The sequence below is a fragment of the Rhineura floridana genome, chromosome 4 (assembly GCF_030035675.1).
Source record: "Rhineura floridana isolate rRhiFlo1 chromosome 4, rRhiFlo1.hap2, whole genome shotgun sequence".
Lineage (NCBI taxonomy): Eukaryota > Metazoa > Chordata > Lepidosauria > Squamata > Rhineuridae > Rhineura > Rhineura floridana.
This window is the reverse complement of record NC_084483.1, coordinates 35,281,846-35,392,530: the sequence shown is the minus strand read 5'-3', so window position 1 is coordinate 35,392,530 and position 110,685 is coordinate 35,281,846. Positions and strand designations below refer to the sequence as shown.

The 110,685-nt window shown below is 41.9% G+C and overlaps 1 protein-coding gene across 6 annotated transcripts; it reads left to right on the top strand.

Annotated features, from left to right (window-relative positions):
• Positions 1 to 16,227: 16,227 nt before the first annotated feature.
• On the top strand, positions 16,228 to 97,358 carry GRHL1 (grainyhead like transcription factor 1). Of its 6 annotated transcripts, none has more exons than XM_061622790.1 (17): positions 17,602 to 17,804; positions 18,681 to 18,771; positions 28,407 to 28,593; positions 31,940 to 32,010; positions 33,815 to 34,205; positions 36,388 to 36,464; positions 39,606 to 39,762; positions 42,842 to 42,953; positions 44,386 to 44,480; positions 69,364 to 69,522; positions 72,992 to 73,043; positions 74,883 to 75,022; positions 77,390 to 77,430; positions 78,933 to 79,021; positions 82,874 to 82,959; positions 89,235 to 89,299; positions 92,518 to 97,358. In XM_061622790.1, the coding sequence occupies exons 1-17, from the start codon at positions 17,798 to 17,800 to the stop codon at positions 92,630 to 92,632; spliced, it is 1,935 nt and encodes a 644-aa protein (XP_061478774.1). In that variant the 5' UTR covers positions 17,602 to 17,797; the 3' UTR covers positions 92,633 to 97,358. The 6 variants fall into 6 exon arrangements, with proteins under 6 accessions (XP_061478776.1, XP_061478777.1, XP_061478778.1 ...); XM_061622789.1 differs by having other exon boundaries at positions 17,605 to 17,804; positions 72,992 to 73,079; positions 92,518 to 97,357; XM_061622792.1 differs by lacking the exons at positions 17,602 to 17,804; positions 18,681 to 18,771 and adding an exon at positions 16,228 to 16,439 and having other exon boundaries at positions 72,992 to 73,079; positions 92,518 to 97,357.
• The last annotated feature ends 13,327 nt before the right edge of the window (positions 97,359 to 110,685 follow it).

Here is a 110,685-nt window from a genome sequence, read left to right as displayed (position 1 = left end):
CTCAGAACGTCTGCCAAGAAGTAACTAGGCTGCATTTAGTTCAAAGCAACCACTGGTTAAATGTAGATGCTACAGCGGCACTACTTGCTGCTCTAGTTCCAGCTGAAATCAGCAGTGAAATAATAGTGAGAAAACTGACAGGGCCAAAGGCGTTAACTCCACCATCTGCAGGATGAGGCCAACAGCTTCTCTAGTCCAGTATCTTGTTCTCACCGTGGCCAAACCTATGGAGCAGGACCTTAGTGCAACACGACACTCTCCACTTGTAAGTCCCAGCACCAGCATTCAGAGGTATACTGCCTCCGACAGGGGAGGTAAACCATAGTCTTAATTAATTAATTAATTAAATGGATATGCTGCCCTTCCTCCCAAAGGCGCCTAGGGCAGCTAGTAGCCACGGATACCTTCTCCTTCTGAATTGGTCTAATCCTGTTTTGAAGCCATACAAGATGGTGACCATGACCACCTCCTGTGGGAGCAAATTCCACAGTTGTAACTAGATGCTGCATGAAGAGTACTTTTTTTTGTCTGCCCTGAATCTTCCAACATTCAGCTTCATTGGATGGCCCTGAGTTCTAATATTATATGAGAAAGAGAAAACATTCTCCCTACTTTCTCCACTCTGTGCATAGATTTATATACCTAGATGATGTCCTCCCTTACTCTCCTTTTCTCTAAACTAAAAGCCTCAGATGTGATCTGTTATCGTAGGGCAGTTGCTCTGACCCCTTGATCATGTTGGTTGCCCTTATCTTGGCTAAGTAGCATGTGGTTTTAAATTGCTTTTTAAAAATGTGTTTTTAAATTTGTATATTTGTTTTTAATGTTTTTAATTGTTGTAAACCGCCCAGAGAGCTTTGGCTATGGGGTGGTATACAAATGTAATAAATAAATAAATAAATAGAGTATGGTGCTCCTATTCTAAGTGGGGAGCCTCTGGCCCGAGTCCACATTAGGGCTGCCAAGCCACCTGTGTGGGTGTTTTTCACCAGCTGTGCCTCCCTGATGATGACATCAGGTGAGTGGACAGGTGATAATATATCAGGTGAGTGGGCCAATATTACACCACGTGCAGGAAGGTAAAGCTGCAGCTTCGAAGGAACAACTGGGAGTAAGAATTTGTGCCTACCATTGGCTAAGTTGTTCTTATCCCAAGAGTCTGTCTGCCATTAACAGACTTGCTGATACCCTAGAACACAGACGGGGAACCTGCAGTCCTACAACTCCTATCTGTCCCAGGCTGCATGGCCAAAGTTAAGGGACGATGGGAGTTGTGGTCTAGTAACATTTGTAGGGCCACAGTTTCCCCACTTCTGCCTGAAAAATAGAGGTGGGGCAGGCAGAAGGGCCTACACAAAGAGGGATAACAGCAAATTGATTAAAAGGAATGGGGGTTGGATAGGAAAGAATGACTGTCACCTGTTAGTCCAGAAAAGTGAGTGGAAACTCTTGCAAAGGAGATGGCTGGAGGGAGGCAGCTGAATGCAAAAGGAAAACATAGAAGAATGTGCTTCAGCTGTAGGAGTAAGGGGTTGCATTCAGCTGCAAAAGATCAAAGGATTTGAAACTGTCATCCAGTTTGATTAGTCGGAATAAAGTCATAAATAAAGTACCTAACCTTTTTTTTAAAAGCAGACAAAAAGTAAACTTGATTGCTGCTTCTTTAAATGTTGCATGAACCCTTGTCCATCTCAAATGACTGGAAATAGCCAGCCAGATCTGTCTCTTCCCGGAGATTTATATATAAAATACTTGTATCTTCATATAGGTCTTTAGTACCAAGAGCCTAACAGCGTAAACTGCTTTTCTCAACTCCAGCTAAGCAGCTTCTGACTGGCCTATTAGTCGGTAGTATGCCAGTCACCTACTACATGCAACATAAGGGTGTTTCTTCCCTGGAAGCAACTGTATGAACTGTGTCATCATGGATGAATCAGTCTGGTCAAAGCATTAGTAGCATGGGAACAGCAACTTACTTTGTATTATTTATTTATTTAAAATAAATTAAGGGGAATGCTTATGAAATTATGAGGTTTTGGTGTTGAAGGCAATCACAGAACATTCCAAAATTTGTACTCCAGTAGAAAAGGTTTGTCTCGTTTTTGCTTCAGTCAAGAGCCTTTTCATCCTGGGAAATGTTATCTCCTCCTCTCATAGCCTTTATGTTACCTATAAATACCCCTATGCAGATATCAGGAGAAGCTCCAGTTGGTTTTGTTTCTGTATTTGAAAGGTGAAGTCTCACATCAATTTTAATGGGGAGATCGCCCATGTAAAATAAAGGATACTGAACTTGGTTATATGTTAAAATGGGAAATATAGATAGAGATATAATATCAAAGTAGAACTGCAGTGAGAATGTTTTATCAACCTCATTGCATATGAGAAGTAAATAAATAAATTTTATCAATCTCTCATATGTAATGATCTGACTGCAGAACAAAGCAGCTAACCGGGGGGGGGGGAACAGCCCCATTAACTCGTTGAGGTCTGCATATCAAAGTGGGCATAGCCAAAGTATGAAACTGGGTGAAAAAATGTTTCAATGGACGGGGGGGGGGGGCAAATGGAAGGCCACACAAAAAGCAAAGTTCACAGTGAGGTACATAAGGGAGCAATCAGTAAATATTTATTTATTTATTTTATTAGATTTATATCCTGCCCTTCCTCCCAGTAGGAGCCCGGAGGGGCAAACAAAAGCACTAAAAACAATAAAACAACAATAATAACAATTTTATTATTATTTTAACAAATGGAAAAATGGGAGGGGGGCTAGGAGGCTACACACAAACGTTTTGGTGTCATAATGGGGGACCCATAGGAACAGGGGAATGACTAATCTAGGTTTGCCATTTTTTTAAAAAAAAAACCCTCTTGGGTGACCAGATGCAGCCTACAAGCTACTAGGTAAGCCCCCTGCTTTAGAAGGCAAACTTTTGTTATCCAAAGTCATCCTCATCCTCATGTTTGTTCATATGTCCCTTTTCCAATAATGTGGGAAGCAGCTCACAAAAACAAAAAATATATGGATACAGTAGGGTCCCGCTTTACGGCGTTCCGCTTTAAGGCATTCCGCTGATGCGGCGGCTTTCATTTTCAATTTTAAAGGTATTTTTTGCTCTTTTGTGCCGTTTTGCGCTGTTTTCGCATAACTTTTGCGCGATGCGGCCCATTATAGTGAATGGGGTTCCGCTTTATGGTGATTTCCGCTCTATGGCGGGGGTCCGGAACGGAACCCACCATATAAGCAGGGCCCGCCTGTACAAGAAAACAGTCAAAGCTATCAAAGATTTCATAATAGAATACTTAAAACCACATTAGCAAGCTGACATAAGTTACCATTTAAAATTTCCCTGAGCATATGAAATATATTCTTGGCACCTTCAGGAGCGCCCTTTGTTGTGGGACTCAGTCAGGGCCCTTCCCATCTAAAACTGCCATAGCTCTGTCACCAAGTAGTTTCATGTTAATATTTTATATTGTATTGTGGTCGGTTGACTGAAATAAATTATTCATTCAAACCAGGAGGAAATAGGCCAGGTAAGGAAGCAGGAACCAATCTTGCACGACTTACAGCCGGATGGGCTTGGTTCTGTTCAAATGTGTTGAATCCTCTTCAATGCTTATTAAATCGCATATCTGTTCATCAGTTTCTGAGCATTTGTTCCATACCTCATCACGCCCAATTGATTACAAAAAAACTGTTGCATCTTTAAGATAGTTACAGTAAACGGTTGAGTTTATATGGCTAATTCCTGTTAATATGTCTTTCCTTTGGGCATACAAAAGGAATTATTTTGGGTACATCTGTTGGCTGCAGTCCTGGAAATCTCTTTTTGGCTGCAGTCTTGCAGTTTCCTTCTGGAGCACCTAGCTTCCCTCTAAAAGATTCCTGACTGAAGTGATTTGTTTCACAGTTGCAGTAATGGCTTGCCAGATTAAGCCTGTACGCCTGTGTTGGTAAGGAGCATAAAATAAAGAGGACTTAACTTCCATAATCATAGGAGGAATCTAAGCTAGTTATAGCTATGACAGCCTTTCCCAATTTTGGGGTCCCCAGATGTTGCTGGACTACAGTTCCCATCATTTATGACCTTTGGCCATTCTGGTTGAGGCTGATGGGAGTTGTAGTCTAACAACATCTGGGGATCCAAAATTGGGAATGGCTCACTTATGAGAACATCCAGTTCACTTGCTAGAATGCTAATGTGAATGCAGTTAGTGCTGCTTCACACATTACAAAATCCCTACATGGAATGTATTGGATGTGTACAGAAATTCATGTAATACGTACAGGTACACTGGGTTGGATCCAGGTTAAATACAGAGCTTGGAAAAGTTACTTTTTTGAACTACAAGTCCCATCAGCCCAATCCAGTGGCCATGCTGGCTGGGACTGATGGGGGTTGTAGTTCAAAAAAGTAACTTTTCCAAGCTCTGGAAATAATAGTTGAACTTAGGTGGTGGCAAGCTGGCTACTAGCGTATAAACCTGGGAGACCCTCTACCCCAGCATTGCCTATATGATTTTTAAATCTGCTTCAGTTTGGTTCACGTTGCAAAGAGGCTCAATGAGACCTGATGGAAAAAGTAGATTGAGTTAAGTTTTCTACTTAAGTGAAGGATGTCGCTAGTCATATTCACAGGACATGTCCTTTGGCAATCCAATCAATGCAATCCAAAAATAATTGCAATAGTCTAACACTTAGAAGAGGAGCCTATTATTCAAATCTAAATCCTATCAAGCTAGATGAAAAGTGAATACCACTACCTCCACAAAATAAAATCCCATCACACCTCATAGGCTGTGGGCACACTATTCACTTCAAAAGCAGGAAGAATGTTTTTTCTGGCTGTGTTTTGAAGCAACTCTGCCTTCATCTGGACACACCTCCCTTCCCCATTACTGGCTCCAGACCTTTCAGGACTGCCCACAACAAAGTGTTAGGCTCTCTGCCTGAGCCTATAGCAAAGCATTTTCACTAGCCACATCTGGAGGGGCAATGGGTTGATCCACCAATTCAGCTGCCTGAAGCTGAATTTTTTTAAAGAAGCACTTGAGCTGATCTGACCAGGTTTTAGAATAAAGAAGGGCAGAGTTTGACTAGCATCATGGGCCACCGTTTTCAGCAAAGAGAAGGGAGATTCACTGGAACTGGCACAAGAAGTGTGTCTTTAACTATACAATAGTTATGCAATCTTGACAGCTCCCTGATCCAATGCTGGATTCTCCTTTGAGGCTTTAATCCAGAAAGGTATAAATACTGGACTCCTAGAGCTATGTTCTGTTCTGGTTACCCAACTCCATTCTGCTGAATATCACTCTGCCTGAAATCACTTGCTGAATTAGCCAGCCCTGGCCAGAACCCAGAAGTCTGACTCTCCCCTGCTTTTCCTTCACTAGCTCTGGACCCCCACCTGCTGAAACAGAAGTCCCTGCTTGTTGCATCTCTTTCAAAAGCAGGGCTCCACTACTTTTTCTGCTTCCCCCCTGAATCTTTGTGAGCTGAAGCAGAGATCGAAGAAGCCATTTTCAGGACATGCCTGTTGCCTTTGTTGTTTCCCTACCTGATCCAGAAGTGTCAACGGTTCCCTCCCCCACAGTACTCCTTTGCAGGGCTTGCCCACCAAGGCTAGGAAATGTATATCTCACTCTCCACCCTATCTTCTGAAGGTCTTTTCCCTGCAAGTGTACCCTCCACATCTGTTCCCTCTGCCTATTTTTGAGTGTGTGTGTGACTGTTTCAAAAGCCACCCTCTGGTCCTCCCTGCCCTGCTGTGCAAGACTGAGGCCTAGTCTGCAAAATGAGTCCAGAGAAAGAAATAGCAGGCAATTGTGCCTTCCTTAGTTGTACTGAACTTATCCCCCCATCTCCTCGTACATCTTGTGTGCTTGCTCCTTTGTGTGGCGTATGCTGAGTGTGTGTTAGCTTAGCTATGGTTAGGGTCATTAACTAATTCCCTCACTGAGCTATCCTCAGTGATGTTAATTATACAGCCATGAGAGTGGCTGTATACTATAGCCAGTGTGGATTTTTCACATTCCGCAATGTTAAATTGAAAATACCCCCCATGCCATTCTGATGCTTCCCATAAGCTCATTTCAAAACAAAACCTTACAAAACGTATAGTCCTGAACTCAGAAACGCTTGCTTAACAACCCTCTCAATTTTCATGGCAATAAACAAAACAGAAAGAATAAAGAGTTCAAAGTCTAAACTCTAAAGAGAGAGAGAGAAAACCCAGAGCCCTTTTGGACTTTTTTCTGTACGAGTTCTCATAATCTGTTGAAATTCATTAAAACTCAGCCATGTTCACAGAGTACCTGTAATCCAGTTGCTGACCTTGCCCCATACTCTGGCCTTCACCTTCTGCAGTTTAAAAGTTAAAAAAATGCCTGGCTGATTTTTAATTAATTTAAGACATTTTGCATTGAACTCAATGATAACATTGGGCACGCTCAGTAAAAACCAACTGTCAGCGTTCTAAAAGCCAGACTCCCAGCTGCTGGGCTTGCCTAATCAGGGGGCCACACCCACACCAGACTTTGATTTCACGTGAGACCGTCATGGCTTCCCTCAGAGAATCCTGGGAAGTGTAGTTTGTGAAGGGTGCTGAGAGGAGACTCCTATTCTCCTGAGAGAGCTCCAGTGGCCAGAGTAGTTTAACAGTCAGCCACTCTGATTGAAGGTCTGTGAGGGGAACAGGGCGTCTCCTAGCAACTCTCAGCACCCTTCACTAACTACAGTTCCCAGGATTCTTTGAGAGAAGGCATGACTGTGCAAAGAGAAATAAAGGCCTGGTGTGGATGTGGCCAGGGACAGCTTTGGTTTAAATTTGGGTGGAAGGCTACATGTGCCTGCTGTAGAATAAAAAGGTGGGGGAAACCCTGAAAAGCAATGATACTGTTCACAATGTTTTCCTTTTGGAAAGGAAAGGGGCTTCCCCTCTGCCCAGTGCCCACCCACCCAATCTCCTCCCCTTCCCCTCCTCCTCCCCTCCCCTAGATCAGTGTTGGACTACAACCTGGGAGATCAAGGTTCGAATCCCCACACAGCCATGAAGCTCACTGGGTGACCTTGGGCCAGTCACTGCCTCTCAGTCTCAGAGGAAGGCAATGGTAAACCACCTCTGAATACTGTTTACCATGAAAACCCTATTTATAGGGTCACTATAAGTCGGGATCGACTTGAAGGCAGTCCATTTCCATTTTCAAACATGATTATTTCTACAGAGAATCTAATCTAGAAAAAAATATTTCCCTCAGTATTCATCCTAGAAACCTGTGTCAAATTTATTTTTATTAATTTCAACACCTTTTTATTGGTCAGTGTCATATGATGCTGAAGACAGCCTTTTGTGTTTCAAATTGGAGGCAGGTCCGGCACCAGCTTGCCCTGGGCCCTGGCACACATGTGTGCACGCACACCTACATGTGTGCGTGCGCCCAGGGCCAGTCCCAGACATGCTGGAGCCCTTGGGCAAAAGCCTGCCCCAGGCCCCAACTCTCCCCTTCCACGATTCGTGCACGGCGAGAGCTTCGGGACTCCGCTATTCCCTTGCTTAACTTACCTTGTTCTGCGGTTGCACACGCAGCAGTGCCCTTAAGAAAGATGGCGGCTGAGGTTTTCCTAAGGAGCTGAAGCCTCTGCCGCCATCTTCATTCATGGCAGGGATGCGAGCACGCAGCACGCATGCGTGCCATCAGTCGGATTGCGGAAGGGGAGCAGAGGGGCCCCTCAGGAGCTCCTGTAGTCTCAGGGGCTCTCGGACCATTGCCCTACCTGGCTGCCTCTTGGAACCGGCCCGGATTGGAGGTTATGTTCTATTTCTATTTGGGTGCATTAACAGTTGAATCTGAAACTGTAATTCGATGTAAAATCAGACCGCTTACAATATGTTGCTACTTCAGGAATGACTCTAGCTGATGGAAAAAACAAACTTAGCCTACCCAAGATGCATGTTTTCAGCCTGCTATGTTTAAACCACTTCATTTAAGGCAAGGTGGGCATGGTCAATTAAAAACATAGAGCGCATCTAGAATTTTTCTAGAATATATTTCACCTCCCACTGTTTTATCTCGTGCAAACTGAGACATTCCTGATGTCCGCTGGAGACTATTCTGTAGAATAGTCAGTGCCATTATTCCACAATTATGTTTGGAGTTTTTTTAGTGTAAATTTTGCAGTGTTGCTGTACTTCACATATTCACAGAAACAGAAGCGAAATTTCACTAAAATTGCAAAGTAAATCAGACATATCTAAAGTGACTATCTGAACTAAGTCAACTGTCTTAGTAATATTGTTTCCTTCCTGCTAAAACAAGAACAGCACAGCACATGTCTTGTTTCTATTATTTGGGCTGATTGCAGGTATTGCCATCACTCACCATATGCTCAGAGGCACGTTACCAAATTCTTCCAAGCTACACAGGAAGTGGATTGGACTGTGAAAGACCAACCCAAATTGTGTTTGCATTTTGACAAATTTGTAGGGCAGTACAGAGGAGTTCAGGTCTCCTGCTCCCCTGGTGTATTCACTATATCTGCCAAATTTCCCTGCTTTTTAAAGTTTGATAGAAATATCTGTGGGCTATAGGTACATTCTTAAACCACAAGGTTTTTTGTCTATTAGTGAATAGATATGTATTGTTACTGATCTATTCTCCACTGAGGGGTTAAATGTGTATGTAATGATTCTGTGTGTATGTATGCTCAATAAATGTCCCCATTTTTAAGACCAGTGTGAGTGTAAGTTACTGGGTAAATCTGCCAAGATGCACTATTGTCAATATCTAAAGATCCTAATTCACAAGACTCCTTGGATGTGTATATGTGAAACACATGTCTACAAAAGAGCCATGCTAACATAGGTTCTATATAAATTAATGGGACAAATAAGTTATGACTAAGTTATGTCCCACTGATTTCAACAGAAACCACACTGAATTAACTTTGTCTAGATTCAGCTCATTATAAATGAATGGTGAACTTACACATATTCATGTTATAGACTAGAGACACCTCATAAGAGCACATGTTTTGCATATAAACTCCTACATTCAATTATTTGCTTCTGCAGGATCTTTTACAGAGGGTATCCATTTTGCCATCTCTTATCTTTTTGGCACCTACTGAAGACCTTCCTCTTTCAACAAGCCTTTTAAGTAGAGATCTTATCCCAATCTGCTTCTGTGTTGGAATTTGCTTTTTAATACATTTTAAAACCTTTTAAAAAAAAATATTTTTAAAGCTTTTAAAATATGCTTTGTTTTAATATGTTTTTAATGGTTGCTTTGTTTTAATATATTTTAAAGTCTGTTTTTATGATGTTTTAAAGTGTTTTTAGTGCTCTTGTTTGCCACCCTGGGCTCCTACTGGGAAAAAGGGTGGGATATAAATCTAATAAATAAATAAATAAAAATAATAAATAATAATATCCAAGATAAAGGATCTTTGGAGGATGAACTGGGCAAGAGCTCTGCCTGAGACTTTGGGAAGCTGCTGTCACTCAGAATAGATAATACTGGGTTCAACAGACTAGCATTTGGATATGTAAGACAGATTATATCAGCCCCCAAAGGGTTTTGTGAACCTCCCCCCAAGATCCCCCATTTGTCATTTAATTAAAAAAGTTAGGTTTTGTTTGAATGATTGACTATTCCTGTAGGTACCCCCACTGTGAAGCTATGATGCAAAAAGTTTTTTTGTGGACCTCAATTTTTGTTAAAAATGATGTTTTTTGCTAAGTGCTCTCCCCGTTGTAATAGTGGGGTACCAAAAGGGTTTTTGTGGCCCTCCAAGCCCCTCATTTGTGAATCTTTTTTAAAAAGCAATAAAACAATAAAAAACAACTACTGACTTCTCCTACAGTTCCTCTGCTGTGATGTCTAAATGTTTTTGTGATCCCCAAGACTCCCCAAAGTTTGTCCTTATAATTTTTTAATTATTCACTTAATAATTATTCAATTATTCATTTAATAATGAATGCTCATATGATACATATATATATGTCTAACACATTTTCTTATACAAATGTGACTTTTGAGTAGAGATTTCACAATGAGCTGGTTTCCACATGACAGTAAACCATAGGTTATTTTAAGCATGACCATTGGCCATTTTGGTTATCCTAAAAACATGAAAACCAGATCTAAAATGAGTTATGAAATAGCAAGACAAAAGTACATATGAAATAAATATATATGCAGACATAAGTGGTAGCCAATGTTGTGCAATAATGACAAGAATTTCTCAAGACATTTCAAATTGTTAGACAAGATCTCCTGTATTGCATCCTGTCACATGCTTCATCAGAACAAATTGAGAGTTTCTCACACATTTTACATTTTAAGATGAACGGAATTTAATGAAGACAAATATTAACTCAGTTTTGAAAAGTCAAACAAGAGGCTTTAAGGGGCTCTACAGTTGCCATTTGTGAGGAATTCTCAATTTGTTCTGACAAAGCATGAAATGGGATGCAGTCCAGGAGATCTTATCTAACAATTTGTTGTAACTGTTGCACAACATTGGCTACCACTTAAATCTACATATATGCTTATTTCAAATTTAGTTTTGCTTCATAAATAATTTTTCTCCACAATTTTAATTGTTTTTGCGGTTCCTATATTTTTGTTTTGATACTTTTCCATATTTGGGGTGGGTGGGTTCTCTGCTGCTTTTGTATAGTTTGTTATAAATCATACCTTAAGTGGTGACTGGTAGGGTACAAGGCAGGGAGCCGAAACATTAGGTGGAGGAAGAGCCAACTAATTTTAGTTTTGCCTCCATCCTCTTTCCTGCTGAGTTCTACAAGGGCAACACCTAGACTGAGGATGAAGTTGACAGACAGTGACACTCCTTGGACTAGTTGTAAGTAAAAAGGCAGGCAGGCAAGCAGGCAGGCAGGCAGGGTCTGGCAGATTGGTGGGACAACACCCTCTTTGCCCTCATGGGCCAGTCTCTCAATAATGTGCCTCTTACCTCCCAGCATGGCTTCCCCTCTAGCCCCTGTGGTGCTGCCAGGGCCGCAAAGTAGCCATAATATGAATTGTCATGTCATGTAAACCCAGATACTGTTTGTTCATTTCAAACAAACCACAAGCTGTAAGCCAGAAATAAACCAAGAACACTCTTTGGTTTATTTCTGTTTTACCAGTCGTGGCTTATTTGAAATAAACCACAATCTAGGATCATATGACACAATTGGCCATGCTATGGCTTGTTTGTGCCATCTGCAACACCCATAGGGGTGGATGCACAGTCACAATTAAACCATGGTTTAAAATGAGCTATGCATTAGCTTGCCATGCAAACGGGGCCACAGCTTAGGTTCTCCAGCACCTTCCACAGCCAGATATTTGGTAACAATTTGTCTGAAGTTTCCTTTTCCCAAACTGCTGTCGAAGGAGCTGATTTGCCAGCTATGGACGAGTCCAACTCAACTGGCCCTGAACACACAGCCACTGAAAGAAATACCTGTGGAAAATGTCATCATCATTAATGACTACCTTTGAGAGAGATTCTACCAGAGTGGCAAACCCAGGCAACATAGTAGGTGCCACAATTTTGGATGCACATGTTATCTTAGAGCTTTTCCTCTGCAAACAGCTCCAGGTCCATTTTAAACCAATAAACAAAATGCTTTTTACCTCCTTCAAAATGCAAAAGTATGTTTGATGTGTCAGCTGCTCCTGTGGAAGATTATGAAGCAAGACATTAGGTTTATGTGATGCCTGGCACTGTGGCTTACTAACACTTGCCTTTATAAGAGGTGGGAAGTGACTGCAAAAGAACAGTCTACTAGCATAACGTCTGCTCTTTCAAAATTTTGAAACTTGTAGCTGGATCCTATCTATGTTTAGTTGGAAGTAAGTCTCAATGGGACCTATTTCCAAGTCAAAGTGCAGAGGACAGAGAACAGCCCATGTCACCAGGTTATTTGTATAATCATTTGGAAGCAAATAGGGCTGCAGCGAGTAAAACTCACCAGGAACTGACCCTAGCCATCTTGTAACCTCCCCCCCCCCTTAGAACATTATAATCTCATCTGCTCCTGCTGGGAGGAAGGGTGGAATATAAATCAAATAATAAATAAATAAATAAATAAATAAATAAATAAATAAATAATCTCTTAACAATCTTACTTTATAATATCATGTTTTAACAATTTTATCTTGTATTTCCTTACCCCATTTTATTGCATGTTACTCTTCTGTGTATTAGCATAATCTCCTTTTATGAGAGTTTTATGTCTCTATTTTATGCTGGTCATTGACCGTAACAATAAAGATTTGATAGCAGTCCATGTGGATTTTCTAAGAACAAATCCTTGTTTGACTAGGTAATCAGTACATGATTTTATTTATTATTTTTCCTATAATCATTTCATTTCACCAAATACCTTTTTCCTAGGGGGGTCTTAATTTAAAAGACAATGATTGGATCCCAGCTATGTTAGTCACACTTAGGTCCATTGAAACCAGTAGGATGTAGTACTCATGACTAACTTTTCACCTCAATTTCAATGAGGCAAGTAAGACTGCAATCCTGTATCTACTGTCTTGGGAGGGAGCCCTGTTGAACTCCATGGGCTTGCTTCTGAGTAGAAATATATAGTATGCACTGTTAGTCTGGATCCAACCCAACAATTTAAAAGTGATAAAAGATGAGATATACTGAATCCTGTCCTACTCCATGTGTATTCCTGATTCCTTCTTCTCACTTCCCTGACAGTAGCCCCCGTGCTACTCCAGAGAAGAGGACCGTGTGGTCCTCTGAAAGTTGTTGGACCCCAATTGCCATGAGCCCCTAGCCAGTATAGCCAGTGGTCAGGGATGATGGGAGTTGTAGTTCAGCAACATCTGCAGGGCCACAGGTTCCCCATCCTTGCTCTATACCATGTATGTCATTTTTTTACATGCTGGGAAAAGCAACCTCTTTTAAGCACACTTGAGAATAAATCTGTATGATTTCAGTGACATCCGCTTCCAAGAAAGAATCCAATCTTATGCATACTTAGGATTAAGTGCCAATGTGTTTAATGGAACTTACTTTTGAGTAAACATGCTTACGCCAGGCTACACTGCACTGAGTAGAGATGGGGAATCTGTGCTCCCCATTCTCCAGATGTTATTGGACCTTGTGGAGAAATGCTATGCATGTGTCTGTGTTTAAAAATGTTATATGACCTCTGTGACTGCCATGAGGCCTTGTTTTTGGAATATTGTTGCAAGCCTGCTTGGCAGTGGTTGCTTGATGACCAGTTCTGAGAGAAGAGAGACACAATGGCTTTAAGGTTCTATTAGAATGGGCCTGGAAAAGGTAAATTCTGAAGGTTCCAGGCAGTAGGGAGTTAACTGTCAGTCAGATTTAGCAGTTAGAGAGGGCAGTTGTGGGAGCTGGTGTTGGTGACAGAGTGAGGAGTTGGTTGGTGAGAATAGCTAAGGGAAGAACCAAAGACTATATATTATCACCCAGGGTGTCATTAATAGTAGTCTGGTGAAGATTGGAAGGGAGCCAGTGACTGAGTGAAGCCAGGGGGGCTGCCCCGAAGCAAGGTCTTGCCAAATGGAAGAGACACAAGTAGGGTTTTAATGCTGGATGAAGTATCCTAGCAGCCTGGAGCGCAATCAGAGGAGCTTGGAGGCGCAGAGGCAGATTGGCCCCAGTAGCTGGACTGGGTTGTGGGGGTAATAGGCTGGGGTGGTTTAGGGAACCTAGCCTGTGGGGAGAGCCACTCAAGAGGCTAGTGTTAGCCAGTGTCTCTGGAGAACCTGTCAGCAAGCACCTATAAAGTCCCAAAATAAGCACCTCTATTCCCTTGTGTAAATAATATCCCTTTAAAAAACCTACAACATAGTCCACAGTTTATCCTGTCTGTCAGTAGTGGTTTCATCTCATGCCTAAAGCCTTCCATACACGCTACTGGGAGGGTTTAAAGAGGTATCCCATGGCAATTGAGAGCCAGTGTGGTGTAGTGGTTAAGGTGGTGGACTATGACCTGGGAGACCAGGATTCGAATCCCCACACAGCCATGAAACTCACTGGGTGATCTTGGGCCAGTCACTGCCTCTCAGCCTCAGAGGAAGGCAATGGTAAACCTCCTCTGAATACCACTTACCATGAAAACCCTATTCATAGGGTCACCATAAGTCGGGCTTGAAGGCAGTCCATTTCCATTTTCCAAGGCAATTGGTGGAGGTGAAAGCGTTAAGGAAGCCTATTACAGTATACAAGAAGTGGAAGCTTAGGAACCAGGGGAATCCCTGACAGACCTCAACTCCCATCATCCCTGACCAAAGGCCATGTGGGCTAGAGGCAGATGGGAGTCCAACAACATCTGGAGGGCCACAGGCTCCCCATCCCAGGTATACTGTGCTTGGCATCCAAGACAAAAATACAGCTTGATTGAAAAGCCGAGCAAGATGCTTGTTTTTAAAGCCTTGCTAAGTCACTCCTCATTATTCTGTTTTCAACTGCACTGTTGCTTAAGATTTCTTCAGTATGTGAGCGTAATGTATTTTAGCTACATAAATATCCATATATCAATTTGAGGCAGGCTTTTCACATGGTGCCTCATGATGAGTTGAAGAAATGAGGCTTAGTTGGCCCTATATCATAAGGTGTAAACTCAGCTGATTAGAAAGCTATGCTGAAAGAGGAGCAATTAATGGATTGGGGTCAGAGCAAGGAGGAGGTAGAAAATGATGTTGCAAAGGGGTCACTCTGCTCCACATCAACTGCTACTCAACATCTTTGTTAAATGACTGGGATAAAAGAGCAGGGAACATACACAGCTGGAACAAAAGCTACTTTGTGCAGTGCATGACTATTTAATCTACAAATATAACTTCAAAAAAGACAGTAATGTGTGATTCATACACACATATGTGTTTCATCATGTGTACACCTGGCAGAGAATCCTGATTTACCCTCCTTGGAAAACTAACATGTCCATTGCCTTTGCTGGAAGAGAGTAATTCTACCAGGTGGTCTATCATGGTACACTTTTTCGACTTTCATGGTACTAAGGTGCCTCCGAATGTGGCTGATGGTAGAGGTGATGTGAATCAGACAGGTAGAGTGCTATGAGGGGGGAAACACACACATACATTCATCCACATTCATTGCTAAGCTTAGAGTACACCATATAACATGACAGGATTTCTGAAAAAATATCCGGTCTTCAACATATGATAAGTTTGACTCATTTTCCAATACCCACACACCTGTCCAAGACTCATCAGAATGAAAAATCTACTTCGGTGTGGTGGACCTGGTAAGAATAAAAGAAACGGTGTGGCTGAAACTCAAGATAACGTAGTATAAAAAGCCACATTCAGCGGCACAACTGAAACAAATTTTCCAATGATGTCATACAAATATAATGAAGAGTGCAGGGGATAGAATGGAAAAGTGGGAAACCCAGGCCTGAATGCCCACCCAGCCCTGATACAGTACTTGCTTTGGCCAAAGACCCTAATCTACCTGAGGGGCAGAGCTGCCCCCCTATCATTAGGTGGAGTGAGGCGGCTGCCTCAGGCAGCAGATGCAGGGGGTAATAGGGGAGTGATGATGAACTGTTAAAGAAAAGAGCTCCGGGTGCCACACAGCTTGCTCTGTACCCCCAAAGCTACCTTGTTGTCTTGTTACCAGTGCTGAAGTAAGATTCAGCAGCCAGTCTTGGATGGTATTCTTATTGGAAATGGGGGACATAATATTGTCAAGCAGCAAAATGCCTTGGGCCGGCGCTGATCACAGGGTGGTTTGGGGGATAAAATATCCCACTCTGGAAAAAATAGTTAATTTCCGTACCCCTAGTGCAAGAGCCAAAATTAATTTCTCAGCTTTGCCTATCCTTCAGCCGGAGCTAGAATTTAAACGAAGAGGGCGGATGAGGCATCAGCAGCAAGGCCCCTGACCCTGACCTACGCTACGTAAGGTTGGAAAAGAGGAGAAACCATAAAAGCAACTGGAGAGCACTCCCGTGAGCTTCACCTCAGCGCCAAAGGGAAACCCCCGTGAGGTCCGACTCAGACTACCAGCCGTGGCATGACAGCGACCGCAGCAACACCGAAGATTCCATTTGGAACTCACCTGGCGCCGCCCCCTTCCTAAGCCACCTCCAATCAGGCGTGCCGCTAGGGCGTTGCTCCTCTGGGGTTCCCTCCCACCCACTGCCAGCCTGCTTCGGAGAGCCAATGGGAAGCGGGGCAGAGTTGCGATTCCACCTGTGACTCCCCAGAGCCACCTGAGCAAGCGAGAAAAGCCGACAAAACCCGTTTGTGCGGAGGGCTGCGCGTTTGCTCTCTCTGGCTCGTCTTTTCTCTCCCTCGTCCCCTCCCCAGTTGCCCGGGCCGCAGCCAGTTCCCGTCCCAACCAGCCAGGCCAGTTCTGCCACCCACTGACTGCCAGACATGACACAAGAGTACGACAAGTAAGTGAGCGAGCTGGGCAAACTGGAAGGAGAGGGAAAGGGGGTGCGTCTGGGCAGGTCCGACCGGTGCTTCTGCCCCTAACCTCACATCCACGCCCCCACCCCCACCCTCTCTGGGATTCCTTCCATCCCCTGCCACTCTCCAGGCTGCTATTGTTGCTATTGCTATGGGGATCAGGAGAAGGGGGTACGATCCGATGATCTGTCGGCGGGGTTGGTAGAACATCGGCGGTGCCAAGTGCCAAGAAGTGGGTGGCTGGGATTCTCCCTCTCTCAAAAAAAAACTCTTTTGGTGGCAGCCTTTGCTAGTAGCGGGGAGGGGACACGTAAATGCTATTTTATTTCTTTTGGGAAAAAGAATAGCTGACTGAGTGATTGGATTAAAATGCTCTCTAGTAACTTGTCTACCTCCCGCAGTATACAAGCATCGGGGTGAAGCGGAGGTCTGGCCCCGCCATAAGCTTACGCAGAAAAAAGGGGTATCCTGAATCGGTTTTTAGCCAAATGTTGTGAGCTCTGGGTGCGTGTATGTGACGGAAACGTGTCGTAAGGGTGAAGTTGTCCTGCGTTAAATAGTCTCGAGTGTGCGTTTGTTCTGTAAAGAGGACGCGCTTCGATCAGGTGCACGAAGCTCTTCGACTCCGAAACCGCCCGCGATCCTGGGTGTACGTGTATTCAGCTCACGTAGTGACGCCTGTGTCAACGGCGTCTGTATTGCAGTGTTTGCGAGTTTGGTTTTGGCCGAATACTTCCCCCCCCCCGATCTCCAGTGCACCTGCTCTCATCGGGCGGTATCCCACTCTGTACCCGATACTGATCGTTCCTCGTGTTTGTACCTCTTGCTCGGTGGCTTCTTCTCCCGCAATAAGGCTGCTGTGAGCTAGAGAAGAGAAACGGGCTCGTTCAGTCTCTACTGCAAATCAAAGCAGCTGTTTCCTTTTCGGGTGCGGGGGTTGAGTTCTAGATGAGATCTGCCTCATTCAGACTTGCGGCCGGAGCCTTCTGCGGGGTTCCTCGAAACGCGCAGTAGTTAATCCCAATCAGTTTTAAAGGGGCTTACTCCTAAGTAAATGCGCAAAGAACTGTGTAGCCGGAATAACTGTGCTGTGCGCGCGCGCGCTCTCTCTTTTGTAAACTGATGCGGTTCCTTTTTGGGAAGGATCTGGTCAGGGCTGACGATTTAAAAATCCTTTGACTTCAATGAGAGAGAGAGAGAGAGTGTGTTAAAAGGTATCTAGATCGCCTTTGAAAATCGGTGGGAGATTAATGCTTAGTGTATCCTGCACAAATGTTCTACCACCTTCTTTGCCTGAACTAGACTGTGCTGCACTTGAGCCTGCTGTCCATCATGTCCACAAATGGCAGGTGCGTATTTGGGGAGATATAGAAAGTTCTGGATTCCCTGACTCTGTGAGCCTGCACACGTGTCTGCTTATGTTCTGGTTATAACTTGGTCAAAAGACCTCACCTTTCCCCTAATCCATGGGTCACCAATGTGGTGCCTGTGGGCACACATATAACCTTCTGCCCACTGAAATTAGGCTTGAAAGAAGTGTCCTTACAGCTAATAGAAGGCTTTTTTCAAGTCCAGTTGTGGCACGGGGTGTGTGTGATTTTGGGGGCATTACAGTTAGGGAGCTGTGGCACACACATGGTGCCCACAACAGTTTGGCTGGTTTGCAAATGTGCCCATGAGCCCAAACAGGCTGGCGACCTCTGTCAGTCTGGTGCTGTGGGTGGTGTTGTCCTCTTTCCACTTGGAGCCACTGCTGAGGTTTGGCTTTGAAACCTGACTCCTCTGCCGAGGCTTTCGTAGCTATCCTCTCCTCCTCAGTCTCTTTAAATGCTGTGTGACGAAGACTCACTTGTCTGTCAGGAGGAGCTTCAAGTCCCCACCTTTCAATACCAACAAAACAAAAAAATCACCAAGAACGCAGAGGTGGTTCCAGACCCTCACTTTGCCCGGGGCACTTCTTTTGATGGCTTTGTGTCATGCAGAAACCTCTTGATGTGCGCTCTGTGAGCTTCTCCCCACCTCCTTTGAAGACTAGGCAGACAAGGGCTGGGCAATGGGAGCAGTACCTTAACTGGAGCATCCTTACTTGAGTCACACCTAAGCTATTTCTTTTCTTTAATGACTCGAACACTGTTGCTCTAATTTGAATAAGATTTTGCTGAGCGCTGAGAGACTCTGATCTGCTGATCTGCAGTTAGATCCTGATGTGCAGATTTATTCCACAGACATCGCAAGGTCCACTCTTAATGTCCTGTTGAAGAAAGGACTGATGGATTTTTATGAAACTCATCCCCTGGGGAAGGTGGATTTGTCCAGGTAATATGATGTATTCTTTTAGTAATGGGGGGGGTAGTTATTTCAGATTGCATACTGTGGCAGGATTCCCACCTTCAATATGCATATCTGCAATTGCTTGTAGTGTTAGAATGCTTATGTAAGTTGTGGAGTTGCTTTTTGTGTGCTGTGCACAAAGCAAATTTGCAGCCATCCAAGTGGCTCTTCGTTTTGTTTCAGGCATATACAGTATGACATACCCTGTGCCATTTTTTCAGAACGGTTCATTTTTTGTCAGCTGAGAAATGGATAAACCAATCTATTTGAGAACCATACCTCTGGCGCTTTTAAGATAGAAGCATGTTAAGCCTTGGTGATGGTTATAATTCCACTTCTTATTTAAGAGTACTATGTTTTGGGAATGTATTGCTAGTGCTCTTGGGAAACTGTCACCTACTGGGTTAGAAGTTCTCAATCTAATTTGATGCTACATTTAACTGAATGCCGTGGAAGGCACTTGAGGGCAGCAGTGCTGATCAGTCAGCTGCTGAATATGTATGGCCATTGTCATATTGTCTTCCTGCTTGGCAGCGCAGGCTCTAGTTGCCAGTGTGATTTGCAAATAGAGTGAAGTGTCCCTTCGTAAGAGGGCATTCAGCTGCACTCAGGTGTACAAGCGTCTATATTTTACTGTATATCTGTGTTCTAGCTGAAAACCAAGGAACAGCTATTGTAGAAGCTTCTTTTTACAGTGCATTGGTGTTTAATGGCAGATGTAACACTTGCAACGGGAACTGCAAACTGAATCTTAGAACTGAAGTGTGTGTGTGTGTGTGTGTGTGTGTGTGTGTGTTTTTCCCCATCAGGGATTTTCTTGTTTTGCGTTGGCTTTGTTGGAGGCAGAATTTCAAACTGTCTGTGTTGGTGACTTTATCCTGTTGGATTCTGGCCAAATTTGTGTGTGAGAAGGATGGGATACTAAAAAATTAATCTTCCCGGAGAACATTATGGTAGAGCAGTTTGGCTATGTCTGTGATGCTGTGGACCCTTACTTGGAAATAAGTCACACCTAAGCTTTTTATTTTCTTTAATGACTTGAACACTGTTGCTCCAATTTGAATAAGACTTTGCTGAGCGCTTAGAGACTCTGATCTACAATTAGATCCTGATGTGCAGATTTATTCCACAGACATCACAAGGTCCACTCTTAATGTCTGGTTGGAGAAAGGGCATTAATTTGTGTGTGAGAAGGATGGGATACTAAAAAATTAATCTTCCCAGAGAACAATATGGTAGAGCAATTTGGCTATGTCTGTGAGGCTGTGGACCCTTACTCAGAAATAAGTCCTGTTTGAAATCGATGTGACTTCCAAGCAGTCAGAATGTGAGATTGTGATCTGGAAGATACTTTCTTCTGAGGATGTATTGTTGCTTTCAGCTGATCTTATTGTGGACATGAATGCTGGAGAACAACTGCAATTTACAGCACTGTATTTTGTTAAATCATTACACATAAGTCACATTTTTCCGTTTCTTTTTTAAAAAGAAGTTAAATTGTGCCCTTACAGTAAACCATCTTGCCTCTGTCTTGTGTATGCTTAATAAGCATTCTGTACTTATGCCATTTCCTCCTTTCTTGCAAGACATGGATGAGGAACCTCTGGCCCTCCAGATGTTAGACTACATCTCCTGACCATTCTCCATGATGGCTGGGGTGATCAGAATTGGAGTCCAACATCATCTGGAAGGCCACGTTACCTTTTCTTAGTGCAAAGACAAGGATCATATTACCCATTGCAGTGAACATAAGAGTGACAATTGCTGTGTTTGTAACAATCCCCTGCATGTATACCACTGTGTTCTCATTAAGCTTAGTTCTGAGTAAATGTGCATAGGATTGTAGCCATAGCCAATCATTGTGCTTGAAAGGAGGGAAACAGTCACTTGAATCCTGAAATTTTTCATTCTGCCCTGGAACTTCCAGTGTTTGATAAATTAGATTTAACTGCTAGTGTTGTCTAGTATTGTTTAGCTACTAACACTACTGGTACTGTTGAGCCCTAAAACCAAAATACCTCTTAGAATGGTGGTTCAGCACTAAACAAGTTGAGAAGGGCAATCATTAATGTACCTTCTGGATCCTTTTCTCTCAGCTATTGGCTTTTAAAAGTGTTTAGTGGTTACAAGTTTTCTTCTTTCTCACAGACATCTTGCAGAGCATAGTACACACTAGTAACAGAGAGCTAATTACAATAATAGATAGCCCCCAAAATGTGACATCTTGGCAATTCTACAGTCAGGTTGCGTTAGGTACATTTCAGTGATTGTTAGCAAAGGGTGTAGAACGCCTGGTTTGCTATATGACTTTCTTCAGTTTGTAATGCTCGGTTATATTAATCTCTTCAGTCCCTGCCCTCCCTCAAAAAAGTTAGTTTCCAGCTTAGAATGTAAAATGAGATGCTGTGCACGTATGTCAGCGTTCAGTAGACTAGGCACCCAAAGCCAGCTGCTTTTGCAGGCACATGTGCAAATGTTCCTTAATGTTAAGCCTCTTAAACTGAAGCAAATTGGATGGTCAAGGTTCTGTAGCAGGGGACGGGGGGGGGCAAGCTAGTGGGTTGATGAACTGTTTGTTCGCTCTGGTATAGTGAGAGGGGGATAGGGACTACAGAACTGAAGGCTGAGGTGAAAGGCGATGACTGGGCTGAGCGAGACAGTCCTGGATTAGCTGATCGCCATCATATTTTGGCCAATTCATTTAGGCAGGCCGCTATTTGTTTTTGCTATCTTATATTGTATACATAATTGACTTTCAATAAAAGTACAATAAATACAGTATTTTGGGGGATGGGGTATTAATATGTTCACTGCTTTGGAGGATCTTCTACCAAAAAGCAGTATATAAATAAATCAGAAAAAGAAAAAATGTAATACTCTTTGCCAAGTAAGACTAACTCTGTGCTATAACCACATTAGCCCTGCAATGCGTAGGGCACTTACGGCTGTAATGTTTTCCTATCTCTTCTTTTTTTGCAAATTATTCAAGCAGAAAACAAGGCAGTGGTTATGAAGTAATTACACGCACAATAGAAGACTTATTTCCAGATCTTGCTAAATGCCATTTAGTATTGTGTGCACACAGCTCACTGTGCCAATAGACCGTTCAGGATCTAAAACGTGACACAAGGCAGCTGTCAGAAATATACACATTTCACTGTCTTTTGAGAAAATATGGTCTTGTTTTTCCTAAAAGAACCTGCAGTTCTGTTGAGGGATTGAGTTACCGCCAAACCCTATGCTTTGTTGATGGCTCTCAAGATAATTCTTTCTACACTCCTTTTTAAACTTAGCTAGGCTACCTTTAAGGCATTTGTGCATTTTATTTGCGGGGTGGAGGGGTGGGGTGTTGCAATGAGAGAGGATGCTTACAAAAACATGCAGTTGGAATTGGCCAGATTTTCATGTTACCGGCTGTTCCGCTTCATCCTGACCCCTTCTCTGTGACCTTCTTTTCCTCAAAGCTCCTGTCGCTTATTTGCTCTGCTGCCACCAGCAGCTTAGGCTGCATACACACCATACATTTAAATCCCCCCCCCAAATAATTCTGGGAACTGTAGCTTAGTCTTCATAGAGCTATGCTTCCCAGCACCTTTAACAAACTACAGTTCCCAGGATTATTTTGGAGGGGTGTGCTTTAAACGTATGGTCTGTACACCGCCTTAGGGCTGCATCATCCAGTTTTGGGTTTTTTCACCCAGCTATTGCTTCCATATAGGGAACTGCATGTACGCTCTGTGTGTATGGCTGTCCTGTGATGAGTACACACATGTCACACAGTATACACATGAGAGCTTCTGCCTGATTAGAATGTTTGTGGGGCAAAAGGGTGCATGTGGTGCATATGGTATGATTGGACTCAAAACAGTTTCCTTCAGAAAATTATACTCGTATAGGAAGCTCTTTTTCAATGTCAGATATAAAACTCCAGTGGCCAGGCTTTGTTTTGAGGAATTCAACATAGGTAGAACTAGCTATATCAGGGTTGAACCTTTAATAGAAGCCAGAGGGGAGATGAGGAATTGTGTCAGGAAGCTGGAGCAAAAACACACCGGAGAATTTTTGCTCAGGGAAAGTCTTGGCTTAAGCAGAAAGCCTTTTCTAGCCCTTTTTGTCTGGGGAGGACTCTGATCAGCCTGGATGGGCGGCGCCAGTCCAGATTCAGAATACTTCACTGTCCAGGGAGTTGTTTTGTGCTGTAGTTCTGTAGCTCACCACGTGGGGCAGCAGTACACACAGTCAAGGGTTTCTGGTTCTAGCTCTGCCAGCTCCTGACAATTGGCTTTTTCATACAAGTATGCATTTAGGTACACACTACCACAAAGGAAGTGAATGTGTTGCCCTCCTGATATTGCTGGACTGAAACCCCATCAGCCCCAGTCAGCATGATCAAGGATGATGGAAGTTGTCCAGCCAGCAACATCACGAGGATACCGTGTCGGCTACCATTGCACTACCGTTTAAGGATTGTACACCTGAATTTTTCAAAGTCTGAATGTGACAAATGGTTGTCCATATTCCTGTCTCATTCTTCCTCCAAGGAGCTCAGGGTGGTGTATTAGGTTCTCTCCCTTCACCTTTGTTTTTTTCTCCTCATCCTTGTGATGTAGGTGAAGCTTGGAGGTTGTGACTGGCCCAAGTTCAGCTGGTGAGCTTCATTGATGAGTAGGTATTTGAAGTCTAGTTCTCCCTGCTCCTAGTCAGACACTCCAACCACTACACTATGCTGCTTCTCACAAAGAGGTGTCTGGCATTGCATGCATCATACAGGTGCGCTTATTGAAGAGATGGGATTGGCTGTGGCTCTTTGAGTATACACCTGATGCAAAACAAAAAAATCCTGGGCTTGTTGCTATGTAAATGTGTGAAATAAGTCTATGCTAACAGTTAAAGTGGCTTCAGTTTTTGCTTGTTGCTTACATATGGCTTAACTGTGTTTATAACTGTAAGCGTACAAACTGCCCTGGGTTTACTTGGATAAAATAGTCTAGGCTGGCAATATATATTAACTATATTTTTGACAGACTGGTGCTTGTGGAAATATTGCATACGGTGCTATCTTGTGCATAACGGTTGTCGGGTGAATTTGCAGCAATGGCTGTAGAATAATAATTTTTAAAAGCTGCTCTGTTTTGCCTTGGCTGAATTAATCCTAAATCCACGGTAGTGCAGCGGCTAATGTTGGCAGGTAGGAGATCTGGGTTCAGACCCCTGATGGTTGTGAATCTGGACTTGGCCAAGGGTGTTCCCCATGTCTAATCTACCAAACAATGGACAACTGTGATGCAAGTGAGATAACATTTGTAAACTGCTAGAGACATTTTGTATATTATCCATAAGCAGACTTTGCCATGTTTGCTTTGAGCTGTAGTTGGCCAACAAAGAATATTTTTCTTAATTGCTTTCCAAAATAAAATCAATGCTAATAGTTGCATTTATGCAGAACAGCCTTCTCCATCCTGCTGTCTCCAGACGTTGTTGAGCTAAAACTCCCATCGCACTGGTCCTTTGGCCTTGCTGTCTGGGGCTGATGAGGGTCTAACAGCATCTGGAGGGCACCAGGTTGGGGAAAGCTGACACAAGGAGGTGGGGGAAGAGGACAATGGCTAAATAATAATTTTGTGAGGGAACAGAATCTTGCATAGACCTTGCATAAATTTTGGAAAGCTATAGTGACTGTACTGGCAAAGCTGTCAGCTTTCAAATGAAGGGTGTCAAATTGCAGTTCTGAGTTTGTATTTCTAAATATTCTCAGGCACTGCTGCACCTCCCTTGCTTGCTATAGCACGAGAGGCTTGAGTTTTGCCACATAGCAAGCTAGGGAGGAGAATGGGTGAGTGAAGAGAGTAGTGGGGGAATGGGATGGCAGGCACAGCACCTTCCTCTTCTGCTGACTCAGAGAAACCCTTTTAAAAAAAAGTATCGCTGGAGATCTCCTACTTGCAGTCTGGCAGCCCAATTTGAGGCACAAATGTCTGTGTTCTTTCTATACCATCCTTCCAGGTGTCAGTGCAAAAAAGGCCCTGGTATTGTTGTTGTTTAAACCTTTTGGAAAATTGATATATAAATATTTTTAAAGAGCAGTTGGTTACAAATGATCTATGTGCTTTCCCCAAGAATGGTCTGTAATTTGTTGGCTCCATCCAATTTTGCAACATTTGGGGTTCTTTCCCACTGTCTTTCCTAATAGCAGCGTAACCACTGCCTCCTTTAATGAGGCAGGAAAATTCCCTTGCTTCGATGAGGCATTCCTGACTAAAATGAACAGATTTGCACAGCTGGCCTAAGCAGCCAGGAGTGCAGTAGAGAGGGAGCTTGCAAGTGGTGGCTGCATTTTTCTCAAGCAGCTTGTTTTCCTCTGGCATAATCTCTTGAAGGAGCAGGTATGTAGTTTGGGTTGCTCCTGGAACCACTGATGTCATTCAAGGTCCTAACTGACTCTGGCTGGTACATGTGCCACATCCATTTCTGGATAGGGATAGCCTGGCTATGGTTACTCATGCTCTGATAATCTTCAAACTGGACTATTGTAATGAGTTCAACATGGGGTGGTCAGGAAACTGCAGCTAGTGCAAAATGATTCTGGTAGGGGCAACAGGCCATGAACAGCTGCACTGGTTGCCAATTTCTTTCTGGGCCAAATTCCAGGGTGCTTATTCGGACATTTAAAGTCCTAAACTGCCTGGGATCCAAATACCTGCAACAACGCTTTCTTCCCTATCAGCCTTCCCATGCTTTAAGAACAGCAAAGGAGGCATTCTTGGTGGTCCCTAAACAGGATGAAGTACGTGGTGTGGGGGCCAGGGAAAGGGCCTTTTCAGTGGTGGCTCCTCGTATGTAGAAATCCCTCACTACTGAGGTGCATTTGGCCCCATCTTCTTGTTTTGGGTGACTAAGACACACCCTTTTTTGGCAAGTGTCTGGAGGAGGCGAGACCAGCTTAGACAAATGGGTTAGTTGTTGCTGCTGCTATTAGTAACTCCCATTTGGGGATTTGTTATGAGTTGCTGTGGTACTATTTTCAGTACTGTGTATTTTATGAATTGTATGTATTTTTATCTTATTTGATTTTGTTGTCAAACTGGCTTGTGCAAAGGATGGTCTATAAATCATTGAAATAAATAACAAACTCATCTGAGCTGCTGCAGACTCTGTATTCAATGTGACATCTAGTTTGGAATGAACACAAGCAATTTTATCAGGCTTTGTCTTAGAATAATTCTTGGCGGTTTCCATGCGTCTTACTGGAGGAACTGATGACCAGGAAGTTGTTTTCGGTTAGGGCTTGCTCATTGGATGATAACGTTGTTGGTCTTTGGGCTGTGTGTGCATATAGGTGCATATTCATCCAGTGGGGAGAGAAATCAAAGTCCCCATGCTATGTGACCCATCCCCAAGATTCCCCAGGCTAGTTTCTATTACTGAGTGGCAAAATACAAAGCAGCATGAGCTGTTTATAAGCAACATTGTTCTTTGCCAAATGTGTGAAGCGAGCTGAGAATGTGGTAAAGGGGTGTGGGTGTGTGTACACACACACACACACACTGTAGAGTGAAAATACAACTGTAGGTTTCCATCGAGTTTTGCTTCAAGGACTGATGGTATCTTGTGTTTCATGCGGGACTTCTTCCCCTCTCCCACCCCTTGGCAATATTTTAAGCAAAACGTAAGTTTTGTCTTAAATACTAACTAACCTTTGTGTGTGTTTAAGGATAACTCTGTTTTAACTGGTTTAAAGCCAGATTGGGCAGTATTGGTTTGTCTGCTGGGACAAAGGAGATGGCGGGCAACTTCATGCAAACAGTGTCTTTTTAAAATTACCCTTTGCCTTAAAAAAAAAAAAGGCTCCTACCTTTTTAAATGCTCAGGTGTCTTCATGTCAGACTAGGGCTGGTCTCCAACCAGTTCTAAGCCAAAGCAAGCCCTTGGGTTATTGCTGCTGCTGGGCATAATCCTACAGGTGCTTTCTTAGGCATATAAGGCTTCAGTGTAAGTGGATTTAAAGAACTAAGTAGACACTTCAATGAGTTTATTCAAGAGTGAGTCACAGCTTAACTTGCAACTGGTATTTTGCAGTATTGGTCTCTGTCTTTTCTATTTATTTATTTATTATTTATTAATTCAATTTATATACCGCCCCATAGCCGAAGCTCCCTGGGCGGTTCACAACAAGTAAAACATCTGATATACAATTAAAACCACATATCAAGCAAATTAAACTTACTTCTTAAGTAAAGTGGTCTTTTTGACACTGCTTTTACACTAATTTTGTGCAGGGAGTGAATTGGCAGGGGGTATGGTGTTTGGCTGGCAGGTCAGTTGATGCATGCAGCCCTGAAGATCTACATGTCTAAGGGTAGATCTGGGCTGTTCATGTTCTAGAGCTCAAGGATGACAAAAAGCCATTGGTACTATCAATTTCCAGTAGTTAGAAATCAAGATTCTAGCTTTAAAACACAATGTAAAAATGTTTCATTTATGCTAGGTGCTTTTCAAGTATACAAGCCACACCTACAATAAAGACTTCCTCTGAAACCTTTTCTGAAAAACTTTGTAGGTTAGATCTTTTTCCACCGTAAATATTATAGGCCTGGACAAAATAAATGAGAGGTCACAGCTCAGTGGTAAAACACATGTGTTAGACTGCAATCCTATACACATTTACTTGGGAGTAAATCCCACTGAACTCAGTTGGGCTTAGTTCTGAGTAACATGCATAAGATTGCTTTGATAGATGTATAAAGTCCTAGGTTAGACTTATTGTCTTGTTCCCAAGGGTTTCAGACATTCAAAGCAGACATCAATGGGTTAGAAAGACCAATCATCTGACTTGATGCAAGTCAGATAGTTATATAACCAGACAATTCTTAAAGAGTATAATTAAGCTTGAAGCACAATGCATCTTGGAAAAATATCAAGATATAAGTTTAATTAAAATTGAGCTCTAGATCTTTTAAAAAGCTTGGTCACCAAAAGCTGGTCAAAATTGGGAGGTGGTGCGGTTCTTGCATTTTTCTTTTGAAAAAGAGAAATGTGATGTTTATTAAAATATATATTCTGGAAGCTTAGATTTTCAGTTCCTACATGTTTGGGGAACAGCCAATGTGAGTATCTCTGTGCCCTTGCTGCATAATTATCTACTCAAGTAAATAGATGGTGACTGGGCAAGAGAATGGAAGCTGTTAGCTTAGGTATGTAAGGTGTTATAGATCAAAGTATGTATAATTTCTGCAAAATTCAAAGGCAATTCTTTTTTTTAGTTGTGTTAAGTCAGTACATAAAATGCTACCTGACTTTTTCAGTAGACCAAAGTGCAGTAAAAATGTTTTTAAACATTAAAAGCATTCTAAAAACATGGGTGGGAACTCAACGCATGCACCAAAGCTTGTGAGAAACTCCTTTGCTATCTCTGCTACTGTGTGTAATGGGAACTCAATCCTGAACCCTAGGAGACCCTCTGGAACACTGTCCCAACATACTATGTTGGGCTGTTGGCAGAACACCCTCACCCCCATGTATGGTCAGGTGGGAGTGCTTAGGCAAGCGCATGGACCTCTTTGGGTCCCAACCATTGGGTGTGTTCATTGTATTTAAATTGTGTTTTTCTTTGATCTCTAAAGCAAAAGGCCAGTCTTGGTTCTTCAGAATGAGACACTCTACTCCCAGAGGCGACCATATACCAGTGAGGATGAAGCTTGGAAGTCCTTTCTCGAAAACCCTCTTACAGCTGCTACCAAAGCCATGATGAGTATCAATGGGGATGAAGACAGTGCTGCTGCCTTGGGCCTCTTATACGACTACTACAAGGTATCTCTGCAGCATTTGGGACTGATAAATCAGGCCAAAGTGTGCTTTGATTCACATGTGTTCCTGAAAGAAAGGGGGGAAAGGCCAAACCCTTCACCACTTTGTGGAGAACATGATACAGCTGCTTTTGTAGTGGCTGCAAATAATGTAATAAGAACTCCTGGTTACATGACTCAAAAGAAAAAACAAAATTGTATCGGATAAGTAGTTATGACTAAGCAGCTTGTTTTGGAATCTCTCTAACAGGGCAAGGCATTTGTATGTTTTCACCCACCGCCATGCTTTGTTGTTGGGTGCTGCTGTCTTTTAATGCTGTCCAATGAAATGGCTTATAGGCGGTTCAGGCAAGACAAAGGGAAACACTTCTTCACACTGTGTGTCATTGATTTATAGGATTCACAGCCACAAGATGTGGTGGCGGCGGCCACTAGTTTAGATAGCTTTAAAGGGGATGAGACATATTCACGTCGGGCATGTCTATTTGTCTGGCACCATGTATGCCCTGGGCTCCTACTAGGAGGAAGGGAGGGATATAATTTTAATAATGATGATCATAATACAGAGCTCTAGGTTTCAGAGGCAATGTGATGGCTGCTAGAGAGGAGAGGTGGGAGAGGGCTGTGGCCTTTGTGGCCCTTAGGGGCTTTCAAAGAGGCGTCTAGTTGGCCACTATGGGAAACAGGATGCTGGACTGGATGGACCACTGCTGTGATCCAGAGGGGCTTTTCTTCTGTTTTGACTTGTCAGTGCCCAGATTTAGTTGATTTCCTGGAAGTTGAGCACCTAATTCTTTAAAAAAAACTTCCGTATAGCCCACTGCATTGATGTAGCTCTGGAAGGTTTCCTCGTTCTGGGGTTTCTTAAGTGGATTAAATTGAAGAAGTGTTTACATTTCTAATAGGTTATGTATAAATAGGCTAGTGCTCAACTGATGTGTGGTGTTGTCTTCTACCAGATCCAGCAGTAGCCAGTAAAATATTTTTTTAAAAAAATTGAAGCCTCTGTCAGTGACAGCCTCAGGAGGAGCAAAGAGGTGCTCCATGTTCACCTGGGTAAGGAGAGAATATCCAAGCTTGTGCTTTATACCGGAGATGGGGCACCTGTGGTTTTTCCAGTTGTTGGACTCCAACTCCCATCAGCCCCAGCAAGCACAGCCAATGGTCAGGAATGGTGGGAGATGTAGTCATCTGGAGGGCCACAAGTTCCCCTGATTTATGCAGAATTGCAGCAGTCATATATGTGCACACCAGATGCCATGTGAGATTTGCCTTTGGACTTATGAGGGTATTTGCTGCACCCCATTCTCATGGAACAACTGTGATTCTGAGGCATCGCCTCGTCTTTCCAACTGTTTGGATGCTTACCAGCTTCAAACCTAGATGTGGGAGAGCTTGGGCCCTCGTACTAGGATGGCCAAGTGAAAAGCAGCTCTGCATCTTTAATAGCTGTGCAGAAAGGAGGAATTTCAGCAGGTGTGGCATGTGATGCAATAGCCCTGTCATTATTTTCCCACCTGGCTATCATTCTCCTCACCCACATTCATGGAACTGAGGGTATACCAAAGACTTTTAATTAGCATCTCCAGGGCAACAGAGCCTTGTGTTACGTGTAGCCCCTAAAGCTTGAATAGTCTACTACAACAGTCCTGCGCTTTAGTATATGCTTACTCTAAATACCCAAAACTAGTCAGACTGGTGACTGGACTTGAAGGGCTACTGCTCTGATCCATCAGTGATGTCCCCCCACCCCACCCGCAGCTCTTAGCTTGTAAAAAAAGCTTTCACAAGCTTTTCATAAGCACAGTTGTATTGGGCAAGAGAAGCTTAGCTTGGCAATTGTGGGCTTTGGAGCCTTTAACTACCACAGTATCATCCTTGTGCAAGCAAGGCTATCATCCTCAACAGTTTCTACGGCAAAAACAAATTGTAATTTTAAGGTTGAGCTATTACCTGTTGAACTGGGTGTGTTTGTGTTAAATGTTTTCTCTGTGTAGCGTGTGTGGTTTTTACCCACACAGTAACTACATATTACTGCAGCAAATGAGGATCTGAAGGCCTTTCTCTCCTGAAAACGTCTCCCACATTGGGGGTTGGGAGGGTTCAGTGGGCTAGGGAATGCACCCCTTTCCCTATCTGCCACTACTTTCTTATAAGTGTTCCCTTGCTCCTTGTTAGTATTACAAGCCAAACAGGTTTGGGAACCCTGAGTTTGTCTTTTAATGTGCATTTCTGCCCCTAATGCATTTTAAGAGTGGTTAGCTTGGTTTCTGGATGTGCATCATGAGGATTCCCGAAATGTGCAGATCAACAATAAAAGAGCTGAAAATTGCAGCCCTTCAAGGTACCTCCTGGTTGACTTACAAGTGAACTTGTAGTTTTGGTTCTATGTTCTTCCAGTGCCCCCCTTCCCTGACTGACTCAATATGCAGCATTTTAATCTTGCTCATTCACTCTGATTTCCTAAGTTTGTGCTGGAAGCCATGTAGCACAGCATTTAAAAAGTTGCCATCAGCCCCTAACTACAGTTCTTTAAAGAAGGTGTTTCTGCTGTCATTTAAACAGTGTCTATTTGCTGGTAAAGGTTTTTTAAATGCAAGGGTGTTGCTGATACAGCAGCTTTCAGTGCTGGAGGATGTCAAGCTAATTCCACTTAATGTGAAAATTGGTTTGTGCAGTTTGTCTTTAAAGTACATATTGTCAGCTTCAAGCCTGTCAAAATTAGAGTTTCTGCTCATATGCTTTATATTGTTTTTGTTTTAGCCAGTTTTTAAACCAGCCTTTCTTAAAAGAAGGGGAAAAAATAAAGTATGCATCCTTGGGAAGCATTTATCAGTTCACAACTGCAGGAGTTAGAACTTGTGCTTTAAAAGGAAAGGGTTGTATCTGACTGTCAATACTTGGAGGAGACCCATTGCAATCAACTGATCATTGCTTTCAGTGGGTCTGCCCTACGTATGTTTGATGCTTTGATGTTTTTAAATGAAATAGTGGTATAGAAGTATAACATATTTATGACTTAGTTCGGGGAGGTATGGAGGAAAGAGAGATGACATTAGGACTTTATATGATGCTTTGGCACAACGATCCCAAACCTGGTTGAGAAGCAGTTCTGTGGCTAAGACAAGTCCTCTCTGTTGGCTTTGGGACAAATCAAAGGTGATGGCAATTCGAGTTGTTCTTTGCAGACAGTTCCAAGCCACAACCTTACCTTGCCCAGAATCAAAAGTTTAAATATCAGTAACAGGTAACACATATTTCTCATTGCTGCTTTGGTATTACTTGAAATTCAAAAAGAATTTGCTTATATAATGTTCTCATAATAGATAATTTATTTTTCATACTTGAAGGTTCCCCGGGAAAGGAGAGCATCAGCAGTGAAACCAGATGTAGATCATTCTGATCAAGATCATGGCAAAAGGTTCAGTATTCAAACTTGAAATGCTTTAAAAACAAAAAGCTGCTCTTTGCTTCTCTGTGTAAAAAGAGCAAGCTTTAATTAACCTGCAGAACAACCACTGACTTATCTCAAAGTGCTTACCACAAGTCACTTAAAGCTTGAGTCTGTACAGTAGGGGTGGGGAATCTGTGACCCTCCAGATGTTGTTGGACTGCTATCTCCCATCTTCCTGACTATTGGCCATGGCCCGTGCTGGTTGGGACTGATTGGAGCTGGAGCCAACATCTTGAAGGCCACAGGTTCCCCATCCCTGCTTTACAGGCATGATATGAAAGCAGTTTGCCAACAGTATTCCCTCTTGTTCTTGGCTTAGTGGTAGGCAGATCAACATGGGGAGAAGTATCCCCATGTTGGCAAGGATTGAGCATCCCCAAGAGGAGGAGCACTAGGAATGCTCAAGGATTAGCAGACATCTCCTACATACCCAACTAATCACTGTGTTTTGCCAGGGAGGGCATCCTGCAGATACCATCCTTTTAGGAGGTCCATTCCATGTGATGTCGGAATCAGGCCTTGAGTGAGGTGGCATCTACCCTTTGGAACTCCCTCCCTTTGCATATCAGACAGGGGCCTTCTCTGTTGTCTTTTTGGTGCCTGCTAAAGATGTTCCTTCTTCAACAAGCCTTCCACAATCTTTATCCCAGTTGGGATCTATCTTGGATTTGAATTAATTTTATGTATGTGCTGCTTTTTAAACTGTGTTTATTTTTATATATTTTTATAATTGTTTTTATATGTTTAATTGTTTTAATTCTTTTCATATATCTAACTGTTATATATGTTGTAAATGCTCTGTTATGCCTCATGGGAAGTAATTCATAAATGAAATAAGAAAATCTCAGCAGCCAGGAACATGGTCAGTCAAGTTATAATTGTAGAGTTGCTGTGGGAGATGCATCTTAACTTGAAAAGTGGGAGGTGTATGATCCGTTTCAACTCCTCTTTTTCTGGATAGCCCAGAGTTCCCATGAACTCATTGAGAATAGTCCCATGACTGAAGCATCCACTGAAAGATAGCTCTGCCAGCTATCTCCTGTGTGGGATACAGCTGTTATGGATGACTTCACCTTAGGCTGGAGAGCAATGATTACACACTAACTATATGACTGGCTTTAGGGTAGTTTGTGAATGGAGTCTAGGCACTGTAAGACAACTAAAATAAATCCAAGGACAGCTTGTCCATTCCCCTTAACTCTGATGTAAGCTAATCCTTACCTAATCACCAAAAATGGACTAGCCCATATCATTCATATTACAGTGAGACAACGGCAGGGAGCAGTTATAAGCGTGCTAGAAATATAGTAGACATGATCTGCAGAGTTGCTGAAGGATAAGGCACAAAACCAAGACCTTTGTGGGTACTAGTTACTCCATCACTATATATATGAGAATTTTTGTATCATAGCATTGATGTGTAAAAGCTGTCTATGTAGCCTTTCTCTCAGCAATGTGTAAGCAGATCAAACTTCTTGCACATCAAAGCAAAAGGTAAATCCCAAGGTATGTTATGAAGGCACATGAGGCCACCATCTTTCTGAAGCTAAGCAAGTCTGGGTCTGGTCACTGCTTGGATGGGTGACTACCTGGAACTGTATGTATGCTCTCTTGGGTTCCATAATAGAAGAAAGATGGGACATAAAGGTAAGGGGGTGGAATCCTTTCAGGAGAGGGGATGACATCAGGTAAGCTTGAGCTCCAGTGCTTGTCATTTTAGAAATTTATGCTCCCCCCTCCGCTTAATCTGCCACCTTTTTTGTTGATTTAGGAACAGTATGCCAAACATGGCGGAACAGTCACTCATTTCTGCTGGGGAAAACAGAGTACAAGTCTTGAAAAACATGCCTTTGAATATCGTGCTTCCACACACTTCCCAGATGGGTGTTGACAAGAGAGGCCACCTGACTACTCCCGACACAACTGTCACAGTCTCCATTGCATCCATGCCTACCCATTCAATCAAGACAGAAGCTCAGTCGCACAGCTTCACAGTGGGCATCCCTCCAGCTGTCTATCACCCGGAGGCACCTGAGCGGGTGGTGGTTTTAGATAGGAGCCTCAACGGTGACCAGTTTAGCTCTAGTGCCCAGCCTCAGAATTCCCAGCGGCGCACTCCAGATTCCACCTTCTCAGAGTCTTTCAAAGAAGGCGTGCAAGAGGTATAGAAGCAACCTCTCTCTTTTGCTTATGATACTCTTGTGCAGCCCTTTGCATGTCAGTGGTGCTATGTGATACGGCTTTTTTTTGCTGTGGGAGCACAGAAAAGCCACAGACTGTGGCTTCTGGAGAATCTCAAAAGGAAGGCTGTTATTCTCTGTATACTTCTATCTATGCCTATCTATGTTAAATTTCTATACCGCCCGACTAGCATAGCTCTCTGGGCGGTGTACAACAGAGAAATAATACAACAAAGAAATATAAATATACACAGTATATAAGTAGCCAAACAATAATAATAAACAACAAACTAATGAAAACATTTCAATAAATATACAATTAAGCAATCCCCACACACTTCACAACAGTGTCTAACAAAAATATGCTGTAGTCCAAATAACAGCAAAAATGAATCTCCAAAATTAAATCTTGACCCCAAAAACAACTAAAAAACAACTAACCCCAGTAGTCTATAGACATCCCGAGCAGCAGGTTCACGCGCACATACACACACACACACGGTCTCTGGCCCCTTCAGCAGTTGCTGTTTTTGTAGCTGGAGAGAGACAGGGCCCCACCCTTCCAGGCCAGGTGGAAATTAGCCAGAAATGCAGGGAGCAGGTCTTGCAGAAACTCACACAGGTAGATGGTCTTTGGCCCCTTCAGCAGTTGCTGCTTTTGTAGCTGGAGAGGAACTTGAAAGCAAATCCCATTGAACTCTATAGGACTTCTAAGTAAACACGCACAAGATTGCGCTACAAATTTTTAAAAAAGCAACTTTTCTGCCCTTGATGCAGTGCAGTGGTGGAGAACCTCTTTCAGCCTGCAGGCCACATTCTGTTGTGGGCAACTTTCTGAGGCTGCATACCATTGGTGGGTGGGTCCAGATGCAAAAGTGGGCAGAGCAATGGATGAAAATCTTAGCTTTATAAAGTACGCTACATCCCAGCCATGCAAAAGTCAGAGGTTTCTACAAACATGAATGTGTATGTGTACACCCGCCCCCCCATATACACACACCAGGCAAGCAAGAGACATTGTTACATTTCAAACACGCATTCCAGCCAGGACAGGAGGGGTGTGTCACCTGGGGAAGGGTGTGGCCTGGGAGAGCCCTGAGGGCCAATAGAGAGGCCTGAAGGGCTGCATTTGGGCCCTGGGCCTGATGTTCCCCACCCCTGCCTTAAAAGTTTGCAGATAGATGCTTGGCAGTTTTGTAGACTTTGGCTGGCAAACCTTAGAAGTTGGAGGAGTTGCTAAGATTTTTCCAGTGGCTTTTCCTGTAACCATCAAAAGCAGAATAAATTATGTAAGATAATAAAAACTGCCAAACAAATGTATGCAAAATAAGAGATTGTGCAAATTTGCTTAGCATGTAAACAAACTAGATTTTGTAAAAAAAAACTTGGGTTGGTCACAGAACTTGGGTTGTATTGAATCTTTACCCTTTTGTAAAAGCACAGAACACCTCCAGCCCTGTATATTACAAACTATTGCATGCCTTCCTTTTACCCCTCTGATTTTGTGCACTGCTTCCTAATCTGTGCATGGATATCAAGTTCTATTTAATTCTTATGTAAACCTGAAACATCAATCCAGTGGATTAGAAATAGAAGATTTTCTCAAAGGCCTATGGGTGTAATGTACTAAATTTAAAACAAAAGCAGTCACTATACAATACGAAATCACTAGCAAAAGCATATGGCTCATTTTACAGGGGGGAGAGCTGCTTTGGCTATCAGCTTGAATGTGTGGTAATAATATTGGCAAGGCAGAAATACGTACAAGATCTTTGTGTGTAAAAACAGTGTGTTCAGTGCAGTATCACAGAAAGACAGAAGCAGCTGGAGTTGAGTGCAAAGACCTCTAAAACTGAGCATTTTGTTCAAATGTCAGAATTGGAGCTAAGCTTTTTCTTCTTCACAGTTCCCAAAAGAGATTGAAATGCCATGCTAAAAGAATCAGATTGCCTTTGAAAGCAGATCAGTGTGTTCTTTTTGCATAATGCTTGGCAGTTTGTAGGCCTAGTTTTTGCCTTCCTTGGTGCCCATGCTAAGTAGAAGGCTGCAAACATGCCAGGTTAGGTGGCTACAAACAGTTTATTAATGATAGATTTAGGATTGAAGCATTATTTTTTTTTAAAAAATTGCCACCTATGCCTGAAACAATTATTAATACTTCCAGGTTTTCTTTCCTGCTGAACTGAATCTCCGGATGGCCGGCATGAATTCTGAAGACTATGTGTTTGAAAGCATTGCTGGGTAATCTTCTGTTCCTCAGATCTGGCTGCTGTGAAATGCTCTTTCTCTGGTGCACAGTAGGGCTTGACTTGGCACGCCTCTGCCTTCTTTCTTATGTTTTCCGCTCACGCTTATGGAATGAAATATGTGAGCTCTGTTGGGTGGTGCACCTTAGTCCTGATGTGGCTCATCTGGACTCACCAAGGGTTCGGTTATATTGACTGACTTCAGGCATTATGTTACTCCCTACCCCACCCCAAGTTTTGATTGATGTTTTCTGCTGTTGAATCTCAAGCTTAGAAAAGTTAGATATTGAGTCGGTAACTGCTCTGTACTGCCAAGCTTCTACTGCCTTTTTAAAGGATAAGATTAGGCAGCTGGTGACGGGGGTTCAGGGCTTCCTATCTGGCACCAACATAGATCCCACCCCCACCGACTTGTCTCTTTTTATTAAGAGACAGCACGGGCCAAGTTCAAGGTTCTAGTTTTGGTGTACAAAGCCCTATACAGTACAGCTCGGGACCAGGATACCTGAAAGACCGTCTTATCCCTTATATACCCAGTCGATCACTGCACTCTGCAGGTGAGGGCCTCCTGCAGATACCATCTTATCAGGAGGTCCGTTCTGCACAATATAGGAAATGGACCTTTAGTGTGGTGGCACCTACCCTGTGGAATTCCCTACCCTTAAATATTAGACAGGTGCAATCTCTGTTATCTTTTCAGCACCTACTGAAGACCTTCCTCTTTCAACAAGCCTTTTAAGTTGAGACCTTATCCCAGTCCGCGTCTGTCTTGGAATTGCTTTTTAATGTTTTTAAACCTTTTTAAAAACAATGTGTTTTTAACCTTTTTAAAAAAGATGTTGGAAAGCGTTTTTTTAAAGATGTCTTGAAAGCTTAAAACATTTTTTTTAAAAGATGTTTTGTTTTAATGTATTTTAAAGTCTGTTTTATGATGTTTTAAAGTGTATTTAGTGCTTTTGTTTGCTGCCCTGGGCTCCTGATGGAGGAAGGGCAGGATAGAAATCAAATAATAAATAAATAATCTGCTTGCTACCACCAAGAGATGCAGGAAAAAGGACTCCTTAACCCCCCCTTCCCTCACCATAGACACCAGCAGAGGCATTGCCAGACCTTTGCTTGCACACTTGTTCCCATGCAGGCAAATGGGAATGAACAGTTCAGCTCACCATAAGAGAACACTACTAAAGCTTCTATTAACTAGGAATGAAAATATCTGTCAGTTTTGGTTCTCTCAGTTTCTCATTTTTCCAATCATAAATTCAGTTCTCCAGATTTTTGCAGCAATTAAAAAAAATCCTAATGAGAATTCTCTAGCATTCTAGTGAGAATGTCTCCTAAAAAACACATTTTTGTAGGCAGTTTTGATTAATGTACATGTTTTTGCAAGCCATGTCTTGTCCTATATTGCATTTTTGCATGTTAGTTTCACTCATATATTCATTTTTATGCACACCTTCACCTAGTATATGCATTTTTGGAAACATTGGTTGGTTGGTGAACTGCATTACAAAATGTGGACAAGCGTGACTTTTGAAGCATGGCTGTGCTTTGGTTCTCGTATTGTTTTGGAAAGTGCGGATTTGATAGGTTCGGCTTGAAATGCAAACTGAATCTAATTTCTTCCCAATCCCTACTGTTAACTCAGACTAGTGAGGAAGGAGTTAACAAGCCCTTGGCTTGTGATGCAGCTGGCATGGAAGTGAGTTAGTGGGTGGAGCCCATGTTGTCTGCCCTCCCTGGCTCATACAAAACATGCCTCTTTATTTTAAGAACTACTTGCCAACTGAGGTTCATGGCAACTTTCTGTACTTTAGCTTCGGCCTTCCTTGTGCTAACCCATGCTCATGTCAAGTACATAGGAGAGCTCCTTGATAAAATGATACATCAGCCCTCCCGATTTTGAAATTTTAAAATATGGCTGCACAGAATATATAGAGATGTAGACTTGCCAGAAGAAGCAGGGAGATAAATGTAGTGCCATTCAATTGTTGTAAACAGCCCAGAGAGTTTTGGCTATGGGGCGGTATACAAATGCAATAAATAAATAAATAAATCTCCACTTGTTTGGAAGGATTTGGGAAGGCATTTGATGCCCTTTTTCTAAACTTTTCTGGTGTGGTACAGCGACCGAGAAATGAACTGGAAAGTCCCTAGTTCAAATCTGCCATGAATTCACTTGGTGGTCTCCATCTTTTCATCTGCAATAAACATGGTTGATAATACTGACTTGCCTTACTTACAGGGTTATTGTAAGGATTGTAACCAGATAATGCTTTTGAAGCACTTTGAACATATACACATGTTAAGCATTGTTAATGTTAGGATCACTTCTTAAGTAATGTGGCTTTTGTTTTCTATTTTGCTGTGTAGAAACCAGCTTGTGTGTAGCTCAGGGATGGGGAACCTGTGATGTACCAGATAGTGTTGGACTACAGCTCCCATCATCCTTGCCCATTGGCCATGCTGGTGGGGGCTGATGGGAGTTAGAGTTGAGCAACATCTAGAGGGCCACAGGTTCCTTATCTCTGGTGACGATTAACAGTCACTCACAGCATCTTTCCAGCAGTTGAGCATGCAGTCCAGCTGTGTGCAGTTTCAGATAAAGTAGCAGACTTGGACCAGGGAAACCTGGATTCAAATCTCCACCTGCCATGATGAAGCTTGCTGGGGTGATCCTGGGCAAGTCACTGTCTCAGCCTTGCTTACTGCATTGGTTTCTCATGTGGCTGTTGATAATAAGGCATAGCCCCATGTACACCAATCTGAGTTCTTTGAGCATGATGTGAATGTGTCTAATAGATGGATGAGGCATTCTATGTTGTAAGTTACATATAGATTGCAAAACATTCAGCTTCTCAGAAGTGGTTTCTAGGAAGGAAAAGTATTACTTATAAAGTGGCAATAAGGGGACCTTTCTTACCTATCCTATGTATTATGACTTTCAAGTCCGAAATAAGTAGACATCAAGACTTAAAATGCAGTTTTAAAAAAACAAAAACATGAGTGTGTGTAGGGGGAAGTGGGGTGACCAGTTCAGTTATCAATTCTGTATAATCTTTTATGTCTAGCTGGCTGTCATGTCTAGATTCTTTCCAGATGTCATTGATTTATCAGTCTCCCCCTTCTGATTTTTCAGGAACAACTTTGAATACGCACTGGAAGCTTCCAAATCACTTCGGCAGAAGCCAGGAGATAATACAATGACTTATCTAAACAAGGGCCAGTTTTATCCCATTACACTAAAGGAGATTAGTGGTGGTGAAGGAATCCATCAACCCATCAGTAAAGTTCGAGTGAGTTGTCCCTCTAGAAACTATGTGGGAGGAGAAGCTGGTCTCATAAGTGTGATGTATTTTAGGGCTAAGTGTGTGTGTGTGGGAGTCAACGGTTGCACCACTGGCCAATTTCCAGTGGTGCAATTAGAGCAGTGATAGCGAACCTGTGGCCCTCCAGGTGTTGTTGAACTTCAGTTCCCATTGGCCCCAGCCAGTATGGTCAATGGTCAGGGATGATGGGTTCAAAAACTTATGGAAGGTCAAAGGTTCCCCACCCATGATCTCGAGAGTCTGCTGTAGGTTGATGGGATTCATGCCAAAAACATATACTGAATTAGATTGACCTTGATCTGATCCAGCAATTCACTTTTTATGTTCTTAAGCGAGAGTGCATACTTAGGATCAGTAGACATAGATTAGTTATGCTTTTAGTTATGCCGTAACGTTACTATTTTATTTCTAATCTGACCTATATCAGATGATCTCAGGATGGGTTACAATCCACAAAATGACAATATAACAAACCATAAAATCAGAAAAATCAATACTCCATATAAAATCAGATACTCAGCAGTCAAAGTCAACATAAGCAGCTCAAATATATCATTATTAACACCTTGAAATTAGAGAAGACATGTATTGGTAGCCAGTGCAGTTCCTTTAGAATGGCATTACATGGTCCATACACAATGTTCCCAGTGGGATTTACAATTACCCTGAGAGCAATCTAACTGCACAAGTCTGCATTGGCTGCAGTTTATGGTGATTTTCAAGGGTAGATCTACGAAGAGCACGTTGCAATAAATCTAAATTTAGGAAATCCTAAGTATGCACACTGGCTTGTAATCAACTCCTATTTGGAATAGACCCATTGAAATAAATGGACTTAATTTGGACGTCATGACTAAAGTCTACCGCTTTGAATCCAGCTAGGATGGATGCAACCCCTTTACTTTATAATTTGAATTTTGGAGTATAGTTTATTTTTAAAGGAAAAAATGCCACACAAGAATGATGTCACCAAGTGAGCTCACACCTATAGTGTTTTTTAATGGCTAATTTTTTGAGAGTGCATTTTAATTATTTGTTGTTAACTGACTTAATAAACTAAGATTTTTAATATTGGTTGTCTGCATTAGCAAGATGGTATATCAACAATTCTTTTTCATCTCTTGATTTGGACAACCAGTTCATGTAAAAAGCCACATTTTTTCTCAAACAGCTCACTGAGATGATGCAATATAAATCTAAATTTTAAATTATCTTCTCATGAACTTTGCGAGTAGCCCTGTTAGGTAGACCCAGGCTGAAAAGTAATTACTGGCTCTGCTGTTTGTTCTCTCAAGTCACTCATGTGCACACATGAAGATCATGGTTAAGACAGATGCATGGCATTATGAACAGTGACAAGATTCCCTTGTTTCCACTGTCTTGATTTTTGTTTTGAAAAGGTGGTAGACAAGAGTGACCTGACGCCCTTAACTTAAACCAGACTCTGCTTTGTCTTAACTTAAACCAGACTTCAGCAGTATTCTTGGTCCTGGCAAGTAACTGCAAAAAAGCTTTAAGCATTTATTTGTACACTTCTGCAGAGGATCTGCATGCTGAAATTGTCTCAGAAAGGGACAGGATCATCCCTTCTATTAGGCAGTGAGGTAGCCTGCCTCACGTGGCAGATTTTAGGGCACAATTTAGTAGCAACAGTTTGTTATATTATTTTACTACCATCTGGACTTTTTTGCCAAATGCCTGAGTCTCCAGAAAAAGAGTAGCCTTTGCATTGTGCTGTCAGTGTGCTCCTCTCAGGCCCCCAGTTTGTCAGAGCTCATCTACACAGGAGCATTTATTCATAGCAAATACACTGCTTTTACCTTTGCAATTGATTTGTACTGTCCGTACTTCCTGCTCAATGGTAGCTGCCAGTAGTTCTTTCCCATTCACACAAGTAGGCATTCCTCTGGGAAGGATTAGTCTTGCTGTTTCCTTGTGGCCCCACTCTCTAATTATACATTTCCACTCCCTCTTGTTGCTAGCTAACCGAGCATGCTCAGTCTGTTCTACCAGCTGCAATAGGTTCCTTTAAAAAAAACAACACCTAGAAGTTCAAGTATCTGTGTCTTCCCTGCCTATGGTTGGCAGGATACAGCTGAAAAACAGATCTTTGTTTGAGCAGTGTTATGCTTTTGCTCACAAGTTGGGAGGGGGAGAAAATAAAGGCACCGTTTGTAGCAACATAAAAAAAGGTCAGCAGAATGGAGGAGAGCAGCTGGAAGTTGCTTGTCAACCTACTGGAAAAGAAATGAAAGAATGGAGGAGATAGTGGGTGTGGAGAAGGGAACAATTGACACACCCACTTAAAAGCGTTGGAGCAAGTGTCTGCAACCAATAGAGAAACGGAGTGGAGACTTTCTTTCTCCCCTTTTCATATTATCAGCAGATTGGGTTAGTACGGATTTACAGAGGGGAAATTGCGTGATAGCTTCTGTTTGCTGGTCACGTCATGTGAACCATGCAAATTTAAAGGAGATGTGAGTAATGCCAAACACACAGTAAACCACCATGTAGATGAGCCCTCAAAAACTATTTTTGGTGTTTCTTTGAAAGCAATAAGATCAAGGGGGAGCTCTGGCATATTACTGGTTCTTGTTCACACTCTGTTAAGTTGCTGGGTAGCTGCTGCTGATTTTAAGCTGCCCTTCATATTGGGAAGTCCACCTATGTATGCAGATTTTGCAAAGCTAAATAGCAAATCACTGAGCAAGGATGGTGAACTAGCAACTGTTCACCTGTTGTTGGACTACATCTTCCATCATTCCTGATCATTGGTCGTGCAGCCTGGGGCTGATGGGAGTTGGAGTCCAACAAATGTCTGGAAGGCCACAGGTTCTGCACCCCTGTACTAGAGATTAAGTGGTAGCTAGCTCTGAGTAGTTGTGTTCACACTTCAGCTTAAAAAAAAAGGTGGTGTCATTGCTAAGGTGAAGCTACAAGGCTCTTCTTTCCCCATGAAGTGTTTGGCCAAAAAACCCTCTGGCCTTTATGTCAATTAAGCTCTTCTGTCCCTTCCCCCGTCCCTGTCTTTCCTCCTCTTTTGAAGAGTGTCATCATGGTTGTATTTGCTGAAGACAAAACCAGGGAGGATCAACTCAGGCACTGGAAATACTGGCACTCCAGGCAGCACACAGCCAAACAAAGGTGCATTGACATAGGTAAGATGTTATCCAGCTGCAGGTGCCAAAATACCACTTGGCAGGTTTTAGTCTCTGCTCTTTTTTTTTTTCTCTGCACATGTCGAGGGCCATCCTTTAGTCACTTTTTAAAGTCACTTTTCTACATGGCTTCTTTGTCACTGTTGTTGATTGTGTGAGAAATATTATTACCCGTCCTAATCTTTGGGCTATAGATCTAAACAAATAGAACAGCATACTTCTTATGCAGGGTGGGGAGCACTTAATAGGCCAGATTGGTGTGTCAGGATGACCTACAAATCAAGTAGAAGGTAGTTCTCCAGATGTTGCTGGGCTACAACTTCCATCATCCCGACCACTGGCATGCTGTTTGGGGCTAATGTGAGTTGGAGTCTAACAACATCCAAGAGACCACAGATTTAGCCACCCCTGATCTGTAATATGCACTGGGTGTTGAAGGTTGCTTAATCTTCTGGGACTTGTCCAAAATTGTTGTCCCTAAGGTATTGTTGAACCAGTCAAATGGGGGTCACGTTTTGCTTTTTGGGATTTGAGCTGTCTTTGGGACTGCTAAAATCTGTTTGGCTTAGTTTTTGTCTCCTGTGGAAGCCACAGGTGTTTTGAACAGTCATGCTCTGAGCTTTGCTCATTTTTTCCAGAGATAATCAACCTAACTGTCAGATTATATTCCTCTGTCTCTATCCTCCTCCTCCCAAGAAAGCATAGTCAGTTCTTAATTCCTGAAATAAGAGGTGCTTGGGCCTACAGCCTGTCTGTGGCTCGTGCCCTCTGCTCCAGAATTTCTTGTCCTTTAATCCTCAATATGTATGGATTAGTTGTGGTTACTCGGTGTGGAGGAAAAGGCACTCTGCACATGAGCAAATCTGCTATTGCTTATTACAGGTATTTCACTGGTGTTGCAAAACAGGTTCTAGGAGTGAGGCAAGTCCCTGGCACAAGTCAAGCCCCAGGTACAATTGGGGCAGGGAGATGAAAGATGGCATTGCAGATACCCACTTGCCTATAGCCAAGCTGTAATTGGCCAACTTCCAGATTCTTTTGGTTGAAGGTTGGGTTGCACTCCTAGTCCTTTCCTCCTCTGAATAAAAGCAGGGATTAATCACTTGCCACTTAAAGGCAGACGCACATGCAAATCTTCTTTTATTATTGAAGGAACTTTTATGAAGAATATATATATCCTTGTTATGCCGGGTGACATTTCTCATACAAAACCACAGGGCATGGCAAGGGTAGTGGGTGTCACCTCTTTTCTTTTTAGAACTTTTTGTTTCATTTCCTGACTGTTTTTAAAAAAGAAAACTTATTAAAGAGATGCCCACAGGCACCCCTTGATTCCTTCTTAATGTTCCATAATAAGTGACTCTGTACTTGGTCTGTACATATGATGAATAGATTAACATGCTGTTGTGTATGTTTTTTCTCCTATCAACAGCTGACTACAAAGAAAGCTTCAACACCATCAGTAACATTGAGGAGATAGCCTATAATGCCATCTCCTTCACTTGGGACATTAATGATGAAGCAAAGGTAGGCGTTCAGGCTAATTTTTTCCTGGACCTTCTTTGTGTTTAAGGAAAAAAAGGGATGTATCTTAAATGTGGCATGAGATCTTTATTTTTTGCTTTTAAGAAATAGTCACTGGCGGGTTGCCAAAGTGTGCTTCAATACAACCACTGTTTGGATTAAAGTGGCCCTTTTTCAAGTTCTTACCTTCTGTTCTCCCCCTGCCCCCCTCCAACACACACACAAAATTTAGTTTTACAGAAGGATGGTGAGCAGGAATAGGAAAGTGCAGCAGGCTGCTGTAACAAGCAAGAGTAATTCACTCAGTGTGGTGGTGAACTGTTATGTTGAGGCATACAGGCTGCTAGGTGCCTTTAGCTCTTGTTCCAACTGAAGAGACCATCTGGCAGTGTATCAGGATCTCAGGCTGCTGCACCTATTCAAACAGACGGCTTTCAGCCACCTAAGTTTAAACAGAGGTGTGTTTGCAGGCTGGAACTTGTAAGCCTCTGCAAACGGTCCATCTCCTCCATCAGAGTGTCCTTGTGTGTCAGATTTTCTAGTCACCTTTTGATTCTGCATTGGCTATGCAGAGGTCACTAGACAGCACAACACAGCCTTCACTGTCCTGGTGCCCTCTAGATGTTTTGGACTACAACTCCCATTAGACCCAGCCAGCACAGGTTGGTGAAGGCTGGCCTCATAAATGTATCACTTCAAGAAAGTTTTCCCAAGTGGTTAAGGAGTTAAGTATGGTGGGCAAACCAATCTGTTTCAATGTTAAGCTTTCAGGACTCATCAAAGACCACTTATAGGATCAGCTGATGAGCTTGCTTTACCCTGACATGAGGCAACTTTTAAGCTATCTTCATAGAATGATTTGAAATTCTAAAATATAAAATTATTCTGAAATAATTATAATTTGGAGCTTATTTCAAATTGAGGCCCCATCCATGGTCCTGATGTTAATGAATAGATGGGCCCCCTTTGCTTTCCCAAACTCTGTTAGCATGAGGACCTATAATGAACACCTAGAGATGGCCAGTAGCATGAACTACATTTCCTGGTGACTCTGGTCATGTGAGGCAGCATTTTGGGTAGCCTTCCCCAACCTGGAGTCCCTAGAGGTTGTTGACTGCAAACCACGTTATCCTTGACCATTGGGGATGATGGGAATTACAGTCAAACAACATCTCGGGAGTCAAGGTTGTTAAAGGCCGCTCTAGGGCCTCACAAATCCCCTATCATGAGTTTTTGTTGTTACATAGGTTCATGGGGGTGGGGCAAAATAAGTCCATTTCAACCTGGGCTTAATTCACTATGAGCTTTGGTGATGAGTCACATTTTGAATCCTCCCTGTCTTTTGAAATCCACTGTTGTTAGAACATAATATTGGTTTACTGGATTCCCACTGCATTACCTTGCTTCCTGAATGGGCCAATTAAGCCTCAGACCCTGGGCTGCTCCCAAGGTCTGAATAGCTGATGTTCAAAATAGGTTAGAGGCCACCGAGTGAGTTGATCCCGTCTGGTCTTGAAGACTTACTAAGTGGCTGAGAAATGAAGAGTGGCTGCCTGAATTTGATGTGAGTGGCAAACCTTTGTGAAGGTTGAATCTGGTCTGATCTCTCTACACAATATGGTATGAGGCATGGTATAAATGGACTGTACCATTTCAAGCTGAAGGGTGGGGTTGCACAGCCATTCCTGAATGCCTCCTCTGCCTGGTTACAAACTAACACACTGGTAGGAGAACTTGTAGTTCTCTTGCTGCTCTGCTTCTTGAAGGGTGTGTATTTATTTATTTAACACAGGGGAGCATTCAAAATGACATCCCCCATCTGGAACTTGAGGTGGTATAACTAATTTTTCTGTTGCACAAACCTTCCACCTTTATCCTGGGGTAGGTCAAGTCTCTGTGTAGCTCACAGAGGGAAGGGTGAGTTATAATGAAGAAATGAAGAAAAATACTGAAGGCAGCATACAGCCTCTCAAGCAAAGCCTCTGTTTTGGACCTGCTGAAGCTCTTTCCAGCATTGCTCCAGATCTGGTGTTCAAGGTGTGGTTTCCCTAGCAACGCCGCCAATGATTCTGCTGCTGTTAGACCACAGTTCAGTCTTTGTGACAGAACTGAACACTGGGAGTCGTGGTGGGGATTTGTTACAGTACCCTGGCATGGTTGGCAATTACAGTACATGACTGATGGTACAATCCAAAGTATTGTTCCAACAGGTCTTTGGAATGCAATTTTTTTAACCAATCAGTTTTCATAAGTTGTTGGTCCCTCGCCCCCCATTGTTATAGCATCGTGTCTTTATGTTGTACACTGCCTTGCTTTATTGTCTATGCAAATGTGGTGTATAAATATCTAAATAAAAGGTTTTCTCAGAAATGTCCCACTGAGTTCAGTGGGAGTTCCTTTCTAGTAAGGGTGTTTAGCACTGAATCTGTCAGTCATTCTGTTGTATCAGGGTGGTTTATGCATGAGCCATATCTTGGAAGGCTCCTGTTGAAATGTCTGCTTTGCCTTGAATTCCCCAAGTGATCTATGCCTCATCTCCCCACCCCACCATCTGTAACATAAGAATAACGATATTAGCCTGTGTTACCTAGCTGTTGCAAGGATTACTGAGATAATGCAAGTGAAACACTTTGAGCGTGCAGGGGAAAGTGTCATATCACCATCGAGTTATTACTTCCTTATCAACTTGTCTCTTACCCATCCCTGCAAGCGTGCGTGGAACACACACCTGTATTTAACAGCTGCCATTTGCAACCATGACATCATTTTGCTTCACATTGACTGAAGACAACTTCCAGCGGGGCTCTGAGAGTAATAGCTTGGCTTGTGTTAATCTGTTATCGGTCATATGGAGAGTACTGTATTGGCTTTTACAGGCATGTAAGAGAACCAGTGTGGCGTATTGGTGAGAGTGTTGGACTATGACCTGGGAGACCAGGGTTTGAATCCCCACATAGCCATGAAGCTCGCTGGGTGACCTTGGGCCAGTCACTGCCTCTCAGCCTCAGAGGAAGGCAATGGTAAACCTCCTCTGAATGCCGCTTACCATGAAAACCCTATTCATAGAGTCACCATAGACTTGAAGGCAGTCCATTTCCATTTCAAGAGCATCTGTGTGGGAATGGTGGAGCTCCCGTTTTGAAATGTCTTTGCCATGTTCTCACTATCCCCCTGCCCCAGGTGTGGGCCTGCTGTTAAGCAGAGGATGTCACGTGTGTCAGCAGCAGCAGCAAGATATTAGCTCTTTATCCCCTAAGTTAGCCCCCACTCTTAGAACACTCCTCTGTCGCTTGTGTTGAAATTAGGTCTCATTCACACCATACATTTAAAACACTCTTATACCACTTTGACAGTCAGGGATTTCCCCCAAGAATTCTGAGTACTGTAGTTTAAGGGTATAGCTCCGTGAGGGACCTCCTTTCAGTATCCTTAACTAACTACAGTACCTAGCATTCTTTGGGGCAAGCCCTGACTGTCAAAGTGGTATAAGTTGGCTTTAAATGTATGGTGTGGATGTGGAATGGGGGAGTTTTGTATTGTCTTTCACATCGGTCAACACCATGTCGTATCCTGGCCCCTGCCACCTTGAGTTTTTTCATTTTGGTGCTTCCAAACACATGAGAGAGACTAGGCAGTTGCCCTTTCCTCTAGCAGGTCTGGACGATCTGGGCAACAATTCAGAAGGGAGGAAATGGAAGGCTTTCACGGTTGAATTTGGCAGTGGAGTCCTCAAGGAAGGATTTGTGGGCAGAGGAGGAGGTGATTAGGGGATGGGCAGTAGAAGCTGTTCCAAACCTTTTATTGCTAAATAAATACTCCCTTCTCAGCATGTAACCCTGATGTGTTTATCCTTCCAATCCAAATGGCAGTGTATCAGCACCTGATGCCGAAAATGACATTACTTGTGAAGCTGGTATTTATTAGATTTATATCCGCCCTTTCTCCCAGTAGGAGTCCAGGGAGGTATGGAATACTAGTCCGAGAATCTGAAACACTACAATTGCTTTTTAATATGTTTTTAAACCTTGTTTTTTAAAATAATATATTTTTTACCTTTTTTAAGATGTCTTCAAAGCTTTTTAAAAATGTTTTTAAAGTTGTTTTGTTTTAATGTATTTTAAAGTCTGTTTTTATGATGTTTTAAGGTGTTTTTAGTGCTTGTGTTTGCCGCCCTGTGCTCCTGCTGGGAGGGTGGGAAATAAATAAATAAATAAATAAATAAGTAAATAAGTAAAACGCTGTACTATAAGCTGAACTACATAATTGGGGGACTCTTGAGATCTGGCAGCTATAGAAACACATTTCTGTAACTGCTGTTTCATCTCTGCATTTTGCAGATAACCTGGTCATTCAAGTGTATCCTGAATAATCCATGTTAATTTACGTGGTATGAGCCAAGTGCTGTCCCTAAAAAGGACAAGCGAACCAAGGCATCATGGCCAAGTAACACATCTTGAGATCATCCCTTTGTTTATTTATAAATATATTTGTTTACTGCTATTTCATTTAAAAAATCAAAAGTTTGCAACAAGTAAAAAAAACAAAACCCATACAGTAAAAATAATTAAAAACACAGTAAAAACAGAAGTATTGCAAAAAGACATCTTCTTAATTGCCTGCATAAGCCTGATGGAGCAGAAAGGTTTTCAGCAGTTGTTTTAAAGTTAAAACAGAAGGCATCTGCTGAATCTCTGTAGACACAGCATTCCAGAGAACTGGACTGATGACACTGAAGGATCAATTCTGTGTTGCTGTTAAATGAGCCTTGCCAACTCTGGGGATGACCAAAGCTGCTCCTGCAGATGAGCTCCGTGATCAAGCTGGGATATAAGGGTTCAGGTAGTCCATAAGGTATCCTGGACCTAAGTTGTTTAGGCTTTGTAAATTAATACAAGGACCTTGAACCTGGCTTGATAGTGGATGGCCAGCCAGTGCAGATGCTTTAAGAGTTATGTCGCATGTTGTTGGCCATGTGCTGCCATCAGAAGTCTGGCTGCTGCATTTTGCACCAGCTGAAGCTTCTTAATCAGGGCCAAGGGTAGCCCCACTTAGGTGATTTCGAGAGTAAAGCTGTTACCTTTGTACCAGCAACATCAAAACTCTGTGTCATGCAAATTCTGAAGTAATTTTGCACATGAATAGGGTGTGTGTGGATATCTTGCCGGACATGCTCAAGTTGCATATTCTACATTGACATTTTGAGTGGGTTTTTTTGCAAAACTAAGGGGGGCAGTGAAGTATATAGGTACACGACTAGAAGCAAGGACAGGTAGTCAGTGATGTTTGTAAGCTCTTGAACATTGTCAGTGTTGATAAGCAGGTATAGGGTTGGCAGTATATCTCATTGTGTTCTGTGTCACTTACGCCAGGCAAGTGGGTGTAGGGTTGCAGTCTTAGCCATATTTGGATGGTTCTACTTTACTTTCCCCCATGCAGCTCACAGGACTGAACAGGGAGGACTTGACTGTAGTATCCCCCTGTTTTGTTTTGATTCTTTTAAAAAGCCTGTTGCTTATTTCAGAAAATAATTATCCTGTAGATAAAACATAATGAAAATTTCTTCTTTCCCAGATATCCTACTTTCACTTTGCCTTTCTTTTTAAAACACACCTCTTTATTTATATTGACCTAGTAAAATCAGCAAAAAATTGTTGTTGTTGTTATACGCCTTCAAGTCGATTATGACTTATGGCGACCCTATGAATCAGCGACCTCCAAGAGCATCTGTCCTGAACCACCCTGTTCAGATCTTGTAAGTTCAGGTCTGTGGCTTCCTTTATGGAATCCATCCATCTCTTGTCTGGCCTTGCTCTTTTTCTACTCCCTGCTGTTTTTCCCAGCATTATTGTCTTTTCTAGCAAATCAGGTCTTCTCGTGATGTGTCCAAAGTATGATACCCTCAGTTTCATCATTTTAGCTTCTAGTGACAGTTCTGGTTTAATTTGTTCTAACACCCAATTATTTGTCTTTTTCGCAGTTCATGGTATGTGCAAAGCTCTCCTCCAGCACCACATTTCAAATGAGTTGACTTTTCTCTTATCCGCCTTTTTCACTGTCCAACTTTCACATCCATACATACAGATTGGGAATACCATGGCGTGAATGATCCTGATGTTCGTGTTCAGTGATACATCTTTGCATTTGAGGACTTCTTCTAGTTCTCTCACAGCTGCCCTCCCCAGTCGTAGCCTTCTTCTGATTTCTTGACTATTGTCTCCATTTTGGTTAATGACTGTGCTGAGGTATTGATAATCCTTTACAAGTTCAGTGTCCTCATTGTCAACTTTAAAGTTACATAAATCTTCTGTTGTCATTACTGTAGTCTTTTTGACATTCAGCTGTAGTCCTGCTTTTGTGCTTTCCTCTTTAACTTTCATCAGCATTCGTTTCAAATCATTACTGGTTTCTGCTAAGAGTATGGTATCATCTGCATATCTTAAATTATTGATATTTCTCCCTCCAATTTTCACACCTTCATCTTGGTCCAATCCCGCTTTCCGTATGATATGTTCTGCGTACAGATTCAACAAATAGGGTGATAAAATACACCCGTCTCACACCCTTTCCGATGGGGAACCACTCGGTTTCTCCATATTCTGTCCTTACAGTAGCCTCTTGTCCAGAGTATAGGTTGCGCATCAGGATAATCAGATGCTGTGGCACCCCCATTTCTTTTAAAGCATTCCATAGTTTTTCATGATCTACACAGTCAAAGGCTTTGCTGTAGTCTATAAAGCACAGGGTGATTTTCTTCTGAAATTCCTTGCTCCGTTCCATTATCCAATGTATGTTTGCAATATGGTCTCTGGTGCCTCTTCCCTTTCTAAATCCAGCTTGGACGTCTGGCATTTCTCGCTCCATATATGATAAGAGCCTTTGTTGTAGAATCTTGAGCATTATTTTACTTGCATGGGATATTAAGGCAATAGTTCGGTAATTACTGCATTCTCTGGGATCCCCTTTCTTTCGAAGTGGGTTATATATTGAACGCTTCCAGTCTGTGGGCCATTGTTTAGTTTTCCATATTTCTTGACAAATTTTTGTCAAAATTTGGACAGATTCAGTCTCAGTAGCTTGTAGCAACTCTATTGGTATATCGTCTATTCCTGGTGATTGGTTTCTTCCATGAATTTTAAGAGCAGCTTTCACCTTGCATTCTAAAATTTCTGGTTTTTCATCATATGGTTCCTCCGTGAATGAATCTGTCATCCTGTCATCTTTTTTTATAGAGTTCTTCAGTGTATTGCTTCCATCTTCCTTTTATTTCATCTCGGTCAGTCAGTGTGTTCTCCTGTTGACTATACAACATCCCTACTCGTGGTTTAAATTTCCCTTTCATTTCTCTAATCTTTTGGGGTAGGGCTCTTGTTCTTCCCATTTTGTTGTCCTTTTCTATTTCTATACAATAACTATTGTAATAGTTTTCTTTGTCCCTACGTAGTAGTCGTTGTATAGTTGCATTTAGGGTTCTGACCGTGTTTCTATCTCCTTTTGCTTTTGCTTTCCTTCTCTCTTTAACCATTTTAAGAGTTTCTTCAGTCATCAATTGAGGTCTTTCTCTCTTTTTAACAAGAGGTATTATCTTTTTGCATTCTTCTCTGATAATGTCCCTGACTTCAGTCCATAGTTCTTCTGGTTCTCTGTCAACTAAGTTTAAAGCCTCAAACCTGTTCCTTATTTGATCTTTATATTCTTCTGGGATGTTATTTAAATTGTATTTTGGCATTTTGTTGTTGTTTAGCTTTACTCTGATTTTCGATACAATCAGTTCATGATCTGTACCACAGTCTGCTCCTGGTCTTGTTTTTGCAGAAAGTATGGAACTTCTCCATCTTCTGTTTCTAATTATATAATCAATTTGGTTCCTATATTGACCATGTGGTGATGTCCACGTGTACAGTTGTCTTTTTGGTCACTCAAAAAATGTGTTGGCAAGAAACAAATCATTGGCTTCACAGAATTCAATAAGTCTTTCTCCTGCTTCATTTCTGTCTCCTAAGCCCCATTTCCCCACAATTCCTAGTTCTTCTCTGTTCCCTACTTTTGCATTCCATTCCCCCATGATTATCATCATATCTTGTTTTGGTGTGTGATCAATTTCCTCCTGTACTTCTGCGTAAAATCTCTCCAATTCTTCTTCTTCTGTGTTTGATGTTGGAGCGTAGACTTGGATGATGGTTATGTTCATAGGTTTCCCATTTAATCTCATTGATATAACTCGCTCAGACCTTGCATTGTAGCTCTTAATTGTTTTTGCTACATCACTTCTCACTATTAAAGCAGCTCCATTTCTTCTTGATTTCTCATTTCCTGCATAAAATATTTTGTAGTTGCCTGACTGAAAATATCCCACTCCAGACTTCCGGGAAGGGTGACTTAGCCTGTGCCTGCTTTTGAGACGGGCTCCTGCCTCAAAAGAAGCTTATTCAGATATATCAGTCAGTTTTTTCTTTTTTTTTTGACTGATTAAACTTCTCCCGGGTAGGGAGAAACGAAGAGATTAACCTCAAAGCCTATTTTTGTTGGGACGACCAGATCTCATTAATTTATGGGACGAGGTCCAGCCGACGAAGGTGGGACGGATTTTCAACAGCAAGCTCTATCTGTTAAAGCGAACGTTCATCTTATCTTCTAAGAGAGAACGCACTAACAGGCAAGCACCCTTCTTTCTATATTTTTCTTTTACTTGACTTAAATTGTTGCTGTTTAAAAGAGATTTGCCAGATTGATCGGTTTTTGACATCTCACTGGGGAGCCGTAACTTCTCTCTGCTACGCACTAATTAATAGCTTATCTCTGTTTTTGTTGCAAAAAGCTGTCCTGGATTTGCATTCTAAAGATACACACAGAAGAGGGATTTCTATTCCAGATTTTTATTTTGAAAAATATTATACTGTTTTGAGACTACTCTCTTTTTGGTCTATTTTATTTTGACGAATCTGTTTCTTGACGATTGCCATTAATTGTTTCGATCCTGGGAACTGCATTTTGTTTACTTAACTATTGGAGAGATAAGGCTGTCTGCTCTGTTTATACTGTGATGTCATCAAGTTTGGAGTATTAACCCAATTGTTGCTGAAATAAGAAGTGGTTTTCCTATATTTTTCTTTTAAAATGGCAATTAAGAAAGTGGCTGAGAATCTGGAAATAACTATGTTTCAGAAAATAATGGATGAGATTGAGATAACGAAAATTGAATTGAGTAAAATGAAGCAGGAGATTAAAGATATAAGGGTCCCTGTGAGAGAGGTGACCCTGGAAGGGGTCCCTGTGAGAGAGGAGACCCCGGAGATTGGAACAGGGGTCCCTGTGAGAGAGGAGACCCTGGAGACTGGAATAGGGGTCCCTGTGAGAGAGGAGATCCCGGAGATTGGAACAAACGTGGAACAGGAACAAGATTTGGAGTCTATGGACTTTAGAAATAAAATCTATTGTTTGGAACTCAATGTTATCTCTGAAGAAATTAATGAAGATTCTAGAGATAAAGTTATCAATGGCATGGATTATCTTCTGGATTGGAATGATGTGATGGAGCCCAATATAGAGAAAATCTATGGAATTAACTGCAGCCATGTGACAATGGAAAAACTTTTAAGAGATGACCCAGTGTATTTTGAAAAAAAGAACAGAGATATGATTTTACAGCAGTATTTCAGCAACTTATTCAGAATGGATGGCAAGAAAATATTTGGGATAGAGGTAATTCCCATCAGACTCTTACTATATGACTATGGCTTTGACAGCAAGATTATTATGGAATACTGATAATGGAAGATTGGATATTGAAATTACTGGACTTAACAAGACTACTGAAGATGGAAGATGGAAAATGGAACTAATAGAGATAATAGAACAATGGCTACTGAAATTACTGAACCTAACAGATTCTGATGTGATGGATTAATTGAAATGTTTATTTTGACTATGGTTATGACAATAAGATTATCATAATTAGTAATGAGATGGATTAATCGATATGCTTATCTGGAAAAAAAAAATTGATAGATATATTTCTTAAAGAATTGAAACCTCTCTTTGACTTTTTGTGGAAAGAATAAAGTAATGTTTATGAGATTTGATGATTAAGTAAGATAACTACTGGAGGAAAGTGATTTTATAATATGACTTAAGAGACAGGATTGCTATATATTATAGACTTATAACTGATTTGATCTTTGACAAATGGGAAGTCAATATTTTACTCTTTATTTTTTATTTTTGTTTTTTTTTTTCTTTTTTTCTTTTTGTTTAACTATTTTTGATTCTGTTTTTTGTCTTTGAATGTTTTATGATTTTGTCTTGTATGTTTTATGAAAATCTGAATAAAAATTATTGAAAAAAAAAAAAAAAGAAAATATCCCACTCCAGTCCATTTTAATTGACTCACGCCAAGTATTGTAATGTTGATACGTTCCATTTCTTGCTTGACAATTTCTAACTTTCCCTGGTTCATGCTTTTCACATTCCATGTTCCTATTGTGTGCGTCGTAGAACTCCAGACTCTCCTTTCGCATCTGTGCGCATCAGCCTCTGGGCTTCCTTTCGGCTTTGACCCAGCTGCATCATTAGTCACAGCACTACTCGTACTTGTCCTTTGTTCTTCCCCAGTAGCTCGGTGAGTGCCTTCTGACCTGGGGGCCTCATCTTCCAGCACTATCTCGTGTTGCATTTTGGATACTCTGTTCATAGGGTTTTCGTGGTAAGAGGTATTCAGAGGTGGTTTACCATTGCCTTCCTCTGAGTTTGGATGCATCTTAGTCTGGTGTCTCAGCTTTGACCATTGCGCCATGGGTGCCGCTGCTAGGAGTCTAGCCTCTTGGTCTAGACTCCTAACAGCATTACTCTCAGCTTCTTCAACACTCTCAAACTCCCTCTCCATGTTAATTTTCACCATTAATTTTTGTTATGGTCATTCTTGATCAGATTACTTTGGAGACAGAGCAGCAATTCTTTCCCACTGATCTTATCAGGAGGAGACCTAGCCAATTTCAACGATTTTTATTGCATGGTTCATTTGACTTGCTTTTTTTTTTTTTTTGGACAAAGACCTTGTGTGGTGCACTGTTTGGAGATGAAGGAAAGAGCCAAAAAAGTCTTATAGGGGAGTACTTAATATATTTATTATAAATAAACATTGGTTAATATTATAGTGACTTTTTTTGCATGAGATGCCTTTACGAGCTAGCATACAGGTCAGCTTTATAACTGTGACAAACTTCATTCAGTTAATCCAGAACTGCAGGGATGTGAAAGGATTTCCCCCCCAAAAAATGTGGAGGACGGAGCCTGCCTCTATTAGTTTGGGAACATGAAGTTGAAGTATGATGTGAATTAGCTGGAAATAAAGGTTGAGAGACGCTCAAGAACGACAAAAGAACTAAGAAAGATGAGACCATGATTTCAGAAATGGATATAAATTGAAAATCTGGTGGTTAAAATGAAGAATATCAAGTGGTTTACAACAAAAGTGTTATTAGGTACTTAAAGAACTCAGACCCATAACTGGGAATGGACAAATCTGTCATCTCTGGTTCTCCTAAGTTTTTCATTTTTTCCAATATTAAATCAGTTCCCATCTTTTCACAATAATTTGGTTTTGGTTTTTTAAAAAAACCTTCAGCAGCAGTTTAGTGTGTTTCTTAACAGACATATTTTTGTATGCAGTTTTGACTAATAGATACCTTTTCCTAAGGAATTTTCTCCAGTGTAATGAATTTTGGATGGTATTTTCACTAACTTATGCATTTTTGTACACATTTCTCAGCTGGAGAACTGCACTGCAAAATTCAGAGAAACAGGACTTTTGAAGGCTGGCTGTTTCAATTCACATATTGTTTTGAAAAGTGCAAATTTGATAGGCTCATTTTTAAATGCAAACTGAATTGAATTTCTCCCCATCCCTACCCATGATACAAATTTGCATAACATTGTGGCTAGCTGAAGTCTCACCAGCACTGTGCCCAGCTCCATTATTAACAAAACTTCTAAAACTTTAGAAAAAAGGAGGGTAAGGGCAGAAGATCCACAACCTGCTGCAAAAGACCCAGGGCTCAGGGACAAGTCCCTAACAATGCCCCTCCACCATGCCCATGGTTCTCACTATGGGGCATGGTTCTGCTGTAGCCCATTCCTCTCTGACATTGTATAACCTATTGCTGTCCCACCATTTTGTAACTAGTTAAAAACAAAACAAAAGCAAAACACTGTTACTCTTTCCCATCTCGAAGGCCCCATTCCCAAATACAGTTGCAAGCTCTGGGTGGGTAGCGTTATGACTGCTGTCCTTTAGAACTCCAGAGCTCCAAAAATGTGCCTGGTGCTCAGGGCCGGTCCCAGACAGGCCGGGGCCTTTGGGCACAAGCTTGCCCTGGTGCTCCCCTTCCACGATTCACAGCAGGATCACTGCCGCAAATTGCACACCAAGAGCTCCAGAGCCCCCACCATTCCCTTGCTTCTTCAACCTACCTTTCTCAGCTGTTGTGCGGTGGTGCGTGCAGCGCTGCCCTTAACCAAGATGGTGGCTGAGTTTCCCTAAGGGGCTGAAGCCTCTGCCACCATCTTGGCTGATGGCATGCATGTGTGCTGCGCATGCGCATTCCTGCCGTGAGCCAAGATGGCGGCAGAGGCTTCAGCCCGTTAGGGAAACTTGGCCACCATCTTCGTTAAGGGCAGAGCTGTGCGTGCAACCATGCAACAGCTGAGAAAGGTAGGTTGAAGAAGCAAGGGAATGGTGGCGGCTCCAGAGCTCTCGCCATGTGATTCGCAGCAGCGATCCTGCCACAAATCGCGGAAGGGAAGTGGAGGGGCCCCTGAGGTGCACCTGTAGCCCCAGGGGCCCTCAGCCAGGGCCCTATTTGGCCGCCCTTTGCAGCCGGCCCTGCTGGTGCTGTTCTTACTTGAGGTTCAGAGTGGCAGATGCCTTGATGGTATGCTCTTTCCACTCTCTCCCTTGCATCTTTTAATCTGCCAGAAAATACAGAGGGGTGTATGTGACACTAATCCAGAGGTTGCCCACCCAGCTCCTGCAGGTATGCCGGTGCATCCACAAGTATCTCCAATAGCACCCACAAATGGTCTCAGTAAATATCCCTCAAAAAGCCACAATGTACAAGAGACTGTTTCCTCTTCTTGCTTCATTATTGTTTGCAGTGGCCCAGAGTCTCATGGAATATACATGGAATATGCCCTCTTAAACATGCCCACATTTCATTGGATACCTAAACCTCCTTCTGTTCTGTTCTGAAAATTGGAGAGGTGCAAAGAGCTTATATCTGCAAACAGTGGCTTATTATTAATTAATTAATTAATTAATTAATTTTTTTATACCACCCTTCATCACGAGACCCTAGGGTGGTTTACAGCATAGAAAATAACAAACAATATGCTGATAATTAACATAATATCTATGGAAATGGAAATGGACTGCCTTCAAGTCGATCCCAACTTATGGCGACCCTTTGAATAGGGTTTTCGTGTGCAGTGACTGGCCCAAGGTCACCCAGTGAGCTTCATGGCTGTGTGGGGATTCGAGCCCTGGTCTCCCAGGTTGTAGTCTAACACTCTAACCACTACGCCACACTGGCTCTCCTAATATCTATACCATACAAAATTAAAGTAATTATAAGAAGAAATATATAATAAAATACAAAATATTAGATTCAGCTGTAAAAGATAGTACAAATATAACATCAACAAACTAGGAAACAAGGGAAGGGAATAATGTAGGTGCCTTCCCCACCACCACCACCACTGATGTAGAGGCAAGCCTTTTGTGTTCCTGTCTCTCTTTCGGCCTTTTTAGATGTGGCATTTGGGTTATGCCACACCCCACAACCACCATTTTGTGTTATGCCCCACCCCCTACAGCAGCCATATTGTGACTGACACCCAAGTTTCCAAAATTCCAAATGTGCCCGCTATATTATGCTTGCCTATCTATCCTTACCATGTCATGTTTTGTATATGAGGGGGTGGGAGAGAGGAACAACTTCTCCAGCTCCTACTTGTCTCACTTGGCTGCTCAGAATGTTTGGTGCAGTGCGTCCTTCTGTGCACGCCACAAAAGAAGTGGGGTGAGGAGAAGTTAAGCTGCTTAACATACATTGGTCAAATGGAGCAAAGGAAAGTGCTGAATTGGAATTTAGGAATCCTAATAAATGCATGAAGGTTTTGAACACATTGCAGTATTCCCAATCCCATAAAATGTTGTTGGAAATGGGGCCTATTCAGTCTAAACCCCTTTCCCCCCACTATTTATCCCTGAAGGAAGCCACTAAATTTAGAGCAAAACTCCCCTGTGAAACTCAAGGAGGATAACACGAGGCCTGCGTGAGAGGGAGGAGGAATTACCCTCTGCCTTTTCCTAATAACATCCCAATTTGAAACTCTTGCATGTTTATTACAAGACCTATTACTCCCCTGCAAGGACAAAAGAATCTCAAAAGTAAATTGTCACGGCCTCAACAAAAGGGGAAAGGAAGCTCTCATGAGTGTTTGAAATCAAATAAATCTCTTGAAACCTACCTTATAAAGGAAGATCGATACAAGATTTGGAATTCAGATGAAACTAAGGAGAATATCCATGAGAATGTCCCTCTATCTAATTATTATCTACTTAGGTTTGTAAGATGACTCCTAATTGTATGCTGTACTGTATTTGAGTTGTATTATATATTGTTTTGTGATTTATTTATTTCTTGTATTTTTTGCTTGGTATATTGCTTTGATTTTTCTTTTTGTACTATGATCTTTATTTTGTATACGTTTTTGAAATTTTTTTGTAAGGCTCTGAGTTTCATTCTGAAAAAAGTGACTAATAAATATCACTAATAATAATAGACCAGTGCTACCAAAAGGGGGAAGAAGGCAATATGTCTGCTCAAAATACATAGACCCATAATCCCTCAGTTTCCAAAGGTGAGGCTTCAGACTGGAACTCTGCCATTTTGAGAGATGCCTTTTCTTCCAAGCACAGTCCAAACATGGTTCCTTTTTCCAAAGCTTTTCTTGAAGCAAGCCGGGTATGAATAGATATTAAAGCCACTTAGCATTGTGGATAAAAGTTATTCACTTTCCAGTAGTGTGGTGTCTCTTTTCTCTCCCCAATCAAACAGTTTATTATTTTTTTCTGCATAATGTATACCAGAAGACATTTGGGCCTGTTCTCAAAGTAAAAGGCCATCTGTTTCAAGGAAGCCATCTTCTCCTCCGGAAGACTTCCTAAAAATAAACCGAACAAGAGTGGCCTATGCTGCAATGAAATCTGCATGGGTTCTCTTTGTTCTAGATTTGGGATTGTGTTTTTTTGTTCAGCTTGTTCTTTGAAGAAAGTGCCCTGCTTCCTGTAATTTGACCCCCAGGTCTTTTTGAGTTTCACATGCTGGTATTAGATTAGATTAATAAGAATACTAGGTCATTCTTTTTAATTTTCCTTGGCTGTGAGTGTTGCATGTAGCTACAAGGATGCCTTTGTAATGAAACATTCAATTATGTGGCTCTTTAAAAGAAGGCGTCGCAGTTTTGGCTGCATCAAGATACCAGTTTGGTTAGGATGAAACTAAATGGGAGGCATGTGGATGAGTCAATCAAACTTCAATGGCATTTGTAATCAGAGGGAGTGTAGCATTGACACTAGCAGTGCAATCGTCTGCATGTTTCCTCTGTAGTAAGTTCTGTGTTCAGTGAGGGTTATTCCAGGTAAGTGCGAGTAGGACTGGAACCTCAGCTTTGTTCTTCCCTGTGATTGTATCTTGGAAGCCTGTCTTGTAATAATTTCTTTGAATATGGCTGCAGTCCTAGCACCTCTTACTTAGGAGTAAGTCCCAATGAATTCAACAGGACTTCTGTTTAGACATGGTTAGGATTTGTGCCATACAACTGCTTATTCTTCTTTGTGTATTATTTCCTTCAATGTTCAATGGGTTTTTGTTAAGTATTGCATTTCACAATTTTTATGAATGCCACTTTTGTTTATTTTTACCTCACTCTTCGCCCCCAGAAAGCTTCATAAAATCAAGACAGTCCTTTCCCTTCAGGTTTTAATCTACAATACATAAAACAAAGGGGGAAATGAATGAGGAGGAAAAATGATTGTGTAATGACCCGCTGGAATGGAAATGGTTCAAGGAGTGGGGGAATTAAATAGAGTTGGTCTCTGAGAAGAGTTGAAGGAATGGTTCCTTCTGGGTGATATTTGAGAGAAGGAGGAAACCGATGGAGCTGGTCTCTCTCTCCGGGACACCAAAGAAATAGCCCTGTAGTACCACCTCTCCTGCTGCTGCATCCTCTTGCTCCACCAATACTCTGAATCCTCAAAACAGGCAGATTACCTTTAGGGCAGGCATGAGTAATCTGGTGCCCTCCAGATGACAACTTGAAGTCTATGTGGCCAATAGTTAGGGACAGTGGGAGTTATAATCCAGCCATATCTGGAAGACCACAGGTTTTCCCATCCCTGCCTGAGAGGAAAAAGGGCTCTCTAGGCCACTGTTATTCAATCTTGGGTCCATAGATGTTGTTGGACTTCAACTCGGCGCCTATTGAAGACTTTCCTCTTTCAACAAGCCTTTTAAGTTGAGACCTATCCCAGTCTGCATCTCTGTTGGAATTGCTTTTTAATATGTTCTTAAACTTACTTTTTAAAAAAAAATTAATCTTAGAAGATGTTTTGATAGCTTTTTTAAGTAATGTTTTTGAAGATGTTTTGTTTTAATGTGTTCAAGTTTGTTTTTATGATGTTTTTATGTTTTTATAATAATAATAATAAAATTTTATTTCTAGGCCGCCTATCTGGCCGAATTAACGGTCACTCTAGGTGGCGTACATAGACTAAAATATCACATAGAGTAAAATAGAACATATAATACAAAACAACAATAAGTATACTCAAGCCAAACCTACCCCCATCATACAAAAATTTAAACTAAATTAGACAGAGGTCTCGAATACCTGCCTAAAAAACCATGTTTTCAGTTCTCGGCGGAAGCCTGTCAGGGAGGGGGCATGGCGGAGATCATAAGGCAGAGAGTTCCAGAGGGCGGGGGCCACAATTGAAAATGCCCTCTCTCTGGTCCGCACCAGCTTAGCTGTTTTGACTGGTGGGACCGAGAGAAGGTCTTGGGAGGCTGATCTCATTTGGCGGCCTATCTGGTGATGCTGAAGGTGTTCCTTTAGATAAACTGGACCAAAACCATGTAGGGCTTTAAAGGTTAAAACCAACACCTTGAATTGGGCCCGGTAAACAACTGGTAGCCAGTGCAGATCTTTAAGTACTGGAGTGATATGGTCTCGGCGGCGGCTGTTCTTGATCAGATGTGCCGCCGCGTTCTGTACCAGCTGTAATTTCCGGACCGTCTTCAAGGGTAGCCCCACGTAGAGCGCATTACAATAGTCTAAGCGAGAGGAGACCAGGGCATGTACCACCCGTGGGAGCAGATGGACAGGGAGGTAGGGTCGCAGCCTTTGTATGCTGTTGTTGGCTGCCCTGGGCTCCCGCTGGGAGGAAGGGCGGGATATAAATCAAATAATAATAACAACTCCCATCATCCTTGGCCATTGGCTAAGCTGGCTGGGGATGATGGGAGTTGTAGCCTGACAACATCTGGGAACCCAAGGTAGAAGAACACTTCTCTAGGCTGTAGCTAAAATTAAATTAATGTGTATATTACCAAGGCCTTTTGAGATATTGATGGAGGTGTAACAGAGGTTGCAATTTTATACCGAAAAGCTACTGGTGAGGAAGAACCCATTTGTAGAGAGTTTTTATTCCCCTCTAGCAGCAGCACCTCACAACCAATGTAGCCTCAAAATTTAATGAGACTTTCAAAAACTCTTAGACAATTTTAATCAGTGGTACTATTGCTAAAGCTGTGGAACCCAGTTCTATGTGTGTTTGCTCAAAAGTAAGTCTCACCCTGTTAAATGTATTTATTCTCAGGAAAATGGGGTTAAGATTGAAGTCTTACAATACAAACTTGAGCATGTTTACTCAGAAGTTAATTCTATGGAGTTCAATGTTACTACTCCTGACAAGTGTGCATAGGATTGCAGGTGGGCCACGCAACTCTAGTTGGTCGATCTACGGAATAAAGTATGGAACTTTCATATAAACAGGAGTATGAACCAAGTCATCCTCTTTTGATAAAAAACACAGATTAATTGTTACTCTAAGCATATGTTATATGAAAAGAATCCTTAATACATTTTAAAAATCTAGAACCATTTAAGACAGTAGTTTGCCAATTACTGTAAATTCCATTTGTTCTGGAAATTGCATTCTTTTTTGTAGGCTATAGTTCATTCATACGCCTTACCTGGAAATTGTCTGTCTGTCATTTTGTTGTTGCTAGTCATTCCTGTAGTTTGGATTGCATCACCTGGTTCAGTGTCACCTGATCTTACATCTGCCAAATTATAAAAGATGTGCCTCAGTATTATGTAGTGTGAATTCTACAAATCTGGTGTTCACCAGTATTGTATATGATGAGATGATAAATCTATTCTATTGGATGGAGATATATATTTAGTTCATTAATACTCATAGAATATTGTTCCTCATCATTACTATGTGTGGAAAAACATTTGTAAGTGAATGAACCCATTTATCAATAGCCAGATATTTGACACACCAGTCTGGCACTGTGAATGACTGAGTGCACTTGTTTGTATGGCAGGTGTTATTCCTCCCCTGTGCTGCACAGAGAACATGCCCCAACTATCGCCATTTTCAGGTTCCTGTCTTTGGCAGGCCAGTGTCTCCCCTTTTGTACCCATTTTTGCCTTGGGGGTGCCTTCTTAAAATGTTGTTAGTGTACTAACTCACATTCTTCAGGCTTCAGCATTTTCTCCAGAGTGTCTAAAGCTTGCGACTCTCTCGATGTTAGACTACAAGTCTGTCATCCCTGGCCCCTGCCATGCTGGCTGGGGTTCAATGTAAGCTGGAGTCCAAAAGGGTTACAAGTTCACCATCTCTGCTCTAGAGATTAAATTTTAGCTGGATATGGATGCATCTTGCCATTAGTGCCCACCTATATTATCTTGCCTTTTAATGCACACCTATATTCAGTGAACACTTATAAATGCATATGCATAAACACTATGGCAACAATGCACAGCTTGCAACTGCTGAGGTGCATTTTGAACTGTTAGGTTTCTGTTGGAGGACGCTGTCTTTGCCAGCAAATAACTCTGTGAAAGCATAAGAATGTGATCTGAAACCTTGCATATGCAGAGCCTTCTCTTTGGTATATGCACACCTGCTCTAATGCAAGACCATCTGTAAGTGACTGTCACCTACTTAAAATTTGCATTTTGAGAGATATAGAGAATACTGCTCAAAAACGAGCAAATTTAAATATAGCCAAGAATGCGGAAGTGCCCTCCGAAAAGTAGAATAGCTGTCAGAAGAGGAATCTTGTTCTACAGGCTGAAGATGTCCAACAACTTTTGTGGTTACATATTTCTTCCTTCTGGCAATTATTGGGTGGGGATGTTGCTGGCGTAGTCACCCACCCTCGTTTTCCTTTAACATACAGATTCAGGTTTCTTTCCTAAATTAAAGCAGATCAAAATGGCATTTTGATGGAGACAAATGGGGGTTTCATACAGTCTTTGAAAAACAGAAAGACAGTATTGGCAAACTGAGAGGAGGTGCCTTTAATAATGAGGTTTTTACACATTTATTAGCTACATAGTGAACTCACTGAAATCCGTGAAGTTAAGTTCATAGATTTCAATGGAACTACTCTACGTAACATTGAATATTGCATAAAGAATTTGGATTGAATAATCCAAATTGATGTAGAAAAGCTTGTTTCCCTGGCCTTTTTACCTTTTGCACTTGTATCCTTTGTTTGTGTCCTTAGAAGGGAAACATGACTGTGATAAAGTTTGAGGTAGTGGGTGAAAAGGTTATGTGGAACCCTCTGCTTCCACCCCACCCCACCCCAAGGAATGATGGCAGCTAGACTGGCTAGTAACTTTCCCACTGCAGTCCTTTCCTATTTGCACATCAGGAAACAGAATGTAATCGGGTTAAGAGTTCTAATTAAACACACAAACTTCCTCATCAGAAGAACGATACTTTTCAAGATCATGGATGTAAGATGTTCTCTTCCATGACACGTGCAAGCTGTCCTAGTTAGGAGTTTCAAGTACAGACAACCACTCCACCCTTTGTGTTACAAATAAGATTGTTTCCAATGATGGCTAGCCAGATGCTTCCAGGAAGCCCCTATAAGCATGGAATAAAGGCATTGGTCTTCTCTGGTTGTTTGTCCTCAGCATCTGATACTGCCTCAAAAGATGGAGATTCTATTTAGCTATTATGGCTAGTAACTGCCAATAAATTAAATTCATTGAGGCTATGTCTAAATCCCCTTTTACAGCCATCTAACCTAGGGGCCATCACTACATTTTGTAGCAACTGCCATAAATTCATTGTGTGTCGTGTATAATAAATGCTTTCTTTGGTCTTTCCTTGAAACTGCAGCTAATTATTTTCATTGCGTAACCCCCAAGTTCTAGTGCTTGCTGGCATCTTGCTACTTTATTGAAAAACTGTAAGCCCATCTTAACTACCACCAGCTATAATGACTTCTCCAGCCTTTGTTGAAGGAAATATCTGACTACATTTTTTACTTCCTCTATTAAAAAGCGCAGCTGTATGAAATATAGTGAGCTCATTAAGTAATAAAGTTTCATGTATGTTAAAAATATTGCAAGGATAGTAATTCCTGCATGGAAGTATCACTCAAAGGCAAGCTGCCTTCTGGAAGCCCCAACCTCGGACCAAGTCTGATACTTTTTTTCGAACATGTTTTGTTCAAGTAAGCTGTCCCCACTTTAATAGTTGCCAATACACATAAATGAATGAGGAACTGTGGGTGTACCTCAAAACTTAGATTTTTGGACAAATGACACTTAAGCGCACTCACTCACTCAGTCTATTGCCCTAGCATTGTATCCAATCTTACTTAATATGCTCTGTGTGTGTGAACAAATCAGTACAGTAGGGCCCCGTTTTACGGTGTTCCGTTTTCCAGTGTTCCGTTGATTCAGCGGCTTTCAATTAGGGGAAATTCCCTGTTTTAAAGCCAATTTTGCGCGACGCGACCCATTATAGTCAATGGGTTCTGCTTTACGGCAATTTGCGCTTTACGGCGGGGGCCTGGTCCCTAACCCGCCGTATAAGCGGGGCCCTACTGTATACAAATGAATAAGTAGAGATGGATAAACTTCTTCAGTTCATGTTGGCTTGGCTTAGAAATTAACTATACTGTTTCCCTCCCCCCGTCCAACCCAATCTGACCTAGGGAGGGGGAGCTTGTCCATCTCTTATTCATTTGTATATTGCAGTAACTGACAGAAGGAAGAGTGATTTGTGGGAGGAAAAACCCAGTGCTGGGCCAAACTTTATGCTTGGGAGTTTCATCTGGGATAGTTTCTCAGTGGCATGATAGTGCCATGTGGGGTGACCCAAAGCTTCTTTTGGGCGTTCACCCTACTTTTGTATTCATTTAGTATACATTGGCATGGGCCTAAATGTTTGTGCCAAAGCGAAGGATTGTTCTGGACAGAAGGCAATGGTCTCCTGTTGCATAGTAGTCTTATAATTTGGGAGTACCTAAAGCTTATTTTGAGGTGCACACCTCTAGTTTCATATTCCTTTATATGTATAACAATTTACATAGATGAACCAAGTAGGGTAACATTTGGCTATCTAGATTGGCAAATTCAGTGCATTTTTTTCACTCAGGAACTCTAGGCTACCACTAATTCTCCCCCACCCTGAATGTTGTCCTATGCTTATATAAGGTTGTTGGATGTTGTTATTTTATACCTGGATTTCATATTAATTATTACATTGTCACATAGATATGGTATGTTTTCATGTTTTGCCTGTTTGCACCTTTTCGCGTTGTAAGGATAATTGTTTTTTTCCAAAATCAGAAATTGGTTGAAACTTTAATCTGTGGAAATTCAATGGGTTTTCTCCCTGGTTTATTAACATGCCTAAAAGCATTTGCAGTGTCGCATACATAAAAGAGAGCGGGTGATATCCATTTAAGTCATACGTAAAGGAGACACACTGAAATTAATGAAGAACTCTGTTGTTTTCAATGGCTCTGCTCTGAGTATGACTCATCTATTGCTAGAAAGAGAGTGCAGCTTCTAAGTGCAGTAGCTGTTGTGTTTCCACTAGAGGTCTGTCATTCACCACTGATCAATTTTAATTTTAGTATTGTTAGGAAGAAAAGCAACATTTAGGCAAGAGACACAGTAAATTAAATGTTTGCATCTCTTATTATTGGAACACTATCACTTCTTTGAGCCTTTGGTTGGCTGGACAAGAGTATTGAAGTGCAGAAACAGTTATAATGCTGGGCTTTTAAGCTTGCGTTAATATGTGTTAAAGTTGTGTGGGTCTCAAATGGTGGTTCTAACACCTGTCAAGGATAAGAAAGTACCTAGTCAACGAACATTTGGCAATCAGCTGAACAGGTATCTCAGGTTACTTTTTATTCTCTCCAGATGTCAACAAATGCACCGAACATGTTTTTTAAAGGGAAAGGCCCGCTGAAAATCTGCATAATTTTATTCTAAGCATAAGATTCGATTGATTGTTGTATACATATGTCATGATCAGTTGTAGTCCTGTGTAAAGGCTAATGGTTCCAGATGGAGATGTATACAGTATCTCTATCTGTATTAAGAAACTAATCCTGGTAATGGGTCCCAGATGAGCACTGTTGAAATTGATATGACTCGACCCCATGTGGACCTCAGGAGTGAAAGCCTGAGTGTAGTATTTGATCATGTGAATAGGCTCTCTGTATCACACAAAAGTATACCCAGAGTTATCTCCTTTTTTCCCTTTTTTTAAGAGCAGTGTTTTTCAATCCTTTTATGGTTGAGGAACTCCGGTAACATGTCATGATATCCTGTGGAAATCTGACTCCCTCTGCCCACCCTCCCATCTCAGCCAATACTATCTAGAGGGGCATCCATGTTAGTCAGTTGCAGCAAAAACAACTAAGTCATACTTGGAGTGAACCCATTGAAATGAATGGGCATGATTGACTGGAGCCCATAGATTTCAGTGGGTCTGCTCTGAAATGACTTAGATGGATACAAGCCACACGTCCTTATTTTTTTTATTTATAATAAAACATTTAGCTTTATTTGTTTTATTTATTGTTTATCAAAGTGTTTATATAACATCCTTTTGCAAAGCATCAGTGTACAGCAATATGAAAAACTTTAAAAGCAATACAAAGCAATCATAAAAAAGACTGGCTACTCAAGAAAGTTTTTAAACTGCATATGCCTGTCAGCATTTTAGCCAATAATATCCATCTCACTTTCCTCCAAAAGCTGTTTACATAGATCCTCCTCTCCAATGATGACTTTCCCATCACCCCTGTACTTAATAGTAAATTTAACTCTTATATTTCAGAACCAAATGCAGTGCCATCATCCTGCCATGCAAAATTAAAATAAATTGCAACACATACCCTGCTTGGTTTGTCCCACAGCTCACAAGGAGGACATTTGGAAGATTTAGCACTGTAGTAGTAGTAGTAGTAGTAGTAGTAGTAATTTTATTTCGGTCAAAGTCCAACAAATATAAAATAGACAGCATCAGAAATGCAGTGTGCAGAAAGCAGAAGCGGACCAAAAAATACCTGCAGCACTGATAATAATATATACACACGATTAGCACTGTGGGACTGAGGGCTCATCTGCACAGTGATTTACTGTGTCTTTGGTGCTACTCACATGGTTCACATGATGTTACCGGCAAAGAGAAGCTATCGCCCAATTCCCCCCCCCCCCGTAAATCCGTACTAACCCAAACCGCTGATAATACAAAAAGGGGAGAAAAAAAGTCCTCACTCCATTTCTCTAGTGATTGCAGACACTTTGCTTCAATACTCTTAGGTGGGTGTGTCAGTCGTTCCCCTCTCCACACCCACTATCTCCTCCCTTCTTTCATTTTGCTTTCTGTGGGCTGACAACCAACTTCCGGCAGCACTCCTCCATTCTGCTGGCCTTTTTTTATGCTGCTGCAAATGGTGCCTTTATTTTCTTTTTCCCTTAAATTGTGCGTAAAAGGGTAACACTGCTGAAAGATTTGTGTCCAGCTGTATTGTACCAGCCATAAGCAGGGAAAACACAGATATTCACAGTTCTGGGTAGTTTTTAAAGAACCTACTGCAGCTGGTAGGACATACTGAGCAGTCAGTCACCTAACAACCAGCGGGAGTAGAAATGTACTGTATAATTAGAGTGCAGGGCCACAAGGAAACATCCTTCTCAGAGGAATACCTAGTGTGAATGGAAAAAACCGATTGGCAACTAACATTGAGCAGGAACTGCGGACAATGCGAATCAATTGCAAAGATAAAAGAAATGTATTTGCTACAAATAAATGCTCCTGTGTAGATGAGCCCTGAATGTCTCAAGATGCACCCTGAGATTAGACTGGGCCATGTGTTACTCATAGACACTCCCACTCATGGCGTGGTGGTGGGAAGTGGCTGGTGAAAGGGGTACAAGAAAAGTACTTGAAGTAGAAAGTTGAAAACCTTTGCAGTTTTCCTGCTTGGAGAACCTTGATTGAAAAGCACTGCCTTAGGCTGCAATCCTGGATGCGCTTACCTGAGCAATTCCCATTGAACCAAATAGATTTTACACCTGAGTAGACATGCATAGAATTGCACTGCCAGACTTTGGTGGATTTCATTCTAGTGGCCCATCTGCATGATATTTCCTCTGGTTTGTGGATGAATACAGTAATGATGTAATTTTTTTTGTTATAGCAGAACAAAAAATGTTATTTGGTGCTGCCTCTGATGGGAATGGTTTTTGTTTGTTTTGTTTGCAGGTCTTCATTGCTGTAAACTGCCTCAGTACAGACTTCTCATCTCAGAAAGGTGTTAAAGGGCTTCCTCTGAATCTTCAGATTGACACCTACAGCTACAACAACAGGAGCAACAAACCTGTCCACAGAGCTTACTGCCAGATTAAAGTATTTTGTGACAAGGTAAAGCTGCAGAAGACTGTAAAACAATGACTTTAGGAATGTTGTCTCAATTTAGTTTAATTTAGCCAGTCAACTCTATTATTTTATAACACCTGCAAAAATTAATAAAAATATCCCTTTGCCTTTTGGATGTTAAGGTGATCTCTGTTACCTTTTGGATCTTTTTGAGATTCATTAAATGCTGTATTATTTCCAGACTTGGGTGAGGGAGAAATCACTTGGAAAGGATAAGAAATGAAAAGTCTCAAATGTACACAACGCTAATACTATGAACTTTCCATTTCAAACAGAAAATTATGAATACAGCTAGGCTTTCCTGTGAGGTTTTGAATAAAATGGCTAGCCAACCAAAATGAATAATTCTGCAGGCTAGTTATCACCGTAATGTCAGTGATTGTTCTGCTTGTTTTAAAAAAGTTTATTATCACAAACCTAATATAATTAATGCATTTTCATTCCTATAAAACATTTAGAAATTTGTGGAAACCAGAGAGATAATTTATTTATTGTTTTGGTATGTGTATAGATTTATTGTGGAGGTTCTCAGCTATTATTATTAACTACCCACTCTTCACGCAGAGGTCCCAGGTTGGGTTACAAGTTACAACAACCTTAAAAATACAGTGTTAAAAACAATTAAAAGCAACCAGAATGTTAGGAACATAGCAATGTGGCTTATCTAGTTTATGAGCTCTGGCCTATTTAGTTTCTCTCCCAGTGACTTTTGATGTTTCTTCACCATCTGGGTTGAGAGGCCATTCTGTCCTGCAGATCCTGTCCCCATTAACAAAAAATGTAATGCAAAATCCAAGTAGTAAGACATTAACAATCAAGGCCCATCTGTTTTTTATCTTAGTTTTGTTGATCAAGGCTCCTCACTTTAGAGAGAAACAATGAAGCCCAGGCCAAATGAGTCTGTTTTAAAGCACAGTTCAATCTCCATATCTTTTGATCAGCTTACAAAATGCAAGTTTACAAGAACAAGCTTCCATCTTCTTAATTTGGGGTTTCTGTGGCTACACTTCTGCATCTTTCTTTGCCTGCTGTAGCCAATAATTTAATGTAATACATTATCCCACTAGTTGCCTCTAAGTACCTCTACAGCCAGGCACTTAGAAGGAGTTGTAAATGATGCTTGATGTGTCTGTGCACACCGTGTACCAGCCAACTTCTCACCTGAAGGAGAGGCAAATTTTCTCAAAATTGCCTCTCCTTCCCTGTAAGTTCCTGTCTGCGCTTTTTATGTGCACAATTCACACAAGCAAAAAAGCATAGGAAGTATTGTAAGCAAGCACCCCACTTGGAGGAGGAATTGGGCAAAAAGTTGAGATTGTTACATGAGATCAATATACATGCATATCTTTTGCTGTATGTATTTGTTGGGGAAAGCCACAGCCTATGCAGAGCGTACTGTATATTCAAGTAGTAGTAGTAGAAGAAGAAGATCACAGGCTTGATAAAATTTACTGTAAAGGGTAACAAAGTAAGAACTAGCATTCATAACAAGTTGAAGAAGATATAGCAGTTAAACAAGATATAATATTTTAAAAAATTACCACCTGCTCAGTAATAATCATATTAGTCATCTCAGAAAAATGCTCAAGAGGGTCTCTAAAGACCAACCTGGAAACAGTCTCCAGAGAGGATAGATTATATGTTCTCTAACCTCCTGGTAATAACTACAGTTAAATAACACATGGATGACGGTTTCCACCTCGGTATGATTACAGGATCATATGTCTTTAAAGGGAACTCTAGGAAATCTGTCATTCAAAAGTTTTGAAAGTAGAACATTAAAACAATGAAATAGCTCTGCTCTTTATTTAGACACTGATAAAAATTTTTAAAGGGCATGTAACAAATTAATGTCAAATCTAAATACATCCCTGCCTAGTTTTCTGAATGAGGCAAACCAATTTATTCTGGATTAAATATCACTTTATCTGTGTGGGTTCCCTGTGTATTTAACTAACTACTTAAAGCTTATTATCTTGAATCTTGTCACTCATAGTGAGGGACATGAGCAATTAATGCTTGCAGCTATTTTTTGACTTGGATCCCCCCAAAGACAGGCTCAATTTTTGATAATGGTTTATAAAACCCTATACAGCTTGGGACCAGGATACCTGAAAGACCATCTTATCCCTTATATACCCAGTCGATCACTGCGCTCTGCAGGTGAGGGCCTCCTGTAGATATTATCTTATCAGGAGGTCTGTTCCACACAACATAGGAAATGGACCTTTAGTGTAGTGGGGCCTACCCTGTGGAATCCCTCCCCTTAAATATTAGACAGGTGCCATTATATTTTCAGTGCCTACTGAAGACCTTCCTCTTTCAACAAACCTTTTAAGTAGAGACCTTATCCCAGTCTGCATCTGTGTTGGAATTGCTTTTTAATATATTTTTTAAACCTTTTAAAAGATGTTTTTAACACTTTTTTAGGTAGCACGGGTGGCTGGCATCCAAAAAGGCAGAGATAAGGGGGGGGACCCCCAGATGCCGGGGACAAAGGAATGTGAGTATAAAATTCCAAATTGATTTATTGAGAGAATGAGCCCAATGCATTTTGGCCACATAAAACTCAGACTTCGTCAGGGGCAAACGTGAAATCTGTATCCAAACTCGTCTTTTAAACAAATTGTAGAAATATTGCAAAAAGCTTTAGACTAATTCGGCACGTATGAAGTGAATCAGGTGAATATGCTTTTTGCAATATTTGTACAATTTGTTTAAAAGACTACTTTGGATACAGATTTCACGTTTGCCCCTGACGAAGGCCGAGGTTTATGTGGCCGAAACGCGTTGGGTTCATTCTCTCAATAAATCGATTTGGAATTTTTTACTCACATTCCTTTGTCTCCAGCATCTTGGGGTCCCCCCCCTTATCTCTTTTAAAGCTTTTTAAAAAATGTTTTTAAAGATGTTTTGTTTTAATATGTTTTTAATTATTGTTGTATTTTAATATATTTTGAAGTCTTTTTATGATGTTTTAAAGTGTTTTTAGTGCTTTTGTTTGCTGTCCTGGGCTCCTACTGGGAGAAAGGACAGGATATAAATCAAATCAATCAAATAAATAAATAAAAATCTGTACTTGGTTGTGATATACATTTCCAATGTCCAAAATACTGCAAGCCTTGCTCTGACATCAGAAAAAAAATCTTTATTGATTATAATATGCAGATACCAGTTATATTGGCTGTGAGCTTCAACAGTAGCAACTTTCTTGTCTACCATCCTTTAAAACAGCTGCAAAGGTTACTAGTAGTGACTATTGCCATATTATCCCATACTGATTTGAACTTTGCATGGACTGGGTTTCAAGTGCAATGACTTCTGGTTGACTTGAGGAAGATGTTTGAACTTGACTGACTTCTGCAGTGTCTGACCTGGGAGGGACCAGGGACACTGACCTTAGGGGAGGAAAACCAAGTATCTGAAAATGTATTTTCCTCTCTTTATCTGACAGGGGGCAGAGAGGAAGATTAGGGATGAGGAACGAAAGCAAAGCAAAAGAAAAGGCAAGTGCACTGACCCCAGCTCCCAGCTGAATGCCTGTAAGTAGAAAATAATTTAGAGGAAAATTTCAACTAAATCTTACTTGAAATTCAGACAATGACATAAAACACCTTTTCTCTTAAAGGGGAGAGATTCTGACTTGAGACAATAAAGCTGTTGGTAGAATTGGACCTTTATTTAGCCCTGTGATAAGGTGGACATGTTCAGCTTGGGGAGAGATGGTTAAGTAAGGAAACACAACTTTCATGTAATTGCACTGAGGAATGTAATGCCACCTGGGAAACTATAACTGCCATTGACAGCGTTTCCTGAGGAAGAGGTGGTGATGGAGATGCTTGAATAAATTCATTTTTTGAAATTGTGATTTGGTAGAATATTTTAGTGTTCTTTGGGGCATCAAAACGTACATTTATCTCCTGCTTAAGGGCCCAGCAGGGCCCTCAAGATGCCATCTGAAATAAAATATCATACCACGCTTTTTAGTTGTGATTAAAAAACAGAGTCAAAGACCGGGCTTTACAGAGAGATGGGAGTTCCATGGGACAAACTAAGAACCTAAGAAGAGTCCTGCTGGATCAGACCAGAGGTCCACTAATCCAGCATTGAATTCTCACAGTAGCAATTGGATGTCTATGGGGAACCTGCAAGCAGAATATGAGTGCAACAGCACTCTTCCTACTTGTGGACTATTGCCTTTGAGATCATAATATAATAGATCAGTGGCATCTAACAGTTTTTTCATACCTGCCAAAATTGTGGCTACTCTGTTAACATTTTTGCCACATGACAAAAAAACCCTGTTATTGAGGGTAGAAAAATACACAATGTTTTGCATTATTTATTGATAAAATTAGTGAGAAATCTCATATATCTTTTCCTTAACTAGTGCAGGGAAATCAGGCATAAAATCAGTTAGACTACATCTCAGTTCTGCTTCCAAATTTTCTTCCAACATCTGTGGCCTGTATATGTGCTGTTTGAAAACGATGGCCGTATATGGACTCTGCCCACAGCGCAAGTGCATTTTGCAGTGTATAGGATCACAGGATGAATCTATGATTGTTAAGGGCAGAGGGTAGGCCCTACGTTGAACTGGTACATGTACCAAAGGATTTTATTAAAAGTTTTATTAAAAATATAGGTGGTAGAAGTAGAGCACCAATTCACCACAGGTCAATCAATAGCTGTTTCGACACATGTGGTGAGTGACAAACATGTTGGACATCAGGGTAATAGACCAAGGTGGCCTGCTAATTTTTACAGCAGTACCGTGGTGGTGGAAATCTCAAATCCAATCCCAGGATCTCTATACTACTATGTTCCAGTTGGCAAGCAGCCCTGAAACAGGCTCTTCTTCAGAAAGTTGGGATCTCAACACAGGACTCCTAAATCCAAATTTCACTCTCTATACCCTGGACCACATGGTTTTCATATTAAAACTGAAAGCTCTGGGCATCTCCCTGATCTTCCTGCTCTTTTCCATACCAGAAAATCCCCACAGGAGCCATTTTTCTTCAGCTATTTCAGAGGAACATTTGGGGTTCTGATACATGTGTGTGTCTGTGTCTGCTTATATGACTCTATCTATCTATGACAATAAACAAGCACATTGACAAGTTTTTAAATTTATTTTTTAAATTGTGTTTTAAATTGTTTTTTGTGTTTTAAAATTTGTATATTTGTTTTTAAAGTTTTTAATTGCTGTAAACCGCCCAAAGAGCTTTGGCTATGAGGCGGTATATAAATGTAATAAATAAATAAATAAATAAATAAAGTGAGTGTTAAGGAATGTGGTGTGTGTGTAACATCTTTAACACTCCTTGTTTTCTTTTTTCTTCCAGTTTCTGATGTCAAAGTGCCAATGCTTCCCTCCCACAAGCGTACAGATATCACTATTTTCAAGCCATTCATGGACCTTGATACTCAGCCAGTTCTCTTTATACCTGATGTTCACTATTCCAATCTTCAGCGTGGAGCTCATGTACGATTCCTCTTCGGTTTTGTGGTGGGGAGGGAGGATGGTAGGGAAAAAAGTATGAAGGTTATTTCTCATAGCGTAAAAAGTGCATTTGTGTATATGGGATACAGATCCTGAAGGTCATGATGCAAGCAGTGAGGGTACCTCAGTTTCTCGGCACCTAAAGCCAAAATTTCCTTCTCTCTGGAAAAGTGCTATTCCACCCCATATTGCCACCATGTCAACTAAAATGCAAAAACAAGAAGTTCAGATGCTTTTATTTTGTTTTATTTTATGAGGATATATTTACATCTCTCCATGTTTTGCCTTAACCTTGAGGTGACTCACAGTCAAGCAGCAAAAACAGAAGCACAACAAAATCAACAATAAAAAACCCATGGTAAAATAACAAGATCTAACCTTTACCAAACACACACACACCAATCTCAGAACAGTAGCTCACAGTGCCCCAAATGTCCTGTCAAAGAAAATAGTTTTTACATGCCCCCAGAAAACTACAATTGAGGGGCGCAGATGGCACTTTCCCTGGAAGGGCATTCCAAAGCCTTGGTGCCACCATGAAAAAGGATCTGCTCTGAGTAACCTCCTGCTGCACAATGAAGAAATCTGAAGCAGATTTTAATAAATGGGTAGATTGATATGGGAGAAGGCAATCCTTCAGATGCCCTGAATCCATACTATCTAGGGCTTTAAAGGTAATGACCAGCACTTTGCATTTGGCCCCAAAACAAACTGGCAGGCAGTGTAGCCTGTTTCAAAATTGGTATCGCATTCTTTCTGCAGCCAGCTCAAGTCAACAACCTAGCTATAATTTCCAAGGACTCTTCAGAAGTAACACTACATTGAACATATTATGGGTGGCCTTCAGTGCTCTCCCTAAGCATGCCCTTCCTCAGACTGCGTACTCTGTCTGTTCCCAAGCCACAACCCTCATTGGCCCAGCTCCACACTCTCCTTGAGCGATTTTGCCTGAAGTCTTTGAGCTGTGATAATGCCCCTTGTCTTGTTGAAGGGTGGAGAGAGGTGTGTGTGTATGTGGTGTTTAGAAACCTCTGACTTTCTGTGTGGTTAGAATGTAGCCTGCTCTGCAAAGGTAAAAATCTCACCTCTTCTTCCACTCACTTTTGTCTCTGACCCTGCCCACCACTGGGATGAGGCCCCTGGGAGGTCCCCCATTTCAGCTGAAAAAGGTTCATCACCACCTCTGTGTTATAGTAACCAAGGCTGGATGTGACTAAGGCATGAGTGACCACATGGCTAGGCTGTTTTTAATCTATGAAGCGCACAACTGAAGCTAGTAAGCATCCTAGCTGCTGCCATCTCCACCACCTGAGCATTCAGGAGCACAGCCCAATTAAAAAGCACCCCTGAAATTATGAACCTGAATCTTCAGTAGGAGTACCACCTGCCCCAACATTGGTTTTACATCTCCTCCAGAATTATTGACACTCCCTCTACCAACAGCATTTTCATCTGGATTAACAAGTGCAGTTTAATTCATTTCAGATCCCTATATGTGCTGATTTGGAATGCAGAAAGGCTTAGTTCTGATTCAGAACCCTTTAAAATAGTCCCCTACTGTAATGACAAGAAGCCCTCCCCCAGCAAAAGTGATTTATCATACTATATTTTATTTACCAAAATTTATCTCTCTCCTTTCCAGTCCATAGAGTCTTCAAGGTAGCTAAGAATTCAGTTTGCAAGTAATGTAAAATGCAACAGCAAACAACCCCAAAAACAACACAGCCCCAAAACTTAAGCACACAGCAGATATGAGTGGATCATATCAAATCAAGCAGTTCAGTATTATTTACCCTCAAAATATTGGTGCCAGGTAAACGTGTCTGGAGTTGGGGGATCACCATGGATTTTTACCTTATTCGGAGCCCTGAAAATCATGAATCTGCTCAGTGCTATACAGAAGTGGCATGGTCCTCTCTAAGTAAGAGAGAGAGGGATGACTAAGACAAAGGGAAGAAGGGAGAGAATGGATGTTGAGTAGCAGGGATATTGGGGGCTAAGGAGAGTGCTAAGTAGTAGGTGAGAATGTAGGAGAAGGGTGCTTGGCATCAGACAAACCCTTTGAAAGGAGTGGGTTTTGTAGACTTGGAAGATAGAGAGAAGGTGAGGAAGGGGGCAGTGGGCAGGAATCGCTTCAAGCTTGGGCAAACAGTGAGGTGGAAGACACCCCTGGGATTCTGATAAAGGAAGAAAGCAAACCAGTAGCAGATAATTGCCAAAGTACTTTTCTGCCAATTGCCAGGGTTGCTGGTATATGTGATGCTATTGTATTTCCTATGTTACTGATCAGTTGTCAACTCTGCACTAAAACATTTAAAACTAGCTTTTTTTTGTGTGTGCCCCTTCTAGGTCTTCCCTATCGCATCTGATGAACTGGAGGGTGAAGGAGGGTAAGATCTGTTACTGCTTCCCTATACTGGGGTTGCCAATTATTTTTTAAACGGGGATGCTTTGTTTTGTTCTGGTTATGGCAAGGATGGGGAACCTGTGATCCTCCAGATGTTACAGAATACAGCTCCCATCATACCTGATTATTGGCCAGTGCTGGCTGGGGGCCTAGGCTGAGGGAAATTTAAATAGCATCTAGAGGACCACAGATCCCCCAGATCCTGCGTTAAGTCGTAATCTCTCTTGTTGAAGAAGTGTAGTCCTGCCATAGAAGGTCACTCTAAATCATGATGGTAGAGAAGAATGCTGTTTCCACTAGTTCTTGCTTTTAAGCCGTTTGGCAAGCCACTCATGAGAGTGCACTCTGCCCCCAGACAAGTCAACAGACATTTCAAGGTGGAAGCAAAGGACAAATCTAACTTGCACTTAAAGAAGGTTGAGGCACCCTGGCTTCTGCTTCACAATTACTGGCTTACCCTGGAGCAATAAGAGGTGGAGAATTCATGCTCTTGTTGACCTAGAATTATGTGAATTCAGGAAATGTATGTTAAGCAACCTTGGGACCACCAGCAGTTCAATACCTGAGCTGATGTCAATTAACAGTGCATCATAGGGGGCGGTCCATAATTCAGTAGAAGAGCATATGGTCCCAGGTTTGTTCCTCACTATTTCTATTTAAAAGGTTGTCAGGATGCAGGTCATGTGAAAGACTGCCTTAGATCTTGGAGAGCTGCTGCCAGTTAGAGTAGATAGTACTAGGCTAGATGGACCATATAAGCCACCTTCATATGTTCACATTAGAATGAAAGAACATGTGTACCTTTTCAGGATGTGTACCTTTTCTGAGTATCATGGTGCCCCTTTTCTGTCAGGGTGGCCATAGACAATGTGCTGGTTTTGGATATGGGAGGTTAGCCACACATTCCCTTTGGCAATTTGCTTTCTATCAGCCTAACCTACCCTTGCTGAGTTGCACTGTGAAAAGCAGTAGAAGTACATATTGTCATCTTCCAATGAGATAGGATGGAAAAGTAATTCAGATGGCCAAGAAGCAAAGCACAATATCAGGACAAAGCAGTTCTGAAAATATGTGATGCTCTAGTTCAACCTTCCCCAACTTTTGATTCCCAGATGTTGTTGGACTCGCTGTAGTCAGCATGGACAATAATCAGGAAATATGAGAATTGCAGTCCCCCAACATCTGGGGATCCACGGCTGAGAAAGGCTGAACTCGATGGAGGATCCTCACACTAAGGGTAGGCAGGAACTCCTCGCAAGTTAACAGGAGTGTGTTAAATTGCCTCTTGCGTTCTTTGCAGTGGTTGCTGGTGTCTAACTATAGAACAGTCTAGGTCCTGCAACAGTGTATTCTGTGCTCTGTTTCCTTCTGAGGTCAGTGCTTTGAAACTTCACTGCTCTTAAAGATAGCTCTGGCTCCTGCTAACTGAAGTGGTGCTAGAACATTGGATGGATTGATTTGATTGCTTGACTGGTTTTCTTGTAGCTCTGCCATGAAGAGGGGGCCTTATATAAATGAAGATGATTTTGCTGCCATTCCAGTTAAACTGTCTCGAATAGAAGAACCAAAGAGAGGTAATGATACTACTAACAGGGAGAAGAAGAAAACCCTCTTTGCATTGTCCTTTGTAATAGTCCTGTACAGCTTCTAGAAGGGTGCATGTTTGTACTAGCTAATTCTGCTGGTGCATGAGCCAGGTCTCCTTGATAATGTACTACAGGGGTGGGGAACTGAATCTGGCCAGTGGGCTGGATCTAGAGGTCCACACCCACCCCTGCAGGCCGTTTTTACAGGTGGACAGGGCTGCTGTAAGCCCTCTGATGGCACCATGACATCCAGTGATTCAACTTCAAAGGAAAGAATTGGGAGTGCTCTAAATGGGCTATCAATTCTTCCTTTCTTCCTTTGCATTTCTAGCTTGAATTCAAACCAAGGATGTGAAGGAAGACGTGCTTAGTGCATGTTGAGTGTGCGCCCAGTTTTTGTTCCATTATTTGCAGCTTGAAGTTTGAAGCAGTGGCTTGAACTTCCCCACACCTGATGTCATGCATGACATCAGGGCTGGGAAAGGATTTGCCCAAATCGGCATGGCAGCTCAGTCTCTGAGGCCCGGTGGGCCTAATTAGGCCTGTGGGCTGGAGGTTCCCCACCACTGATGTCTTTGGTCAGGGATGAGAATCCTGTGGCCTGCAGATGTTGTTGGATTCCAACACCTATCAGTCCCAGCCAGCATGGCCAATGATCAGGGATGATGGGAACTGGAATCCAATAACATCTGGAGGACCACAGGATCCCCATACCTGTGTGAGGTTCTGCACACTGAGACAGTGCCTGCTCAGAGGTCTTATAGTCTGTGGTACTTGGGCAAGACCAAAATTTGAAATAAGATCTGGCAGTAAAGCAGCCAATAGTCTTTAAGAAATTGGAGACAAGTTTCCCATAGTGATATATGGGCTACACACATCTTCCCCCAAAGTGCAGTTTCTGGTGGTTCACACTCAAACTTCGTAGGATAAAGTGAGGGGCCACCTAGTACCTTTTTTGCATGTATGTGCTCTGTAATACCCACGTATAAGACACGTGTTTAGTGTCTTTTATCAATGTGTATAAATGGCAGCTCTTGCCTTCCAAACAGATGCAAGAGGCAGGTGGGAAAGTATTATATATTTGCCTGTTTACATTCTTCAGGCAAACCTTTGATGTGGGCACTCATCAGAAATAATGTTGTGTCTGTGCATTGTGTAGTTGGGGATCAAGCACAGAGTACAAAATATGTCACGCGAAGGGGTTGTGAACCAGAGAAATAGTCACTCATAGGAAAACGGGGTGGGTGGGTGGGTATGCTTTTGAATACCAGTTGCTGGAAACCACAGGAGGGGAGAGTGCTCTTGCACTCAGGCCTTGCTTGTGGGCTTCTCATGGGCATCTGGTTGGCCACGGTGAGAACAGGATACTGGACTAGAGGAGCCATTGGCCTGATCCAGCAGGGCTCTTCTTATGTTTTTTTCCTCTATTGTGACTTTCCACAATGCGAATGAGGTAGATGGGCTTGTTTTTCCATTATGGTGAGTCACAAAATGGGTCATTGGCTTGCAACAAGAACTTAAGAAAGCTATGCCTATTAGACTTTTGGATTCCCACCTCCACTTCTGCCTTTATTTTTATACCTTTGATTCAAGGAAGTTGATTAGTCTGACAGTGGTGTCCTAAATTCACCCTGTTGACCAACATGAAGGTAGTAATAACATAATGTGAAACCATAAGTGTAATAACTGCTATCGCATATAGCAAACAGAACTTTGATACCATTTATTCAGGGAGGTCAGTTAAGGACAGCCAATTTATCATGCTGAACTTGCTTGTTTTATGTGATGTTGAGTCTTGGCATAGCTTTCCCGTGTGGTGACTAGGGATGGAATCATCTCCTTTTTTACGTTTCATTTTTAAGTGTGACCTCCTGGTGGTCGTCAATGATCTGATTCCTTTTTCCTCTGATATCTTTTTGTTTTTCTGATCTCCTCTGATTTTTTTTGCTTTGCAGAGAATCATCAATATTATAATCACTATTTATTCACAAGTCTTCACTGGTATTGATCTGTAGTCTGAACTCTAATTGTTGCCTGTTTACATTCCTTTTCAAGCGCATTGCAGAGCAGATTAAGGCAGATAATCAAGTCTTCCCCCTGCTGCTTTCTATCTGTTACAATTAACACTTCATTGACATCAGTGAAAGAGAATACACATTTGAAGAGCTCACATGGAAAATAGATCAATAAAAATATCACTCACATTATTGATGATTTCAAATGAATTAAAAAACAAATTAATCAAAAACCAGGTGCAGAGAGTTGCTACTTCAAAATTCTGTCCGCAAAGATAGAGAATATTAGAAAAAAAAATTAATCTGATGGCAAATCCAATTATTGCAGAAACAGAGCCTATTGCTAATGGTGAGGATACCTTCCATGCGCTTTAGGTCTCTGGTTGTAATTTGCAAGATCTCTAATATCTTTCTAGCCTTTTTGAATACACAAAGTCTCATCTTGGGAGATGGGGCAAAATACTTAGCTAACAACACTTCCTGACTGAATGATCAGTCTCTTGTGCCACCAGAATGCCAATAATTCAACTTGCTGAATACCAGAGTCCCTCGCGTGCTGAACCCCTTTGGGCAATCTAGGTACACTGGATCCCCGGGCCCTGTGGCTACATAAAGCGTTGTACAATTGCGAGAGTTTATGGGTGAGGGCAACTAGGCGCTTGAATTCACATCTGTGTGCACAAGCACACTTTACTGTAATTGCATAAAGCAGTTCCTTTGACTGAACGAGGCAGGATGTTTCCTCTAAGCCTGGGGTGGGCAACCTTTTTTTTTGGTCAAGGGCCCCATTCCCTCAGGGTTAATTGGGGGGGGCTGTATGCTGACAGTGGGCAGGAGACCAGAGCCAAAAGTAGGTAGGACCACCCCCTTTTCTCTCCCTCTCTTGCCATCTCCTTTCCCTTTCTCTTCTTCCTCTCAGCAAGCTACCAGGGGAGGGACAGATCACTCTTGCCAAAGTCTGGACTGAGCAGAGGGCTTTTTAAATTAGGCTGAGAATTGCATGTGGCCCTAGGGTCACAGGTTGCCCATCTCTACTTATATGTTGAACCTTCTTTGGTCTTTTCCCAACAAGCATTCATTTCAACACGTAACATTGCAGGGCTCACTGGAAGCTGTAGCTTGACACAAATGTGACCCACCTATGGAAGAGAAGCAGCAGCGAAGCTCCTCCTCTTCTTGCCTGCCTGCCACAATGTCAGGGGTGGGCTGTATCGCTCTGAAAGAATTGTCATGGAGGGAAGCAAGGCAAGATGAAGCTGGGTGCTACTGCATGCCCTGCTGGTATATTGTGACCCAATGCAGTCCTCGGGTTGGCTGTCTACTTGCCAATATAGCTTCTCCTGTCCTTTGAAAAATTTCCTTGCCAACCTGCTCTTTCACTTCTGTCACAGAAACTGTGTGTGAATTTTGTTGGGGATGGAGTTGTAATTTTTTCAATGTTTAGAACAGATGTAAGCATTCCATGATGTCTGAGCAGTTTAGTCTACGGAGGCTTCCTTGTCACTGTGTTTTGGCTTTCCACGTGATAGTCCAATAATAGGGTAACTACCTCTGTCTCAAGAAACCATTTCTGGTGAGAGGTACCCAGGATGTGTGTACCGCCTTCAAGTCAATTCTGACTTGTGTGAACCCAGGGTATCCACTCTTAAATGTTTACTTGGTATTGGAGAAAATGAATTTAAAATACTGTTTCTGGATTGTTCTGGGGTCAAATAATCATGCTTCACACTATGGCAACTCTCTTATTGTTTGCCTAATACATGCCTGATATTGTCTGCTTTTTAATCTGATTTTTAAAAATCCCCATCACCTTTGTTTGCTCCAGTGTTGCTATATGTCCGAAAGGAAACAGAAGAAGTCTTTGATGCACTTATGCTCAAGATTCCATCTCTGGAAGGTCTCATGGAAGCTGTAAGTTGCAAGGTTTTTTATTATCCAATTTTAGAAAAAGCTGGAGAGGCAAGATACCTACATTTGTACTTTAGGAATACAGCCATGCTCGTTGGTGAAGTAGTCCTATTGGTATCTGAGATTTCAGCAATGTAAGTGGCTAATAAATTGTTCTCCCCAAGGTTAAGATTGCAGCAGTGCTTGCATTACCATAATCATTCTGGACCCTGTTTGGTCTGGGCAAATATTTTCATTGCTGGAAAACTTGTGTTTGTTTTATAGCAAGTTTACTACCAAATTGACCTTCTGGAGGAAATAGGAAGAACACAGAGTAATGTTAACATTATATCTTCCATTGATATGCTTTATGAAGTAAGCAGGCAAAAGCTCCAGTTACTTCAGTGTGTCCTTTGTGCATGCAACACACAGACGTTGCTAACAGAAGGGGGAAGTAGGGACTTGAAAGGGCAGTGACCAATCACAGTACAGCGGGGTGGAGCTGGGCAAAAAGCCAGTAACACTACTGGGCCAAGGAGGCCTGTGGTGGCTCCAGGAGAGTAAGGCACCAGCTAGCTTTCAGAAGGCTCAAAGATGTACCCAGTTTGCACCGTCAATAAGTGAGGATATTCATGATCTCTGACTGTGCACTCACACACTTTTCCTTTGCTCCTCCAATGGTTTAAAGTTGGCTTCCCTATCCTGGCTTATTCAGAAGCCATTAACCATAGTTCCAGGTTTGCACATAATACGAAACTATGGTTAACTGGCTTCCTCGTTTTTGCCCTCTTCTGTAAAGGGATACATATGGGTGCACAAAGCTTGTACATATTAAACCAGGATTTGCTCATGCAGATGTGACATTTAGTCCGCCCATAGCTTAATAATCCCCTGTGGAACAGCATGTATCTTAGTTTTTTGTTGGCATAGAAAATCATCCTTCTTTGTGGTTGACCTCTTTAATTGCAAGTTCCTACCATATAACTTTCTCTATGCCACAGTTAATATGTATGACTCTTTACATGAGATTACAGTAACAGTAGCATTGATCAGATCTGAATTATGGTTTTTTGGTTAGGTGTTACCAATATACCAGGTTCTTAAAAATTCTTTTTTTAAAAAAGGATAAAGCTTATTTATCTCTCTTTCTCTCTTTCCCCCTACCCCATGCTGCAAAATGGATGAAGATGTTTTTTGAGTATGGTTCTTCACACTCATAGGTATATATAAAGTCTACTTTAGGGAAAAGCTCAACCAACAAAATCTCAAACCAAAAATATTATTTAAAAGGTGAGGTAGTACTAGCATGGGATGAATATAGCCATATGCAAAGCCTTATTAGGCCATTTTCACAGGACAATCCTATAGGTGTTTGCCTAGAAATAGGGGTGTTGCTAGGTACTTAAAAGATTCAGGTCATAGGCCTGAAGACACAAATTTGAGAATGAGAACTTATGTATATAGAAGTAAAATTTAGAATGTAAATGCCGCAAAAGACAAGCCAACTAATTTCCCATTGGAATCCCATCCACTTGCATTTTTCAATAAATTTGCATCCCACCCTTTTTCCATTTATTTAACCCCAGTTAATTTCCCAAAAAATCATGCTGCAAAACAAAGTTCCCTTCAGTTACCACTCATTCATTATCTCTAAAGCATCTCTTGAGTTTAAGATGACTTATCTATTTATTTTCCCAAATTAATATCCTTCCCAACAGGAGTGTTGCTAGGTACTTAAAAGATGAAAAGCACAGGTGCATGATGACATAAATTTGCATAACATTTGCAGATGCTAATTTACATGTATAGATGCAAACTTAGGTCTCCAAGTAAATTCAAGATGGTGGGAGGCTGGAGGCCTCACCAACACTGTGCTTTGCAGCCCTGTCCAGCAGCCTTGTAAAACAAAATATGCTTTCTTTTAATAAGGGGCAGGAATTCTGGAGCCCACTATAAAAGACCATGGCTTGGGCCCACTCTGCCATCTCCTTCCAATGCTCCTATTTATCCAGGAACCCAGATCACCCCCAGTTCTATTTCCCTGAATTCATTCCCCACCCCGAAACACTGCACTTAGAAAAAGATTATGTGCCCATGCCTTAGGGGCTCACTTCTAGCAATATTCTACAGAAGAAGTTCTAGCATGCGTTTGCAGCCTTAGTCTCTTGCCTTGAACGTGTTCAAATCATGTTCTGTAGCTGACTTTCCATGCACAGTTGTAATGGGTAGTATTATGAATCCATGTTCTACCTGTCAAATGGTAAGATTGATCACTAGTGCATGAGTTGTGGGATGGATCCAGTGTGGGAAGTGTGTGGGAAGAGCAGACCTCAAAGAGTGGCCATTAGGACTAGGCAGACGTCACTCTTTTATAAGAATCTATTTTTTTTATTAGAATACTTTGGCAGACTCTCAGACTTCAGCCTTAGAAGAATCTACTTTTTTTTATTAGAACACTTTAGCTTACTAACTGGAGCCAAGTGCAAAAAAGTGGCTCACAGGGGATGACATATACTTAGAATTAAAGAACAGGGTGTCCCCAACCACATGCTCAACCTAGGAGTTTGTTATTAATAAGCCATAACTGACCTCACACCTCTTTTACACAACACCCACTCTTGGTTGCCCCTCAAGCTTTCTTCCTTTCAGCAACTTAATTTAGAAACCTTTGATTCCCCCCCCCAATTGTTTTAAAAAAGTGGAAATCAGAAACTTTTAGGTCTACTGCATGTTGTTACTGTTGTTGTTCTTAATTACATTTATTAGTCACTTGTTACCCGAAGGTGTCCAAGCGACTTACAACATTATTAAAAGCCAACATAAATATACATAAAATGAAATAATGAACCACCCCCGTAGAACTTCAGAAATCATCTAGAGATCTACCTTCTGCCCACCCCTGACTTCTGCTGTTTGTCTTTGCTTGTCTGCCTTTGTCCTCATCCAACTAGGATTATGGAGTTAAAAGAAAAGAAGCCAGTAGGAAACCTCGCCAGCCTTGCCCTTGGGTTTCAGATTCCACTCCCTGATCTGAGATTCCTTTGCCACAGCTTGAAAGGACTTGCGTGCATGATGTGCTCCAAGTTTGTGCCTTGTGTGAACTTTGCATTAAGAAGGGAAAAGGGGGGAGGTGATTAAGCTCATTTGATGGCTGCAACATATGCCCCCCTCAACTGGAAATCAAGGCACAAGTACAGACTATGCTATAAAAAGCCCTTCCATATACTAACTTCCCTGAGATGGTACTGAGATGAGATTAGAACAAAACCAGTATCATAGATATTGGACCCTATAACAATGTAGTGCCTTTTATGGTGGTTTGTATAATGTAGATATATAAAGAAATAATATATCTGAATAACTTAAGTTGCTGCTTTTGGGATTGGGGCCCACTTTTGCGTATTTACAGTTTCCTTTCTCCGGTTCTCAGAGTATTCAAGCATGTTCTCCTGTCACTCTTGGACAGTTAGGTGGGTTGTCGTGAGACCTCAGGCAGGTCTTCCAACAGCCAATCAGCTTTCAACTCATTCTACTACGTAGCTCAAACTTTCTGAGGTGTTTATGAACAGGATGTCTGAAGTATTTTACTCTCCTTATATGGCCTTATCCAGACTAACGTCAGTGTCTGCTTGCTCAGTTTTTATATTGGTTAAACACAACACATAATTAAAATACTAAAATTCGCTACCACAAGGTATAGAGATGGCCACCAACTTGGAAGGCTTTAAAAGGGGCTTAGAAAAAATCATGGAGAATAAGGTTATCGATGGCTACCATCAGGTAGTATGCCTCCAAATATTAATTCCTATGGAGGACAAGTGTGTGTGTGTGTGTGTGTGTGTGTATAGGTGGGTGGGTGCTTTTGTGCTCAGGTTCTGCTTGTGGGCTTCCCATAGGCATCTGGTTGGCCACTATGAGAAGGGGATGCTGGGCTAGATGGGCCTTTGGTCTGATCCAGCCAGGCTCTTTTTATGTTCTTAGCTTGCCCCATGGAACTCCCATCTCTACCTGTGCATCCCTGTCTTTAACTCCATTTCTTAGTCACACCTACTAAGCATGTTTTGGATATATCAGCAGTACGCTGACGATACCCAGCTCTATTTCTCTGTAACATCTGAATCGGGAGAAGCCGTGCAAGCCCTGGACCACTGCCTGGACTCGGTGGTGGGCTGGATGAGGGCCAATAAACTGAGTCTGAATCCTAGCAAGATGGAGGCACTGTGGGTTGGTGGTTCCCGAGTTCAGATAATTGGTCAGTTGCCTGCTTTGGATGGTGCCGTACTCCTTCTGACAAAGCAGGTTCGTAGTCTGGGGGTACTCCTGGATCCATCTTTGTCGCTAGAGGCCCAGTGGCACTCAGTGGCTAGCAGTGCCTTCTTCCAGCTTTGGCTGTTAAGATAGCTGTGACCATTTCTGGACTGAGATAGCCTGACTCCTGTTGTCCACACACTGGTAACCTCCAGACTGGATTACTTCACTGCACTCTGTGGGGTTACCCTTGAGGTTAGTCCAGAAGCTGCAGCTGGTGCAAAATGTGGCAGCATGGCTGTTCACTAGGGCAGGGTATTGCCAACATGTCACTCCGCTGCTGAATGAACTGCACTGCACTGGCTACCTATTAGCTACTGGGCTAAGTTCAAGGTGCTGGTTTTGATGTACAAAGCCCTATACAGCTTGGGACCAGGATACCTGAAAGACCATCTTACTCCTTATATACCCAGTCAATCACTGTGCCCTGCAGGTGAGGGCCTCCTGCAGATACCATCTTATCAGGAGGTTTGTTCCGCACAACACAGAAAGCGGACCTTTAGTGTAGTGGCACCTACCCTTTGGAATTCCCTCCCCTTAAATATTAGAGAGGCGCCATCTCTGTTATTTTTTCGGCGCCTGCTGAAGACCTTCCTCTTTCAACAAGCCTTTCAACAAGTAGAGATCTTATCCCAGTCTGCATCTGTGTTGGAATTGCTTTTTCATACGTTTTTAAAGCTTTTTAAAAAAATGTTTTTAAAGCACTTTTTAAAAAAAAGATGTGTTAAGGATGTTTTGTTTTAATATATTTTAAAGTCTGTTTTATGATGTTTTAGAATGTTTTCAGTGCTTTTGTTTGCCACCCTGGGCTCCTACTGGGAGAAAGGGCAGAATATAAAACAAATAAATAATATATAAATCTGGAATTTTATTTTAAAAACAGAGCTCTTATGTTAGGAAGCTGTCCACAGCACATTTTTACAGCTATTCCAACTGTTTGGGGAGTGCCAGGTGGAGTTTCTAACATTCAGTGGCTGAGGTCATACTGTTCTCTCATGGGCCTGTACCGCCTCAGTTTTCACCATGGGAATCACTTGTTTAAGATCACTAAGTGAAAATTGTGCCCTTCATGAAACTTATCATCTTGGAGAGAATGCTTGAATACTATGAAAGCAAAAGGTTGATGGGAGTTGGACTCTCAACAATATGTGGAGATTCCTCAGTGCTGGTTCAGGGTACGCAAGCATTTAGTTCCTGGAAAAAATGGAAGGCTGTTGAAAATGTTGAACTAATCTTAATGCCTATGTGGCTAGTAAAAGTTTTCAATGGCAGTTTGGAGAGAAATGCCTAAGCTTTGAAAGAGCAATTTTCATTGGTTGTGTGTGTGCAGGGGTGGGTGGGTACTAATTAATTCAGACATCACACCAAACCATGGCTAAGGAAACTCGGCTATAGTTCAGCATTATTTATTGACAAACGATGGTTTGTAATTAGCCAGGAAATTAGACTTGATGTATTTTGTACAGTAGGGCCCCGCTTTATGGCGCATCGCTTTACTGCGCTTCGCTAATGCGGCTATCTCAATTAGATGCAATTACACTAAAGCCCTACTCATACGGTGCTTGTTCCGCTTTTACGGCGGTTTTCGGGTGTCGTGCGCCATTCTGTTCAATGAGTTCTGCTTTTTGGCGGGGGTCTGGAATGTAACCCGCCATATGAGTGAAGCCCTACTGTAGTGAGTTTCAAAACTATGATTTGTGTTTACTATAGCTTTGTTTGATGTCTGAATTGACAAGCCATTACAGCCATTGCTCTGCCATAAGACATAGACAGGAGTGAACGTATGAAGCTGACTGGATAGACAGTGAAGCAGACAAGCGGTTCTGTATCTTGGTTTACCTGCAGTATGTTTGGAAGCTCAAACCATGATTTCAGTTCTGAACTATAGTGAGCATAGCATGAATATCAGCACAAATTCCAACTACAATTTATGAATGCTTTTTCATGCCTCTGTTTAATTTTTGCAATTGTTTTCTGTTTGTTTTGTTTAGATATCTGACAAATATGATGTCCCTTTGGATAAAATTGGGAAGGTCTTCAAAAAATGTAAAAAAGGGTGAGTATATCTAAGATAGTAACCATTAGCAGCTGTGCATGCAAGATATGACGTCCTGCACATGGTTTTTTTACATTCTCTGTATACAGATCTGCCTTCTCCCAACAGCCAGACTTGTTTTAAACAGCGGCAATACTATTTCCCCCGAATATTGAGTGTTGAGAATACAGCTGCCGTATAGAGTTAGGATGCAAAACTGAGCTAATTCAAGTGAGCCTCACTCACTTCAGGATTCCGCTGCTGCTGCAGAAAAGAACGATCCTGGATTGTATGCCAAGTCTTTACTCTTCATTAATATATAGTTCTGCCAAGAAAGGTAAATCTTCACCGAGTTCTCTGGGCAGGAGCAACAGGTCTCTTTGCACTGGTAGGGAAGTGGCTGCTCTGTTGTGCATTGTCAAAATATATAGGAACAATTGTTCAGCAAAATGAAGTAGTCTCTCTTGGATGTCAGCAAGACAGGATCTGAAGTCCGAAGCTTGATTATGACAAGCAGTGTTTTGAGAGGGAATCGCTTTTTGATTTTGCACATGTTTACAATGAACACCATTTAATAAGCATTACACATGCAGCAAAAATAGAAAAACTTAAAATTAAGAATGCTTTGTGCTTAAGTCATGTTGGTTTAGTTACTGGAATTTTGGTTACTGGTTAGAGTTTCCATTGGAGCTCGAGTTTATAACTGGGGAAAGAGGCTTGAATTGTTCAAACAGCAACCATTTTTACATCCATCTACAAAGTCTCAGAATTGGTCTTGCGAACTATCCACATGATCTATGGATGTTCTTCCCCCTCATATCAAAAGTTAGCTCCTTAGACATCTTCTTTTGAAAGACAAATAAGCACAGATGAAACTGCAAATTTGAAGTCTGACTAGATGAGTTGCTGGTAGTTAATGTTTGTGTTTACCATGAACTGTGTGCTCAACATTTTACAGAACAGAACACAAAATGGTGCAGTACCATCTCTTTGGGATTATCATCGATTTAAACAAAATGTTTGTATACACAGAAATGTACAATAAACTATATAGAACATTTTAGTTTCCATATAGTTCTGTTCAAAAGGGAGGAAAAGAAAAAAGGAGGTCAAATAACAAGCTTGCAAAACCTAATTACAAAACACCTAGTATATTATAAGGTTGCACAATATATACTCTGTTGTTCTATTAACAGCAAGTGACCACTTCCCTCCAGTAAAGCTCTCTCTCCATTCTGTCCCTTCTAATTTTCTTACAATAAGTGTCAGGGCCCTTCCAAACAACTTTTTAAATTAAGCATTCAACCTGGTTTGCTTGCCAAAAGCTTATGCAGTGGTTAGACTATGTTCAGTCTTTATTGAGTGTTCATTTGAATTTGTTTACCAGACGGTTATATTTTTATTTTATGTATTTATTTATTTATTTAATTTAATTTATATACCGCCCTAAGCCCGAAGGCTCTCTGGGCGGTGTACAAAAAGATAAAAAATAAGCAATATATAAATACAATAAATACAATAAATCAAGAAAACAAAACAAACAATAAAAGAACCAAACAACATCCAAAAATACAAATAATGATGAAAATACCATTAAAACACACATTAAAATGCCTGGGAGTATAAAAAGGTTTTCACCTGGCGCCGAAAAGATAGTAGCGTCGGCGCCAGGCGCACCTCATCGGGGAGGCTGTTCCACAGTTCGGGGGCCACCACAGAAAACGCCCTGGTTCTAGTCACCACCCTCCGAGCTTCTCGATGGGATGGCACTCGGAGGATTAACTATTTATTTAACAAAAAATTATATACCACTTTATTGTAGAAAATCTCTAAGCAGTTTACTAAAAGAACCTAACATTATCAATAAAAACAAGTAATTAAAAATATTTCAAGACGATTAAAAAAGCAATAGACTATATTATTGTCATATTATGGATTCATTATATAGTATTAATCCTGATTTGCTTGTGGGCTGTTCATATGTTTTCCCATTAGTCATTCTTTCATCTTTCCCTGCCACTTTCCAAACCGCAAAAAGTCTGATTCTTTTTAAAAGTGGATTTTGCTGCAGTTGGATGACAGAGTCTTTTCATCCACTTTAAATGTGCAAGCCTAAAGTACTGGTGTGTGGGTGGATTTGCTCCTGCAAAATACTGACAGTCTGGTGGCAGTTTCAGTTTCAACACATATAGTGTATTCTGGCATGGCTGAGGCTGATGGGAGTTGTAGTCCAAAACATCTGGAGGGCACCAGGTTGGCAAAGGCTGTCATGTCTCATACCCAGCTCAATTGCTTAGTTGTGGGGGGTCTTTCTGTTTCCACTTGTGAATTATTGCCATTCTTGCTGCAATACGTAAATAAAATAAACTTCTCTGTCATCCTTTTTTAACCTTTCTATTATGCAAAATAACTATTGGGTCTGCTGTTATTTTCCTAATATTTTCCAGTACTATCTCCCAAAGTTTCATAATATTAATACATTTCCCCAAAATATGCATTAAATCTGCTCCAACACACCCACGTCAGCAATTGTCCTCTGCTGTAGGGCATATGTCATGTGTCTCAATCTTTTCGGCATTAAGTACTATCTAAACAGGAGCTTATAAATCCTTTCCGTGAAGTTTAGATGTGTAGGCCTGGTCACTCCTGCCACTGCTACACTGTTGGGGGCTAAGTCATGGTTTGGCTTAGTGTTGTGTGTCCAACCCTGGACTTGTTGCTTTCCGAACAATCCCCAACTTGTAGAAACCAAGGTTTATTCTTGGCTTATTGCCAAGAGTCAGTTTATAGTGTGCATATGACCTCCATACATAGAGTCAACTAAAAGAGGATAGGCCACACAAGCTGAGAGATGGGGTAGCAAGGACCTAAGGGTATTGTGGCAACATGTACTTCTGCGAGTGTCAGGGATTGCCAGATTTTGTCTGGCAGGCTGAACCTTTCTAACTGGTCTCAATTTGCTGTGTGGTTTGCTAGAAACCAGCTGCTATATGAAAAGACATTCATGTATTCCCTGCTCCCTCTCAGTTGGCAAGAAAGAGAACCTCAAGGCCTAATGTAATTTCCCTTTTGTGACCTGTGTCCTGTTTTGCTCATCACAGAAGTGTGTATTTCTTTAGTTTAGCCTAATAAATTATGATGATACCCATAAGGTCTTGCCTGCTTTGTGTGGTTGCCTTCAGTGTATTTCTTTTTTGGCTTTAAAGTGTTCTGTTTTTAATCCTCTCTTATTTTCTTAGCATCTTGGTGAATATGGACGATAACATAGTAAAGCACTATTCCAATGAAGATACCTTCCAGTTACAGATTGAAGAGGCTGCCGGATCTTACAAGCTCACTCTCACCGAGATCTAAAACCTAGCCTGTTGGGCCCCTTGTGGGGCTTTTAAATGAAGGTTGTGGACACAAACCTCTCATTACTTTTGTCCTCAGGATTTAAATGTGTCTTTAGGGAAGAAGCCATTTGTCCTTCGAGAGAAGAATATATTTTGCTGTTGTTTAACAGCACATCCACATTTCTGTCCTTTGGCAGCAACACTGCACTTGGAATAGATGAACAGAAGACACTGAATTAAAAAAAAAAATCCAAATAGCAGATTTTACCGAAGCACTATAAAATGGCTTTTTTGTGATGACATCTGCACATCACCTTTGCCTATTAAATGTGTGTGGGTTTGTTCATCAGTTCATAGCCTCCTACAGGGCCTTTCCCTCCACTGAGAGTGGCTTCAGAACTCCAAATGATGCTTACAGGAGTTCCAGAGAGATGTGGGACTAGACTCTTACAATGTTTACGGCTGAACAGGGCATATTGCTATAATCTACTTCTACGATATTTGAGGGATGTCAAACTGCCTTGCTTTATGAAGAACTTCCTTTAAATTAGTATATGAATCCCATTGATGAGCTGTATTTGTATATAAGTGCAGTGTATTTTGAAGGGGTGTAAATGTGTACATATTAGACTTATATATAATATATAATACTATATAGATATGTGTGTGTGTGTATAACACAAGAGTGAATAAATGTTGTGAAGCCTATCTGGAAGGACTATATGTATATAAATATAATGTGGAGAAAAGCAGTCTCAGTTCCAAATTAAATTTATGCTGCACATGTTCAGTCCCCAGTAAGGGGGGGGAACCCTGCTTCTGCATAGCATATTTAATCTTTATTATCAGGAGCAGAGATGGGTCTAGCTCCATGTAAGTAATTAAGATCAAGGTTAGCAGTAATGTATTAGTCCAGTATAGCAGCAATTTGTGTGTGTCTTTATTTCCCTCCCAAGGTATAAATGTGAGGAAGTGTAGGCCACATACAGCCTCCTTGAAGTTTTGAGGTCTTGAACCTCAGGACCATAAGCCAGTCTATCTCTGACCATTTTTTTACCACTGAGCTTCACTATGAGCACAGTATTTTTAGGGCAATTCAGACCACCTAATGGCAGCATATCTCTGCCTACAAAATATGGACGAGCTTCATGGCCCTGTACATGGCTGCATACCTCCTTTCACATGAGTGAGTGAACAAGCTAGGATGTCTTCAGTTAACTATAGTTTCCCATTGCATCCTAGTCAGTAAAGTATGATTAACGGCTTCAGGCCAAGCCAGAATGTGAAGCCATGGTTTAAAGTTGTGTGACAATTCATATTAAGGAAGGAACAAAGCGGCTGTGTGCAGGGCCATGGGCTCACTCATATCTTGACTTAATAAGCAGAGATATGATAGTCTGAATGAGCCCATTACCTTTTATCGTATAATTTAATCATTTCAATTATACACCATATTACTTCTGTGACCTTCTCATGTTAGCTTAATGGTTAATTTATGGTTCTGTTTTGGTACTACCCCTCATGGATATATGGTGCTGTTAGTGATTTACAGTGACTGTGATCATGAATAGAAAGTGTTTCACTTTTTTGTTATTGATGCCAAATGGTATAAAGCCATGTTTTCAAGAGTAACAGAAGTCTTTAACGGAGTAACAGAATTTATTGTTTAAATTGGATGTAAAGAATCCAAATTGGCTGACCGAAGGAATGTGGTAGCTTCAATCTGCTTCAAATATTACGAGAAGCAGCATAGTTGATGCCCAAACCAGAAACTTAATGGGAACCTACCTCTTCAGGGGTAACTTCTACCTAAACAATTTCCTATATGATTAGATGACTTCATTTTGAATGCCGCACCACAGGGGGCCTGTGTAGGCTCACCAAGCCTACTTAAGCATGAAGCATCAAAACAGCTGCTGTCCAGTTATGGGGTTTCCCAGCACTGACAAACACTTCATTGTTAATTATTCCAAAATGTGGGCTTAAATTCTCTTACTTGATTATTTTTTTGCTGGTATATTGTTTTTAAACTTCTCTTGTTAGCTTCTTATTAACGCCCCTACTAGGGTCAAAAAGCAGGATATAAATATGTTTAATAAATACATGTTGATAAATTAGTACCAGACCAAGAAAGACTCTACAAAAGCCCATTTCAAGAGGCATTTGTGTAATAAAGGTAATGTCTTGGCTGAGGGAGGAATTAGATTCAGTTGCATTTAAAGCTGAATCTATCAAATTTGCACGTTCCAGAACAATATGAGAACCAAAACACAGCCATCCTTTCAAATCTGCACTTACCCAAATTTTGCAATGTAGTTCTCCAACAAAGAATGTTTACAAAAATGCTGATACTATGGGTAAGTGTCCATAAAAATGAATATATTAATGAAACAATGTACAAAAATTGTTATACTAAGAGAAATTACTTGCAAAAATGTGTACATTATGAGTATGTACAAAAACATGTTTATTAGGAGAGGCTTGCACAAAATGCTGAAGAATTTTCATGAGGAATTCTTTTAAAAAAATAAAAAAATTACTGCAGATATTCAGAGAACTGAATTTAAGATTGGAAAAATGAAACACTGAGAGAACCAAAACTGACAGATCCTTCCAACCCTACTGTCAGCTTGCTCTTGATTTCTCAGCACAGAATATTCCTGTATGCTGCCCATTGTGCTCTTTGCTATGTTGAAAACCACTCTGGTCAATGAACACTAATTTTGCTTCTCCATTGTGAGTGTTTGTTCTGCATGTGAGTTACCCGGCAGCGGAACCCTGAAGAAAGAAATATGTAAAGTCAACTGTATAGGTGGAAATGAACCCACAAGAGAACCTTTCCTAAAGAAAAAACTTGAATTGGTTTTTAACAGGCAAATATCTGCTGGTTCAAAAAATAAATCTGGTTATCAAAAACAACCTTTGAATATGCTACAGTTTACACTTCATATAGTTAGCTAAAAGATGCTTTGAGAAGGGAATTTTATACGCACACACACATTAAGTGAATACTTTTATGTCTGTAAAAAACTGAAATGTTACTTCCATAAGTGAAATTGACTAAGGGGGAAAAATCAGGGTTTTTCTTTTTTGTAAAAGGTTGAATTGATGCTTATTTATATACAGTGTCTAAACTGCTGATTGCTTTTCTGGGACATGGGGTTTAACTGCAGCCATATTTATATATATGTTCTATGGAGCTGATTATGGTCTCTATTTTTGTCTGTCTGAAAAATTACTGTAAAAGCAAGAACTATTAAATTTTATATGTCTCTTTGTAACCATTCTGTTAACTTTACCCAATGTTAATCATAAATTTAAATGTTTCCTTGGAGTATAGGAAGCCAATCCAATGCTCACCAGTATCTCAGACTGTTATTGTTCACTGTCACCTCTACTTTGCACCATTGATCACCATGGAAAGCACTTACTGGCATTTATATGACAGAATGATGAAAAGTAAGGGAGAGGTAAAGGGGATACAAGAAATGCTCTATGTAGCTTTCCCCCAGTATCTGCCAGTTACTATACATGTACTCATGTAGGAAGTGGTCTTTTTAACAGAGCTTGGCAAGCCACTGTTTTCTTTATCAACAAGATGGGGCTGATGGATTATTATCAGATGAAAGCAAAACTTATTTTGCTGGGTTGCCCTAATGAAAATCTTGAAATTGTTCATCTTGTAAAGCAAAGTTAGTTCCTGTTTCATACCATGAATAACCATTCTGTTCTGTGTTCTCTCTCACACACAGAATAATTTGCTGGTTGTGAGGATTTCCCCCTTCATTCAGTTTTTCCATGAAACATTTTTTCTATATTTAAAGCCAGGGAGGGGAATCTGTGTCCCTCCAGAATGGATGCTCTTGGACTACAACTCCCATCAGCCCCATGCGGCAGGGATCAGGGATGCTGGGAGTTGCAGCCTGACAACATTTGGAGGCCTCTGATTTAAAGTCTTTTCCTTAAGATAAAGCTTGGGGAAAGTTGCTGTGTCATAGGGTTTTTGTACAGTTTCTATTCTCATCCTGTAAATTTGGTTTGCTGATTTCTTGTGGTTGACTATAGGAGTTTATTATTTTGTGGCAGCCTTCCCAAGCCTGGTGCCCTGGCCTCTCAGTGTTGCTGGACTACAATTCCCATCATCCCTAACCCATTGGTATGGTGGGGGGGGTTGATGGGGGTGAATTCAAAATATCTGGAGTGCACCAGGTTAGGGAAGGCTACATGAAGTCTGAAATGAACCCAGGAATATTCCAGTCAATGTCCATACCATTTTAGAAATAAACAGCACTGTTGACTAATGTTGGCTTTAGAACAAATTTGATGCTCTTGGGAGCACCACATATCTGTAGTGCTGTCCCTGTTATTCTCAACATAAATTTGGTATACTTCTGCTGGAGACCTTAAGGGGCTGTCCTTATTGGAATTAAGTGGTATGTTATGGGTTTGGGGTTGAGATGGATGATTTCTATGAGTCCCCTTCCAGCCTCTGATTTGGAACCCTGCATCTGGGGGTGAGAAATCTGCTCTGCTGGCCAGATCTCCCATTGTTAGTCTAATAGAGGGGGCAGGTGAGTTAATGGGCTTATCCAAGTGGTGAATGAGCCAGGGAGATCCTATTATTGAAACTCTTCAGGAGAGCCCCCCCCCCTCCTGAGGCCAAGGAGAGGCTTGTGTTTTGAGTTGAGTCTGAGGTAAGGCTGGGAACTAGAGGCAGGCAGAGAGACTGGGTTTCATGGCTTTAGGGTGTCTCCTGTAAGCCTGATTAAAAATGCAAGATCTATTGGACTGCTGATGCTTTGAATCCCTCCATCTTAAGCTCAGGTTGGTATGTGTGTAAATAAACCATATTTCATAAAGACATCACAGACTCCGCTGACCTTCTTTCCCAGGAAACCAAACCCCTGGGGTAAACGCAGGGACCCCTGAAAATCTCTCACTGCTCAGAGATTGGGGTGGTGCGCAACACTGGTGTTAGATGTGGGATTGAGTTTCCTGGAAGAAGCATTGGTAGCAAGGTGTGCCTGAGTTAAAATGGAGGGAGAAACAGCAACCCTCCTGGAACAGACAAAATTGATGTTCCAGCACCAAAGGCAACAAGAGCAAAGCCATCGTTGTGACCTGCTAGTGTTTCAGCTCAATGGATTGTCTGACTCTGTTGCTACTAGAGAGCGTTTGAGGCTGTAGTAACCAGATCAAAGTGTTTCCATTAGCCACACCTGGATGGGGAATGGGTTGATCAGCCAATCAGTTGCGAAATCTCTTTGAAGCTGAATTTAAAAAAAAAGCACACTCAAGCTGATCCAACCAGGTTTTACAGTAAAAAGGGGTGGCGTTTGAATAGTGTAATGTGTCTCGCTTTCAGAAGAGAGAGGTGGAGATGCACTGGAACTGGCAGAACAATGAGTGTGTTTCTACACTGACTTCGCTTACCTGAAGCCAATCTCTAAGTCACAGGGAACCTTTGGCCTCCAGATGTTGTTGCTCCAACTCCCATCAGTCCCAGCCAGCATGACTAATTACTGTTGAGGATGATGAGAGGTGTGGTCCAGCAACATCTGGAGGACCAGAGGTTCCCATCCCTGCTCTAAACAGTAGGCTCCAGCAGCACTCAATTTCCTATGCTGTGTCCCTTTATTAAGTGTCCTTACAGAGTATTTACAACTGCTCTTGTTCCACACAAGGCACAATGTACTGTCCAATTATGTTTTCAGTAAAGGCTTCTTAAGGTCCCTTTTGGGGTCCCCTCTTCCACAGCTGCCCTTGCAAAATCTGTTCCCATGTTTGCCCTGTTTGTATCCCACTCTTTATCCAAGGAGCTCTTTATCCAAGGAGCTAAAAGAGGCATGCATCAATTTTCCCTCATTTTATCATTGTGACCGCTTTAAGTAAGGTTAGACAAAGTATGATTTATCTTAGGCTGCAGTCTAGAGCTAGCTCCAGGTTTGACGGGCCCCTCAGCAAAGTGTCCTCTGACTCTGGTATAATCCCTCCTACATTCATGACCTACATTCAGTTGTGGGGAACTGTGACAGCAGAGCTGGTAGGAGCAACAGGCAGGCCATTTCAATTGTGCACTGTTGACATGTTGGGGGCATTGTGGGGAATTAAAATGTCCATCCGTTGGTGCTACCTCCAGGTAAACCCCACAGCCAGTTGCCGAGGCCATGCATTAGGGCCAGAGAGTTCTTCTAAAGTGCTGGTCCTCAACAGCTGCTGCCGCCATGCTTGCTGCAATCCTGTATGGTCTCATTGACTGACTTTTGAGTAAGTACGATGTTGCACAGTGAGGATACCTAGTGAACTTTCTGCTGGGCAGGAATTTGAACTTAGTTCAAATGTTTGAATTCCTCTCTACAAGACTACGCCATGCTTTCCTAGAGGTATAGTAATCAAAGGATTACATCCAAAAGTGATTGCACAAGTACCTTATTTATATGTTGCACTGATTTTTCTCTCTAAATTTTCTGTTAAACATAGCCCAAGTAAAATGCTTTTTGAGGGGATGGGGGCTAAACTTTTCTGTCTACAAGGCAAAAGTGGATTTGAAGATGAATTGATGCAAATGTAAACTTTGGAAGAAAATGCATATGAATACTTGGCTGCTTGTCACATGAATCCTAGTTAATTCTGCACTACTCCTCCGGGGAGGAGAAGGGGTGATTGCTCTAACACGGTATTGGTTCCTTTGAATATGATTAACAGCTGTATGTCTCCTAAAGTGAGGCTACAAGATACAAGTATTTCAGCTTTGCATAAATGAAAAGTCTGCCATGTGCACTTTGTGACTTCTTTATTGCCAAACAGCAGTGTCTCCCTTTCCAGATGATCTTGCTTGCCTGTGCACACAGGTTGCAAATTGGTGACACATTTGGCATTGGGCAGTCTGCTCATTTTGCAGTACATAAAATGTGCCTATTGCACTGGGTACATGTATACACATACACCCAGAGAAAGCGATGACAAGCAGAGTCAACTAGATTGACCTCACTGCTCTTACTGTTATCATCTGCCTGCTTGGGCACTGCCTGAATAAATACACATGCCTTCTTCCAGCCTGCAGGGCAGTGCACTTGACCTTTGGTTTGAGTGAGCAAATACTAGAGCAGGGAGTAGATGCTAAGAAGGTTTGCTTCCAGACTCGGGAACAAACCTCTCTTCAAACATTATTTTTATTTTCTTGATGTAGAATATTTACATCCTGCTTTCTTGCGCTGAGAGCCTCCCAAAGCAGCCTACAAAAGATTCTCAAAAGAAAATCACACTCCACTCTGGAAAAGTTACAATGATTGCATGGTGTGATTGTGTGGAATCGGGATTATTCAGGTTCTTGTCCTTTCTTCCTGGGTGTCATACCAGGCAGCAGTTCCCTCTGAGGCAAGGGACTGATGCTGAGCACCTGGAACCCGCTCAGCTTCTGTGATGGAAGCTGCCCTCCCTCAAGGTGACATAACTAGATGACCCTAGGCTAAGAAAAAAAGCTGTTCTTAAAGCAATCTGTCCCCGCATCCCACCGCCTTCCAATAACAACACTTTCCTCCGCTTCAGGGTTTTTAGCCAGTGCCTTGTTTTCTTGCCCTTCCAGTGAGTACGTATAGAGCATGAAATACTGTGAAAGGCCAGGGGGGCAGAAGTGGCCCCCAGGTCTCTCTGTCTGGCCCTTAGGACTCTCACCAGGGAACACCCCTCACTGGACCTCATTTGCACTTTGCTTGCGTGTTTTTGGCTGGCTGGAATGTGCCCTTGAATTCTGATCATGCTTGTTGCTTGCCTGGATGGAGGCTAGAGAGGGGTGTGTGTAGAAACTCACCTACTGTACAAAGGTAATATTCACATTAGTTGCTCTGCCCACTGTTGGTGATGGCTACCATTGTCATGTGCCCCTCCCCCCAAAAAAGTTGTCCATACGGGAATGCCCTCTGGTTGAACAAGTTTCCTACCCATGGTATCGATCATCCCAACTGCGTTTGTGAGAACAGAAAGGAAATTCTGGATCCTAGAACATCTGCATTGCTCTTTTCTCATTGCCTTGGTATGCTTGAAACTACTACTGGAAGGAAGGCTATTTGTATAAGGGATTGGCTTATGCAAAGCTGGAGCCACTGTCTCCTCTGCTTTATTTGAGAAAAGCACTGTGTTGGTATTTGCCATGGCATGAGCCAAGATGCTGTCCCTTCCCTCCGAAGATGTTTGTAGCTCAGTGGCTTTGAGCCACCTGCTTACTCTTGGGGTAGAAACACACTCACTGTTCTGCTGGTTCCAGTGTGTCTCCACATCTGAAAACTGGGGCAAACCTGAGTGTTTTTTTTTTTAAGTCAGCTAAGATTTTGCAACTGATTGGCAGATCAACCTGTTCCCCCTCCAGGTGTGGCTAATGGAAACACTTTGCTCTGGCAGCTAGTGTGTTTACAACCTTCGTTTTCCTGTTGCAGAAAGGTCTGATCCTTGTTCAGCATTGGCTGCTAGCCTGATCACGCATTCTCCTGTGATCACTGGAAGGAACATGAATGGCCTGGTTGGCTGCAAGCTGTTGGTTTAAAATTGGCGATTGAGCTTTGTACTTAAACACAGGCTATGCGGCCAGAAGTCATGAGACTAGAGTTGTATGTAGCCCTTTGTTCAGGTGCCCTTGACAGCCACACGTCAAGTTTCATATATTAACCAGCCTTAAAAGTAAAGGTGCACATGCCCTTTCTTAGAAGCCAAGCTGTTCTCTCTTCCAGTTTGGGAAATGTAAAGATTTGCCATCTCTAAGGGACAAATTGCTATATAAGATTCAGAGATTATTGGGAGAGGTGCAAACTAGCTAGTACTATGAAAATTAGGAAATACAAATTAACTTTGATTCCCACTTCTAACTAGTATCATGGGAGCAAAGAGACCTCACTGTTCGGGTAGGCAGCTAAATACAGAAGCCGTGTGGATCCTCCCCTCCCACCCTCTCATTGCTTCAGTGGCTGAAGGTAATGGGGCAGTTTATTACAAGGGACTTTATATTATTTACTCTGTGTGTTTGCACAGTGTCTAAAAGCAGGGTCCTGAACTTGGTCAGCACTCCTGTAATACAAATGACAGCAAATTCTAAATGACACTACCTTATATAAGCAATCTGATTTCACTGGGCTTCCAGGTTTAATGTAGCACTCATAAGCAACTACAGCTGAAATAAATTTACTCCTAAATGTTCTTCTCTAGGAATGTTGATGTCTAATTCACATGATCCTAATATTTGATATCTGACTTTTGGCTTCCATATGTGACATTTAACAGCTGATATGCAATCTTATGTAGTATTTGACTATTTATCAATATGCAATACTATTTAATATTTCACAGTTGGCACCTTATTAGGTTTCTTTTCTTGCCAAAACCAAGACACTTGAGAGATCAACACATTCAGAGTTTGCATTTGAAATATAAATTGTGATACAAAAACTGTGAATCATCATCGTCGTCGTCGTCATCATCATCATCTGTGATGTTTCATTTCAGCTCTGTCCCCAGACTACAGTAAGATTAAAAACATTTTTTAAAATTCTTAAAAATTCCATTTCATTGATCTAAGTTAACTTTAAAAAATGGGCTAAAGAAATATTTTCTATGGATTCCTATGTGGGTGTTGAAAGCAAGGACCTGACTGTTTGATTCTGCTGTGGGAACCCAGCAAATGACAACCATCATGACTAGCTTCCATTGAGCACAATGAAATGGAATTTGGGCACATGATTAACACTTACTAGTTTGTATCTCTCCAGCATAGAAATCTATGTGCCACTCACTGTATCAGTAGATTCCAACCCACTCATGCCCACTGATGGTCAGTGGGAGCATCTCCCTCTGAATCCCTGCTGTTTTGCCATCCCTCTCCTTACCTGCTTGCTCTTCTCTGCTGTTTCATATGTTGGTGGCTACACAGTCCTCAGGAGCAGAGAGGCGTATGCATGCGTGCATGCATTCTTCTCCACCATACACCTCAAAAAAAGCAAATTCTTGACAAAAGAGCCTGATAATATGGATGTCCTATTTGTATCAATAGTTTCCCTCCTTTCCTTTTGAGGGGCAGAAATTGCTCAAGCAAGCCCCATTATGGAGGAATGCCACTTACATATCCTTGGAGGGGAGGTGTAAAATAGGGCGGGGGCGCTGCCACCAATATATAAACCAGGCGTAACCCTTTCCCTTTTCCTCATTCTTCCATCTGTCTTCCTCTTCCTCTCTTATGCATGTGCTGTTCTTGGCAAGCAACAATGCAAGGGCTCCACCAGACGACCTGTCAAGCATTCATCCTGATTTGCCTGCACAAAGCCTACGTGGGGGTTAGACTATATCTGGTCTCCACTGAGCACTCATTCTGACTTGTTTGCAGGGCAGTTCTATGGCAATGAGCATTTGTCCTGCATTTATCCTGACTTGCTTGTGAGGTGTTTGTACTTCTTCACATTATTCATTCATTGCACACTTTCCCATGGATTTCCCCATCAGTTCCCAAACCGCAAAAAGCCCACTTCTTTCTTCAAGTGGATTTGTTGCACTAGGATGACAGAGTCCTTTAATTCCCTTTAATTGTGCAAACCTAAAGTTCTGGGATGCGCTTAAATCCTTCCTTGACAGTCCGGAGGCACCCCAAGATTCTGACGCTTCAGATTAAGCAACTTTACCTGAAATTTAGGGTTCTTCCAGGCGGCAGACGGTCACTATTTTTGGGTGGGATTCAATCACATACTGGCAAATTCAGGTTGTGTTGGAAGGTCTTGTGCAACATCAGCGCTTCCTAAAAAAATCTGACTTCCTGTGATAAGGAAAGTGGTGGGGAAATGTATTGGAAAGTGCAGGATGACACTTCCCTTGAGGCAATGTCATCTAACCTTCCCACAAACAAATCTGAATGAATGCTCATTAACATAGCCAAGTCATCTGATCTCCCTGCAAACAAATCGGGATGAATGCTCAATAAACAGGTCATCTGGAACCACCGCTAGTCAAGCCATTTAAAAGAAATAACCTTGCTTAAAATTAGGATGTCAGTCCCAGCCTTGCTTTTCTTCTTCACCCTGTTTTGAAAGCAGCTCTTTTGTCTGCATTTCATTTCTTTTAGAGAAGGTTTTATTTTCCCGAGAATCCTTTCAGATCGGATTTCTCCATCGCCTTGTCTTCATTAGATGTTTTCTTTGGGATGAAGCAGCAGTGCATCATGGAGTTGTCTGGGTGTACCGCACCATTTTGTTTTCATTTTTTTAAAACTATACCCTGCATCCTTAACTGTTTGAAGCACTTTACAGACATGATTAAGAACTATAAAAATGATAAAAACTGAAGCCAGCAAAAGCAGCATAATTAATTTTCCCCACAAGAGCAAATACGATGAAGGTCAGAAATGGCTTGTGAGGTGGTAACAACTGCCTTGTTGAGTGATTCCAAGCAGCCATGGTGAGGTAGCAAAAGTCCTAAAATGTGTTCAAGATAATAGGCCAAGAGAAGTACACAACCATGTGGCTTCCCTTAGCAAGAAGAGCTGATGTCTAGTCTAGAGTTCCCAACAGTCAGAGTCTGTTGCAGGTTTCTCACTACTGCCACCCTGGAGAATTCCTGGCACAATCAGACTATAAATAAGACACCGAATAAACATTTTCATGGACTTGTATTGCCCAATCCATTTGCTTTAAAAAACAAACGAACTTCCAGTTTCCTGGAACACAACATTCCAGAAAAACCCTCTGGCTTATAATAGGACACAGCCAGATTTATTGACTAACTTGAAAATATGCTAAAACACAACAGCAAACACATCCCGAGAATGTATTCAGACCTGATCCTGTGCATGTTTACTTGGAAAACAGTGTGCCGCTATGTTCATTGGGACTTGGGGTGTGTAGGATAGCAGCCCTAGAAGAAAAAGCGGAACAAGGGTCAGGAGGACTGTAAGGTAGTGGAGGCTGACCCATTAGGGCAAATGGGGCAATGCCCCACCAACCTCAATCTGCCCTCCCTGCCTGCCTTTTTGCTTACTACAACTAGTCCAAGGTGTGGCACCGGCTGTCAGCTTCCTCTGCCTTAGTCTTAGTGTTCCCCTTGTAGGACACATTTTAACTGTTGCTTTGCATTGCTTTTATATTTTCTGTGTTGCTGTATACCATCCTGATGTTTGCAAGAGGGTGGTATACAAATACATTTAATAAGTAAATAAACTCAGCATGAAGGACGATGGGCTCTGCCTGTCATTGGCTCTCTCTCCACTTACTGTTGGTCTCCCTGCCTTCCGCCCTTCCGTCTTAGGGTAGAGACACACTTACTGTTGTGCCGGTTCCGGTACGTCTCCACCTCTCTTTTCTGAAAACAGAGCACACGACACTAGTCAAACTCTGCCCTTTTTTACTCAAACCTGGTCAGATCAGCTTGAGTGCATGTTTTTTTTTAAATTCAGGCTGTAAACACACTAGTCACTAGATCAAAGTGTTTCCATTAGCCACTGGATGATGAATGGGTTGATCTGTCAGTCAGTTGCGAAATCTCTTTGAAGCTGAATTTTTTAAAAAAACGCACTCAAGCTGACCCCATTAGGGCAGGGTTTGACTAGCATCGTGTGCCCCTGTTTCCAGTGGAGACGTACTAGAACTGACTGAACAGTGAGTATGTTTCTGTCCTAAGCTTCAGGCAGATTTCACAATTGATTGGTAGATCAAGCTGTTTGTCTTCCAGGTGTGGCCAATGGAAATGCTTTGCTGCAGGCTCAGAAAGAGAGAGCAATTGGTCCAACACTTTGCTGTGGGTGGTCCTGAAAGCTGTGAAAGCAGCAGTGGGGAAGGGAGGTGAGGCGAGCAGAGGGCAGAGTAGCTTCAAAACACATTCAGAAAAACCATTCTGTTTGCTTTTGAAGTGACTAGTGTAGCCACAGCCTCACTGAGCACCAGTTGCCATTGCTGTAAAGCATCCTCCAAAGGCCATATCCCAGCAGGAGGCCCACTGCAACCCCCTGGAGACTCCTGTTCTCCTCCTCCTTACTGTTGCTGTCTTTTCACCTACCCCCTTCAGTGACAGGAACACCACTGTTCTTCCACATTGGGTCCCTGGATACTGTTGGACTACAACTCCCATGATCCTTGGCTGGGGTTAATGGGAACTGTTGTCTAACAACATCTGGTGACACATTTTCATTTGCCCATGGGGTTTGAAATCAAACCCCCTGGGCTAAGGCACAAGGCTTTGCAATCACCACCAACTAGCTGATCAGCAGTATCAGCCAACCCCGCTTTTGGCAGGAAGCTGTGGCTTTATCTTGCCCTCTCTCTCTCTGGAAAGTGGTGCTATGAGGGTCAGAGCAAATGAATGGGCAGCAGTAGTGAGGAGGAAGAGGAAAAGGGTTTGCTCAGGGAGGAGGGTGTTGTGCCCAAGGGCCACCAAAATCCAGGAGCTGACAGTGAGGTTGCTTCCAGATGACCTGTTTAGCGAGCATTCATCTTTATTTGTTTGCACAAAGTTTGCAGGAAGGTTGGATGATGCCAGCTATTGAGCATTCATTCTGAAGTGCTTGTTGAGGAGGTTATACAGTGTAAGAGCACAACTAGAGCTGTTTGCATGCTGGGATTCAGCAAGAGTGCAGAATCTGCAATTGGACACAATTCAGATTCCTAAGAATCTCAGGCTTCCTTGTGTCAAGCAAGTGTTACTCCAATGGCTCCCAACTTTTGTGAGTACGGGACCCCCTTTGTAAGCTCAACAAAATTTGTGACGCCCCTCAACGCTAATTGTAATTTTAGTCTCTGTTAATTGCAAAATGGTATGTGGCAAAATCACATCTCCAAAATATCCCTTTCCATAAAAAGCTCCCTGCAGACAGGGAGGTGTTGCTTTCTTTTCTTAATGCAAAGGTTCAATTAAATTGGGGTCCCCTTCCCCCCCCCCGACAGTCTGAAGATGTACAGTCCTGTCTCCCAACATCAGTGGGTTACAGTGTTGGCCTAAGATCCAGATTCAAATCCCCACCCAGCCATGAAGGCCACTGGGTGACCTTCGGCCAGACACAGTCTCTCGGCCTGACCTATCTCACAGGGTTGGTGTAAGGATAAAATGGAAAGGAGGGGGGACCATGTGCAACTTGGAAGAAAGGTGGGATATAAATGCAATAATTAATTAAATGAATACATTTCAGCTGCAATATGTGGACCCCAGCCTCATTCAACCTGCTGAGCTTTTTAATAATAATAATAACCAAGAAGCAGCAGGATGGTAGTGGTTGGGATACTAGACTGTAAAGACAAAAGAGTGGATAGATTGAGGAGGGGGGTTAGTGTTTTTAGGTCTTGGGATGATCATCAGAACTGATGACTTGGTTGGTGTGCAGTTGGGAATGAGAGCGGAGCAGAAGGCAGATCAGTGCATGCACACAAACACACCTGCCCCTCCTGCAAGCACCTGCAGGTGTGCATGCATTTGGGTACATGGAAGGGGGGGAAGCCCTCAACTACCTCAGCATCTTGGAGAGAGAGACTGAGGGAGCAGAGTGTAGGTGGAAGAAAGGGGGGGTACTGGCACACAAACTTAGCCTCAGAGATGCAAATCCTGAGCTTCCTCACTGCTCCTTGGCTCTGTCTGGGCCAAGGTGAGATCTGGGCAGCCTTGCAATTAGAATAATTTTTTAAAGGAGGTGGCAGTGAAGCAGGAGCCAAGAAAGGCAGGCCAGCTGGCTGTCAGGAAGGAAGGGGGAAAGCAGCCTTTCCTTGCAGCCTTGCTTCTTTTTGCTTCACGAAAAGCCCTCTCCTCTCGTTCTGAGTAAGGGCGTCATCATCAGCGGCAATGTGAGGAGATGGGAGTTGGGATAGTAATCCCCTCTTCTTCCTGATAGAACCTCTCTCAGCCTCCTTTGGCATCTGCCATGTGTGGTATAGGCAGATGCCTGCCCTCGGCATGCCTGAAAGATGCTCTGGTGCTTCAGCAAAATCCTCCCCTCTCATTTGGAGCAAGGGGGAGGTGTCATCTGCAGTGGCTGTGGAGAGCAGACAGAGTCCAGGTACCGAAGACTTTTTTAAAAATTAATTTATTTACTGTTTGCAGCCCCCTCTGGATTACTTTGAGGGCCCCCTGGGGATCACGGCCCCCAGGTTGGGAACCACTGTGTTATTCCACACTTTCCCGTGCATTTCCCTGCCACTTTCCTTACCGCAAAGAGCCTGATTTTGTTTTTGGAGAGGTGGGGTCAGCTTGTTGCGCAAGAGCTCCCAACCAACTTTAATTGTGCATCCTGAATTTGCCAGTATGTGACTGAATCCCACCAAAAAATAGTGATAGTCTGAAAGCTCCGTTAGTGGAACAAAAAAGTGTGTTTGCATATGTTAGGCTATTTTCAGTCACGTGTTTTATTCTATTTCATTAGTAGAAATTTTTTCAAGTGACTTCAATTTCCTTTTGGTGGCCTACCAAAATATGAGGAAGTATGTTCTCTACACCACACAGGAAGGAGCATATTTGCTCCATCCTCTTCCCCAAAGCCTGCTGTGAACCATTGCTGATCTGCATTTTGTCTGCAACCAATTAACCCGTCTGCAACCAATTAACCCTTGCTGCTTTTTAATCACATGGCTCCTGCATTGGGCATGATTGGATTATGCAGTCACACTCCATGATGAAGCAGAATTAGACACCCTTCAGAGAACAAGGCCTGCCTTGTTGCATCTTTGTGTAAGACAACTACAGAGCAAGGCTCCAGAGCAATAACTCATAATCATACAGAAATACAGGGGTGTGAGGCTCTTCTGAGGACAGATACTGTTTAAAGATAATCATCAGTATTCACTAATAGGCAAACAAATCTTGTGGTTTAAGAACGTCCCTATAGCCAACAGATATTTCTATCAAACTTTACAAAGCAGAGATATTGGGCAGCTGTAGTGAATGCACTGTTCTGTAGAAACAGCAGTAACAAAGGCAAGAAGCAAAGCACGAAGAACATCAACAAACATACCAAAAATGCAATTTCCCATCTTTGGAGATGTAACCCTGATTGCAGGTGTTGCCATCACTCACCATATGCTCAGAGGCACTTGTTACCAAATTCTTCCAAGCTACACAGGAAGTGGATTGGACTGTGAAAGACCAACCCAAATGGTGTTTGCATTTTGACCAGTTTGTAGGGCAGTACAATATCTCAGAGAGGAGGTCAGGTCTCCTGCTTCCCTGGTGCATCCACTATAGCTGCCCAATTTCCCTGCTTTGTAAAGTTTGATAGAAATATCTGTTGGATATAGGGATGTTCTTAAACTGCAAGGGTTTTTTTTGGCTATTAGTTCATTTCTCTGCTTTTTAATCTGGGAGGTAGAAACGGGATCCTGTGCAAGTTTGCTGAGAATGGATTGATCATTTGCATGCTTGAGTTCAATGGGATTTACTCCTCTGCAATCATGCTTAGCATAGGTGAAACTGACCATGGCAGGAGGAGGAAAAGAGGGAGGGAAGGAGGGCTGGAGTGGGTAGGGAAGGAGGAAGAAGGAAGAAGGGAGGGGAGAGGAGGGAAGGGAAGGGAGAAGGAGGGGAGAGGAGAAGGGAAGGAGGGGAAGGACAGGTCTGATCATTTGCAAGCTTATTGAGTTCAATGGGATTTACTCCCCTGCAATCATGCTTTGGATAGGTGGAACTAACCACAGGGGAGGGGGAGAAGATGGGAGGGGGAGAAGAGGGAAGGAAGGGGAGAGGATTAGAAGGGCAGGCGGTGAGGGGGAAGGAAGGGGAAGGGGAGGAGCAGGAGGGAGGGGATAGGAGGGAGGAGGAGGGAATGGTAGGTTTGATCATTTGTATGCTTATTGAGTTCAATGGGATTTACTTTTGCTATCATGCCTAGGATAGGTACAACTGACCATGGGGGAGGAGGAGGGGGGGAGGAAAGCAAAGCTTGGAAGATTACTTTTAAAAAGTAATAAATTACAGTTACAGTTACATGGCCCAAAAAAGTAGTAATTACTGTTACAATTGCAATTGCTCTGAAAGTAACTGATTACTTTACTTTTCCTCCAAAGTGATCACTACAATTACATTTCAGTTACGTTTAAAAAAAACTCCTACAAGGTGCTGGCCTTGGCTGCTGCACATCCAAGTAGCCTAAAACAACATTAAAAATAAACAAACACAGAGGTAGTAGAATAATTATTTTTATTGATAAGATAGCAATGGTGGTCTCTCCGCTGGTAAGGGAGATGAGGAGGGAGGCAGAGGCCACTACTCAGATCTTTGCACGTCAAACCAAGTGCAACCCCCCCGCACTCAGCCAGCCAGCATAATCTCTCTCACTTAACCACCTCCCAGACCCTGCCCTGCCAACTAAGGGACACTCACCCAAGCAAACATTTTCCCCTGAGATGCAAAAAAGTTTAAATACTGCAAATGCAACACAGTAGCCAGAGAGGGTGGTGGAGGCCACGTGCCAAGTGCAAACACAGTATTGTCTGTCTGTCTGTCTGTCTGTCTGTCTCTCTCTCTCTCTCTCTCTCTCTCTCACACACACACACACACACACACACACACACACACACACACACACACACACACACATGTTGTCATCTTTCACCTCCACCGTTCTTTATCTCCATTCTGCTGCTGCCTCCTTCTCCTTTATCCATGTTCTTGACCTCCAGATCCTTTCCCCCTCCACTCCATTCTTCACCACCACTATCCATTTTTTAAAACAATTGTTTTCTCCACTCCACCCCGTCTCACTCTCCGCCTCCTCCCTCGTTGCCTCCTACCCAGCCACAGAGCATGAGGGAGTCCAGTTTGAGGCACATGATTTTCATCCACAAATCAGAAGAGCAGAAGCCGTCCCCTGCTCCCCCCCAAGTAATGCCCAAAAGTAATTCTAGAAACGTTACAATTACTCCACAAAAGTAGTAAAATTACTCCTAGTTCTATTACAATCAAAATCAAAATTACCCACTCGTTACTCAAAAAAGTAATGAATTACAAGTAATTTGTTGCTTGTAACTAGTTACTTCCAAGCTCTGGAGGAGAGACAAGGAGGAGGGGAGGGGATTGGAAGGAGAGGGGCAGGAGGGGTGAAGGAAGGGGGAGGGAAGGGGCAAGAGGGAGGGG

Bases quoted from the DNA above. Each gene is read 5' to 3' on its own strand.
- GRHL1 (XM_061622789.1), top strand. The intron at 44,481-69,363 runs GTAGGCGTTCAG...TTTTGTTTGCAG, and splicing joins ACATTAATGATGAAGCAAAG to GTCTTCATTGCTGTAAACTG. The intron at 82,960-89,234 runs GTAAGTTGCAAG...TGTTTTGTTTAG, and splicing joins TGGAAGGTCTCATGGAAGCT to ATATCTGACAAATATGATGT.